Below are 121896 nucleotides of genomic sequence, written 5' to 3'. Positions count from 1 at the left end.
TGTGATGCAAGTAGCCCACGCAATCAAAGATCTGCTGATATCAAAGGTAATGACCCTGGGAAATGTGCAGGTCATGGTGGATGGCTTTGCTGCAATGGGATTCCCTAACTGTGGTGGGGCCATAGACGGAACCCATATCCCTATCTTGGCACCGGAGCACCAAGCTGGCGAGTACATAAACCGCAAGGGGTACTTTTCAATAGTGCTGCAAGCACTGGTGGATCACAAGGGATGTTTCACCAACATCAACGTGGGATGGCTGGGAAAGGTACATGACACTCGCATCTTCAGGAACTCTGGTCTGTTTCAAAAGCTGCAGGAAGGGACTTTATTCCCAGACCAGAAAATAACCGTTGGGGATGTTGAAATGCCTATAGTTATCCTTAGGGACCCAGCCTACCCCTTAATGCCATGGCTCATGAAGCCACACACAGGCAGCCTACACAGTAGTCAGGAGCTGTTCAGCTGCAGGCTGAGCAAGTGCAAAATGGTGGTAGAATGTGCATTTGGATGTTTAAAAGTACGCTGGCGCAGTTTACTGACTCCCTTAGACCTCAGCGAAACCAATATTCCCATTGTTATTACTGCTTGCTGTGCTCTCCACAATATCTGTGAGAGTAAGAGGGAGACGTTTATGGCGGGGTGGGAGGTTGAGGCAAATTGCCTGGCCACTGGTTATGCACAGCCAGACACTAGGGTGGTTAGAAGAGCACAGGAAGGCGCGGTGCGCATCAGAGAAGCTTTGAAAACCAGTTTCATGACTGACCAGGCTATGGTGTGAAAGTTCTGTTTGTTTCTCCTTGATGAAACCTCCCGCACCCTTGGTTCACTCTACTTCCCTGTAAGCTAACCACCCTCCCCTCCTCCCTTCGATCACTGCTTGCAGAAGCAATAAAGTCATTGTTGCGTCACATTCATGCATTCTTTATTTATTCATCACACAAATAGGGGGATAACTGCCAAGGTAGCTCGGGAGGGGTGATGGAGGAGGGAAGCACCAGGAGGGGTGGTGGAGGAAGGAAGGACAAGGCCACACAGCACTTTAAAAGTTTAAAACTTTAAAACTTATTGAATGCCAGCCTTCTGTTGCTTGGGTAATCCTCTGGGGTGGAGTGGCCGGGTGGCCAGAGGCCCCCCCACTGCGTTCTTGGGCGTCTGGGTGAGGAGGCTATGGAACTTGGGGAGGAGGGCGGTTGGTTACACAGGGGCTGTAGCAGCGGTCTGTGCTCCTGCTGCCTTTCCTGCAGCTCAACCATATGCTGGAGCATATTAGTTTGATCCTCCAGCAGCCTCAGCATTCCATCCTGCCTCCTCTCATCACGCTGCCACCACCTTTCAGCTTCAGCCCTCTCTTCAGTCCGCCACTTACTCTCTTCAGCCCGCCACCTCTCCTCCCGGTCATTTTGTGCTTTCCTGCACTCTGACATTGTCTGCCTCCACGTATTCATCTGTGCTCTGTCAGTGTGGGAGGACAGCATGAGCTCAGAGAACATTTAATCGCGAGTGCGTTTTTTTCGCCTTCTAATCTTCGCTAGCCTCTGGGAAGGAGAAGATCCTGTGATCGTTGAAACACATGCAGCTGGTGGAGAAAAAAAAAAGGGACAGTGGTATTTAAAAAGACACATTTTATAGAACAATGGGTACACTCTTTCATGGTAAACCTTGCTGTTAACATTACATACATAGCACATATGCTTTCGTTCCAAGGTCGCATTTTGCCTCCCCCACCACATGGCTAGCCCCTCCCCCCTCCCCTCTCCCCGTGGCTAATAGCAGGGAACATTTCTGTTCAGCCACAGGCAAACAGCCCAGTAGGAACAGGCACCTCTGAATGTCCCCTTAAGAAAAGCACCCTATTTCAACCAGGTGACCATGAATGATATCACTCTCCTGAGGATAACACAGAGAGATAAAGAACGGATGTTGTTTGAACGCCAGCAAACATACACTGCAATGCTTTGTTCTGCAATGATTCCAGACTTCGTGCTACTGGCCTGGAGTGGTAAAGTGTCCTACCATGGTGGACGGAATAAAGCTGCCCTCCCAAGAAACCTTTTGCAAAGGCTTTGGGAGTACATCCAGGAGAGCTTTATGGAGATGTCCGTGGAGGATTTCTGCTCCATCCCCAGACACGTTAACAGACTTTTCCAGTAGCTGTACTGGCTGCGAATGCCAGGGCAAATTAATCATTAAACACGTTTGCTTTTAAACCATGTATACTATTTAAAAAGGTACACTCATCAGAGGTCCCTTCTCCGTCTGGCGGGTTTGGGAGGCAGCCTTGGGTGGCTTCGGGGTGTACTGGCTCTAGGTCCAGGGTCAGAAACAGTTCCTGGCTGTTGGGAAAACCGGTTTCTCCGCTTGCTTGCTGTGAGCTATCTACAACGTCCTCATCATCATCTTCCTCATCCCCAAAACCTGCTTCCGTGTTGCCTCCATCTCCATTGAAGGAGTCAAACAACACGGTTGGGGTAGTGGTGGCTGAACCCCCTAAAATGGCATGCAGCTCATCATAGAAGCAGCATGTTTTGGGCTCTGACCCAGAGTGGCCATTTGCCTCTCTGGTTTTCTGGTTGGTTTGCCTCAACTCCTTAAGTTTCACGCTGCACTGCTGCGGGTCCCTATTATGCCTCTGCCCTTCATGCCCTGAGAGATTTTGACAAATGCTTTGGGATTTCGAAAACTGGAACAGAGTTCTGATAGCAAGGATTCGTCTCCCCATACAGCGATCAGATCCCGTACCTCCCATTCAGTCCATGCTGGAGCTCTTTTGCGATTCTGGGACTCCATCATGGTCACCTCTGCTGATGAGCTCTGCACTCACCTGCAGCTTGCCACGTTGGCCAAACAGGAAATTGAAATTCAAAAGTTCGGGGGCCTTTTCTTGTCCTGGCCAGTGCATCTGAGTTGAGAGTGCTGTCCAGAGCAGTCACAACTGAGCACTCTGGGATAGCTCCCAGAGGCCAATACCGTTGAATTGCATCCACAATACCCCAAATTCGACCCGGCAAGGCCGATTTTGCACTAATCCCCTCGTTGGGGGTGGAGTAAGGAAATCGATTTTAAGAGCCCTTTAAGTCGAAAAAAGGGCTTCGTCATGTGGATGGGTGCAGGGTTAAATCGATTTAACGCTGCTAAATTCAACCTCAAGTCCTAGTGTAGACCAGGGCATACACAGCCGTAGAGTGCTCCTATGGTGGTGGAATGCTTGGGAAGTAGAGAGGTGAGGGCTCCGAGAATGGCTGGCTGATGGAGGGAGGGGGAGCAGAGGATGTATGTGCGGGTGGGGGAGAGGTGAGAGGGCAGCAGCACAGCTGGTGCCCAGGGCGGTGCTGATGGGATGCTTTGCCCAACTTGCCAGCAGGTCACAGAGGCAGATGCAAAGCAGCTAAGGGGAAAGCCAAGCCAGGCCTTCCTCTAGTGACGAAGGCATGCCCCTTGTCTCCACTCCCTGCTCTGGGAGTGCACACACACTAGGAGCACAAAGTCCAGACCTGGGACTTCCCTCCACTCAGAGATCAGCCACTACTGGGCACAGGGAGCCGGAAACCTTGACTCTTGTGCCGTCCCCTCAGTAAAGAGTGTTAATGCTGCACTTTCCTTTGCCCTGCCACATGCCTCAGACTCTGCCTCTTGCCTTATCAATGCCCCCCAACACCTGCTTTCCCGATCATCCGCCTGGCCCCCGATCTCCCTATCACTCAGCTCCCCCCAACGCTCCTGCTTACCTGGCTCTTGAACGGATCAAACCAGTTTCCCTTGTCTTTCTCCCCCGTAAGCTTTCCCCATGGGCAGAGCCTGCGTCCCCAGCTTTTACAGGTTCCTGTTTCCAGCCCCATCTCTGCATGAAGCACGAAAGTCCCATTCAGTTACATCACATGAAGGCAGACAACTAAATAGTGACACATTTTATAAGTGCTCGTATTCAAATGCTAGAAGCCTAAATACTCAGATGGGTGAATTTGCGCCCCCAAACCATGGTCCCACCCTCTGCACTGCCCTTCTCCTCTGTCCTGCCAATTCCCTCAAGGCCCCACCCTGCCCCTTCTCCTCGACGCCCCACCCAGTCCTTTCTCCCTGAGCCTCTGCCCTTGCACCACCCCTTTCCCTGAGGCTACGCCCCGACACTGCCCCTTCTCCCCAAGCTCCTGCCCTCATGCTGCCCCTTCCCCAGAAGCCCTGCTCCCACACAGCCTCTTCCCCCCAAAACCCACCCTCCCCCCCAACAGTCATTTGTCCTTAGGGCCAATAAAAAGTGGAAGGGCATAGCCCAGCCTCTTTTAAAAGTGTGAAGGACATGGCGCTCGGCTCCTCCTGTTCCCGCACCCCTGCTCTGGACCCCTTCCTATGGAGGGCCATCTCCTCTTCTGAGGTAAATCACTGTAGCTCGTTGACTTTATGGAGCTACACTGATTGACACCAGCTGGAGAGCTGCTCTGGCCCGTTGATGAGAAATCTGAACTGGCGAATCTCTGGTCCCTTTGAAGGTTAGCTGCATCTCTGGTAACACGGCCCAGGTGAATGTACCTAAACAAAACAAGAGTGCATCCGATGAAGTGAGCTGTAGCTCACAAAAGCTTATGCTCAAATAAATTTGTTAGTCTCTAAGGTGCCACAAGTCCTCCTTTTGTTTTTGCGAATACAGACTAACATGGCTGCTACTCTGAAACCTAAACAAATCTGTGTTTGGGAGGCGCGAGCTCCCTCTGACCTTCTCACACGTCCTGCTGGTGCAGCCCTCACATAGGGCCAGATCCTGGGAGGTGCGGAGCATCCTCCCCTTCCTGTGAATATGGGAACTGCGGGCACTCAGCCCTTTGCAGGATCAGGCCCACAGATGGGTGCTGTGATGTGAGTCCCAAGGCTGGAAGGAGGCTGCCTCCACAGGTTTCAGGCAGGAGACAATTGCAGATCAAAGTGCACAATGGGGACCCACCCTGGGCGGATCACTGAGAACTTCTTATGAGGCAGTAAAACTCATGTGACGCGCCTGTTCCTTGGGTGGGTTTTTTAGTTAGCATGAAGACAGAGCATCGTCTTGCCAGTCGAGTCACAGCAGGGGTCCCTGGAGACTACCTGCCCCAGCATAGTCTGAGGCCAAGCCCACCATGATCCAAGCTAGACACTGCACCCCTAATCAGCTGCCTGGATCGTGATGGCGTCTCACTTACTGGGGCCAGTCATCTCCACAGGCCCTACAGCAGAGAAGTAGCATTTCCAGCAACATCCATCGCTTGTCAGCAGTCAGAGCTGGAATCGTCCTTGAGCCCCATCCTTCCATTCCCAGGCTGGGACAGGACTGTTCCCTATTGCATGTCTGCCAGTGCTTCACTGGTCTAGGGTTAACTGTCCCGAGTGAGAGGCTCCCAGCCTGTTTGTGGGAGACAATTCAACAGCCCAAGCCATCTCCTGGCCAGGGCATGTCCCCTCCAACCTCACCCATTCCTCCCATCACATCCCTGGGTCTGCACTGAGTACCTGACGGGTCCCCCTTGATGCAGGCAAGCTAGTGGGCACAGAGAGTGCCAAGCCCCTTTGTGGGAATGGCCCCATGCCTGTGGGATCCCTGCAGGTAGCACCCTGCCCGTGGTTGAGCGCTGCAGGGTAAGGCCAATCCCTTGCCCTGGCAGCTAGATCTATCTGTCTCTGCAATGCCCCCAGCCTGCAGCTCATGTTATAGGAACATAAGAACAGCCATACTGGGTCAGACCAAAGGTCCATCTAGCCCAGTATCCTGTCTTCCTACAGTGGCCGGTGCCAGGTGCCCCAGAGGAATGAACAGAACAGGTAATCATCAAGTGATTCATCCCCTGTCACCCATTCCCAGCTTCTGGCAAACAGAGGCTAGGGACACCATCCCTTCCCATCCTGGCTAATAGCCATTGGTGGACCTATCCTCTATTAACTTATCTAGTTCTTATTAGAACCCTGTTATAGTCTTGGCCTTCACAACATTGTCTGGCAAAGAGTTCCATAGGTTGACTGTGCATTGTGTGAAAAAATACTTCTTTTTGTTTGTTTTAAACTAGGGCTGTCAAGCGATTAAAAAAGTTAATTGCAATTAATTGCACAATTAAAAACATTAATCGTGATTAATCGCACTGTTAAACAATAATAGAATACCATTTATTTAAATATTTTTGGATGTTTTCTACATTTTCAAATATAATTGATTTCAATTACAACACAGACTACAAAGTGTACAGTGCTCACTTTATTTTTTATTTTTGATTACAAGTATTTGCGCTGTAAAAAAACAAAAGAAATAGTATTTTTCAATTCACCTAATACAAGTACTGTAGTGCAATGTCTTTATCATGAAAGTTGAACTTACAAATGTAGAATTATGTACAAAAAAACCTTAATTCAAAAATAAAACAATGTAAAATTTTAGAGCCTACATGTCCGCTCAGTCCTACTTCTTGTTCAACCAATCAAGTTTCTTTACATTTGCAGGAGATAATGCTGCCCACTTCTTGTTTACAATGTCGCCTGAAAGTGAGAACAGGCATTCTCATGGCACTGCGCTAGCCGGCATCGCAAGATATTTACGTGCCAGATGCACTAAAGATTCACATGTCCCTTCATGCTTCAGCCACCATTCCAGAAGACATGCATCCATGCTGATGACAGGTTCTGCTTGATAAGAATCCAAAGCAGTGCAGACCGACACGTTCATTTTCATCATCTGAGTCAGATGCCACCAGCACAAGGCTGATTTTCCTTTTTAGTGGTTTGGGTTCTGTAGTTTCTGCATCAGAGTGTTGCTCTGTTAAGACTTCTGAAAGCATGCTCCACATCACATCCCTCTCAGATTTTGGAAGGCACTTCCGTTTCTTAAACCTTGGGTCGAGTGCCGTAGCTATCTTTAGAAATCTCACATTGGTACCTTCTTTGTGTTTTGTCAAATCTGCAGTGAAAGTGTTCTTAAAATGAACATGTGCTGGGTCATCATCTGAGACTGCTATAACAGGAAATATATGGCATAATGCGGTTAAAACAGAGCAGGGAACATACAATTCTGCCCCAAGGAGTTCAGTAAGAAATTTAATTAACGCTTATTTTTTTAATGAGCATCATCAGCATGGAAGCATGTCCTCTGGAATGGTGGCCGAAGCAAGAAGGGACATACAAATGTTTAGCATATCTGGCATGTACATACCTTGCAATGCTGGCTACAAAAGTGCCATGCAAATACCTGTTCTCACTTTCTGGTGACATTGTAAACAAGAAGAGGGCAGCATTATCTCCCTTAAATGTAAACAAACTCATTTGTCTTAACGATTGGCTGAACAAGAAGTAGGGCTGAGTGGACTTGTAGGCTCTGAAGTTTTACATTGTTTTGTTTTTGAATGCAGTCATGTAACAAAAAAATCTACATTTGTAAGTTGCACTTTCATGACAAAGAGATTGCACTACAGTACTTGTATGAGGTGAATTGAAAAATACTATTTCTTTTATCATTTTTACAGTGAAAATATTTGTAAGCAAAAATAATATACACTTTGATTTCAATTACAACACCGAATACAATATATATGAAAATGTAGAAAAACATCCAAAATATTTAATAAATTTCAATTGGTATTCTATTAACAGTGCAATTAAAACCACGATTAATCACAATTAATTTTTTTTATTGTGATTAATTTTTTGAGTTAATCATGTGAGTTAACTGCGATTAACAGCCCTATTTTAAACCTGCTGCCTATTAATTTCATTTGGTGACTCCTAGTTCTTGAATTATGAGGAGTAAATAACGCTTCCTTATTTATCTTTCTCAACACCAGTAATAATTTTATAGACCTCAATCATATCCCCCTTAGTCATCTCTTTTACAAGCTGAAAAGTCCCAGTTTTATTAAGCTCCCCTCATATGGAAGCCGTTCCCTACCCCTAATAATTTTTGTTGCCCTTTTCTGAACCTTTTCCAAGTCCAATATATCTTTTTTGAGATGGGGTGACCACATCTGCAGGCAGTATTTAAGATGTGGGCGTACCATGGATTTATACAGAGGCAATATGATATTTTCTGTCCCTTTCTTAATGAGTCTTAACATTGTCTTTGCTTTTTTGACTGTGGGTGCACATTGAGTGGATGTTTTCAGAGATCTCTCCACAGTGACTCCTGGATCTCTTTCTTGAGTGGTAACAGCTAATCTAGAATATCAGGGTTGGAAGGGACCTGAGGAGATCATCTAGTCCAACCCCTCGCTCAAAGCAGGACCAATCCCCAATTTTTTTGCCCCAGATCCCTAAATGGCCCCCTCAAGGATTGAACTCACAAGGCTGGGTTTAGCAGGCTAATGCTCAAACCACTGAGCTACCCCTCCCCCAATCATTTTAGATGTAGGCTGCCCTAGGTCGCTCTGCCTGGGGGCTCCCGGTCACCCTCCCCCACCATGCCGGGGGTGCTCTGGCTATGCTAGGCGGATCCCAGGGCGGGGAGGCTCCGTTGCCCTGCCCAGCCATGCTGGGGGTCCCTATCAGGGACCCCACCGCCCTGGCGCTGCGGGGTGGGCCGGGCAGGGGGGCTGGCCGCGGCCCACGGCTGCTCCAGCTGACCCCGCTGCAGCAAGCTCAGGCTTCGTCGGGGGGCTGGGCTGCCCGATAGGAGGCGTCGCCCTCTGCTGGCGGCTGTGGGCATTACATCTCCCACACTCCCGGAAGAGTCCATTGGGTGAAGGGGCACAGTACTCGCACCCTCCACTCCGCTGTTGGTACGGCCCGGCCGAGCCATCGGGCAATGGCCTGGAGGACCGGGCGCGATGGCTGCTGGGAGTTGTTGTTCCGGGGGCAGCCTTGCGCGGCGGGGCGGGCAGACTCGCTTTCCCATGCTGCCCCGCGGCTGGCTGTGGTGGGGCGAGTCGCTGGGTCCGGGGCGCTCGATCGCCCGCCGCTCTCGCCGCTGCTGGGTCCCCGGCCGGGCCGGTCCCGCCCCGCCATGGGCTCCCTGCTGAGCCGGCGCATCGCGGGCGTGGAGGACATCGACATCCAGGCCAACTCGGCCTATCGCTACCCGCCCAAGTCCGGTAAGGGCGGCTCGGCCCGGGGGCAGACCCTCCCCCGCCAGCTCCCCCGGGCCTGGACCCCCCCGCCTCGACCCCTCCTCCCCAGTGCCCCCGGGCCTCGACCCCCCCGCACAGCGCCCCTGGGCCCCCGCCCCCGCACAGCGCCCCTGGGCCTCCAGCCCCCGCACAGCGCCCCGGGCCCTGCCCCCGCCTCAACCTCCTCTCAGCCCCCTGTCGCTCCCCCCGGGCCTTGGCCCCCTCCACCCCTCTCAGTGCCCCTGAGCATTGTGCTCTCCCCTGGGCCCTGGCCCCCCCTTGGCGGTGCTCAGGTCTGGGGCTTGGCCCCGTCTCTACCCCCAGGGGGTTGCTTTCACCCTGCACCCGTTCCCTGGGGCCTTGGGGAGGTTGAAGGTTAAAGACCACTGTGTGATGCAGTTGTGTAGGTGTGATCAGCGCAGTCCCAAGGTACACTGACCAGTTACCGCCCATCCCGCACACACCCCCTTGTGATATTGACAGTGAAGTTATTACTTCAGACCTTGCTGGGCCTCACTTGTGCAGTTGACTGGTGCTATCACTGCTTGGTTGGCACGCAGCTGGCCAGGTCCCTCTTTCAGGACCCCTGTCCTAGCACAAGGGTGCAGAGTTTGGGTTGCATACGCAACAGGAGAATTTACATCATGGGAAGACTTCTTCACCTTGGAGCTTATAGAGACCTTTGCTTATCAAACTCTTAAATGATGGGCCTGTAATGCCTGCCAGGAGTCTTTCGGGTTGTGTTATAGTACAGGAGAGGGGAGATCCCTGGAAAAAGAATGGGTGTGGATTTCAAGTAGAGTTTTAAGAGCACTTCATGGGCTTTTGGGGCTTAGCCCTGCTCTTCTAAAACTGAGAGCATTTGACTTTTTTACACCATAAGGGCTGTTCTCTATTTCCCTATCTCTGCATTTAACTTCCTTTTTGTACAGTGTAAACAATACAAGGTGTGTGGTGCTCAACAAAAATGACTGGGTGGGGTAATGGTCTCTTTCAGGGAAATGCTTCCTTCCAGCCAGTATCTGATCTCAGGGTTAAAGACACAGAAAGCAACACCTTGCAGTAAGAGGACAGCATCTCCTCAGACTTAATGCTTTCTGCTGTCACTGCATGGGTTGGAGACAACCCCTTGCACCATCAGAACTTAACAAGAAACGCGTGCCTCCACAGAGCAGGAAGAAAACCTGATTCTTACTGAATCAATAAATCTGTAACTTCCAGGCTGTCCAGCCCCAAAAGTCCTATGGAAAGGATTTTTTTGCCTGACAGTGTAAATGTGTTGCTTCAATAAAAAGGTTCTGTTTGATTTTTTTTTTCCCTTTGACTCCTCCCTGGGGATTGGTCCTGTTTTGAGCAGGGGGTTGGACTAGATGACCTCCTGAGGCCCCTTCTAGCCCTGAGATTCTATGATCTGTATGGCTGCAAAGGCTCCCTGCCTGCCACTTCTGTTTTGCTCCATCCATCATTTTCCTTTCTTCCTTTCTCCTATGAATGGGAGGCTCGTTCAGTGTCATTAATTCTGCTTACAGAGGGATTTTTGTCTATAGTCCATAGGGCAGGGTCATTTGATTCTTCTGATTCATGAATTCCTCAAACTGGGAGTTCCAGAGACCCCAGAATGTGACTACTAAGCTCCAGCCTGAAGTTTGCACAAATCTGAACTGAAGAGGAGATTGCCTGTCATTGGTTAAAGAGAATTGGGAGTGTTCCCTCTAATTTTTCCCACACATGATCTGGGCCGGGGCTGGGGAGGGGTGCCCCTCCCCCGGCCATGGCAATTCCCAGCCTGGCAGGTTCCCTGAGTGCCTGTACAGTGCTTAATAGGTGTAGCTTATAGGGAACTTAGGTTGGGACATCCAGTCCTGAATCCCCACAGCCTTCAAGACTCTAGGTTCACCTAAATGTTGCTCTTGAGTATTGGTTTGCAAGGGAAAATAGGAACCAGGTTGATGTGATACGTTATCTGTTAACATGAAACATTTTTATCAGGCCTTCTAGCTGCTCTCCTAGTAATGACAAACACACACAAACATCTGTGTTGCCAATGCCACGTGACTCTTTATCCTTTGTGTCTCTTACCCTCTCCAGGATAATTAATTGGCATTCAAATAAATCAGGGGCACCTGTTGCCATGGGACTGTAGAAATGTGGGTTAAATTAGACTTAATGGTGAAGCTTTCAGTGGGGGCAAAAGTGTTTGTGTTCCACCGTTTAAGAGGTGGCTGTCAAAGAGCTCTATGTCTCTGGCATCGTTTTCCCAAGGGCTTCTTAAGCAGATGCCCTTGTGCTTGTTCTGGAGAGAGACTGCTGTGATTAACAAACCTGAGGCACTGTTCACTGGTATATGTCAGCAGTGGTCAAATCAGTGTATCAATAGAATCTCTAAATGGCCTGATGGGGAAAGGAAGGTGGATGTTGGTGATCTTGGGGTGATTTGAAATGTATAGGGGAACCAGCCTACTAACTGAAAAAGCAAGAGACTTATGGTGCTGCTTTGTGTAATTGGAATGTAAGGCCAGTCATCACAGTGCGTTCCAGATGTAGGCTCCTGATGGCTGTAATTTGTCAGTCATCCTGGCATTTAGATTACTGTGCTATTTCTTCAGAGGGAATGATGATCTAATTCATCTTATTTTAAGAGGCTCAGAGTATGTATAGACAGAAGACATTGTTTGTGAGACATTTCTCAGTAGTTGTAGCAGTTTGATTATAGGGATGTTCATTGATTGGTCCCCATGCTGTTCTTTATTTCCCACTGTGGGTACAGAATTCCTGACCCTGAATTTCCAGAAATGGACAGCCACCTTCAGCATTGTGTTCTGTGGGGATGGGTCTGCTTCCTAAAGGCATGCACAATCCTGGCCCTGCCTAAAAAGGCTTGAAACTCAGGCCTGGTCTACACTACACAGTTAGTAAGCTGCCTTGCTTTGACCTAGATATGAAAGCGTCTTCACTTACCTTTGGTTCCTGTCGACGTACATGCCTCTCTCCGCCAATTTAGTAACACCAACTCCTCGAGCGGCATAGAGTCATGGTTGATGTCATTAGGTTGGCGCAGTGTCGTTGCTTATGTCAGCTGTTACTGAGTTTCAAGATCTGTCCCACATTGATAGTACAATCGACACAAGTACTCCTGGGTAGGACATGCATCGCCGACATGAGAAGCCAAGTGTGCACACAGAAACGATTTAATAACTGCAGTGCTTGTATGATTTTGGCCCCATCCCATCTTGCCCCAGAGTACATCTACAGAAAGGGATACTTCTCTATGGTTATGCAAGTGTTGGTGGATCACTTGGGATGCTTCGCCAACATCAACGTGGGCTGGTCCAGGAGGGTGCATAATCTTCACATCTTTAGGAATGCAGGACTTTTCAGAAAGCTGCAAGCAGGGACTTGCTTTACCAACCAGTGGATTACCATTGGTGATATTGAAATGCTAATAATGATCCTGGTGGATCCAGCCTACCCCTTACTCCCCTGGTTCATGGAGCTGTATACCGGCCACCTGGACAGCACCAAAGGAGAGATTCATTGGCTCAGCAGGTGCAGAATCCCAGCTGAATGTGCTTTTGGTAGATTGAAGGGATGCTGATGTTGTTTACTCACCAGATTGGATCTCTGTGAGAAGAATATTCCAATGGTTACAGATGCCTGCTGTGTCCTGCATAGTATCTGTCAAGCAAAGGGGAAAACTTGCTGCCAGGGTGGAGATGAAGCAGCTGGCTACTGAGTTTGAGCAGCCAGATGCAAGGACTATTAGAAGAGCTCAGTACAGAGCTGTATGGCTCTTTGTAAAGGTGGCAGGCTTGCAGCTTAGCACTGGATTGACTGCCGGTCTTCCTGGCCGTCTGGTATGCATGTCATAGTTCCTTTGTTTTCCTGCAGCACTGCTGCTGGTCCCTGTCGTACCCTTTATCCTGATCTCCTGTGCAACCTGCTCATAGATGTCTATGTTTCTGTGGTCTGTAGCTGTGCTTACACAGCCTTTTCTCCCCACAAGACTACGATAACTAATATCTGTCCTGAAGCGTGTCAGGAGCTTGTAGCAGGCATAGTCGGCTGGGCAGTTGCGCACAACAGTGGATGACTGCTAGGTGTGCTTGCCAAGCTGTACAGTCAGGAAAAGGCATTTCAAAAAACTGCAGAGTTTTAAAGGCAGGGTCTGTGGTAGGCTTTTATTCTCTTTGACCCCTGGGATGTGGAGTTCATAATTGTGACCAGAGCTGTCAGCATTGGGACAGCCGCTGGAGGACTGTTAAGGTCGACATAGGTAATGCAGCATCTACACTTGCATTGCAGCGATCTCACTACGTCAACCATGGTGCTACACGTCTCAGGGAGGTCGTGCTACTGCATTGCTGAAATGGGGCACTTACATTGGTGGGAGGCAAATTTAAGTGTAGACACACATGCACAGTGAGGTTAACGCAAGACAGTGCATGTCGACCTAACTTTGTAGTGTAGACCAGGCCTTAGAGTGACCTTACTTCTGGAGTAGGTAAATTCCAGCCCTCTGACTTCTTTGGAGGAGAAATTAAAATGATTGAATTGGATCAGTCTGGAGTGAATGTACAAACTCCATCGTTAGTGGTGGTTACTGCTTAGAACAAAGGACTGACTAAAGACAGTGCTGGGCTGAAAAGCCAGGTAGAGCTACCAGTAGACCAAGCATAATCTCAAAATGCATGTATTCTGGGCTGTCCAGCAGAGATGGAAAATCCAGAGTCTGGAGCATTTATGGAAAAGCTGCTGCCCTAATGTTATATAAATATTAAAGGTTGATTCCTTTGAGGGAAAAAAAAAATAATTCACCAGGAACCAGGATAGCCTTCTCCTCGTTAGGAGACAAAAAGTTATGAATACAGCAAAAAAAAAAAGATTCACAGCAGGGGACCGCAGATACCTTCTGCTCTTTTTGCGCCACCTAAGCGGCACAAAGGGAGCAGAATAGGGCAGAAAATCAGTCCCTAAACTGTTGATTTGTGACCCTTGACTTTTGAGAATACAGAGTTTGGCCCGCAGGCTGAAAGACTGGTTACCAGAGGACCAGGGCCTGAGAACTGAAAATGAAACAGACTGGAAACAAATGCAAGTGACTAGTTTTGATTTCATGGTCTAAGCTGGGAGAAATACAAAAGTTAAACTGTGCAAAGCAATTATATCTTAATTATTTCTGGAGCACAATGTGATAGTTAAAACTTGTTTTTAATAAGATTTGTAACTTGATGCTGTTCCTTTACATCTACCTCTGTTACCGATAGAGAGATTAAAAGGAACCTTTGTTTTTTCTTTAGTTTTGCTGTGTGTCCATGTGCGCACATGCCTGACCAGTCTCCTGAGTACATATACTGTGTTTTTGGCTGTCTTTCAGAACATCTCAGCTGACATTTTTATCCACAGATTCCATCCTATTTTAATTGCTAATTCGTCTCCAAATGTCTCCTGTTGCACATCAGGTTCTCTGCCACCTGGTGCGGCCTGTGATTTGAGCCCCTACAGGCTCACTGTGAGCATGCATGACGGGCTGCTGCGACAGCTCAAATCAGGAGTGAACCAATCTCTGGATCATTTGCAAAGGTGCAAGTTTTCAACTTGGGACAAAATCCTTTAGGCCAAAAATGGCTTTAAAGAAGGCTCCCAGAAAGAACACTGTTAGAAATAATGAAATAATACAGTTTTTAGATAAGAAAGATGACCACCTTCACGCTGAAAGGAACATGACCGCTTACAATGTCATGCAGAGTGACAGCACCTTGGTGGGCTATCACTGGATACGAGGGCTGTGATGAATGCTTGGTTTTCAGGTATGCCCTTCTGATGTGCCTATGCTATGATAGCTATGCAGGAGGGTTAGCAGAGCACTGGTGCAGTGTCCAGCTAGGCTCATATTCTTTGCCTCCCCTTGTATTTCTGATGGATCGTGTTTGGAGGATGGTTACCAGTGAAGCGTTGCCTTTTACCAGCTATCTTTGTAGAGGAGATGCTTATATGCCTTTCTACAGCAAGATTTCTCTGAAAACACCATCTGCTCCCGCAAGACAGTTGACTCCGTTTTTTGGCTGGCCGTATTTTCCCTCATAGGGAGGTGGGTAGACAAGACAGGCACTGATACAGCAAGGATCTTGCCTGTTGAGGGATTTGTAGAGGAAGAATAGGCCCTCTTGCTAGTCCCGCAGTCATTCTACGGTTGAGGGACATGCAAAAGTAGATTAAAGCTGGAGCAGAGCACCTTGTTAGCTATTCCCACTCCTCAGCTGCCTGCTCCATGTGCTAGCAAAAGACCTGGAGCTCTGCCTTGGTGCTGTGAGCTCCCAGCTTAGCAGGGTGAAGCGAGTTAGGATTCCGTCTAAGCCAGTGATGGGCAGACTACTGCCCGGGGGCCATATCCGGCCCTTCAGATGTTGTAATCCGGCACTCGAGCGCCCGCTGGTGAGTGGGGTTGGGGGCGTGCACTGCTCCGGCGCTCCAGCCAGGGAGCGGGGTCGGGGGCTTGACCTGCTCCGCGCGTGCCGTTGCTCTGCTAGGCTCCTGGAAGCAGCAGCATGTGCCCCCTCTGGCTCCTACACATAGGGGCAACCAGGGGGCTTGGTGCGCTGCCCTTTCCCCAAGTGCCACCCCCGCAGCTCCCATTGTTCGGGAACCACGGCCAATGGAAACTGCAAGGGTGGCGCCTGCAGCCGGGGCAGCATGCAGAGCCGCCCAGCCATGCCTCTGTGTAGGAGCCAGAAGTGGGGACGTGCCACTGCTTCCGGGAGCTGCTTGAGGTAAGTGCCATGTGGCGCCTGCACCCCTGACCCCCTTCTGCGCCCCAACCCTCTGCTCCAGCCCAGAGCCCCCTCCCGCCTTCCTAACACCTTGGTCCCAGCCCGGAGCACCCTCCTGCACCCCCAACCCCGCATTCCCAGCCCCATCCTAGAGCCCGCACCCCCAGCTGGAGCCCTCACCTCCCCCCTTCACCCCAACCCCCTGTCCCAGCCCAGAGCCCCCTCCCGCACCCTGAACTCCTCATTTCTGGCCCCACCCTAGAGCCTGTACCCACAGCTGGAGTCCTCACCCTCTCCTGCACCCCAACTCCCAATTTTGTGAGCATTCGTGGCCCACCATACAATTTCCATACCCAGATATGGCCCTCGGGCCAAAAAGTTTTTACCCACCCCACTAAGCACTGCTTCACTAGACCAAAACCCGTGATCTCCTTTCGTTCCTTTTTACTAGTACCTTTTAGCCTCAGTCATCTGCTGGATGGAGACTGAGCTGGCTCTACTGATGGCCAGCTAGCTCAAGGGGCAAGCCAGAAATGGGTGCGCATGCCAGCTGGTCCGGCGAGTTTTTGTGTGGGGAAGGGGAAGTGGTGCCCATACAAAATGGGCCACAAATAGGCAATCACAGGGAACAATTGAGTCCCCTCCTGCAGCTCTGGCTGGATCAGCAGCATATCACGCAGATCCTTGGTGAGTCTTCATGCTTGATGTTCTTCCTCCAGCAGCTCTGCATAATGGAATTGACTCAATTACTTAGAGTCCATTACTTGGCAAATGTTAGTAGCTGCTTGTTGGTATTTTTGTTTGAATGGCCAAAAAAAGTGATGGGTTCCCTTTATTTTATTACTGCTACTATAAACTAACAGCACTGAGAGGCCTCAATCAGAACTGAGGTTCCATTCGGGCTACACATACTCAAATAAGACAGAAGTCTTACTTTGAAGAGCTTGTAATATAAATAAACAAGACAAAGGTGGGAGAGAGGAAGCATTAGTCCATTTTGCACCTGGTTTCCCATGCACAGAAGCTGTTGGAGTGTTGTGCCAGCTTCCATTGGTTTCTGGAGTTTATTATTATTTGTAACTTGGCAGCAACGTTGGGGTCCTGTTCTAGATTCTGAAGCCAATAACTAAGAATACCAAGTGCTTGCTTCCAAGAACTTGCATCCCAGCAAGGTGTTTGTTGCAGCAGTTCCATTCCTCTAGCTGTTGTTTTTTGCCTGGGTGCTCCACAAAGGGAAGGAGAGAGATGTCTCTAGCATGGAGCACAGAGACTAGGTGGCAGTGAAGAGCCTGTACTCAGGAGAAAGGATCGGAGACAGGTGATGGGGAAAGGGCCAGAGCTAAGGATGATAGGGTGAGGAAGGGAGAGTTTGTGGTGTGGTCTGATAATGACTCCACATCAAAACTCCCAAGGAAGAGAGAATACAGTCAGATGGAAAGAGGCAGGGACCTGGAGAAGTGAGGAAAGAGGGACAGATGGGAAGGATGGTGGGATGTGGGAAGGAAAGACAACAACTAACCAACACACACAGGTGTCTGGCATGAGACTTGCAATTAAATATAACATAACAGGGCACAGAGTTGCAGACGTGTGGCCTTGTGAGTTACTCCACACGTTATAGACATTGGAATCTGTGATCAAGAACACATCTTTCTCACATTTTCCTTCCTTTAGATTCTAAGCAGTGATAGCACTTCAGTGTAGATTTCCTCATGTAATGGATTTGTAAATGCACAGAAAAGTTAATTATGGTTTCCACAATAACTGTAACACTACCCATATCTGGTAGGGCTTAAATTTAACTATGCACAAATAACACAACATACCAAATATACAGGGGGTGAAGTGAAAGTCATTTAGGGAGCCCATAAAAGTGAATCTCCTGCTCCTTATGGATTTGCTCCACTGTTAAAGGGTGGGATCTCCCAAGGTACTTAATCCCAGTTCTATGCACCCCTGTGATCTGCAAAACTCCTGCTGAGCCCTTTAGGCACCTAAACTCACTCGATGCCTAAATTTTCAGGGTAAAACTTCCCTCAGCGCCTGTTGCTTCCCCCTAGGCATCCAGATGCTTGTCTCCTGCCTTAGCCCCAGAGCGATCCATCAACCAGGGGAAGATAGGCATTTGCTTGCCTATCTTGCGTGCAGGGCCTGATCCGGTATGTATGCTTAGAGGCCGCCTCTGGCTGATCTCTGGGCAGTGGGATATTCTGATGTGGGGGTATCTCAGTGTCTCCTGCTGAAGCTGTTCCACTGTGGATAAATGATGAAAGAATGACTGGGACCCCACCGGGAGGTAGGAGACAGGATCCAGTTTGCTCAGTCACTGTTATTATTTATCCCCAGTGGAACAGCTTCAGCAAGAGAGACTGAGACATGAAGCTATCAGACTATCACGTGGCCCAGTGGTTAGAGCACTCAACTGGGATGTGGGAGACCTGGGTTCAACTCACCCCTCTGTATGATGGAGGGAAAGGATTTGAACTGGAGTCTCCCATTCTCCCCATCAAGCAGAACCCAGGTCTCCCACATCCCAGGTGAATGCTCTAACTACTGGGCTAAGGTGGGTGGTGCATCACTACTGCCAGCGTTGGACTATTTTGGGCACTAAGAGGTAACCTATCAGCTAGCAGAATGTCATTGTTACCACTTTAGGCACATCTCTGGTGGTCATCACCAGAGTGGATGTAGTTGCTGGAGATGGTGCAGTTTTTCTGTCTCAGTGTTTAACATTATCCTGCATCTAATCTGGAAAATAGTAAAATCAGCAAAAGGGCTGTAACTCATAGGAATGTAGTTTAACTTTGACCAAAATGGGCAGAAAGCTTCTAAATCCAATTAATGCAACTTGGTGCTCAAATTGTACCGTTTTGGAATGTTCAGGAAATATTTAGCCCCAGGTGATATGGATTTTCCTGTATTTTTCTGCCTTCAGTTAAAGCAAAGGTTTGTAGTCCTATGACAGTATGAACTTTGTTTGTACCAGGTAATACATCAAAGTACTTGTCATCATTTGTAGAATGGACTGATTGGAGAGAAGTTTTTCAGTCTATTTTTATGCAGTTAGGTAGATCAGGCCTACCCCCTTACTATAAAACATACTTTGGATATCTGCTCTAAAGCTCCTGTGGTACAACTGTAAATTATCTTCTTGCTATCCCTGAATACAACAGTATGTGTAAACGACGTCTAAGTCCCCTTAGAGTTATATAAGGGCTGTAGAATGTCTTGAACATACCTTGTGAATAACAAAGTATAACCATGTACTCTTATGTAATTCCTACATATAACGATGAGCTAGTGAAAGCCTAATGCAACGCTATATTCAAGCTATATTTATTCACAAAAATAGTCACAGTAATTTGCAGATAGTTGAAACATTTCTACTCCCCCTCAGAATCTGTGTCTGATGAGTTCGTTAGTCTGTTGCTACACTTGTCACTGTCCCAGCTGCATGCGTTGGAGCACGCCAAATTTTCCCTGCGACATTTGCATCTCCTTGTTGCACTGGTACACTCTTGGCCACACTGCACAAAGGGGAGGAAGGCTTCTGGAGCAGGTGGCAGCACCATCATGTTAGGAACAAGATGTCCCGTGCTGTCTATCACCCATCTGTTGCAGATGGGACATGTGAAGATACTGAACTGTTGCATGATTCCATATCGCTGACGGATGATTTGCACTTTTCAGGTGAAGGAGGCCTGAAGGAGGCCATTGTTGGTGGCAGGTTCTCATGTGTTTTGTTCTTCTTAGCAAACAACTCATTGCACACGTTATCCAGAGATGCTTGCCGCCTCCTTTGGCCATTTTGTGTGGAGCAAGGCAGGTGCTTCATTCCCACAAGCAATAAAATAGGTGCAGCTGACTGGGGGTGGGGGGAGAGGGGAGGAGGAGGAGGTTCTTGTGTATGGGTAGCTAAGCAGAGACAGGCACCTCCCTGCAGCCTGAACTTCCCTACCTCTCTCAGAGAGAGGAAAAGGCTTAGCACACACCCCTCTCCTTGGCATCTCCCATTGGCTAGCTTCGTTGGCACCCCGCCTGGTGAGCTGGCTTTTGTGAATTGCATTCTAAGGCATCGCTCTCTCCCCATTCATTGTATAGGGAGCCAAGGCCCCTAACTCAGGCTTTGTGGATTGCAGTGTTGCTCCTGTGATTTTTTTTTTTTCCTCTAGGTGCCTAAAAGTTGGGCATTGCAACACCTAAGTCCTTTTGTAGATCTGCGCCAAAGTGTCTAATGGGAGTCCATCCTAGTTAGTAAACTCAGTTGGAAACCAGAGGGGTATGGAGGCATGTTTTCACTGTACTATTCTGGTTCCATCATCAAAAGTGTCACCTATATAGTATTAAGACACTTAAAGGGATTGCCTAGGCTTCTCCCAAATACTGATTTAACTCACTTGGATTCTGATCCTGGAGCATCTCTTGCTTCTCTCCAAACCCTGTATGCAGTACCCTGTTGTTTGCCTCCTTAGCTTCCTCCTCTGCTGAGCTCTAGTTTCCAGCCACTGGGCCAAAGGGTTGAGCATAATCCCTTAGCGCAGCTGGCAATTGTTAAGCAAGACTTGGCCAGCAGCAAAGAGCTAGAGATGCTAGTAATTCAGAAGACGCTAGAATGAAAGTTGAGTTCTAGCTCTTGCTTTTTTTAATCAACATTCCTCTATTGAAGCAAATACCGTATACAAGGAGTGTCGCAGACTTTTGCTATTGCTAGTAGGTGTTTTGTTTTTATAAGCAGAGGTCTCTAACACTTACAATTTGGCAGACATTGACTTCAGTAGGACTGTGCATGTAGAATTTATTCCTTCTCAGTTCTTCATTGAAGGAGTGTGTGAGTATAGGGTGGTGGCGGGGGAAAAATGTTAACTATTTAACAAAGACTTCTTTTCTCCTAGGTGTGTTGGGCAATTGAGTTAAATAGCTGTTAACAAAAAGAAATAAAGTTTTAATTAGCATGAATAAAAATAGCTTCCCATGTCTGTCAGATTTCACTTCTGTGTACTCTGATTTTTGTGGTAACCCTATCAGTTCTCTTATGCTCTGTAGAATATTCTGTGGGTAAACAAGACCTGAATTTTTAATGTAAAAAGTAACCAGAAAACAACTAAAACTACTACCCACCCAACTTTCATGCTACCATTATACATTCTGAAGAAGCAAAAAGAAAAAGATGTGATTTTTTTTCTTTGCAGGTCACCTTTAACTCAGTCACAAAATAAGTATACACTATTTTTACTGGTTTCAGAGTAACAGCCGTGTTAGTCTGTGTTCGTAAAAAGAAAAGGAGTACTTGTGGCACCTTAGAGACTAAAATAAATTGGTTAGTCTCTAAGGTGCCACAAGTACTCCTTTTCTTTTTACTATATTTACTCTGTCTGTTCACGCTGTCAGCTGCAAGCGCACTGGCGTGGCCACATTTACAGCACTTGCAGCGGCATTGAGAGCACCCATAGAGCACCTCTTCCCATTCTGGCGCTGTGGCTTGTGGGTAGGGGGTGGGGGTGCGGGGCATCCTGTTCAATGCCCTGTGATGCATCACTTCACTACCCAACAATCCCTGTGCTTCCGTCCATATTTGGCACCATCTTTCAACGTTTTTTGTACTGCGCGCTCTGTCTTCCCTTTCGGCCTTCGGGAATGGATCCTGAACTTGTGAGGAATATGCTGATGGGTCTCGCCAGCATGTCCCAAATGGCAGTCGAGTTACTCCTTAAGCTACAAACTGACAGTGAGGTGTCCAACGATGATGTCGACTCGCATAACGCATATGACATGAGATTGCTTATGGCATTCACAGACATGCTCACCACAGTGGAACGCTGCTTTTGGGCTCAGGAAACAAGCACTGAGTAGTGGGATCACGTTGTCACGCGAGTCTTGGGTGACAAGCAGTGGCTGCAGATCTTTCGGATGAGAAAAGCCACTTTTATGGGACTGTGTGCTGAGCTCGGCCCCACCCTATGGCACAAGGACACAAGATTGAGAGCTGCGCTGCCAGTGGATAAGCTGGTGGCTATTGCAGTCTGGAAGCTGGCAACTCCAGACAGTTACCAATCGGTCGCTAACCAGTTTCGAGTGGGAAAGTTGACCGTTGGAATCATGTTAGAATCATGTTAGTGCAAGTTTGCTGGGCCATTAATCGCATCCTGCTCAGAAGAACCGTGACTCTGGGTAATGTGCATGACATTGTGGATGGCTTTGCACAAATGGGTTTCCCTAACTGTGGAGGGGCGATAGATGGGACTCATATTCCAATTCTGGCACCAGCCCACTTAGCCTCCGAGTACATAAATCGGAAGGGGGATTTCTCTATGGTTCTCCAGGCGCTTGTGGATCACCGTGGGCGTTTATTGACATTAACCCAGGCTGGTCCGGAAAGGTGCATGACGCACGCGTCTTTCGGAACACAGGCCTGTTCAGGAAGCTGCAAGCTGGGACTTTCTTCCCATACCAGAAGATCATATGAGGGAAGTCAAAATGCCCATTGTGATCCTTGGAGACCCCGCTTACCCTTTAACGCCCTGGCTCATGAAACTCTACACAAAGAGCCTTGACAGCAGCAAGGAGTGGTTTAACAGTCTGAGTCAGTGCAGAATGACTGTGGAGTGTGCTTTTGGCTGTTTAAAGGGCCGCTGGCGTGGTCTGTATGGGAAGCTGGACCTGGCCGATGACAACATCCTCACGGTTATATCCGGGTGCTGTACCCTCCATAACATTTGTGAAGGGAAGGGTGAAAGCTTCACTCAGGCATGGACCTTGGAGGTTCAACACCTGGAGACTGAATAGCCAGAGAGCAGGGCTATTAGAAGGGCCCAGCACAGGGCTGTAAGGATTAGGGATTATAGGGGCCCAGCGCAGAGCTGTAAGGCCTTGAGGGAACAATTTGATGCTGAAAACCACCAATAATGTTTGGTGCCCTGCACGGGAGTGAAGTGCAGTGGTTCCAATGTTAGTAGGAATCCATGTTTGCTACATATGATGTGCTGACTTGCAGTGCCTGTTGCTTTCCTGGGCTACGGTATCTTTTACTTAATGCAATAATAAAGAATGTTTTCAAAGCCAAAAAATTCATTTATTGAAAAGAAATACAACTGTTTGGGAAATAGAAAGGGCATGACACATCTATGCTGTGTGGGATGAGGGAAGGGGATGGGGTGGGGAATGGGACAATCAGAGATTTGCGTATGTCCTGTTATACTCTGCCTTCCTGTCTGGAGTGCTGTGCAATGGGTGCTGCACTTCAGGCTAGCTAAAACGCATTGTGATGGGGGTTGAGTGCAGTGGGTAAGGGTCGTAGTTTGCAGGGCTGGGTGGTGAAGCTACACGTGTTGGAGGCAGTTGGTGGCGATAAGAACCCGGATATTGGGGAAAGTGCATTGGAGGTGACATAGGGGCACAAAGGAAAGAGTTTTGGGATGGGGGATGTGCACGGATGTGCTCCGACTGCATTGCTGCGAGTGCCTGTATTGAGTCTGCTTGGCGCTCCATGATACTTCAGGCAGCATGTCCTCTTTGCTTCTTCACGGATGCTTCCTGATTCTTTGGAGTCTTTTGGCTGTTAATTACAAGGATGGCTGGGATCTCAAGGTTGCATCTGTAAAGCTAAAATGCAACACTTAACAGAGGCAGCATTGTTCACACCAGACAGAGCAATGATTCTGCTGTATTTAAAGACAAGTACAGTGTACACAATAGCAGAAATTGCCCATCCCAAAATGAGTGCACATAACCCACAAGGAGCCCCAAAGTGGTGAGTAAGCACAGGGGCAAGGGGGATTGATTGTTTCACGGCCGTACTGTCCTCTGGGGTTCTGTGCTTTGGGGAGAGCCAACAGCTGCAGGGGGGCCCCTATACTGAACACTGTCCCCACATTTTCCACAGGATGAGTTCGTCCTGGAAGAGATCTCACTACTGAGGGTGACCTGGGAAGCAAGGGAGGATCTTCTACTACAATTCTACTTCCACCCTGGCCCATATGCGGCTTGCCTGTGTGCAGCAATGGTCCCCCCGCCCATCACGGCACAGTGGCTTGGACATGTTAGCCTTACTGGGACAAGGAGCACAGTAGCTCTGCCAAGGACCCTGTGTAAGCCGATTGCCCAGCTTCTGCATGGGACCTTTGAAGAGATCATTGAGGCCGATTACCACAATGTGAGAGAGCACATCAATGCCCTATTTCGCATCTAGGCATGCATGCAGCCCTAACCCTCCTCGCCCCAAGAGCCCACACCGAACAACTACCTTCCCAAAATAAAAGCCACTTATTGGGCACCTCCTCTGCTGTTTGTTCTTCCCCAAGCACTGTCCACTGTGACTGGTTACCTTCCTCCTGGCTTGAAAACAGCTCCTGGTTGCATGCATCTAGGGATGCTGGGCTGTCCCGTCCCCCCCACCCCAGCTCCTCAGCACCCTCGCTCCCGCTTTCCTCCTCCTGCCTCCTGTCTTGAGCTCTGAAGTGTCCATGGTGGTCTTCAGAGTGGAGGTGGGGTTGCCCCAAAGTATTGCTTCCAGCTCTTTGTAGAAATGGCAGGTCATGGGGGCAGCACCAGAGGGCCGGTTTGCCTCACGTCCTTTGTGGTACGCATTCCGCAGCTCCTTCACTTTAACCCTGCACTGCAGTGCATCCCGGTCATGGCCCCTTTTCATCATGTCCCTTGATATCTGCCCGAAGGTATCGTAATTCCTACGGCTGGAGTGCAGCTGGGACTGGACAGCTTCCTCCCCCCAAACACTGATGAGGTCCAGCACCTCGCCATTGCTCCATACTGGGGATCGCCTGCTGTGTGGAGGCATGGTCACCTGGAAAGATGCACTGAGAGCAGTCCATGCCTTGCTGAGCAAATAGGAAGGGGAATTTCAAAATTCCCAGAGAATTTAAAGGGTGGGTCTGAGGGCAGGGCAGTAGAGTTCAAAGTGATGACCAGAGTGGCTAGAACAGGCAGCGTGGGACACTTCTGGAGGCCGATCAGAGCACGTTAATAGACCAGGGCATCCACACTGGCGCCACAGCACTCCAGCTGGGGCGCAGCAAGCATTATGCTTCTCGTGGAGGTGGATTATCAGGAACGCTCCAGCTGCAGAGTCCGGATGCACTACGTGCCTTGCCAGTGTGGACACTCATGGATTAGGGCGCCCGGGGCTGCTTTAATGCTCTCTAACTTGCAAGTCTAGCAAGCCCTTAATTTGTGTCTAGAGGAAAATGCAAGGAAGCAAACAAAGCATGAGCAGGGAAAACTCAGTTGGATTTCCCCCCCTCCCAGTTCTCCCTGTTCTACGAATCTGAGGTGCTAGTTAAACAGGGTAAGGACTTTTTATAAAGAGTTCTGTGTTCTCTTTATTTTGGGCAAGCTTCAAAAGTCAGCTGTGACTGTGGTTGAGCAGCTTGTCATTGGTAGTAGAGGTTTAAATTTAGACCATGTCTGTGCTACAGAGTTAAGTTGACATGAGTTACGTTGATGATCATAAACTGCTGTAATTACATCGCTTGTGCACGTTCACACGACACTTCTTGTGTCAGTGGAGCACGTCCCCAGTTTGTGCTTTCACACCGACAGAGAGAGTGGTGCACCATGGGTAGCTACCCCACTGTGCAACTCACCACCTTCTGCCACTAGGAGTTCTGGGAATGGATCACGGTGCATCATGGGGGAAGGCTCACCGCCCCATGCTGCAGTTTTCTGTGTCTCGTCATTCCATGGGCTTCTGACTTCGTTTTGCGCCATTTTTCAACTGTCCCTGTGAACTGTGCACCCACCATCTCTACCTGAAAGCATGGGATCCTGCACTGCTCTCCAGTCTTGTGCTGAGTGTTAAGAACACAGCGCTGCAGATCCTGCAGTATTTCATGAGCTGTGAATCTGAGCAAGAATCTGTGCTGCCTGCCCTGCTGTGTGCCATGGAAAGAAGCAGTTCAAGACTGATGTTGGCATTCACGGGAGCAGCTGCACACGGTGGACCGTCACTATTGGACTCGGGAAACAAGCACTAAGTGGTGGGATCGGACTGTGATGCAGGTATGGGATGAGGAGCAGTGGCTGCAGAACTTTTGGATGCGCAAAGCCACCTTCCTTGAACTCTGTGTGGAGCTCATCCATGCCCTGCGGCCTAAGGACACCAGTTTGAGAGCTTCCTTCACAGGGGAAAAGCACATGGCGATCTCTGTGTGGAAGCTGGCAACTCTAGACTGCTACCGGTCACTCACATATCAGTCTGGAGTCGGGAAGTCCGCCATGGGGGTTGCGGTGATGCAAGTGTGCAGGGCCATTAATTGCTTCTGAGCAATGTGCAGGAAACAGTGCATGGCTTTGCTGCAATGGGATTCCCTAATTGCGGTGGGGTGATAGACGGAAGGCATGTCCCAATTTTGGCCCCACACCACCTTGCGACAGAGTGCATCAACAGAAAGGGCTACTTTTCTATGGTATTGCAGGCTCTGGAGGATCACCAGGGTCCTTTCACTGACATCAACATGGGGTGGTCAGGGAGGGTGCATGGCCCATGCATCTTCAGGAACACTGGCCTGTATAGAAAGCTGCATGCAGGGACTTTCTTTCCAGACCGGAAGATTCCAATGGGGGATGTTGAAATGCCAATTGTGATGTTTGGAGACCCAACCTACCCCTTGCCTAAGTTCCCCCTAAGCCACGCAGCAGGCTATCAAGGGCTGCGCAGCGCAGTCACAGGGGCCTGGACTGGAGAGGAGAGAGGAGCTGCCAGGGAAAGGCACCTCTCCCCCGTCCCCGGAGCTCTTGTGGCGCGAGAAGGCTGGGCAGAGTCCTCTCTCCCTGACGCAGCCCCAGGGCAGTCTGCACCCCAAACCCCTCATCCCTGGCCCCACCCCAGAGCCCGCACCCTCCCCACACTGAGCCAACCCTGAGCCCCCTTCAATACCATGAACCCCACATCCCTGGCCCCATCTCAGAGCCCTCTCCCCCCCCCCATCCCAACTCTCTGCCCCATATCTGAGCCCCTCACACACTCTGAATCCCTCGCCTTCCCCCCCCCGCCACACATCACCTCCATATTGGTGCACATAACAAAATTCATTCTGCACATGGATGTAAAAAATTAGAGGGAACATTGCCCATTACCCCTGTGGCTCATGAAGCCTTCCACTGGAGACCTGGACAGCAGCAAGGAGCGCTTCATTGACAGTTCTACCAAAGTAATTCTGAAGTGTAGACCAGGGCTAAGTGTGTCACAGCTAAATACAAGTTGGAACAGATAGATTAGCATATGTATTTAGCGCACATTCTAAGGGACCAATAAAGGTGAAGTGGCCCGTTGACACCCCTGTAGTCATAGGACAAAAATGCGGTTTAGTGGCTTACAGGTGGTTGTAATAAGCCATGAATCCTGTGTTTTTATTAAAACCATGATTGTTAGTCTGATGGGTTGGATCACAGAAACCCCTTTGGGACTGCCACCTGATGTGCCTAGACTCCCTCTGAGCCAATTTATCCTGCCAGCTTGGGACTTCAGTACCTGGCCTTGTTTGAGTCAGACATGCTTGCCTGCTGCAAACAGATCCAAGTCTCAACCATGTCCCCCACAAGCTGCAGGCTTAACTGAAAACCGCTTAAGAAGTGCTCTTGTCTCCCAGCACTCAGATACCCAGCTCCCAATGGGGTCCAAACCCCAAATAAGTCCGTTTTACCCTGTATAAAGCTTATACAGGGTACACTCATAAATTGTTCGCCCTCTATAACACTGATAGAGAGAGATGCACAACTGTTTGCCCGCCCAGGTACTAATACATACTCTGGGTTAATTAATAAGTAAAAAGTGATTTTATTAAATATAGAAAGTAGGATTTAAGTGGTTCCAAGTAATAATAGACAGAACAAAGTAAATTACCAAACAAAATAAAATAAAACACGCAAGTCTAAGCCTGATACATTAGGAAACTAAATGCAGGTAAATCTCACCCTCAGAAATGTTCCAATAAGCTTCTTTGACAGACTAGCCTCCTTCTAGTCTGGGTCCAGCAGTCACTCACGTCCCTGTAGTTACTGTCCTTTGTTTCAGTTTCTTTCAGGCATTCTTTGGGGTGGAGAGGCTATCTCTTGAGCCAGCTGAAGACCAAATGGAGGGGTTTCCCCAGGGGCTTATATAGCCCCTGGGGAAACCCCTCCATTTCTTGTGGGTGGAAATTCCTTCTCCTCTCCTGTGCAGAATCCAGCTACCAGATGGAGTTTTGGAGTCACATGGGCAAGTCACATGTCTGTGCATGACTCAGTTCTTTACGGGCCGATGCCACATTCCCAGGAAAGCTCAGATGGGGATTGGTGTCTCTCAAAGTTCATTGTCAGCTTACATGTTTCTTGATTGGGCACTTACTGAGAACAGTCTTTTCTCAAGAAGCTGACCAAATGCTTCACTGAGGCTACTTAAAATCAAACAGGTACATAACCAATATTCGTAACTTCGAATACAAAAATGATACATACATACAAATAGGATGAATATAGATTATAGTAGATTAGTAGATTATAGTAGATTATAACCTTTGCAGAGATATGTTACATGGCAAATCTAGCATAAAGCATATTCCGGTTATGTCATATTTACACTCATAAGCATATTTCTATAAAGCATTATGGGGTGCAGTGTCAGTGTCTAGCAAAGTTATGAATTTAAGCTCCCAGGCTCATCTTTTGAAAGTGTTGAGCTGGTTTCCTTTGCAGATGAGGCCTGATAGGTCAGACATAGAGGGATCGCTTTGTGAAAAGTGTCCACCTGCTTATATTTTGCTAACTATTGCACACTGTATTATGAATCTGTCACCACAGGTCACTGCCATCTTTGACCTGTTAGGTAACCATCTAGCACTAATTTAGTACATTTCCCCAAGTCTTTACCAGTACCCCCAAGGGCTTCTGATGCTGTTCTGGCTTTTTTCCTCTTAGCTCCTATAAATCCCTTGCCCTATGCGCTCTAGGACTTGCACAGTGCTGTGTTTCTTGCTTGGAATGTCTGCCTTTCAATGAGCACTTTACGTGCATGTGTACTCTCCCTTACATCTACCAGTTGCCGTAGGGGAGGAGAGGAGGAAATAGTGTTTGGGGTCACATAATGGCTGTTCTCTGTACCATGCACCTCTTGCTCAAGGCAGACCCTTAGCACTTAAGGCAGAAGGGCCATCCGCAGAGCAAGAATTCACATTTTGACCTGGCAGTCCTCCCCAGCTTTGGGTGGCATATACAGCCTACCATCAGTATGGCAAGGTTTATTTATAGACTTTTCCATAGCACTGAGTGCCTCACACATTCATTATCCTTCCAACACCCAGCTGAGGTAGGGCTGTGATGTTGTCAGATATCTTGCAAGCTACGTGAGATCAGGCCTGGGCAATACTTGTGAATGAGAGGCCTTTAGGGCAGTGGTTCTCGGCCTTTTTTGGTTTGCAGACCCCTAAAAAATGCTGAATGGAGGTGCGGACCTCTTTGGAAATCTTAGACATAGTCTGCAGACCTCCAGGGGCCCAATGACCACAGGTTGAAAACCACTGTTCTGTGGTGGTAACAACCTTTCACGGACCCCTTAGACAGTCTGCAGACCCTCAGGGGTCTGTGAACCACCGGTTGAGAACCACTGCCCTAGGTAAAATCCTGGGTGCTCCAGGATGTAATATAGTGGAGGAGAGATTCTTGACTGAGTACCAAACAGATGCTCTAGCTTGCAATTAGAGGGTGGCTGTGTTGCTAGGTGAGCCATTTTCTGGATGAGAACGAAAACCGAGATCCTAATCATTTGTGGACATTAAAGATACTAATACCACTTCTCAGAAGTGTGAAAATACTAGCTGCAATGTCCTGGCCAGATTACAGTTGGCCAGTTCTGTTCCATCTTCCTAAAATCCCCCCTGCAGTTCCAGTTGGCTATGATAGTCTGCTTCACTTCTCATCCTGAACTGTAACGTAACGTAGCGCTGCATTGCTGTGCTCTTTTAAACAGCTGCTGGGGCTGCATTTCAGTGGTGGGCAAAGTGATCCATGTGGGGATAATGCCTGCTCCTGGAAACCTTACTCACATGAGTAGGTCTATGCAGGGTTGGTCCATGGTTTATAAAGCACCTTGAGTTCCTGTGGGAGAAAAAGTACCATGGATGCTCTGATGAGGCTATTAAAGGATACAACCTCCTTTGAATATATGGGAATTTGTGTACAGTAATGTTAATGTGAACTGCACATAAATCCAGGTTCATTGAGAAGAGCTATAATCCCGTTAACGCGTCCCATTCATAGAATATCAAACCAGAGTCAAGAGCAAGCCATCTGACACTGAGCCAGGATAATCAGCCACTGCAATTCTGAGATTTCTTGCAGAGGACTTTTCCTTGGAGTTAATCAGATGAAATGCCTCAAAACATCCTCCTGCATGACCTACATAAAATATAAAATTGATTCCTAAATCCTGCTTTCACAAACCACAGCATAAGCATAAATATCACAATGCATCTGTGGCTATATTGAGCAGAAAATCTGGCTTGGATTTGTAACGGGAATAGCTTTTCCTTTTGCTCCTAGTTGCCTGGGGGAGTCTGTGGTTTGGGATACCTCAATACTGCCATGCTGCTGCAGTGGACTTGGTACCCTCTAGATTCTGGACCCAGGCGAAGCTTGTGATTGGTGTATCCAGGGAGCAGGCTTGTTTTTAAAACAAACATCTGGAGGCCTGTGAGCTTGTTAGCTGAGCTCAGCAGTGTGGAGCTCATCATTAAAGTGGTACCAGCTGTGCAGGGTTAAAAAAAAAAAAAAGCCTTTCTTGGAGCCAAAGGAACAAATATAATTGAAAAAGGAGAAACCTTTCATGAAACCCCTCTTGTTTTTAGAGAGCAACTCACCAGTGCTGCTAACCAGATGGATTCTTCTCAGTCCTCTCCATAACCTTCCAGGTGCAGTCACTCTAGGTAGTGCTCTTTTGAGGGGCCCAAAATTCCTGTATATTGCACCGAGCCAAGATAGTGAAGCTATATTCGGCCCATTTCCTTTCTCATTGTGGGCATGGAAAAGCCCCATTTCAAAACTGCAGGAAGATAGCTCGGATGGGGCTTAATAGGTCTGTGCCATCTCACTTCTCTGCACTGTGAACATGTGACGGCTGCATTTGAGAGCAGCAGTTGCCCAAAGCGGCTAGCTCTTTTCTGCAAGTGACTAGATTGTGTGTGGCATTTGTGAGTAATTCAGTGACTGCTGGAGGAAGGCCTTGCACCCAGTTTGTCTCACACCGTTTGCCGCCTCAGTGCATCCCCTTGAAATGGAATTAGATGAACGTGTAGCGAGGCTCTTGCAGAGCAAAGGTTGTGTTCAGTCTTGGGGTTTATCTCTTACAGATGTCTGTGTTTTTTTACAGTTATAGCTGTCTGTGTTTAATCAAGACTAGCATCTGTGTGGGTTACCTCTAGCACCCTATCTGTAATGTGTTTTCACCCTAGGGGCATGGGGAAGGGAGAAGAACCAAGCATTGCTTCACAGTCACTCCTCTGGCTGTATGAGGAACTACATTCATGGGATCTGAAAGGAAACGTGTCCTTTCCTCATTGGCTAGGCAGATGGCGGACCTTGAAAATGAGGATGGGAAGTGGGATAATTCCCAGAATTCAGCAGTGTTGTGAAGAATCTGCCTCCTTTCTTCCTTGGGGGAGAAATTTACAATCGGGTTAACAACTCTGTAATACATTGATTCCAAGGCCATGAGGCCCCACTGTGATCCTCACATCTACCTGCCGGTATGAGAGAGGCCAGAGAATTTCCCTGATAGAAGTCCCATTTGAAGTAGGGCATATTTTTATGAAAAATGTCCAGTGACTTGTCTTCTGTAGGGTTCTGGTTGCTGCTTCTTGCCCAGTGCTGTTGGCGGCTGACTGCATGATTCAGTGTTGCCAGGAGCTGTTTAATGCGGTGCTGTGATTTATGGCTGTTGCCTGAAAAAAAAGTCTTTTGTTTGTGTCTTATGCTCCCCCGCTCAGCCGCCTTCCCCCCAACTAAAAACTGCACATTTCTGCCATGCTCCAGGAATGAATCTCACATGAATTTGTTAATTTTTTCTCTTTCCAGGAAACTACTTTGCAAGTCACTTTTTCATGGGAGGTGAGAAGTTTGATACCCCACATCCCGAGGGTTACCTCTTCGGGGAGAACATGGATTTAAACTTCCTGGGGAACAGACCCGTTCAGGCAAGTTCACATGTGCTGTTAATTTCACATCTGTATGTGTCTGTCAGGAGGAAACCCAGCTTCGATACTTACCCAGGAGGAGACTGAGCATTGTCTTGGAGCTGGCGCACAGTACTAGGGGATTGGGATATCCCTATGTTCCATTTCTGGCTCTGCAAGTGAGTTGCTGTGTGATCTTGGGCAGTGGTATATTTGTGAGTGGGCATCTGGTATAATGCCCCCATCCACATGGAGGATGCCATTTTGAGAACATCCTGCCACGATCCAGCCCCACTGCAGCACAGATTTTGGGCAAATCACATCGCCTCTCTCTGCTTCTGTTGTCCAATTTGCAATATGGGCATCATGCCTACCTCTCAGGTGTCTGACAAGACTGTAAAGAGCTCTGAGATCCTGGTATGGACAGCAATACGGAATTGCAGAATGCTCTGTCTAGAGAGAGATTTTTTTCTATCTCGTGATTGCTTTGGTATGAACAAGAAGTAACAGTACTGCATGATTCAGTTTGTCATGGGTGACCGCTCCTGACTCTCAAATTTGCATTTTATACAAGCTTCCAAGCCTTACGAACAGGCTTGATATCAATAGCCTTATTGCCATTGGTTCTTTTACCCTTCAATGCAGACTGCTGAGCTGAGTAGTTCTGACCTGATGTCAGCACTGGGTCTGAGACTCTGATTCCCGTATAGTTACCTTGCAGTCACTTGTAAACCTATTGCACTGCTATGACCTCCTGGATTCTCCTGCAGGGAGGTTTTAGACCTGGGGATAAATTCAGTGCAGGCTTTCAGCCAACTCCCTGCTGGGAAAGACCCTGTCCAAGACCTTTTTCTTTTCCCCTTTGTGTGCACCTCTGAGGCTATTGGCTCTGACTGGGAGAGAAAGTAAATTGGTCTCTCTTGAACAAGGACAGTAGTCTTGGTCCTGGATTTCCCTGTGGGTCTTTTCCTCAGACTTTGCTGTTTTGAGCAGGAGTAGAGCTAAGATGGCCAAGCCTAGGCTGTAGCACTTAGGAAAGCGTTATATTCCTTCTCAAACCAAGGGTGGAGATTTATTTTAGACTAAACAAACACCAGGCTTTCCAGGAGGGGAGTAGAAAGCACAAGCATGAAGAGGTGCCGCCTCCTGCCTGTGGCAGACAATTTAACAGTAGATGTGCATGAGCTGCGAGGTATTTGAGAGAGATGTCTGGTTGTGGTGAAAAGTGCTGCATAAGGACAGCGTGGGCAGCTTCAGGACAGGCTCTGCACTGTGTCCTGCCAGTGTGTGTACACTCTGCTGTGGGGACTGCTGCTGAGCTGGAGAGGACTGATTAGTCTCTCTAGCCTATTCAGCTTGAGTCTCTCTACTGAGCCTGCCAGTGGGATTGCTGTTTAGTGCCAGCTGTGGTTGGTTGCAGCCCAGTGTTGACATGAGCATGATCTCGGGCAGCGTGGATGTTTCTTGTATTAGGTTGCATCTTGCTTAAAGTGTTAATTCCCAAGATGGTATGTTAACAAAGCAACTTCTTGCCTCTCATTCTAGTTTCCCTATGTCACACCAGCCCCACACGAGCCTGTGAAGACACTGAGAAGTTTGGTGAATATCCGCAAAGACTCTCTACGTCTTGTGAGGTACCTTTACTGACCAAACTGTTTGTTGTATTGAAGGCAAAGGGTGGGACACACTTACATTTGATGGCCTTCTCTTCAGTGCACTAAGTGACAAGTCCTTATTCCAGTGTCACTCCCAAGGGTGTTCAGAATATTCAGGGTTCACATGTAATCAATGCTGTCCAGGGCTTTTCAGATAACTCCCGTTATTTATTTCCCCAGAGTTGGGTAATCAGCATTTCCAACCAGCACTGGGGAGACATCTTTCTCTAGAGGCTGAGTAGAGCAAACGCTGCCTTGTAGGAAGCTGTGACGCTTGGGTCTCACTCAGGAACACTAACACAAATGGAAAATATTAGTCATGTCACTACTCCTGCAGACAGATTTCTTTCTGAACTTTTGTGATTGCAAAGTTAGAAGTTTGTTTTTGGTGCAAGGGCCAGGCCAGGAGGACTGATTAGTTTTGAATAAAACTGTTTCAGATTTTTCTTGCTGGCTAAAACACAGTGTAGTCCCACTTGATTCACACACCTTTAGGTGACTGTATCCCACACTTGTAGGGAGATAGCTCATCCAGGCTAATGAGTCTATATCTCACTGCTCTGCACTTAAATCAAATGCAGTGGTAGCTAGAGTTAGGTCTGTGGATTAAACGTAGCTGTGGAGTGTCTTAACAATCAGTCTGCAGCTGTACTTATTTAATACAGGTGTAGAGCCCTGGGGTAGATCTAGGTCCCAGCACACAGTCTGAGCAGCCTGGCAGCTGCATGGAGCATTTCATACAGCCCCTGGAGGGTCTGTGCAGTTTGTCATTTTATGGAAATGTGTGCATTCCTGGCAAGTTGCCAATTTCAGGTCATGGCTGGGCAAGGTTTGGGTGCCTTGGTATAAAGTGTATGGCAGTGTAGTTGTAGCTGCTGGGAGCTTAAATTTATTACTTTGCTAGACACTGACAATCATGGACTGAACAGACACCAGATTTATGACTTATTACAACAATCTGTAATCTACTAACCCTCTCTTTTTGTCCTATGACCACCTTGAATGGCCATAAGAACATAAGATATATGCTAACTATTTATGCTAAACACTCTGTTCCACTTTGCATTTTGCTGTGACACTGGGAGTCCCTTTCCCAGCCCTGAAGAAGAGCTCCGTGTGGCTCGAAAGTTTGTCTGTCTCACCACCAGCAGTTGGTCCAATAAAAGAAATTACCTCACCCACCTTGTCTCTCTTGGTAGAAAAGGGGCTAGATTAACCAGAACTGCATTTGAAACTGATCAACCTTGTTTTTCTTTGAAAACTCTGATTAGTCTTTTTTAATGGTCAAAAACTCAAAGTGATGGTCTCAGAATGAGCTGGACAGGTGGAGAAGGAAGAAGCGCCCACTCAGATAGTGGGCGTTGGTCAATGTCCATGTTACGAAGAGCTCTTGGCTCTTCTAGCCAAAGGGTATGTCTGTCTCTATTGGGATAACACCTTAATTCCTGCTTCCTCTGAAGCCAGGACTTGCTATGTAAACGGTGTCCTAGTCCTCTAGGAAGCATAGGTTAGCAACGCACCAGCTCTCAGATGTGTAGAGTCTTATATCTGTGAAAGGGCCTGCTGCTAGTACAGGAATTTGTAAGTGCTAATCTGAGCTCTGTCACTAGCCTGCTGATGGACAAGTCATCTCCCCACTTTGCAACTTAGTTACCCTATTTGTCAAGTGGGGAGAATGAAATTGACCTGCCATCTGGGGGAGTTGAGGCTGCATTGCTGTTTGTAAGGTGCTCAGTGATACCACAGCGATGAACCCACATAGATGCAGGTACTATCTGCTTTCAAGAGTTGGCCTCTCACATGGCAGTCAGTCTTACTGGTCCTGAGTGAGCTCCAGAGCACAGTCAGTGCTGCACTGTTTAATTTTCTCTTGACATCAGTATGTTTAGGAGTTCTAGTGACCCAGACACTTAAAGAATCCTTTAACACTTAAGGGTTAGCAGCCTTTTTCACAAGGGAAAGGTCTCAGTTTGCACTGTGCTGCCTGTGCTGAGTGGAAGTTCAACCCCTCTCCCTAGGAACGTGTAAAAGCCCCTCCCTGACCTCTCCAGCAAGGGTTTCTTTGTGATTGTGAACATGGAAAAACAGCCAGTTCCTAGTTCTCTGGAGATTCTCCTCTTCTCTCCTTCCTGTCCCTGTAAAATGAGGCTGAATTTGGCTCGCTTTTTGATGAAAGATGAGATCTGACTGTAAAATTCCCATGAGCTCTTGGGTTTTCCCTGTCTCCGAATTGTTAGCCGGAGCCTCACCTGTCTGGAGGGCTAGGTGATCCTTCTAGATTGCAGTTGAGAGCTTTGGGGGAGGGTGTGAGGAAACTTCCACTCTGGCTCCCGGCCATGCTGTGACTGGTGAGCAAAGTTCAGTGTGTTGCCAAACCTGAAGTATTTGTGGTGGTCACCGGGAGAAATTCCACACTCATTAATGTTCCTGCCTGAACCTCTGTATCTTTGAGAACTTGTGCAAATTCCTGATTTCCTGCCAGGACCAGACTCCCCTGTGTTAACTTCAGAAGGGGCAGGGGTGAGCTCTCCTGTTGAATATAACAGAGTCAGGTGACCTCTCTTCCCTCCTGCCCTGCCACTTCAGAAGGTGACTGTGAGTTCCTGGTAGGAACTCTGCCAGCTGGTGAGTCCCCATAGGAGACAGAACAGCTGCAAGCCAATTGTCACCACATAAAGTCCTGAGAGTCAAATGGCTGAGGAAGTTTTCTCCTCTTGGTGCTGTGAATAAGTTTGAAAGTAAGTCAGGAAGCCAGCGTTGGTCAGCAGCTCCTAACCTGGATGTCCTCTCCAGTTATTGGAGGGAGATTGAGTCCTGAGATGCATTATGTGTTTGGAAAGAGGCCATCTCGTGGTGGGATTTTGTTGCCCTCTGCCGCTGCTGCTTTCTTCAGACTTATCATAGAACTGGAAGGGACCTCGAGAGGTCATCTAGTCCAGTCCCTTGCACTCAAGGCAGGACTAAGTATTATCTAGCCCATCCCTGACTGGTGTTTGTCCAACCTGCTCTTAAAAATCCCTCATGATGGACGTTACACAACCTCCCTAGGTAATTTATTCCAGTGCTTAATTACTCTGATAGTTAGGAAATTTTTCCTAATGTCCAACCTAAACTGCCCTTGCTGCAATTTAAGCCCATTGCTTCTTGTCCTATCCTCAGAGGTTAAGAAGAACAATTTTCCTCCCTCCTCCTTGTAACAAACTTTTATGTACTTGAAAACTGTTATGTCCCCTCTCAGTCTTCTCTTTTCCAGACTAAACAAACCCAATTTTTTCAATCTTCCCTCATAGGTCGTGTTTTCTAGTACTTGAATCATTTTTGTTGCTCTTCTCTGGACTTTCTCCAGTTTGTCTACATCTTGCCTGAGACGAAGGGAGGCTACATGGGGATGCTGGAGGAGGCAGGCAGTATACCACTTTGTCGCTTGGGAGTCTGCCCAGAGCGATTTACCTGGCACTTGCTAGCGGAGAATAGTTGCTTGTTTGTAATTGAGGCCTGCACCTTTGTCGCATCACCCTACTACTGTAACTCCGCTCCTGCTTCGTTGGCCAGCTCATGCTGCGAACCGACAGGCCAAGGGAGAGAAAGTAAAACTTCTGCTGTTCCCAAGAGAGAACTTCAAGGAAGAGAGACAAGCAGAGGAACCCATGTTGTGGTGGGTGTGGCTCAGATCAAAGCAGCCCTGGAACTTGTAGGTGCTCAGCCAAAAATCAAACTGCCTGTGCATCTCGCATTGACAGCACAGGGAGCTGCAGGGCTATTTCATCCCTGTGTGACTTCATTTAACTTGGCCCAGATTGTTTTAGGGGTCTCACAGTCCTGTTCTCCCCTTCCTTCATTAAGCATGGCATTTACTGCTCTCACTTGTATCACTTCTGGAATCAGATAGTAAGCTCCTTGGGGCAGGGATCAGAAGGGACCAGTGGATCATCTAGATATCACAGGCCATATTACATTGCACCCCAGTTCCCCTGTGTTGAACCCAAAAGCTTGTTTTTGACTAAAGTGTCTTCCAGAAAGGCAGCCAGTCTGGATTTGAGAACATCAAGAGATGGATAACCCACTACTTCCTTTGGTCTTTTGTTCCAATGGTTAATTACCCTCACTGGAGGAAGGATAGCCCAGTGGTTAGGGCACTGGCTAAGGATGTGGGGGACCCGGCTTCAATTCCCTGCTCTGCCATGGTCTCCCTGTGTGGCCTGGGACAAGCCTCTCAGTGCCTCAGTTTCCCATCTGTAAAATGGGGATGACGTTTCTCTACCTCAAGGGGTTTTGTGAAACGCGTTGAGATCTGCTGATAAAAGAAGCTCTATAAGAAATATACTTTGTTGTTGTTATTACTGATAAATATTTGTGGCTTATTTCCAGTTTGAAATTGTCTGGCTTCAGCTTCGAGTCACTGGTTCTTGTTCTGCCTTTCTCTGCTAGATTAGAGAGCCCTTTAGTACTCAATATTTTCTCCCTGTGAAGATACCTGTTCACTGTAATCAAGGCGCCTCTCAATCTTTGTCATAAACTAAACAGATTGAGCTTTTTAAATCCCTTATTCTAGGGCACTTTCTTCAGCCTTTGAATCATTTTTGTGGCTCTTTTCTGCACCCTCTCCTATTTTCTCAACATCCTTTTTAAAATGTGGACCCCAGAACTGGATGTAGTATTCTAGTATCAGTCCTGCTAATGCCATGAAAACGCTCTCCACTCCTTACTACTCCCCGTTTATCCATCCAAAGAAAACATTAGCCCTTTTTGCCACAGCATTGCACTAGGAGCTCATGTTTCAGTTGCCTGTCCACTATGATCCCTAAATCCTGTTCATAATCACTGCTTTCCAGGATGCAGTCCACCATTCTGTGGGTCTGGCCTACATTCCTTGTTCCCAGGCATGTAATTTTTGCATTTGGCTGGATGAACACGTTTTGTTTGAATGGGCACAGCTTAACGAGCAACCCAAATGGCTGTGTATGACTGCCCTGTCCTCCATCATCATTTCGCATTATATCAATCTTTGTGTCATCTGCAAGTTCATCTTCAATAGATTAATATTTACTTCCAGAAATTTGATTAAAATTGTTGGCTAATATATGCTGGCTAGCGTGTGTGTGTGTGTGTGTGTGTATACACACTAATATATATTATCTGCAACATATAAATGTATTGGTATGCCTTGTGCACCATTAACATAAAGCACAAATATTGTAACAGTGATATAGCTTAAACCGGCCTGTACCATAACCCTGTTCGCTATGCTAAGTATCCCATAACTCCTTGCATTTGCTGAAGTAAGCATTTGGCATAAGGAAACTTGTCAAAATCAAGATACATTTGTTCCATGCCTTCATGGAAAGTACCTTCATGGCCAGTACCTGGAAGGTAATATCCCAAACAAAGATAAGGAAGGAACAGAAAAACAAGTTAGGGTACTGGGACAAACTGATGGGTTGGATTTGACATAGAAAGAGATGTGTAACTTGTAAAATCATGATCTAAATAACACCAGATGGAATGTGTAATTTTGGGAGCACGCTTTCTATGTAAGGTGCATGTAACATTGCTGCACAGGATGGCTTCCCGGACCCTGGTATCAAAGAAAACCTTTTTCCTGTACTATGTGATTATTGGCTTATAACTCTAAACCTGACTGACACTGGTTATTTTGTCTCTTAAGTATATTTTATAATGAACCAAAGTGTGATCAAGCAATTGACTATGCCATTTATCAACAAAATGTTGAATAGTCTTGGAACCTGTACCAATCCGTGCAGAGCCCTACTAGAAACACCCCTATTTGATGAGGATTCCCCATTGATAACTGCTTTTTGAGATTTGTCAGTCAGTTCCTAATCCATTTGAAGTATGCTTTATTATTGTATCGTGCTCGTTCTTTAATCAGAACATTATGTGGTACTCAGTCAAATACCTCACAAAAGTCTGTTATATCTACACAATTCCCTTTATCAACCAAACTGGTAACCCCTTCAAAGAGTGAAATCAGATTTGTTTGAGAAGATCTGTTTTCCATAAAACCATGTTGCCTGGCATTAATGATATTCCTCTCCTTTTAATTCTTTAGTGATTGAATCGTGTATCAGCTTTCCTATGGTTTTGTCCAGGGTTAATGCTAGGCTAATAAGCCTGTAGTTACCCCGGTCATCCCGTTCACCCTTTTTGAATACTGGTGCAACAGTGGATCAAATTTGTGTTCTCAGACGTGCCTCTAACATCATACATAGTGATGGCTGTAAAAGGACTCTGTATACATAGTACTGGACATGAATGCCCGAAGTCTTCCACACACTGTAACTTGAAATTGACCAGGTACATGCACACAGTATCTTTCCCTGGGCCTTTCGCCCCTGCAATCAGAAAGGATTGTGTAAATGTACTGTAAAGTGAACTGGACTCAGGAATTGGAAAGCGCTCACTAACCCCAGAGCCACCTACTGATGCTCCACATTGCAAGGATCACAGGAGGATTAAGTACACAATTTTCTCCTGAAGCTGCAGCCACCAGCTGTGTGATAAACTAGGCCATAGAAAAGGATCTCTCTGCTCCCTGCACAGCAGTCTGAAATAGCCCTCAGTGCTCCTGGCTCCTGTAGCAGGCCAGCATAGTGCACAGCATAACCTTCGACCACCTGCACCCCTACTTACTGGCAGGTTCTTTACACCCAGCCCCAGGGCACCTGGTGTTAAATACATCAACAGCGTTACTCCATGGTGGTTGGGCTCAAAGCGTAAATGCGTCATCCCTGGCTCCAGTCAGACAGAACTCCAACTCTGCTGGACTGCCAACAGGAGCAGCTTCCAGAGAGTGCAACTCCAGCACCTGACCAGGAGAGCAAGCCAGCTGACTGTAACGATCCAGATGGGATGCAAGGGAGAGGAGGTGCAATCTCGCGTAACTGGGTCCTAGACCATTTAGGGTTTAAACACTTTATTCCTAGGAATGATGGGGACAGAGACAAACATTGGCAGCAGATCCAGAGGTGATGGGGGTAGGAAGTGAGCTGTAGCTCACGAAAGCTCATGCTCAAATAAATTGGTTAGTGAGTTTCCACGGTATGCATCCGATGAAGTGAGCTGTAGCTCACGAAAGCTCATGCTCAAATAAATTGGTTAGTCTCTAAGGTGCCACAAGTCCTCCTTTTCTTTCTGGAACAGTGAGAGAACCTTGAGGGATGAGTGGGGGACCCAGGAGAGTGCATGGCTTCTCGACACATCAGCAGCTCAGCTGAACCGCCAGCTAGCTGTGCAACAGAGCTCCCCAGCCCTCTGCGGTGGAGGAAGCTGAGAGACAGGTTAGAAGACAAAGAGGTGGTCTGTAGTAAGAAGAACTGCAGAGCAGGCCGAGGGGCCCTCAGCCTCCTTTCTGAACAGGTTTCAGTGATCTAAGAGCCAGGAAACCCTCTGATCTCTCTCGGTGTTCCTGACATCACAAAGATTCTCTGGGAGCTAAAAGGTTAACGATTGTAACCAGCGCTGTGAGTGGACAGCCAGTGTGGGGTGTATTGTGCTCCTGACTACTTGGGTCTCTCGGGATGCTCCATCTCTCATCAGATCATGCTTTAAAGATAGTATCACACAAAGCAGATGGAGTCCTTTATGGCAAGAGACTATGTAGGTCCTGGAGGTGGGAGCACACCCCTGAACTCTCCTGCCTGTCCGAGAGTCCTCACTTGGCCCCAATAGGCATGAGCAAAGTGGTTACTAGAGGCATTGTGATGCAGAGAAGCACACCACAGATCTTCATTAAGGGATACTGACAGGTATCAGCACAGCCCTGAGAGCCAGGAACTCATGGGTCTTAATCCCTGCTCTGACACTGATTCCACTGTGACCTTGGATGAGTTTCTTAACATCGTCTGCTGCAGTTTTCCCATCCATAAAATGGGGGTACTGCTTACCACACATGCCTCATAAGGGGCAGTGGGGATTAATGTTTGTAAAGAGAAATTAACTATATTCCTGCTAAAGACCGAGCTCAGAACCTGTAGGGAGAGACCTTCAAAAGTGCTTGGTGTTGGCTTAATTCCACTTCCCTTGAAGTCCCAGGGAGCGGAGTTTACTGTACGTTTCCACAGTCTTTTCCGAGGTCACTGTCGTCAGGCTCCAGACAAAGTGCTGAGTGCTTCTAACAATGCCATCCCATAGGGTTTAACGTGCGGCAGAGTTAGCCTGGCTGTGTCTGCCACTGCCGTACCTAGCGTGCACAGCAAGCCCTGTGGAGAAACGGGCTGGTATCAGTGGGTGCGGGCTGTCAGAGCCCTAGGAATGACACCATACGCAACTTTCTTACCTCTCGCTGTGCTGCATTTGTTCCCATGGCTACGTGTAGCTTCCCTGCTTTCGCCTAGTGTATGTTAATATGCACATCCTGGCTAGCTTGGTGGCTGTTAATAGTATATAGAGCTTATGTTGCTGATTTTTTAACCCTGCCTAGGCCAATGGTATTCCTGGCCAATGCCTGCCAGGCTGCCTATGTGAAATGAGGTCTAGGTTTTGGTACATTTCCCACTGGGGAGGTGTCCCCATCACCATCTCCCCTCCCACTCAAAATTGGTACTGATTCCCCCTCCCCCAATGTCAGTGGTGGCATGGAGACAGAGGTCTCCTGAGACTTTAGAGGGTGTTCTTTGAGCTCTGGGGCGGGCACGCTGGCAGGGGATGGTGCAGGGAAGCTTGCACTGCTGCTCTCTATGTTGTGCATGTCTAGAGCAGTGGTTTTCAACCGGTGGTCTGCGGCCCCCTGGCCACAGACTGTCTAAGATTTCTAAAGTGGTCTGCACCTCCCTTTGAAGTTTTGTAGAGATCTGCAAGTGGGAAAAGGTTGGATTTTTTTGTTGAAAATTTTGGTCTAGAGGTTTCTGCTTCCTTCAGTCTCCCAGTCTGTCAGTCTGCTTGAAATGCCGAAGTTACACTCGCACTCACTCGGAGAGCTTGCTGATCTGGCTATGCCTTTCCATGCTTACAGTGTTGAGCTTTACCGTGAATTTATTCTCTTGAGTGGCACCAGTAACCACACTTAAATCAGGACTGTATCTATTTGCATAATAGTGCAAACGCAACCTGGTCACGTCCTACTTCGGCTGCCTTATATAGGTCATAGCAGCCACGGTTTCAGAATGGCAGCTATTTCTTGCTTTTATCCTTTTTATTCCAGCAAGTTGGAAAAGCTCTGGTTAAGAAGCCAGTTCCTGTTTTGACCTAGGTGAACCCTGGAGAAAGGTCTGTCGTCTTGATTTGTGTGGAATCTTCCAGATAGCTGTGCACTGAGGAAATAAAAATAAGGCTGTAACCATTCCCTGCATTGCTTGTTTAATTTGACTATTTTTAATCTTTATTTGGCAGCTTTTATATTAAATCATTGATGCTTTAAAACCTCATACCTATTAAATGCCCACTGAAGGTGGAATTTATGTTGGTGTTTGGATTTATGTTAGTTATGGATTCTCTTGGAGACATCCTGCTAAAGTAACATCTAGCTACATCTGCTGTGTATTCCGGATAGCCTTATGGAGTGCTCTATGAGGCTATTTGGGAGAGAAGATCTACAGGTGCTGGAGAGCCAGAAGGATTCTAGGCAAAAGCCCCTTTGTTATCTAGGCCTCCCTGAATGGTTTGTCCACCTAATTTAACCAGCTGAGCCTCAGATGTGCTACTGGTAGGATGTTAGAAGCTGGGCTAGGGCAGCAAGCTCAGTATCATTATAGACATTTAAAAGGCAATCTGTTTAAAACTGATCCACAGAAAAAACTTTTCTACAAGCACATAAATAACTAAGGCACTGTAATGGGGCAGGACTCACCACCTCAGTGCCTCCTGCTGGCCATGCTGGAAATTAGCTCTTGGTTACCAGTGAGCATTCCTCTAATGGTGTCTCACTGCCATCACTTCTGCTCTGCCTCTAAGACCCGCATCGCTCCCCAGATCGTGGCGTCCTCTTCTGGGCACAGCCCTCCAGCTGTGCCCCACTCTGCTTTCTCTCCCCTTCCGGGGGAACCAGCTGTCTCTAGTCCATCCACTTGTTGCTGTGGCCTACTGCAGCCTTCGGTCTAGCCCCTCCCCTCAAGGAGTAAACTACAGTCTGAATACTGGTCACTCCCTCTGTGACAAGTGGGAGAAAAGAGGGTGGACGGACCTGCCCGCTATTCTGGGCCCTGACCCAGGGACCCTATAGCCAGCGGCCATATGCTGCTGCTCCTCCAACTCCCACTGCCTATTTCCCTGGGCCATTTCCCTGTAGCCCTAGCACCTTTCTGGCCCTTTTTATCAGGGGCCTCAGTCTGGCAATCCTCAGGCTAGAGCTCACTATTGCTCCCCTAACCCTACCCAGCACTGCTCTATCTAAGGTGGTACTCTAAGGCAGCCAGTCCTTCTCCCTTGCACTCCAGGGAGAGATTCCCTCTGTTCTACTCAGCAGCCCTTCTTATATGGGCCAGCCTGGCCCTAATTGGCTGCTCCACTAAGCCTTCTCCCTATTGGCTGGCTCAGTCAGCCCTCTTCTAATTGTCTGGGTTCTGCGCAGCCTCTCCAAGGCTGCTTTAACCCTTCTTCTGCCTGACAGGCACTCATTGCCTCAGGATGTTGTTGCAACTAAGAGAGCTTACAGGGTTCAGAAAAGGATTAGAATGTACAGGGATAATGACAGAATCAGCAGTGACATTAGGCTGGATAAAAATTTATAAGAAAGATAAACCTTCCTACTCTAGGACACAAACCAACCCCTAACTGATGGGGCTAGATTATTTCAGCCGTCTAAGCATGTGAGAGAGAGAGAATGCTCGGTGCCACCTCAGAGACCAGTGTCCCATCTCTAGCCATACTCATCGCTGATGAAGGAAGGAGATATTCAAAAACAAAACAAAAAAAAACCCCAAACCCTCCCCAGATATGTTGTGGAGGGAATCCCTTCCTGACTGCTGCAGGTGGCCAGCTGAAACCCTGAAGCATGGCTCTAGGAACATAAAGCATAAACCAGAAGTGAGCGACAGGGCTGTGGAGCCTTGCTCCCTACCAGGCCTCTGTACCCTAGGACTGTGACTGAGAAAGGGATGATGGCGGTGGAGGAGCATTTTAAATTGCATCCTCCTCTGATTTTCCAGTGCATCTTGTCCCTTCTATCTCTCCTTCAGGGCATGTCTACACTACAATATTAAGTTGACCTACGTTAGGTTGACTTACAGCCACCACAGTAATTAATGTGATGGCTGATGTCCACACTGCCCTCCTGTCAGTGGTGCATGTCCTCACCAGGAGCACTTCCACTGACTGAAGAGGGGCAGTGTGGGGGGCTGAGATCCAGGGCTCTCAGCGCTGCACTGCTTCCCACTGGAAGCCCAGCTGCCTGGCCAGGGCTTCTTACCTCTCTACTGAGAGTGGAGGGGAAGCTGCTTGGTGTGTCTCTCCTCTGGTGGGGTGCTCCATGCCCAGAATCTGGTCAGCTGCCATGTTCCTAGCAGGGAGTCGAGACACCAGGGGACAGCAGGGCTCCCTCTGGGGAGCCTGGGTGGCAGTCTAAGCCAGGAGCCTGAGTGGCAGCCCAGCTTGGGGTGGAGACCTAGCAGCAGCCTAGCTGGAAGCTGGCTTTCTTGTCAATTTCATGGCTCCAGCCGATGTAAGGAACAGTTTCGCGCTGACATAAGCCCTATGCCTCTCATGGAGATGAGGTTATTATGTCGGTGTACTACGGCACTTACATCGGCAGGAACCAGGCTGTAGTGTGCATTGTCCATTGTGAGGATAACTTCATTTATAGTGCTTTCTCTTCTGTAGGATTGTGACCGTTGCCTCCCTGGGACTGAAATAGAGTGACTGTGAGATCAGCTAGCACAAGGGTGGCCAAGCTGTGGCTCCGGAGCCACGTGTGACTCTTGAGAAGTTTAATATGCATCTCCTTGTATAGGCGCTGACTCCGGGGCTGGAGATATTGGTGCCAACTTTCCAATGTGCCGGGGGTGCTCACTGGTCAACCCCCGGCTCTGCAACAGGCCCTACCCCCATTCCACCCCTTCCTGTCCCCTCCCCTGAGCCTGCTGTGCCCTTGTTCCTACCCCTCGCCTCCCGAGCCTCCTGCATGCTACAAAACAGCTGATCGGGAGGTGTGGGGAGGGAGGGGGAGGTGCTGGTTGGCGGGGCTGCCAGTGGGTGGGAGGTGCCGGGAGCGGCAGGTGGGGGAGCAGATGGGGGGCTGCTGACGTATTATTGTGGCTCTTTGGCAATGTACATTGGTAAATTCTGGCTCCTTCTCAGGCTCAGGTTGGCCACCCCTGAGCTAACACGTCAGTAGCAGGCATTTTGCAGTTAAATAACCTCTGAAAGAGATTCAGCTGCTGCTTAGGGCAGATCTCCTCTTGGCTTAAATGCTCATCTTAGGGAGACTTATGCTGCTTGGGGTTGCTCCCAAGAACAGGGTGACTTGGATGGGTTTAGGGGGGTATCTTGTTCTGAGGCAGATAACAAGGAAATTTAGGCTGACTATCCGAAAAACCTTCCTGACAGTTAGCTCTGCTGGAACAGTGGGCCTCTCTGTGGTGACACGGTGACCCATGGCTTTAGTCATTAAGACTGTATTGGACAAAGCTTAACATACTCTAAGAACACTCTTGCACTGGCCTCTGAGGATGAAGTAGATGAGATAGCAAGTATCTTCCATCTGTAAAGTTTGTCCTGACTCTGGCTTTTTCTTGTAGGTATAAGGATGACCTAGACAGTCCTACTGAGGAGAACGGGAAGCAGAAAGTCCTGTACAGCCTAGAATTCACCTTTGATGCTGATGCCCGTGTTGCCATCACAATCTACTGCCAGGCTACAGAGGAATTCATCAGTGGCATGGCAGTGTAAGTACTGGGAAAACAGATTTAAAGGGGCACTGGCAACTTACAGGTCACAAGTCTGTCTGAAATTTTTCTTCTGGTACAAGTAACACCAAAGGAGGCAGGAGAGAGCACGAGGTTTCTCCTTTACAGTTTGCTTGCTTTGTGCATTTGGCAGCTCTGTATCTTAGTAGTTTCCCCTGTTAGTTAGTTGTGTGGGTTTTTCCATGCACATTTGGGAAAAGAAAACTAAAGCCATACAGTTTGTCAGGGAGACACAAGGTGTAGCTCCTGAAGGTGTAAGCTCATTTTTTGTAACTGACCAACTAGATTTCAAGAGGATGTCCCTTTTCATTGCAACACCTGGGTCAATAGAACTGATGCAGTGAGAATGAGCGCCCTTCAAGGATCAGGAGAGGGAAAAATGTGTAAGGAATCGAGCCGCCTCCCCCGGCTTTAGGGGTTAAATGACCATCTTATGAAATTAATTATATTGAAGGGTCTCTCCTGTGTTTTATAGGCAATAATGCCTGTTAGATGTTTCCTTCCTGGTGCCTACTCTAACATTTGTGTGGTCAAAGTTCAACCAAGGGAATGTTAGTGTGGCTTGTATCGTCAATATAATTCAGTCATGAAGACTCAAAGTCCTAGTATGCAATGCTTAATCTAGATCAGCATATCTAGGCTGTGTCCAATCAAGGCGGAGTTTTATATTTTTGGGATGTTTTAGTCTCAAGGGGGCACACTTCCGTGTTTAAAGACCTAGGGTGCCTGTAATTTTCTTTTTTTCCATGCAATTTAAGTACACGGGGGCCTGGTGACTTACTACTGCAGGCCTCATATGGCATGATTTTTAGACCCCTCTATTTATAAATAGCTCAGGATCTTTTGTCGCTAACAGAAATTTCTAGGCTGGAGAAGCTTAATGTAGATCTCTAATTGATGGCTGACATCTCTCTACAGTTAGAATTAAGGGTTTCTGCAATTGTGTTATACATCATACTGGCTTTTAAAGGAAACTTGTGTAATTTAAGGTAAGTGATCTATTAATGATTAAAGCAGAAAAAAAAATCAAATAGAATTGATGTCAAAAGACTTGCTTAGGCACAATGTAAACATCCTGCTAATGATCAATGAATGTTGTTTTTAGAAATGGGGCCAAAGGCTGAACATTCCCATCCAGATGTGAATTCCTCCAAACTTGGAGGGTGTCCAAAGTCAGGATTTTGATCAGGCTCCTCTCTAGTTTTGTTAAAGCCTGCAGCTGTCTTTACTCTTTGTGAAAAGTAATAAATTAGCTCCTCTTACAGAGCTTTGGCACCTCTTGGGAAGCTTTGAAAACCCAGCTCTTCAGCCCCAGTTTCTCCTGAGCAGTGCAGTATATAGGCAGGCTCCTAGAAATCCTAACTGTTTCCATGTTATGTTTTTGTAAGCCTTTAAAAAGGTTTCCTGTGAATTTAGTGCTAGCGAAGGTCTCGGCTTGACACTCTTGGCACTTGAAGTCCTCTGTCCCTAAAACTGGTGAAACGTGGCTAAGCAGCAGTGCCAGCTTCTCTGCTACTGCCCTGCAGAATATCCCTCACCCTTGCTCTGAAAAGGGATCATCTTTAGGGACTGTGCCTTTATGTTGGAGTGGCATAGCTGTCCAGTGCGCAAGTCCTTAGACTGAAAGAGCACAGCTGGGTTCTGTTCCTGCCTTTCACTGACCCTTGAGCAAATCAACCATGCCTCAGTTTCCCCTCCCATACCATGAGGATAATGATGGCTTATGACTGGGTGGTGGTAGTTATGGTTGCAACAGAAGCCGATGGACTCTTCTGAAGCCAAGATCCTGATTTAATGCAGATGTGGTAGATAATAGGGATCTGGGGAAGAGAGCAGCAAATATAGACTTTATAAACTGCTTTAATTCAACCCAGACTATTTTCCCATGTGATGGTGGCGGCAGCTTTGTAAGCACATCTTGGGGCTAGTGCAGCTGCCTGAAGTGGGTATCTCTGCTTCTCTGGATTTAGCACGCTGCTACTAAAAACGTTCTTTTAAAGCCCTGATTTTAGCTTTGCCAAGCAGTTCTGTAAGGGCAAACACTATAATTGCTTTGATTTATTCTCCAAGTTCTGGTGGAAAAAACAACTCTGGGCTGCATTTAGAACACCTCAAAGTGGAGAGCTGCATTTTTAGCACACTAATTGGAGTGCACGATCGTTGAGGGTACTTTATCTCCATTGGTTTGACACTAATATCTAAACTGAAGGGTCAGTGTGTGCAACTGTTGTGTGTGTTAGAATCAATGCCCCCTCTCACCCCTTTCAGACTGATATGCCCAGCACTTCAGGGGGGAGCAGGATCTCTCTGAAAACCAAAGTCACTTTTTCCTCTTAAGTGGAAGCCAATCTCTGAAGCAGGAGAGGCTTCCTCCAAAGGTGCCAAGGCAAACGTGTCCTCTTAGCCACCAGTCTGCAGCATGCTCCTTGGAAGTTCTAAATGGCTGAAGCTCACTTCCCTGGCTACTTTGCTGAAAGACCCACCTCACAATCCCTAATCGTACTAACATGATGTTTGTTTCAGTCCCCGGCTTGGAGCATGGCTTGGGCCTCTTAGAGTCATTTTGCTGCATTTTGGAGGAGGGACTCTCAGCTCTCTGTGCAGAGACCATTCTCCATGGACCACAACCCCCCCGGCCTGCTTATCCTGCAGCTCTATCCAGAGCTAATAGGTCTCCTTCCCTTTGCTGAGAGAACTGGGGTCCATTTCAAAGACAAAAGGAAATCTCCTCCCAGAATGGCTCAGCACTCCAATTAGAAAAGGAATGGCATCAGTACCATGGGAATCCATCTTGAAGACAGAAGGAGTCTCTTCTCTGCTTGAGACTTCTCTGTCTGTTTCATGAGACAGCTGAGTTTTCTGGAGTCTGTTAGGCTGGGGAAGATAGCATGTGTGTGTGGTATGAGCAGCCTGTGTGTTTCATTGCATGATTAGTGGCTTTGAGCTCCCTTCCCTAATCTGTCCAAAGCCTCACACCACACTGGCATGTCATGCTCTTCGTTAAAACAGGGTCCCTAGGGATTTTACAGCTGCAGGTGTCTTGCTGAATGTCATAAAACCATTTCCTAACTGTGAGGTATGAACGTTTAGTAGTCCCCTAAGGGAAAGAGTTGGAGTCAGCCCCATGACTGGAGTCACTTAAAACTAGCCATTTGGGCTGGACATGCACTTTAAGGAACAATCCTGTGCTGCCAAAGGTGACCTAATAGTTTTGGTTTCTAACTCTGTGTGAGGATACTGTTCAGTACTTGTGCAGAGCTTTTCCTTTCCATGTGCTTTAGAGACAAGAGATGCTCTTCCCTAAATTACTTATACTGCACTGTTTGCTTGCAGGCACAATGAAGCACAGCTGATTTCATTGGAATGATTTATTACATTTCATTTCTATTAGTATCAGGTATTGCAAAACCACCCCACCCAATCCTGTCTCTTTTAAAGTGACAGCCCATGTGACACTGGGTCACTTACCATCTGTTTGAATGTGGGATTTTGAACTTAATTCCTTTTGATGGTGGTGAACCAGCTAATTAAATGTATGCCTTGGCCTACTGGCTGCATTCATTTGAGTGTGTACAGAAAGGAGGCAGCAGGACTAGATGAGCCTCTTGTCACTTAATAGTCTCATGCTTATTCATGGCCTGTGAAAGTCCTTTCTCCTTGATTGTACAGAGAAGTCAAATTAAGCATGAGTGTCTATAGCAGAAGTGTGTGAAGCAATCCAGGGCTGGGTATTTACTGCTGTGCACAAACCTACTCCTCTCTTTAAGGCCAAAGCCTGCTTTGAGCCATACAGATAGCAGCCCCCAAAGAAATTCTATAGTGCTTGAAACTCCTATGCCATAAAACTAAATTCCAGAGATTTCACTGCCCACAGGTAAACCCTCTTTCTTTAATAAGAGTTTAGCCCCCTCTTGCCTTTCTCTGCAGCTGCACTAGCTGAACAACTTGGGCATGCTGGTTAGAGTAAATATGAGTGCAGCACGTCTTACACAATAAGTCCAGCTAGCAAATCTAGACCTGCTACAGTCTTGGGATGGTGAAACCTGCCTGCCAAAGGGCAGATTTCACACACTCGGCCACAGTTTCTCCAGGGCTGGTGCGGAGAAGCTATGCCTCTTCCTGGGAGAAAGGAGAGAGTTGACATTGCACTGTGTGGCAACCTACCACCAGGTCAGGAATGGACATACAAACGGACACAGAATCAAACCCCAAACATTGTGTGTGACCTGTCCTGCATGAGTCCTAACTGCCTCTGACAGAGACCTAAGGGGTCTGGCTTTTCATACTCAGCCTTTAGCAACATTTGTCTAGTGTATTCTGCCAATAAAATCCCAATTGAATTGAAGTGATGCCTATGCCTGACTTGGGACACCATGTGCTTGCTGTAGCTGATTTGACTGTATAGTAAGTAAAACCACACTCACCTGCGTACCCTATAATTCACACACAAAGCAGCTGTCACTTCCCACCTCCCCACAGCACTTTAATAACAGAGTTGCAGCGAGATCTCCTATTACTACAGCTGTTATTTTTATGCTGTACTGTTCTGAACATTTTTCTAGTACATTGTGAAGTATTGTCATAAATCATTAAAATGAAACTACCCCAGCAAGAATGAACAAAGCACGTTTTAGTGCAGTCCCCTGGATGTTTTTTTTTTATTCACCCAGCTGTTAATTTGCAAAATCAGTCTTTGGCACCCCATGCAAGTGGTTCCACTGACTGTCTAATCAGCCTGGCAAAATTCTACCAGCCAGGTTCTTAGCTGGTGTCAGTGTCGTGGCAATGGATTTCCAGTGTAACTATGCCAGTGTACACCAACTGGGGAGCTTGCCTGGGGCATGTAATTTTTGGCTCAGGCCGGCTGGGTAAGACATCTGCAGTTCTTTCTCCTCCAGACATTTATACTGTGCTCATCACCAAGATAGCTGAGGCCAAACTGGGAGACCTAAAATCAGACGTTTAAACTCCTAAAATAGAAGTGGTCTCTTTTTTTCTCCAAGCTTCCTGCTCCCACGGGCTTGAGTGGGATTTGTAAGTGCTCAGCTTCTCTGACAATCAGGCGGCTAAATCCTAAGGACTTGACTGTGGATTTAGGAGCCTAACTTTAGGCCCCCAGTTTGAAAGTATTGGCTTGAGCGTGTAAGGGTAAGGGCAGATGAGCAGGTGCTTTCCCTGGGTTGGTGCTTTTTAATGGTAGGTGTGCAGTGGTGCTCAAAACAGGCTGTGGATAGCTAATTATTGATCACGTGTGTCAGAACTGCATTAAACCTCTCGGCTGTTAGGTGGGTGAGCGGTGTAGCTGTCCTGGAGCAGCCTGCTGTGGACTCTGAAGAGAAGATCCCCTGCTTTACACTGCCAACCAACACACTGGAAATGGAGCTATCAGCTAGTTAAAAGTGCATCTAAGGAGCCAACCAACTGTACCACGCAACCATGGCAACAAAAGCATTATTATGGAGCTCTGGGAAGCTTTAAGCTCTAAATGCAAGACAGAAAACGTGAGGGAGATGACTGCTGTTGTGTAAATATGTGGGAGCTGCATCGTGCTCCTGGCTGGAGCAGAGGCAGGGCACACTAGGTGGTAGTGGCTGTTGTCGTGTTCTTTGGAGCCCTTGTGGGAGCTGTCTTACCATCTCTTTTCCACGCGCTTTGCGTTAGTTACCGTGGAAGTTGCAAGTGTGCTTTCCAGCCACAGCAGGTGCTTTAGTTCCTGACAGTCTGCGAGCTCCGCTTCTGTATCACAAAAGGGCTAGTCAGATCCTTTAAAGATGCTGAATCCAGATCTCCTAGCGGTGCTTCTACTCCCTGGTTTCCTCTTTCCTTGCACACTTTCCTCAGAGCCATGGTCTTGCCCTTCGCACAGCTCTGCCCTTCTCTCATCCTCTTTCACCTCAAGAGCCGCGCCTCCCATTCTCCTCACCTCCCTTGCTTGGTTTCTCTCCAGCCCCTGCTCTTTGAGCAAGCGCAAAGCCCCTCTTTCAAACCATTTGTTTTTACAGAGCTGCTGCTATTCCTCTCCCTTACAACGGAGAATAGTGAGGATAACAGCCTATTACTATGGCTAACCAATGGAGTTACTCCTTTAGCTCAAGTACGTAAAGGTCTGGACTGTAGGTCCTTAGTTTGAACTCTGCTAAACACCCTTCAAGGATCATTATTTCTGCATTAGCTTGCACCCGGGACATTTTGCTTCCCCTATGATTTGTAAGATACCACTTACACCCTGGACACAGTAAATAGTGGCACCAGGTGGAAGTTTCCTTGGATGCTTACAGCCCTGCTGGAACTTCTAACTTGGGTTAGGATAGAGAACCCAGCCGATTACAAGTGCAGAAGGCCTGGAGGGTGGCAGCTGGCCCTACTGCTCCAGGTGATGCCTTGGTTTCAGAGTAAGACCCTAACAAGGGAATAACTGTCACTCCGCCATAGGTGTGGAGGGAAAGTTGGCCAACACCCCTGGATCTGGTGTTGGTGCGGCTGGTGGGGGGTGCCCTTGAGCTAGTGGAGTTGTACTGCCTTCAGATCAAGGATGCTGCTCTTGCAGGGAGGGAAAGGGGCATGGGGCTTGGAGACATGGGTGTGAGAGGAGGGTATCAAATTTAGTTCCTGCTACTTGGCCCAAATGCTGATCCAATGCTAAGCTGCCACTGCTCTCTGTGTGCAGCCATTAGAGGGAGCCAAATGCCATCGCAGGCGGGACGCAGGCAGCCTGTCAGCAAGTGAGGGGAGGTGTGGAAAGATTTATCACTGTTAGATCACTGCTCAAGCTTTCAGCTGTGCATTGAGGGCAGGGGCCAGGCTTCCTCTTCAAAAGTATTGAGGAGACCTGAGCCTGTTAAAATACGTGCTGCCAGTACCCATACTCCAGACCTCTGGGGTCAGCCTTTGCTAGGCTGGGGTCCCTTGTCTGCAGTGCTTTGTGCTGCCCCATTGACTAATATTCCCATCCAGGCCACTATGGAACTGATCAACTTGACTGCAGATCAAGGCTGTGTTCTTGCGCTCTTTCCCTCTCCTGTGCTCACTTTCCCTTCCTTTTTGTGTCCAGAGTGAATGGCTGCCAGCCCCTGCCAGCTCCACTTCTCAGAGCAGCTATTTGTGATTCCTGGGAGGCTGCAGGCGTGAATGACTTTCTTAGAGTCCAGCACAGAGCAATCACTTGTTACATTGAGTTTTCTTTTTTGCCCCCTCTCCAGATACAGCACAAAGAATCCTTCTCTGCAGTCAGAGACGGTTCATTACAAGAGAGGGGTGAGCCAGCAATTCTCCCTGCCTTCCTTCAAGATTGATTTCTCAGACTGGAAGGACGATGAGGTAAATCTCTCCTTAGATTTCCCTCTTCTCCAAAACCCTGTTGTTCCAGAAACACTGGGCTCTGTTTATTTAACTTCCTGAGTTGTAGCTGGAAAATTACCAGTCACAGTTGCCGTGGCATGATCTGTCAGCATGGGGTGAAGGGCCCTGGGAAAAATGGGTCTGAAACATTCAGGACAACTGTTGGGTAGGTATATTAAGCCAAAAAAAAAAAGGGGGCATGGGTTGGGGCGGGTTGGACTGTCTGTCGAGATCTCAGATACCTGGAGTAGATTGGAACTTATCTACAGCTCTCTGGGTGAATGACACTGGTGCCATCTCCAGAGGAAGCTGCTGCTTTTTCATCCAGTCTTGATGTGATGTTCTCCCAACTGATCAGGGCACTGTGGGAGCTCAGGAACGCAAGTCCCCTTCAGAGAGGCATTTATCACCTAGTAATGTGTCTGGTTACACAGAGCCTGCAGAAAAGTTGGGTCCACTTAGCAAACGTATTAAACCACATGATTGATAAGTAAACTTCTTTTTAAAGAGAGAGTCCCCAGTTACAATATTCACTTTTTTTTTTACCCCATCAAAGGAAGTCAGAATCATACAAGCAGGGTGGAATTTGATCGCTTTGAAAATAAATACTTATCTTCTCTAGAAAAGAGTACAATTTTGAATTGTGTTCTGAGCTGTGAATTAGTATTAGTATTCCATTTCTCATGATGTCCTACTGGTGAATCAGCGTGTGTTTGTTTTTTCCTAGTGTGTGTCTGTTACAGAATATTGAGGGGGCGCATATGTGTTCATAGATTCCAAGGCCGGAAGGGATGAGGGACCACTGCAATCATGTAGCCTGATCTCCTGTGTAACACAGGCCAGAGAACTGCCCCACAATCATTCCTATTTGAACTAGAGCAGGGATTTTAGAAAAGCATCCCCCAAATCTTGATTTAAAAATTGCCAGTAATGGAGAATTCACCATAGCCCTTTTGGAAAGATACTACAAAGGTAATTGAGCCTATAAGGCACATTTGCATTCATTCACGGGTTTCAAAGAACTCAAGATCACCATGACTGGAGCTGTGTTGGTTGGGAAAGTGAGCATTTATGTATAGCCTTCCATAAGCTTCCCTTTGTCCGGTATCTGATAGATAAGAAGATTCTTACAAGAAAATGAAAGGGATTCTATCAAGTCATGTGGGCCCAAAACATAAAGGGATCTGTCAACTCCAAAATGATACTGTGTGACATGTTAGTTACTGTTATTACAAGTAACTTGCCTACCTTCCTAGAACTGAGAGATTAGCGAGAAAAAGATTGGTGTTTTTTCTGGGTTTCTTTGTATGTTTAACAGCATTTTTGGTACGTTTAATTTCACTGTTCTATCTGGTTTATCAGCCTTAGGGTGAGGCTTTTATGTCTGCTGATTTTAATTTCAAAATGATGGCGCACCTTACTGCAGAGGAGGATTGTGAGATCAGAGGTGAATGAGCTAGTCACTGCATTTCTTTTCTTTTGTTTCCATTTTTCCCAGCACCTGCCAGTTAAGTAAATATTGGGTGGGATCTTTCTCAGTTTAAAATATCGTGTTTACCATAACTGATGTTAACCACCCTTGGACGGCATAGTTGTCAAATTACTAAAATACTGATGGTGAATGTGCCTCTAAACCTAGCTAGGGAGCTGTAAGGGTTCCCTGTTCATATAAATGAGTTATTACCCGGTATTTTAATCATGCTGAAGTCTATCTCAGTCGCATCTGTGGCTTTGAGACCAACATGTGAACTGTACTCTGTACAAAATAGCATTTTCTCTGATTTGTTTTAAATTTGCCTCATTTCAGTTCCTAAATTCCCTTTATTTTTGTCTCCTGGGACAAGATTAGTAGGCACATCTGACTGGCTTCCTCAATACCATTTCCTTTAGCTTATCCTCGGAACTTGTCACGTATCACTAACTATGGAAGGCTGGGTTTTCTTTAGCTAAGTACTTTCCTCGCCTATGTGCTAGAGGAAGTGGCGTCCTTTGAGTCAGTAACATACCAGTGCCCCAGCATGGAACTGTGGGAAGCTTTGCTGCTAGAGGTGCTGTCCTTGTTGATGAGCTATAATACCAAGGTCTTGGCCGTTTGTGGTTAATGATGCTCTCTGCTCAGAAGAGTATTATGAGTGGTGTTAATCCAGGTGTTTTGGCCAGTTTCCAGCCAAGATAGGGACTTTCTCTAACCCTCACCCTGCTGTCCAAGCTCAACTGGATATGATGATATTCACTTCCTGTCCCAAACTGTTGTAATGTTGCAGTGCATGGTTAAACGTGGAAACAAAAAAAACCCTATATATGTTGTGCAATCCCAGCAGAGTGAATAGCCATTGGTAAAATACACCCCTAACCATAGTTTCAAAACAAACCGTAAGGCAATTACCAGGCTCTTCCCCATGATCCTGAGAAATCTGGGCTGCAGATGTTCTAGTTTCTCTGCCAGTAGATGACCTCACAAGTACACCTACGACAGCTGAAAGAACTGTCCCATTCTCAGCCCTGCTTTTCGTTCCCTTTGTCACTCACTCTGATGAAGGAAGCAAGATGCTGGCAGCCCAGACTCTCCTCAGCCTCTTAGAAAAGCAAATTTGTTCAAATCCTCTGTTAATGGCATTTCTGACCAGCCAGAGCCACCAGCCAGAGTCACTTGTAATTGTGCAAACAGGTTTTTAACTCTTAGCAAAAGTTTTGCAACTAGTCTTTAAACAGCTGTGTGTCAGCAGAGGTGGAGGTGATCTGTGTATTGCACATCTGTTGGTCAAGTCTTCAAAGCTCTTTGGAGTCAGAGGTACTATAGAAACATAAGCTGTAAACCCCCTTCCCATCTCCTCTTCGGACCAAATTCTGCTGATCCACTCTGCTGATCTGTTGCATAATCAGCCCTGCCGTCTGGCAGGTCTGCAACTGACTTCACTGGGAGTCCTGCTTGGGGAGCAAATGTAGAACAGGCAGCATGGCTCAGAGGAGGGTTTCTGTGTGTGTATCTACGTTCCCTTCCCCCCTCCATGCCCAATAATATGCATGTGGCTAGGTCTTCCTAACTACTCTCTGAAATGCAGCACTCCTGTCGGACATCACACTGTGTGCTGCTGTTCAGCTGTATTCACTTAAACCCTGTGGACTGCTTGCCAGCTTCACTGTTAGTTTGTCAGAATAAGATGGAGTTCATGCTTTTGCCTACTGCAGTGGTTGTATATGACACAGCCCTTGACCATATGACAGGATGGAAAGCAGTCTTGCCTGGGGTGGCTGGCTGGATAAACCTTACTAAGTGCATGTTTTAGTTTGTCTTTACAGATGTGTTGGTTCATTGGCAAACTGTACTAAGAGGCTTTCGTTGTTGAAAGACTGTCTTCTACACATCCAAGAGGGAACATGAAGTGCAGCCTTCGGGAGACCGTACATTCAGACAGTGCACAAATTCACAAAGTAGTTCTGGCCTATGCTTTCCCCGCCAAATGTGCCAAAATGTAGCTGTGCTCTTGCAATAGTAGATTGGGAGCAGGAAGTGGAGCAGGAACCTAAGAGCTGCTTTCAGCTGCACCTTAGTCAATTATCTTTAATGAGTTGGGAATGTTTGGAGTGAGACATGGTAGTTTTGAAAATGTGGTATAGAAATGGCTAGCTAGAGATGCAGCAAACCCCTGCAGAGGATCTCGCAGTGTTTGAGGCTGAGCTGAGACAGGAAGTGGTTTCAGTCACAAGACCTTTAATAGCAACTGGTCTAAATTGATACATAGTCATGTCATTATATAGTTGAGAACTGAAAATTTTTCTAGGAAGCCTGTAGACTAACCATAGTTAAACATTTCCTAGAACATTTGGCCTCTGTAATGATTAGACTGAAGCTAGGAACGAAAAGGTGGTAGATTCCCAATTTTCTGTTCTCCTGCACCCTCCACAAAGTAAATTAAGACTGGTCTACATTGCAAAGTTGGGTCGATGCAAGATAGCGTACGTGGACCTAGTTGTGCATTTGTCTATTCTTAACTTTGTCTCCCACCAATGGAAGTGCCCCATTACGCTGACACCATAAGCAGCGAAGAGCCATAGCCATTGTACTTAGGTCAATGCAGTGCGAGTGCTAGACGCCGTGTTACTTATGTCGACCTTAACTGTCCTCCAGCAGCTGTCCCACAATGCCCCACACTGACTGCTTTGGTCATCATTGTGAACTCTGCTTCCCCGAGGTCACGGAGACCAGAACCCCCACCTCCACCCCTTAAAGCCCTGCAAATTTTTGAAATTCCTTTTCCTGATTGCCTGGCTTGTCGACCACACCTAGCAGCTCTCTCTTGTTGAGTGAAACTGCGCAGTTGACCATGCTGGCTGCACACTCCTGCCTGGAGTAGGCAGAAGATATTGGATCTCCTGGGCCTGTGGGGAGAAAAGGCTGTGCAGGCATAGATCTGAACCAGTAGTAGAAACCTTGACATCTGTGAGCAAATTGCTCAGGGGATGCAAGAGAAGGGGCATGACCAGGGACCACCAGCAGTGCTGCGTGAAAGTCAAGGAACTGCAGAAGGTGTACCAGAAGGCCAGGAAGGCCAACAATCGGTCTAGTGCCGAGCCACAGACCTGCTGCTCTTACAAAGATCTGTTTGCCATCCTCGGTGGAGACCCCAGCACCACCCCCAGCACTCTGAGGAGCCTGAGTCACAGGTCCCTGCCATGAACAGCAAGGAGGATGTGGAAGAGGAGGAGGAGGAATATGGGAGACAGGTGACCGGGGGAATCCAGCTGCACAGTGAGGACCTGTTTTTGATTCCACCGCAATCCAGCCAGTCCTGCCTTTTGATCCTGGGCAAGTTCACTGTAGGGTAAAGAGCCTTGGTAAGTGTGTGTGGATAAATATTTCAATTACAGGGGTGGCATCTCCAAAGTAGCAGGACATTCTTATTAATTGATTCTTGCTAGAAGAGGGAGTGGTACAACCAAGAGAGGTAGAGTTGCTATCAGGTTTTCATTCCCCTCTAGAGTTAGGCAAGGGGGCCACATGTTTATGTACACAGGGATGTCCCTTGAATTCTCCATGGAGATCTCAATGAAACTTTCATTGCAGTCCTCTTCCATTGTCAGCCGAAGGTTGCTAGGGAGGGCTGTCTTATTTCTTCTACCGTGGTAGGACGCTGTCCCATGCCACTTGGTGATCATTTTAGCAGGCAGCATTGCAGTACACAGGCTAGCAGCATATGAGCCGGGCAGCTCTGGGACACCAGCAGCAGCTGTGCTCTCTCTGCCTCTGTTACCCTCAGGGCTGAGATATCAGTTAAAATCACCACTGTCTGTGCCATTCAGTATTCAGTGCCATTGCCTTGTACAACTAGAATCCTGTGATCAAACAATTCCCTCCTCATTTCCCCTACCCCCAGTGGATCATACTCACCATGGCTGGTGCAGTGACTGGTGCCGTGCACAAGCAATCCCAAGTAGAAGCGAGAATGCAGAGCTTAAAGCTTTAGAGGAGCAACGGGAGTGAATTAAGCATCTTAAGTTTTGCTTTCTGTGGTGAATATGCTGACAGTGGTACCTCTGTGTGTTTATATCTGCAGCTGCTGCCATTGCGACCTTCAGGGTCTCCCCCTCCATACTGGCAGAGCCAGATGAGGAGGAGAAAAAGAAGAACTCAGGATGACATCTTTAATGAGATCCTGTACTCCACTGCACCATGAGCACAGGGCCTGGAGGATGAACTTTGCGGACACCTGGAGAAGGAAAGAGTGGAGGAGAGAGGCTCAGGAGTTTCAGCAGGACAAGGAGACGGAGACGCACCAAGACATAATGGGGCTTCTCAGACAGCAAACACAGATGCTGCAGACTCTGTTGCAGGTTTAACAATCCCAGGCTCACCTCTCTTTGCAGCCCATTGAGAACCCAATATTGGGACCTCCCTACACACCCCCTCCTCAACATTTCACGTGTAATCAGGGGTCACTGCAGTACCCCTGCCGCTCCACCCGGGGGCACATGAAAAACAATCACTGACCCATGACAGCCACAGTCGGTGTATTTGTAGCTGAAATGGGCATGAATGTTCTTTCCCCTTCACAAGTTCTGTTCTCTTAATAAATTCCATTTTATTCCATTTTTAATGGATTTGTTTTGAAATTGCACGGGTTCTTTTTGCACTGAAGTTGTTACAGAATAAAATTCTATTATTTGTAACCATTCATTTTTATTAGTTCACAACAGATGCTGCTGAGTGCTCAGCAGTTCTGAAAGCAACCAATTACCTGTTACTGCAAAGTGTCTCACAACTCATAAGGTCATTCAGAAACAACATTAATAGGTGCATTGACAATGTTCTTATTACTACACGTACAGCAATCACCACACGATTCCTACCAGGCCACTAAAGAGCAAGGTGAGGTAGAGTCCACTACAACAACACATGCTACTGTGGCTCACTGTTAAAATGGTCTTACAAAGCTTCCCTGAGCTGTGTAGCTCCACACTGAACTCTTCTAATAGCCCTTGTATCTGGCTGTTCAGATTCAGCAGACAGCTGCTCTGCCTCCACCCGCCAGAAACGTTTTTCCCCCTTGCTTCACAGATGTTATGCAGGACACAACGGGTAGCAATAGCCATTGGCTTATTTTTCTCACTGAGGTCACTGAGTAAACAACGCCTGCGTCCCTTCAAATGACCAAAAGTGCACTCAACTGTCATTCTGCATTGCTGAAAGAAAGTCCCTGCTTGCAGCTTTCTGAACAGTCCTGTGTTCTTAACGATGAGAGCATCGTGCACCTTCCCTGAGCAGCCCACATTGATATCAGTAAGGTGTTCCCAGTGATCCACCAACACTTGCCCAACTGTGGAACATTAGCTGTTTCTGTTGATGTACTCTCTGTGGCGTGGTGGTCTGGTGCCAGAATAGGGATGTGTGTGCCGTTTATTGCTCCACTATAGTTCAGGAACCCCATTGCTGCAAATCCATCCACTGTGTCCTGCACATTGCCGAGAATCACAGCCCTGCGTATCAGGAGGCGATTAATGGCCTTGCACATTTGCATCACAGCAGTCCCCGCAGTGGATTTCCCGACTCCAAATTGATTTCCTGCTGACCGGTATAAATTTGGCATTGCAAGTTTCCACAATGCAATCACCATTCGCTTCTCTGCTGCCAGTGCAGCTCTCATTTTGGTGTCCCTACTCTGGAGAGCTGGGGCAAGCTCAGCAAACAGATCCAGGAATATGGCCTTACGCATCTGAAAGTTCTGGAGCCACTGCTCGTCATCCCAAACCTGCATTACGATGTGATCCCACCAGTCGGTGCTTGTTTCTCAGTCCCAGAAGTGGCACTCCACCATCTGCAGCTGCTCCGCAAATGCTGCCCACAAACTTGAATTGGTGCTCGCTATGGCCCACAGCACTCTATCCTCCAGGGAAATGTCACGTTCCTCACTCATTCAGTAGTTCTTGCATCTCTGCAAATTCCTCAGGATCAGGCGCCCTGTGCTTGCAACATTCATGACACTAGTGCAGAGTTATACACGTGCCATGCTTCTGTCAGACGTGGCGGACAGCGAAGAGGGCCATGTGGGTTTGGGGGATTTTGAAAAAAGGTGCAAAGATTTTGGGATACAGATAAAATTATGGGATGGAGACAGCTGCAAACTGGGAAGTTGACCCCGTGCTCCCAGTCAGTCTTGTGCGACTCGTTTTGGCCGCATCATGCATTGCCAAGACTTCCCAAAATACAGTGTGCTGGCAGGTGGTGAGTTGCATAGTGGGATACCTATCCACACTCTGCATCGATACAAGCAGTCCTGGTGAGTATGCACACTGCCAACACAAAGGGGCCGGTATGCGCGCACATGAGCAGTGTACCAACTGCAGCAGCTCTGTGCCGACCTAACTTCTGTCGACATAAGTTTGTAGTGGAAATCTGGACTAAGGCCAGGTCTATGCTAAAAAGTTGACTTGACCCAGCTACCTCGCTCAGGGGTGTGAAAAATCCACACCCCCTGAGCGACTTGGTTAAGCCAACCTAACCCCAGTGTAGATCCCGTTGACCTAGCGAGGGAAGAACCCCTGTGCTGCTGCAGCTTTTCTAGTGAAGATCTACTCTAGCCCTGGGAGCTTGCTGCAGCCTGATAGGCCTAAGATATTACGTATGCTGCCCGTCTGGTGGCAGTGCAACAGGGTATTTAATGGGCCACATTGTACTTGGTAGGTGGTACTAGTCTACTTTGTATCTGAGGGCTCTACACTTGAAGGGCTACAGCAGCACAACTTCAGCTGCATTGCCATAGCGCTTCAGTGTAGACCCTACCTACACCAGTGGGAGAGGCCATCTACCATCCATGAGGCCATCAACCCAGCACGCTCTGTACTGGATCAACTAAACTACATGGCTCAGGTTGTGGATCTTTCACAACTCTGAGTGATGTAGCAGGATCGGCCTAACTTTTTAGTGCAGCGCAGGCCTAAGAGATCCACTGTTACACCTTTTAAAAATAGCAAAAATAACAAGGACTCCTCGTTATTTTTGCTGATACAGACTAACACAGCTACCACTCTGAAACCTTTTAAAATTTAGGTTATAATTAATGGAAGGAAGCACACTGAACAGAGAGGTAATGGGACGGTGGGTCTCTGTTTTCTATAGAAATGCCCCTTGTGCCATGGTTTGAAAATGAAGCCATTCTCAGCTCCCCTGAAGGAACATCATGAACAACTGTGGGTAAAGTTACTAGGTTTAAAATTCAGCTCATAGCAGTTAGAGATGGAAAGACATGCTAGAACTTCAAGTGCAGTACAGGATAGTTATCCCTACTCAGAAGCTCTCTTGGGTATTATGCTTTTAACTACATGAGAGTTTACTCTCTCTTGTTTCTCCTCTCCCCCTTCCTCCCTGCCCCCGATTTGCCAGATATACTCAGGGTCTCCTGCTGAGAAACTACACAGCTGAAAAGGAGTGCTCTGGATGTTTGGAATTCCAGCTGTCAACAGTTATAAAGCATTCTGTTTTTGAGATACTAGGTGATAAAATCAGTCCTAGATGAAGTCTGGGGAAAAAACAAGATAAGGGGTCCAATTGGAGAGGCTCACTGCTGCTCCGTGAGGACTGCTTTTTCATTGGTGGATGTCTCGTGCTCTAGAAGACAAGTGTTGTTGCTTTGAAATTAAGTCTCTAGCCCCATGAAGATAACCTTCAAATTGCAAACTGCCTATAACCACTGTGCAGTGCCGTCTGCCTCTGGCTGCAGACAGCCTGAAACAATACCTCTGAGAGGAGTGAGCTGCTCCCATTTGACTCATTTGGGTAAGAATGGCGAAACCTAAAGATTAAAATGTTCTGACCTTTTGCTGCTGATCAAACCCAATGAGCGAGAGTGTCTGTTTAACAGCTACCTGATGTTGGATCCAGAAAAGCTGGTCATCAGTACAGATACCAGGAGGAGCGTATCTGGATGCCTGTCTGTGACCCAAGGAGAAGATGTGGTATATAACCTGTCTCATACTGTGGACCATCATTCTCACTCCTCCATTTCCAGAGTGAACCTTGAGCATCTGGAACTTTTTTGTAACTTCCTGCAGGAATTCATCATTTTCTTCCTTTTCTAGTGCGCGCACACGACGCTGGCATGTGGGGATGTGTCCAAACCTCTTCTGGCGCCTTTCAGAACGAACACAGACACTTTCCTTTCTCACAATGTTTTGCTTTTGTGAAGCAGCTGTGTGAGCCCTTTCTGGAATCGGGTCTTTCTGTGGCTTTGAGGGAATCTAGTGACCCATAGCTTGCAGGCATTGATTTCTTTATCACTACTGCCGGATTGGCAGGGCTGGAAAGTGAAGCCGTCAGGTAGCCATGGAATGAGCCTGGGCAGTGTCATCCCCTCGCAGCTCTGTTACCTCCTGCCATTGTGATTCAGCCTGGCTTGTGGGTAGGGTGCCAGCAGTCCTGTATTACAAGGGACATCGCATATTTAAATGGAAAATTACCTGTCTCTTACTAAATTGGGACACCTTTTATCTCATATTTCTACAGCAGGGGGCCAGTCAGTACTCACAGGTGCATCTTTCCACTCCCCTCCCAACTCTGGCCCTTCAGTGCTGCGCAGGGAAAGCAGACTGGGCTCAGGGCTGGGAGGGGAGTGGACAGATACACCCGTGATTACTGGCCTCCTACTGACTCTAGCCGTTGAGCGCAGTCCCCTCTGCTTTCCCTGCACAGGCTGCCTGTCTGTCTGGCAGGGCAAGTGGATGGGGCTGCGTGCCCTGGTGCTGCGCTGAAGAGCCAGGGTCAGGAAGGAGCTCTGTCTGGCAGCAGGGTGCACAGCATGGCAGCAGGCAAAGACCAGCCATGCAGCCTCCAACTTGGCTCTTGGTGCCTGTGCAGACGCTGAATGGCAGTCACAGTGGCTGCTGGCCCAGCATCTGACGCCCTGGGCTCTCTGCAGCATCCAGAGCTGGGGAGAGAGAAACCTAGGAAGCATGGGGTGGGGAGAAAGGAACATGTCCCCAGAGGTTCAAGTCTCATACGCTACAGATGCATGCTCTGGTCTCATTATTCCTGTGAAATTGAAGGCATAGGAGTTCTAGGGTTTGCGTTTGGGGTGGGGGGAGCAGTTCAAGTCCATTTTTACCCTATTGGAAGGAAAGGCCAGATGTTCATTGAGCCTCTTGAGCCTGGCAACATCTTTCCCCGGTATGTTTTCCAGCCTCTCTCCTTTGAATCAGCAGGCCCCCCTCCTGCCAGCTTTGTTAATTCACTACACTGGGGTATCTGCATTCTTAGCATCCGAAGTGTGTGTGTAAGGCTACATCTGCAGTACGAGCTAGAGGTGTCACTCCCCTGCTCGTGCCGGCTCTCATGAAGTTAGTGCTAATATAAATAGCAGCGTAGCCTTGATATCATGGGTAGCGGCTATGGGGGCACGGCTGAGCCAAACCTCCCTGAAACTAGTGGGTATGTGCTCAGCATGGCTCACCCATCCCTCTGCTGCATCTACCCGGGCTACCATGGCTACACATCTATTTATGCTCAGGTAGCATGAGCAGGGGAATCGCACCCCGAGCTCATGGTGAAGATGTCACTTCAGGCACTGTGCTTTCAGCTGCCAGCAAGAGCAGAAGGCTGGCTCCTTTCAGTGCTTTTTTAATGCAGTAAACAGCTATAACGATGAGGCCATTAATGGCAACTAACAACTTGACGTGGCTTTTGAAAGCAGCATATTGCCCACAACAGCCCTTTAGGGTTCTGGTTGCAGGCAAAGTTGATTAGTTGCTAGGGAACTTCTAATTATCTGTCTGGGGATATACACGTGAATAGGGTCTCCTTGCCTGAGGCGTTTGGTTGGCCTGGTGGCTTTGATAAATGAGACCCAATAAAAGAGGGAAAGTATCTGCACTGTGAGGTCGTTTTGCTGCTTTATGATGTGTAAAGATGGCCTAAAAGGAATTTTCTGCTTATTTTTTTTCCGTAGGAATATTGGGTTTTTGTTATGTTGTTGGTGTTGGAGGACTCATTGGATACCTCAGAGATCTGACTTAGGGGTTTTATCCTTTCTCCTACCAAATGCAGTACGTTATCAGTTGGATCGCCATTTCTCATTCCCCCAGGCACCCATCTATGGTGGTATGTGTGTGCTGTTTTGTAGAACAAGGGTGATTATCCTGAAGTGCAGGGGGAGAACTCTTGGTCTGCAAATTGGAACTTGGCTGTGGTATTCTGCTATGTCTGTGTGAACCTTGCTCATGTAGATCAGATCCCCTGTGCACATCTGACAGCAGGTGTGCCATAAGTGTGTGTGACATTGATGAGTCTGACACAGTGTTTGGATACTATTGTGAGATAGGTGCTGTAGTTAAATGTTCCTATTTTCTGAACTGTGGAGGACTCAGAGAGCAGGAAGCGGCCTTGGAAGGGTCATTTCTGATAGTCCGACCTAGGATGATCACTTGTTCATCTTAAAATAAATCTGTGAATAATAGGCCCCATCTTTATCCAGTGGACTCTTCTTTCTTGCTCATTAGGAGTCCAGAAGAAAGGCTGAGAAGAAAGGCTCTTCTCAAGTCAGCCTTCAATTTAAATTGCAAACAGCCTTGGAGGGCAAGTGGGACCATGGATAACACCAGCCCTGGGGAGAAGGGCATGGAGGAGGGCAAGAAACCCAGCCTGTTTTGGGGCACCACAGCCTCAATAACCTCAGGTACTGAGTTTCTTGCCCTCCTCCATGCCCTTCCCCCAAGGGCTGGTGCCTTCTCCAGCTGGAAGCCAGTCCCTTTCACTCTGCTCTTCTGCCTTGGAGATCTCATGGCCAATGCTGAGCACAAGAGAAGCCATGGCTTAGTGTGTAACTGCAGCTACTTAGAGCTCTGTAGCTAACAGACTTAGTTAGGCTTGCAAGTTGAAGCCGGGGAACTGATGCAGTAGTTTCAGAAAATTCCAGAAATGAATCCCTGAGCCACCTCCTCTCCTGGCATCTGACGATACTTTAAAGTTCCATTTTCTGTAATTTACAAGATTCCCTGCAGTTGTTAAAGTGCTTTATGAAGTTCAGGCAATGGAAGCATTTGGGCCTATGCTGTGCACTCTCAAGTGAGATTTTAAATTGTCACTGTCTGCTGTTGTTTTGAAATTCATGTTCCTGACCTACTGTGTGTACAACATGGCAGGAGAGGAAAATCCGTGTGCTGTGTTTCAGGGGGAGAGGTTTATGCCAGATTGCAATTTGACTGATCTGGGGCGTGTGGTGATCTAACATCAAGGACTGTATGCGGCACTCTGGGTTTCTTTCGTGGCATAGGCAGGGTTGCTAATTTACCAGCTGAAGAACATGCTTTTAAAATGTTGTAGCCTATTATTATTGTGCTGAGGTATAAAGTGGGAAGCAAAATCTGTACTACTACACTTAGGACATTACTGCTGTGATAGAATCACAGAACTGCAGAACTGGAAGGGACCTCGGTGGGTTATCTAGTCCAGTCCCCTGCACTGAGGCAGGACTAAGGATTATCTAGACCATTGCTGACAAGTGTTTGTCTAACCTGCTCTTAAAAAACCTCCTTTGACTGAAATTCCACAACCTCTTTAGATAATTTCTTATAGTGCTTAACTATCCTGAGAGTTAGGAAGTTTTTCCTAATGGCCAACCTAGAAGTCCCTTGCTGCAATTTAAGTCCATTACTTGTCCTGTCCTCAGTGGATAAGAAGAATAATTTAATACCCTCCTGTTTATAACTACCACTTATATACTGAAGACTGTTATGTTCCCCCTCTCAGTCTTCTTTTCTCCTGACTAAACAAACCCAGTTTTTTCAGTCACTCTTTGCATGTCATGTTTTCTAGACCTTTAATCATTTTTGTTGCTCCTCTCTGGATTTTCTCCAATTTTGTCCACATCTTTCCTGAAGTGTGCAGCCCAGAACGGGACCGAGTGCTCCAGCTGAGGCCTTATCAATGCTGAGTAAAGAGAGAGAATTACTTCTCTTGCCTTGCTTGCAACACTACTGCTAACGTATCCCAGAATAACGTTTGCTTTTTTTGTAGCAGTATTTCACTATTGACTCATATTTAGTTTGTGATGCGTAGTTTGTATAAAGTAGGAGGCAAAATCTGCAACACTACCCTTAGATACTGCTACTACAGTGTACCATTTCGACGCATCACTAATGGCATTAGTTATTTTCTAGATACTTTGTGCAGCTGGAAATTGCACAGGAGCTCCTTTGGATATGTGAATTGGTGGGGTGCAAATAAATCCAAATTGCTCTGGTTCCTTAGTCTGCTAGCCATGTTTCCTGTTTAATCACTGTACCCGTTAAAAATATGTTCATTTCTTCCTTCTGGAAGATAAGCGTCGTCTTATGTTTGGTACAGATTCTTTGTGTTCATTGCAAGTGGGGATTGACAGCCCATCAGAATGACGTCCTCTCTCCGCAGAACAAGTACAGCACAGGAGGTGGCCGGGGAGCCGTCCCCCTGTACTACCCCACCAGAGTGCCTCAGCTCTACCCTGGCAGCCCCACCCCCTAAAGCTGGGAGGGGAGCTCAGCCACCCAGGCCTAACAAAGAGTCATCACTTTTTGTGGGCCACACTCTGTATCACAATACAGCTCCCCACAGCCAGCCACCAGTCTTGAGCCTTACTTTTTAATCTGTCTTGGTGTTGGCTTAACATGGGCTTTGTCTCTCATTGTTGAAACCCCGTTTTCTTTCTTCTCAGTTGAACTTTGATTTGGATCGTGGCGTGTTCCCTGTGGTGATCCAAGCCGTAGTGGATGAAGGGGATGGTAAGCTAGATGCTTTTTCATTGGTTGGTTGGTTCTCCAAGCTCCTTGGAGGCTTTGTCTGCACTGTGAACTCGGTGACTGAGTCCCCCTCTCACATACACACACTAGCTCTCAGCAAGCTAACGAGAGCACGCATAGCCGTGTAGCCTCAGTAGCACAAGTAGCAGCCGCATGGGTACGTACCCACCAGTTTCGGGGGGGGGGGGGGTTGGACTCAGCACGACTCAGCCATGCCTCCCCTGCCAGTACCCGTGTTTCTGCAGCTACCCCGCTCTTTATACTTGGGCTAGCTCCAGCCTGAGTATATGTACATAAGCAGGGGAATCACACCCTTGGCTTGCATGTAGAGATAGCTGTAGAGGGGTGCAACCCCCAAACACGTGCTTCATGCAGGATGGGGCTTAATGACTCCATGTGTTTCCAGTGTTTCAGGAATGTGACTTAAACATCCAGGGGAAAGGGGCCCAGGTAACAGTCAAATGTGCCTTTTACACTCAGATTTCATTTGGAGAGGAAGGGTGGTCTTATGGCTAAGGCACTGGCTAGGTCAGACCTTGGTTCAGTTCCTGGCTGTGCCACAGACTGTGGTGTGACCTGGGGCAAGTCCCTTCATCCTGCTGCACCTCAGTTCCCATCTGTAAAATGGGGATAGTAATACTTGCTCTTTGTCTGATCAGACTGCGAGTCCTCTGGCTATGTGTATGTGCAGGCAGGCAGGCCCTGATCTGTGTGAAATCTTTAGGTGCTGTTATAATAACATTAATGTTTCCAAGCTCTTCAAATCACTGTTAAATCAAACTGTTTTTACAGTGAAACCTAACTTTGAATGTTGAAAGGCTCTGGTTAGTTCAAAGGGCAGCTGAATTCTTTCGGCCCTACCTGACAATCAGCCAGAGCAGCTTTTTATTTGTCAGTTTTTAATACATTCACCCATTTAAAAACATTCATTGCTTTTTTTTGATGCATGGCTGGCTAATAAATATAATATCTAGACTGCCATTCGTGTTGCATGAGGTTTGTTCCTCTGCAGGCTGTTTGTGTGGCTACCACTCCTCCTGAATGTCAGCAGTTAATGGGAGACATTTCGCTTACCTTTGTCGTAAGCACAGTCCTTTCTCTATTGAAGCCAGTGGGGCCAGGATTTCACCCTAGTTTTTTTTTGTTTTTTTTGTAATGTCTTCCAAAGCAGAGACCAACAGATTATTTACAGTAACTCCATTTCCAGCACAAACATTGCAGCATTGTGCTAGGACGTGGGAACCAGAAATGTGAAACTGTCCAGAAACTGATGGCAAGCAAAACCAGTTGAGAAAAATCCCCAAATATGAACCAACATGAAGTTGAGCAATAAGGCATAATATAGTATGAAGGAAAGGAGTTGTAAAATGTTTGCAGTTGTAATAATCTAAGGTGCTGTTAGTAACACTGGTAAAGAAGTTTGGTTTTTCTTAGATGTAAAAGTATCTCTTTCATTATGTCTGGGGAGTGCTTTGACAATCTACTTGTATGCTACAGTGGTGCGTATATATAGAAATGCCTATCATGGCCTGATAAATAGAACAAGAAGAGATGGGGAATAAGGAAACAAGCATACAGCTGTGTGCATACTGCAGTGTCTCTTAGTCAATAATGCACTCTCATTTGATTTAATAAACTCTGTAAATCTGTCCTAATAACCTAGACAGGCAATGGCTTTTAAATCCCCTCCTGGAAAAAATATCAACGCGCACAGTATATGACCCCGCAAAGGGATCTGAGAAAATTTGATGTGCCTTTTTCTTTCTTTTTAATGAATGAAAGAGCTAGTAGTAGGTGTTCTGATCACCTGGTAAGTGATAGGCATGTGCATTAAATAAAATTGAACGGTAAATGAAAAGAGCAATCAGCAAAATGCTTTGTTTGTCCGAAAGCTGCCAGGAGATGCTTGCTTTCTGTGCAGAACTGTGAGTATAAAGCTACTGGGCTGGAACTGGAACTGCTCTAAGTTTAAAATCCTTAATGGAGGGGAGATTTCTGTGCAGCATGTGACTGTCCAGTTCTGGCTATGCAAGCTGCCTGCATGAACAGGCCTAGTTTCTGTTTAGGTTCTCCTATCTCTAACTTGGCTTTAAAATGGTTTATGGGAGAGCTGAAGTTAATTCCATTGCTCAGATTAGAATTTATACTGGCTTGTTTGCAGAAAAATCCCCTGGAACTTGTTTCCTCCTCACTGATAGCAGGGAGGGGATCAGCCCCCCTGGCCTCCATACACACACTTTTATCTTTGCCAACTATACTTTACCTGCTAAAGACTCTCTGTGAGAGCTCGGTGTGACCCCAAGGGTCACCAGTCACTCTTGGCAAGAGAGTCCATAGTTTCTCCTCCCACATGTTGCTTTTTTAAGCCAGAATCAAATGAATGGGTCGCCTTGTCATTTATGCCCTTTGGGGCTGCAAAGGAACCTACTGAGCTCCCTTCCCTTTGGAAGCAGAGTCATTTCCTTCTGCCGTTACTAGCCTGGGAGCTGACAGCAGAATCAGCAGGTCACTCAAAACCTTCCCTGCATCCCTAGCTAGTTGCCATGTGGTCATGTGAGTGGGACCAAAGGCAGTTATACCCCTTGTCCCCCTTGTCTTGCCTCGTGACTCCTCCAGACTCTCATCTGAGGCTCTGCATGTACGAGTCTGACTCCTAAAACACACTGTCTTTGCCTGGCTCCTGAGTGTTGACGGAGCCACGCGTACAGTGCTGGAAGCTTCATCAGTTGCTTTTGAGCTCTCCTAGAAGAATGAGATCACCCCCAATTGGGAAGGGGCCAAACGTGGGGGGAGAAGGACAGAAGGGGCCAGAGAATGAAACCAAGATGTTTGGGTCTGTACTTGATAAACTGCTGGTACAATTAATAAATGAATTGGGAATCCCTAGGACTAGAGTAAAATAAGGCAATAAACACTGAGGATTTGCCAGCTGTAGATAAACCAGCCTGACGTCTCTCTTTGCGAGGATAACAAGCTTAGGGAGTAAAAGAAACCCAGCAGGCTTTTCGCTCTCACTGCTTTGGTGTCTGTAAAGGAGAAGCCAGATTGCATGGAACAGCTGCGAGAGATGCAGCTGGTAAAATGGATCTGAGTGGGCAGTGGTTCACAGGCTGTCTGCAGGATGGAGGTGCCATTTGGCCCTACAGGGCTGTTCTCTGGGCCCAAGTGTTTACCATTCTCCAGAGGCTAATGTGGAGAAGTCACTAATTGAATTGCTGGACAGTATAAACTGGGAGAGCTGTTGACATTGCAGGCAAGGATGAAAATGCAGCATGGGCCAATTAAAGGGGGAAATGGGATATAATTCATCTTGTGTGCAGCAGCTGGATTCCCAGTCATAATAACCTGGGCTGTTACATTCTTTACGTTGAACCCCTTCTCCCCAACATGCTCCAAATCATAAGGGGATTGGCCTCACAGAGCAATAGCCATGAAATACTCTCTGTTCCCCTTTCCCGCCCCCCTCCCCACCGAAAAATGGCGGGGAGAAGCATAACCCTCGTTCTGTTCCCTCTGTGTGTGGTGGGCTTGGAGGTGCCGACCTTGTTCAAGGTTTTAACCAATGTTGTTCTCTCTTTCCAGTGGTGGTTGAAGTTACTGGCCATGCTCATGTTCTCCTGGCTGCATTTGAAAAGGTAACTGAGCCCTGCCGTTCTGCTTCCTTTCCTGTGTGTCCACATAGCCATGTGGATGGAAGTGTCCATGGTACAGAATGTCTGTCTTTTGTTCTGTTTGCATGTGACTGGGGCTCCCAGGTGCTACCATAATACGCTACCATCATATGTAACATACATCAGCTCCCATGCAGGTGTATTCAGTACACAGAGTTGTGGTGGTCAACCAGCCAATTGTAGGCAACATCTCCTGGCCACCTGAGGATTGGAATGATTCCAGCATCTAGGATGTTTAAATGCAGTGGTGTTTAGACAAAAGAAGGCTGTCATGGTAGTATGATCAGAGCCTTCAGATCCATCTGCAGGACCAGATCTGCTATATGACTGTTTAGTCTGAGACCAAATCCTGTTACAAACTGGTGCTATGTTATATGTGAAGACCAGGGCTCTCACAGTGTTTGGGAACATGGTAAGAGTAGCTTATTCCCACCCAGAGGGCAAATCTAAACCATGATATATTACAGGGAACTCTGCTGTATGGATAGGTCCCGGTACTGATTGTCTCCCCCCCGCGGCATGCAGAGTCTGATAGCAGTGCAGCTACTGCTTCTCCATGCTGCAGCTGTTAAGGCACCTTAGTGGGAGTACCTAGAGGTTGTTCAGGGAGTTTAGTGGTGCAAACTGCACTTGAGGGCAAGGCGAGAGGGGCTGGGAGAGCGATCGGAGGGAGCAGCGTGTTTGCTTTTCTTTTTCCGAGCCGTGGACTAGTACCCGAAGTGTGGGAGTCTGCAATGCCTGAGGTCTAAGCCTGGTTCTGCTCAGGGCTTGCTGGGACCCTGGCCAAGTTGCACAACCTCCCTGCCCCAGTTTTCCCAGCTGTAACATGGTGGGGATAGCTTCCTCCAAGGGAGTGGGAGGGCTAATCAGTTGGTGCTGGAGAAAACCCCTGGCTGGAAAGGTGCTCTGGGAATTAAGTTATTTTACGTGGTGTTCGCTGACCTTGGAGGTGGATAAAAAGTCTCTCCTCGATCTGCTTTGGGGAGTGGGGAGGCCCTCCGGTGGATGGAGAGAGCTCAGCTGGGGGTGCCATCTGCCAGCTAGGGAACTGTTAGAACAAGGAAAAGGGCAGCTCTCACTTCCTCTGGGAATTTCTTCCTGCCTCTTCCCTAAATTCTCCTGGAAGCAAGAAGAGCAAACTTGCTCTCTCCCAGTATATCTGGCCCTGCCCATACTGTGAATCAGGAGAGAGCCGGGCAGGTATTGAAGCCTGAAATGGTCAGAGCCAGGCTGTTGCCTGTGGTGGGAGATTCTCTAGGTGCCCCTTTGGGACTATGATGAGATTATGGGAAGGATCAGGCCCTTGTTCCATATGAGACAAAAGTGAGTGGTGTTGCACGGTGCCTGGTGAATTAACGTCTGTAGCCAAAGCGTTCACCGTTCCCTGCTCTCCAAAGACCCTTAGTTATTCCCCTTGCTGCTGCCTTCGTGCCCTCTTGGCTGTAGCTAGCGCCAAATCCACTGCCAGTGTAATTTTGTATGCAGGACAGTCAGAGGGATGGGGTTTGTCTCGCCACTATCCGCTTGAGAAGACCGAGCTCACCACTCTCGCATAGTGCCCAGCCTCCTGTGGCTACGGAGCTGGAGTCCTGAAATGAACCTTGCTCTGCATTCCTGGCATCATATTCTAGCACCATGTGGCCAGCCTTTATAATAAACGCTTCTTATAGAAATCTGTTCCCCATGGCCTCCGGCTGATGGAGCAAGTTTTGTCTCCTGAGCTGTGAGAATTGGCACCTCACTGTGACTGATACCGGAAGGTGCAACATTCCATGGTGCATGATAATTCTGTTAGAAATCATTAGTGCTGCTGTGATAGTTTCCATTTCGGTAGCACTTTCTGTCCCAGAGAGTCCAACACTCTGGATGCACGGTGACACCAATACTCGGCTCTCTCTGGGAGAGAGGCAGCAGCTGGTACTCACTCGGCATGTTGCCGCCTGGTGGGGAGGAGCAGAAATTTAGCAATGATCTTTCCCTTCCCCCCACCCCCCTCCCAACGAAGTGGCCCACGGGCTGCTCGCTCTCCAAGCAAGGCAGAAAGGATCTTGGGGTTTTGAGCCCTCCTGGAACTTCCTCTCCTTCAGAAGATCCAAGGGCTTAACCTGTAATTCCAAGGAGTCTGGGTGCTTTTGACTTGATGCATAGAGCACGGAGATCTCCAGCTATTGTAATGTGGAGGTCCATGGGGTTTCGGCTGAAGGGGAAGCATGCCAAGTGCACCTTATGCCAGGTGGAAATGAGTGCCTCCCTAATATTTAGAGAGCAGAGCAAGGTGCTCAGCAAAACTCAAAAGCACCTAAAGCTGCCTGGGCCATTGCATGAGTGGTGCTGAGCTCAGTCCAGTGCCCAGACCTCTTGAGTGCCCCATGTTTGAGCACAAGCACTTCCATCATTCCTCTTCACTCTCCACCTGCTCTGTGCTTGTTAGCCCACCAGTTGGGCATCACCATCCTTGGTGCAGCCTGCTCCTAGGTATTGGTGATTTTCCTGGGCAGTCCTGAGTGCCTTCTGCTAGACTTGGCTGCCAGACTGCTTCAGGGAGCATTGCACCACAGCCCCTGCCTTCAGCACAGCCCAGCCAGTGTGGAATGGAGGCTGGAGTAAGGAGGGCAGTAAGGAGTCTGTGATCACTGTATGGGGTTCCCCTCATGCTGTGGAGGGGCTGATGGCCCAGCTGATCCTGGACTGGGGGTGGAACACACCCATGGCTCCTTCTCCTAAACCATAGCCCCCCCATATTCCTGCCCCCATAGCTGGCCCTTGGTTTCCTGTGTCTTGTTGAATGTCACCTTAAAGGCTAAATGCAGACCAGCCCTCCCCTATTGGGCCTGGGACAGTCAGGAGGGACACCCTCTTCTCTGGGGAACCTCCCATGCCCTGACCATGTTATGAGGGGCTAGGTTACCTGCTTTATTTCCTTGATTCCTAGCCCTGTTTGTTTGGCCCCCTGTGTCCGGGGTTGCTGGCGAGCATGGAGGGTTATTCTTTGCCTGGTGTTTTGGGAGCGCAGTGGAGGCGGGTTGGCCTGATCCGTGGCCCTGTGTGAGGTGTTGCAGTGTGGGAGAGTGGGAAAGGGGGTGGGGGGGTGCAGTAAAGAGGAGTAGCTGGTTACCTGTTTGAAGACTGAGGAGCAATGTTGCCTGTGCCATGCCAGCAGGTGGCTTGGTAGTGAGTGGCAGACTGGGAGCTGAACAATTTTAACATTAGGGTGTTTTATAGACAGGGATTCTTTGTCAGTCCATTCGCTGAGTAATGTGTGTGTCCCCAGGGGCAGCCTTGGCCTCCCTCAGACTGTTCATGCAGCAGGCCAAAACTCTTGGTGGCCTTGCATGGAATTCATGTTGCTGGCTGATGCCATTCGGGTCCTGCCCAGAGTTGGGCACAGAATATAGTGGCAATTTCCAGAGCATGCTGCCCACTGCTGAGCAAATGGAGGGAGCAGCTAGGACCCTTCTCCAGAGGGCTAAGCAGCCAGGAGTCTTGGTGGAAGATGCAGGAAAGTGTAAAGGGAGCCATGGAATCGGGATATGGTCCCTTGACTTTGCTTGATGGGATTGTGACGCAGTGATGGGTGATACATGTTTGCAACCTGAGAGCGCATCCTGCCATGATCCTGTCATGGCCCCAAAATTTTGCTCGCAAGGCTGAGCTATCCAACTGCAGTCTGAACAGAGAGCTTGTGAAGTGCAGTGACCATTGAGGACTTTAGCCCCATGGGCAGCAGATATCAGAGGCCAGGGGAGGTTGAGCCTTCCCAAAAGCCCTGCGTGGCTCTGCCCCCAGGTCCCCTCCTGCTTCCCTGCGCTCTACAGCTCTTCCCCCATGGTCAGGGCCCCAGGCTGGGGCTAGTGGGGGCCAGCCTGCAGCCAGGAACTCCGGGTGGCTGGAGCCAGTGCTCACACCACCCACGTGGTGCTCTGGGACTGGGGGCGTTCAGGCGGCCTGCGGGGAGGGGGGCCTGCAGGGCCTTGGACAGAAGGGGCAGGCCGGGGGCTAGCCTCCCCGAGCCCACGGTTCACCCACCGTCCATGTTTGGCAGACTAGGGAAGGCAAATCCAAGCATAGGTGGAACATAGCAGCAAAATGTCCCTTGCAGCCCCCCCGCACTGCTCATGAAAGGAATACAGGCTTCAAGCAACCAGGAAGCTGCACGTTTTCTGCTCTGCCAGTTTTCTGCTCTGCAGCCGCAGCCTTGCTCCTTCCAGACAATCTCCACCCCACCCGTGGCCCTCCTCACCTTGTTTGCTTAAAGCACATTTACTCTCCTTAGAAAAGTCTGGGGCTGTTTGAAGTGTAGGCCATTAATCCAAAGCAGCTTTGTTTGTTAAGGATCCAATTACTGCCAGAGTCACCAGAGCAAGCGGAGAAGGGTGCTCACAGAACTCGGACATACCAGCAGGGTTCAGTAATTTGCTATTTATGTATTGGTAAAACAAACATGTAACCTCGGCAGTACGTGTGTAGTCTGCTGGCCTCGGCAGTTCAGTGTGTGACTGGAAAATGCGGCTCTTGAGTCTTTTTGTGTGTTTCATGTTAATGATGCAGTTCTTTCCTTTTTATGACTCCCTCAGTGAACAGATGTGTGCTTACATGTGTACACACCTATCAATCTGCTAGATGGTTCCCAGGGCTATTAAGTGTCTTGCAGTGAATCTCCTTTCCCATCCCCAAAATATCTCAATCATCCACTTCTTTTCTGGGTTGTAACTGACTAATTGCACCTTGAGTGTCCCCAGGAACACAGAGGAAATGGAAAAAAGCATAGTGCCTTGGAGTCCCATCTCTAGTATCCTTTGCATGTAAACTTGTTCCAACTCTAGACGTGCCAGTTAGATGAGTTAAATACAGTTCTGCTCTGAAAATGGAATCATATTAATTGTGTCTGACTCGAGATCAAATCTACACAGCTGTCAAGTAAAGAGATGGCTTTCCTACCAGCCCTGCACACTCCCCCGTGCTCTCTCTCTGGCTCACTCTTCATCAGCAACTATTCTACAATGGGATGCTACCGGGGTGAAAGTAATTTAAGGACTTACTGGTACTCTCGAGTTCTGAGCAGGGGGCGTGGCCTCGACAGGAAGAGGCTTGGCCTCAATCGGAAGAGACAGGGCCTTTAAATACTGGGGCCCTTTAAATCAAGATTTAAAGGCTCCGGCTGTGCCTGGGAGCCCCGGGGCCTTTAAATCACCCCCGGAGCTACCAGCTGCAGAGGTGGCTGGGAGCCCCGGGGCTTAGGGGCAATTTAAAGGGCCCCAGGCTCTGGCTGTCGCTACTGCAGCAGAGCTCCAGGGCCTTTAAATCACGGCTGGAGCCCTGCCACCACTACCCCAGGGGCTCCGGCAACGGGGCTTGGGCAACGCTTTAAAGGGCAAGGGGTTCCAGCCGCTGCGGGGAGCCCTGGGCCCTTTAAAGCGCCCCCCCCCCCCCGAGACCTGTGGCCGGAGCCCCTGGGGTAGTGGTGTCAAGGCTCCGGCAGCGCTTTAAAGGGCCCAGGGCTCCAGCCACTGCGGAGAGCCCTGGGCCCTTTAAAGCTCTAGCCTGGGGAAGCTGGTCCAGTCCGGCATGGCGTACTGGCTCTTGCTGGTACACCGGACCAGACCGGCTTACTTTCACCTCTGGATGCTACTGAAATAACAATTTGGGTGGTGCAAGAGCCAGACTAGATTCCAGCTCCCACTCTCAGAGCTGGGCTGGCTTTGGAGCACTCATAGTAGTAAAATGGAGTAATCACTTGTAGTGTGTTAAGACTTCTGGCTCTGAATGCCCCCAGGGAGAAAGCTTATTGAGTAAGGCGGGGCTGTTTTGACGCATCCCTTTTCAGGGTAGAAATGCCCTGTAAATTACATTTCAATGGACTTCTTTTCAAGGCTTCTGCTTCCATTTCCAAATGTCATCTGCAACAAATGAAGTTTAACACCCTGATTTTCAGTCTTCATCACTCAGTTCCTTCCTCCCCCTCTTTTTGAAAGCATATGAAACTCTTAGAGCATGCCTACATAGGACAGTTATTCCAGTAGTGGTAGAGTGTGAATTTAAACCACTGTAGCTATCCCAGTGTAACTCCTTATGTGGACACTCTTATTCTGGCAGGAGTGCCTTTTCTGTTTTAATTTGTTGCTTTGGAAGGGGTTTAAACTAAACTGAAACAAAAGCCACTAACATTCCAGAATAGGTATGATCACATGGGGGAGTTATTCCAGTATAACTACAGCAGGTCATTATCGCAGTATGATTATACCAGTATAGTTAGAAGTCCCCTGTCAAGCCTTTAGGTAGCAATAAAGTGATAAACAAAGCTGTTTGGCTAGAAAGAGAGCATTACCTGTGCTGTTCTTGCTTCAGACCTGGTTCCCCCCCCCCCGCCCCCCCGCCACATGTTTCTTGTGAGAACCTCCTGCAAAGTTGGACCCATGCTCTGTTTCCTGTGTTGAGAGTCCAGTCCCTTTGTAGCACTGATTCCTGCGCTGTTCTGGAATTCTCCAGACCCCAGTGAGCTGGGATACTTGCTATAGAACTTGTTAGGCCAAGGTCAACGGGGTGAGTTTGGGCTCTTCTGAAATGCATCTTATTTGGGGAGAAAATTCAGTGAAAGGGGAGAGTGAGGGATGAGCCAGCATGGTGGTCCTGAGGTTCTGGGAAACTGCTGCTAATGATCCTGGGAAGTCTCAAGGAAAAGGGTGCTAAAAGCACACAGAGATGCTGCTCTTTAGAGATTGTTGATAGTGATCCCCAGTGCTTAGAGCCCTTTCCATCTACGAACCTCAGCACACTTTGCAAAAACTCATCCCATAGCCTCTGGGTGGCAGGTGGGAATTGCTTCCATTTTATGAAGGGGGAAACTGAGGCAGAGAGTGTCTTGCCTACAGTCACACACGATCTGTGGCAAAGCCAGGACGAGGACCCAACTGTGATGGGTTCAGTCACAGAGACCCCCTTGGGACTGTCACCTGACATGCTGAAACTACCTCTGAGCCTGTTTTCCCTGCCAGCTTGGGACTCCAGAACCCTGTCTGGTTGAGCCAGACACGCTACTCCACTACAACACAAACCCAGGGTATGAACCATGCCTCCAAAGCTGCAGACTTTAACCAAAACTGCTCAGCAGGTTTCCTATCTCCAGCACCGAGACACCCAGCTCCCAATGGGATCCAAACCCCAAATAAATACGTTTTACTCTGTATAAAGCTTATACGGGGTAAACTCATAAATTGTCTGCCCTCTATAACACTGATAGAGAGAGATGCACAAGCTGTTTGCTCCCCCAGATATGAATCACTTACTCTGGGTTTAATAATAAACAAAGTGATTTTAAATATAAAAAGTAGGATTTAAGTGTTTTCAAGAAATAACAGACAGAACAAAGTAAGTTACCAAGAAAAATAAAACAAAACACGCAAGTCTAAGCCTAATACATTTAAGAAACTGATTACAGGAAAATCTCACCTTCAGAGATGTTCCAATAAGCTTCTTTCACAGAGTAGACTCCTTCTTAGTCTGGGCCCAATCCTTTTCCCTGGTACAGTTCTTGTTACTTCCAACTCAGGTGGTAACTAGGGGATTTCTCATGATTAGCAACCCCTTTGTTCTGTTCCACCCCCTTTTATAGCTTTGGCACAAAGCGGGAATCCTTTGTCTCTCTTTGGGTTTCCACCCTTCCTTCTAAATGAAAAAGCACCACGTTTAAGATGGATTCCAGTGTTGTGACATGTTCATATGTCCTGTGAGACTTCATTACTCACTATCTGGCACCAATGTATACAGGAAGGCTTACAAGTAAACAGCCATTTACAACCAATTGCCCTAGTTAATGGGAGCCATCAAGATTCCAAGCCACCATTAATGGCCCACACTTTGTATAGTTACAATAGTACTTCAAAGTAATACTTCATATTTCTAGTTTTAGATACAAGAATGATACATTCATACAAATAGGATGAACACACTCAGTAGATTATAAGCTTTGTAATGATACCTTACAAGAGACCTTTTGCTTGAAGCATATTCCATACAAATATCTAGATGAGTTGATGTACCTCCTGGGCGACCTCTGCATATCCCTGGTTGAGAACCACTGGCCTAGAGGAACCACTGTAGCTCACGAAAGCTTATGCTCAAATAAATTTGTTAGTATCTAAGGTGCCACAAGTCCTCCTTTTCTTTTTGCGGATACAGACTAACACGGCTGCTACTCTGAAACATTCTATACATGATACTCACATTCCAAGCATATTTTCATAAAGCATATGGAATGCAACGTCACACCAGCTCTCCTGGTTCTCAGGCCTGTGTCCTCACCATGCATCCTTCACTCCAATGTCATGCCTTGCTGTTAGCGTGTAGGCCCTATAGCATGCTCCTGATGATGACTCTACAGCATGGTGCTCTTCGTGTGTGTGTGTGTGTGTGTGTTTGACTGAATTCGGACCTTTTGGAGTCACTTTCCTAGCTCTCTGGCTGTTAAATGTGAAAAGTAAATGTTGCAGAATTCAGTATCTGCATATTGCCCTTCGAGAGCATTGTTAGGTGACAGGCTGAGACATGGCTTCATTAGGGAACTTGTATTCTCTTGTATCCTTTGTTAGAATTACTCTTGTCTGCCCATCTCTGCTTTGTTCAAACACTTCTAAAGCAAGAAGTAGGATTCAATTTGTCATTGTTGTTGCTGGAGAAAATCTGTGTCTTAGAGACTGACAAGATAGCCATGCAAGGGCCTTAAAACACCATGCTTTGGGCTGTGCATCTTCATGTTTTAAATCTCAAAAAGAGAGGGGCGCTTTTTGCTTACGTGGCTTTCTGTCTGTGAGCCCTGCCCTGCTCTCTTTCCTCTAGGCCAGTGGTTCTCAATTAGGGGTATGCAGAGGTCTTCCAGGAGGTACATCAACTCATCTAGATATTTGCCTAGTTTTACAAGCTACATAAAAAGCACTAGTAAAGTCAGCACAAACTAAAATTTCATACAATGACTTGTTTATACTGCTCTATATAATATCCACTGAAATGTAACTACAATATTTATATTCCAATTGATTTATTTTATAATGATATGGTGAAAATGAGAAAGTCCGCAATTTTTCAGCAATAGTGGGGTGGGACACTTATATTTTTGTCTGATTTTGTACGCCTGTAGTTTTTAAGTGAGGTGAAACTTGGGGTATGCAAGACAAATCAGACTCCTGAAAGAGGTACCATAGTCTGGAAAGGTTGAGAGCCATTGGTCTGGGCCACACCTTCAACCTGATAGTTACGTGAAGTTGCGGAGGACATATTATGGTAGGTGTTGCCCCTTTGATTACCTGATCTCTCTGCCCTGCTCACCTTGTGATGGCAAAATTACAGCTCTGGCTGCTGCCACCAGCCAAGTTCCCCTCATGCCCCTTGTACATTAGCCCATTCACATCCATTCTTCTTCTTTCTAGCCCACGTCAATGCTCTCACGTGTCATTTTTGCATCTGGAGATGTACTTGTAGAGCAGTTAATTGTTTAACAGGTTTTTTAAAAGCTCCTAGCTTCAAAACTCATTCAGCGGGTTTGCATTTCCATCTAGCACACGCGGGTACTGAGGTGGTAACAGAGGTGGGGTGATGGGAGGTGAGCACCACCTCAATGCAGCATTGAGAAAGATTTCGCTAGAAATCTGTGGTAGCCTCACAAATAAATGTTTGATGCCTGTCTCTCCTGTGCTCTGGTGTTGATAAGTAGCAGGACAGAAACCATAGTGAAATGTCTGAATTACAAAGTAAAACACACTGAGTTTGCAGGAATTTTTAGCCGAGACTAGCTGCTTTCTCTTCATGCCAGGACATAAATGGGGTCCTCCTTTCTAGCAGCTGAAAGCCTTAAGAGTTTGTACAAACACAAAACAACAGTGTCATCCCAGTAGGGTAGTCAGACCTCTTTGAGCAGGGGGTTGGACTAGATGACCTCCTGAGGTCCCTTCCAACCCTGATATTCTATGAAACCTTGCTGTCTTGCTGTGGGGGAGCTACATGGTTGCACACACACCACATGGAAAACCTGCTAGAGCCACTCGTGCTGCTTCCTGGGTCCCAACAAACCCTGTCTGTGATAAACCTCTAGGGAGATCAGGGACACCAAAGGCACAGGCAGACCTTCTGTTGAGAGACCCCCATTGCTGGGGTGAGTCTAGTCCCAGGGACAGGTGCTCCCTTTGTCTTTAGTTAGTTTCCATACGTTACAATAGCAGCTGCAGCGGTGTAGTGGCAGCTTCAGAAATCAGGAATCACCTGGTAGAGAACGGACTGGGCAAATGTCCCATTTTGGATAAGGTCCCACCAGCGGGATGTTTCTCCAGATCGCCTGGCTTGGTGCGGGAGTCGCATGAGAACAATCTCCTGCACTGGGGTAGCACCCAGCGGGGGGCATGGCAGTAGATACATTTTGAAGGGATTCTGACTTTTTGGTCCTCGCCGCTTCCTGCGGCTGGGTCTGGTATCAATATGCAGGTGATGCCCAGGACCTGCTACTGGAGGCCCAGATGAACTTGTTTTCAGGATCTTAGTTGAAAGAAAAAGTTAGTCTCGCTGCATCCCCTTGGGCGGCCTGTGTGGTTTGCTCATGAGGCCACAGGCCAATGTACAAACAACTTCAGTTTAAAAAAAAAAAAATCTAAGAGTTGTTCCATTGGCTTCTGTTTTTCAGTGGAGGGAGCCGTCTCCTCCTGGTAATTACAGCCTCTTATCTGCGGTGCACTTCCCCAAAGCTGGATTGAATGGTGCTTGACATATTACCAGTCAGTTTGACATACTTCCGTTGTCCTGCAATACAGAACTGCTTTGGGGAGTGCCAGTGTAAATGGTTCTGTTTACTTAGATTCCTTCCTTCCCTGTAGGTCTGTAAGGAGACCACACAAGCTGTGTGAAACTCTGCAGGGAAAGTGTTTTTATTCCTCTTGTCACTAGGTCTCTGGAGATGTTCTTACTCCCTTCACACTCTGTAAGATGATGCACTTAAAATAACCCAGGTACTAGATAAGACTGGTCTCCCCCATCCCATCAGGAGGCCCCTCCTGATTCACAGCAGCCCTTTGGCTTGTGCTCCCAGTGAATGTAACTTAAGCCTTGGATGGCAAACTCCCAAACAACCCTTTCTGCAGCATGGCTGCTTCCCCAAAGCAAAAGCTGTGGCTTTTTTTTCCCCCCTGCTGATGGTAACTTTGGAGCGCACATTGCCTCAGTTACAAAATCAAAGGGCTCTGCGGAGCATTGAGCTGAGCTGTGGCTGAAGAGTCTTGTGCTGAGCAGCTGTAGTAGATTCTGTTCTTCTGGTCTAGCTTTTACAGTCGATTAAGTAAGCGTGGCCCATTAGCGCGGTAGCTCTAACTAAATTTGCAGTCACAAGAGCACATGGTGACCATCTGTAAGTCCGTTTTGACACTCTGCCACATGCTCTGTGCAGCTGGCAAATGTTTAGAAAACCACAGCTCTGCCTGGTTGTGGAATGAGGCCCCTCGTGCTGTAATGCTTCAAGTGACACTTTCAGATAGATAAAGTAAGGACTAGAATCACAGAATATCAGGGTTGGAAGGGAACCTCAGGAGGTCATCTAATCCTACCCCCTGCTCAAAGCAGGACCAATCCCCAATTTTGCCCCAGATCCCTAAATGGCCCCCTCAAGGATTGAACTCACAAATTTGGGTTTAGCAGGCCCATGCTCAAACCACTGAGCTATCCCTCCTGCCGTGAGCTATCCCGCTACTCCTGGTGCAGCATCGAAGGGTTGTCTACACGGGGAAGAAACCCTCAGGACCTGGGGTGCACTACCTGCTCTACACTCACTCCCTGTGTGGGGACACTAATGGCGCATTGAGTGTCTTTGCACTGTTGCTTTGGCTATTTCCGTAGAGTCCGTTTAACCTCTCTGTCTTTTCCCCCCACCAGCACGTGGATGGCAGCTTCTCTGTGAAGCCTTTAAAACAGAAGCAGATTGTAAGTATATGGTCCCTGTTTATATCATTTATAGAAAAAAAATGTGCTGGGCCAAGATGTTTGCTGCCATCCCAGAGATGCCCCCATGTGCCCAAAGGGCAGCTGCATTGGCAGATTGCCAGAAGCCCACGGGTTGCACCTAATTTGTCTAGATTGAGGAGCAGATGGGAGCCTTCCTCTTCTTTATTGTGGAGATAGGGCCTGTGCAACCAAAAGGTGCCAGCATTGCGCCGTGGGACTTGTAATGTCACGGGTAGCACCTTTTGTATTGGCTTGAGTGGTGCATTGTGTTTAGATCAACATCTGTCATTCTGTGCTCCTGGATCTCCATAGCCGATTGAGGCATATCAAAATGGTAAGTGCCTTAGAAATATCTACCGTCCTGATGTCTTCACTAAGCTCTATCAACATCAGTTTGAGGTCTGTCTGAATTGCATCGTTGCTGGATATGTTGGGCAGCACAAACGCCACTTGCTCAGAATCTACTCTTTGCCCCTTCAGCTCTGTGTTCTATGATAGAGGCTCTAGAAGTCTAACTGGGTGGACCATTTTTTGGCCACCCCAGTGTTAGCCACCTCCTCACAACTGTTAGCTCTTTTCCTTGCACATCTGCGTGCCTTAGCTAATTGCAGGGATCTCTGTACTTGTTTTCTCCCTGCACAATGTGTCAAGTCTCCTTATTCGCTGAGAAAAGGAACGTCTTTTGCTGGTGATATCCTAGGAGCAGCTGGGGTGACGGGAGCAGTCCAAGGAGATCTAAATGGAGGGTGCTTGGTCCACAGGCAGCTAAAAGGAAACCTGGGAGCAACTGCAAGAAAGCAGAGATAGAAGAGCTGTTAACTCACCTGGTCCATCTTCCTGCCAGCGCAGAGGGACTTGAGAGAGCTGGCTTGGATGTTGCCTAGCGAGAATGAGCGACACTGAAGCCATCATAATTCCAAGCAGAGTTGAAGGGAATATCCTGAGAGCTGGGAGACTCACAAGACATCGAGGTTCCCAAGGAATTCAGACTTTGGAGGAGAAGTTTGACGCTATTTCTCTGCCAGGAATAAGGTGAGGTGGCTTGGGGGCACCTGCAGTGCAAGGCCTTGAAGAAGATGCAGCACACAGATGTTCAGCTGAGGTAACAGAAGACTAAAGAGTGAGCGGTGGTGAATGCACTGGCTATTCAATCCAGAAGCAGACTGGGCATGTGCAGTTTCCACTCATGCCCAGGAGTGTGCCCTTGTTGGAAGACTATTCTAAACTGGTTATATGATGGTGGCCCCTCCCCTTGTGGGAATTTGGCTGAGTTCACCGTGACATTGAGCTGGTGATCTCAACAGATCTGCTCAGCAGGGAGGAATTAGTCCAGCAGATCTCATGCTGAGGATCGGAAGCACCAGTAGTGTGGAGTTTAAAAAGAGCAGCAGGTTATTTACAGTTAGACTCCTTTGCAGCATAGCAACAGGATTGATAGCATGGCAAAAACCCAGCCTGATCATCTTCCCCTTCTCCCTCATGTCTCCATTGGCAGCCTTGCTTCCCTTCCCATGGCCAAAGCTTGCAGTATTGGTGTCAAGTCTGAGATTTCATTTTCTCTTCCCATCCAGGCCCTTCCTAAATCCTGCTGTTGTGTTCTCTGCATTTTGGAAACTCATTCCTTCCTTTCTATCCCACTACCAAATTCATCTATTCTGTGGCACCCTGACCGATGACCACCTGGCCTTTATGATGTGTATTGCGGTTGTGCCTAGGAGCTAAGGTCATGGCCCAGGACCCCATTGTGTTAAGCACTGAACAAAGACTTCTGCACCCACCCGTTTCTCTCCTCTCCCCTGTTCCAGTCCACCCACAGAACAACTACCCATCTCTTCCTTTCCCCTCACCTTAATCATGTCTCCCTCTTTTTTGCACCTTACTCAGCTCTCCCTAAGACTTTGGGTGCTGGGGCTTGCACTTCCCTGGCAGACGTGTGCCTTATTTCTAATGTGGATATTCAGTTTTTGAATAAAGCTGCATTTTCCCTGAGCTGCTTTAGAGAGAGCATTGCCTGTTAGAGTGCTTTGTCCTGATGGGCTGATAGAACTCAGTGGGTGGGGGAGGTTTAAAAACTATGCCTCTCTGTAGCTTTTAGGTAGTGCTTTTTGGTGGAAAAAAATAGCAAGATAAAAAGCCCCTAAAACGTGAGATGATGTGTTGCCTTGGTTTGATGTGAATGTCATTAATAAGTTGCCGTTGTGGTTGGTCTTTAAGAGTGGACTCTGTCTTTGATCTTTGATAATCATAATACTTAACGTCTTAGAGACTAACCAATTTATTTGAGCATAAGCTTTCGTGAGCTACAGCTCACTTCATCGGATGCATCCGATGAAGTGAGCTGTAGCTCACGAAAGCTTATGCTCAGATAAATTGGTTAGTCTCTAAGGTACCACAAGTACTCCTTTTCTTTTTGCGAATACAGACTAATACGGCTGTTACTCTGAAACCTGTCAATACTTAACATGGGACATCTTCCCAGCACTGTGCAAACAGTAACTTAGTTTGCTTGCCTGTTTCTACAGCCAGTGATCTGGCTAGTGATCTAATTTCTGCACTGGTCATTTGTTCTCAGTAAATACTGTTATTACTGGGGCGCATCTGATGCAGCTGGCTGGGCTGTTGTCTTTATTCACTAACTGCATCGTCTCTGGGCTGGGTTGGCTCCCACTTGCGTCTACAAGACTTGCACAAAGGATGAAATCTATCATAGTCCTTCTTTAATCTAGCTATGTCAAATTTTGCTTTAGGCTGAAACTGGGGGGGGGAGGCAAGGCTTGCTATGGAAACTGGGTTACTCAGGGAATTGGAATGGGATATGGAACCTGACACTTCTGTTGATCCACAGCAAGGGGAGCAGCCGCATAACCTGGAAGGGCCACCTGTCTGGGGGAGAGGGGAACTCCATCTGACTCATTTCAATCCCATATCCAAAGGTTGCCAACAAAGGGGCGCAAATAGGGTACAGAAAAATATAGGCTCCACACTAGGAAACTTGGCAAAAACAAAAGGCAGTTAGACTATGGCTACTTTGAAACAGCTGTTCTCAATAAACTTTTGACTCTGGAACTGATCTTGGAAACTTGTTGTCATATAAGGCTCCTCTACTGTCCATATCAGAGCTGGTCTGTTTTGCCTCTGTAGCTGCAGCCAGCAGGGAGTTAGTGGCTTAGACATTTACTGCTGGGGAAGATGGGCTGAAAGTGGTATCTTCTTGACTTCGGCCTGGTCTATACTAAAGTTAGGTTGACCCAGCTACATCCCTCGGGGTGTGAAAATCCATACCCCTGAGTGATATAGTTAAGCCGACCTACCCCATGGTGTAGACAGCGATTGGTCAACAGAATAATTCTTCCATCGACCTAACTATCCCCTGTCAGGGAGGTGGATTACCTATGCTGATGGGAGAACCCCTTCTGTTGATCTAGGTAATGTCTACAGCAGTACAGTTGCAGAGTTTCAAGTGTAGATGAGTCCTTAAAAGAGCTTTCCACAGTCAAAGCAGTGTGAAAAGTGTCTCAAGTCCTGCTGTGGGACATCTACACAGCAAGAGTTGCTCGCTCCAGTTCAAGCTGCTGTAAACGTACTCATCTAAGAACTCAAGCAGTGGGGAAAAGCATTCATCTGCAGTAGGCCACAGAGAGGAATGAATTGCGGATGTTCACCATAGCTCATACTCTTCTCTAGGCCATTGGGGATTCAGAGAGTTTAAAGTCAGAAAGGATCATTAGATCATCTAGTGTGACATCCTGTGTATCATAGGCCACCAACACCACCCACTTATCCCTGCACTGAGCCCAATAACTTGTGTTTGGCTAAAGCATATCTTCCAGCAAGGCAGTCGGCATTGATCTGAAGACATCAGGAGATGGAGAATCCACCATTTCCCTTGGTCATTTGTTTCAAAGGTCAATCACCTGCATTCTTAAAAACATGTGCCTTATTTCTCATTGAATATGTCAGGCTTCAGCTTTGAGCCGCTGGGTCTTGTTCTGCCGTTCTCTGCTAGATTCAAGAGCCCTTCCATATCCGGTATTTTCTCCCCATGAAGATACTTAGACTCTGTAACAAAGTCACCTCTCAGTCTCCTTTTGGATAAACAAAACAGATTGAGCTCTGTATGCCTCTCACTGTAAGGCATTTTTTTCTGTTCTCAAATCATTGTACACCCTGGCCAGTTTTTCAACATTCTTTTTAAAATACAGAGACCAGAACTGGGCACAGTATTCCAGCATCGGTCTCACCAGTGCCATACACAGAGTTAAAATCACCTCCTGCTTGTACTCACTGCTCCCCTGTCTACACATCCAAGGATCACATTAGCTCTTTTTGCTACAACTTCGCACTGGGTGTTCGTGTTCAATTGCTTGTCCACTCTGACCCCTAAATCCTGACCCCTAAATTTCAGTGTTCCTGCTTTCCAGAGTACAGTCCCCCATTCAGAAGGTCTGGCCTGCATTCCTCTTTGCTAGATGTCTCCCTTTGCCTTTAGCTATATTAAAACTCAGTCTCCGCTCCGGTCGTGGAGCTCCCATCGATAGGTTTAAGATACGGAGCAAGAGAATTCAGCCCAGAAAACTAACTGACGTGTGTAAAGTAAGGCCCAGAAAGGGATTATCCCCAACGGTCGTTGTTCTGAATTTGAGAACTCCCAGGCAGTGTAGAGCAGAATGCCATCTTGGAGGCTGCCCTGTGGCTGTGAAGGAGCAGAGCACAGTGAAATCAGCAGTGTCTCCTCTTCAGGGTTGGTTGTGTGTGTGTGTGTGTGTTTGTTTGTTTGTTTTTAAATCAGGAAGAAATGTTGCATTCACAAGCTCACAAAACCAGCCTGTTCTTCTTGCCAAGTTTGCTGATGGTAAAGTATTGGCCCACATGGCAATGATCTATTCAAATAAATGCTGGTTACTGCATGGACTTGCATTACATGTGCACGGCTCTCCCTTAGTACTTTAGCCTGCTGAAATGGAGAGCTGTTTCCTTTTAACTGGCCGCCAGCACAGTTCTCAGCTTACCACAATATGGGAGCCCACTCCTGCTATGAAATAGTGTGTATTTGTCTGTCTCTCTTTGCTGACACAGTTCTCTGCCTTCCTAATTGTCTCTTCCTCCTCAGCTCATAAAATCTAGGAGCTAAACAGTCCCACCCATAATGTTCCCAGGTTTTTAAAATAGACCTGTAAGCTGTTCCTACAAGAACACAGAGTTCTGCAGAAATTAACATGGATTAGTCTGCTCCCCGTGTGTGTAGAATGAGCTGAAAAGTAGTGGAGTGAAGTGTGTGTATATCATTGTCAACTTTTCTCATACCATCATTAGACTTCTTTCCTTCCCTCCCTACCACTGTAACCACCTGTTACTCCCTGAGATCTTCTGGGTACCCAGTGCTGTAAGCCCTTTGGCTAATGATCTGAGCTGAGTTTCTCTTGGCTAGATGGGGTGTAGTGCACTAATTAATACCTAAAGGTCTCTCTAGCAGGAGTTGCATTCTACCTTGTCGGAGAGGTGGATTTCGCCGTCGACTGAGCCTCATATATTTCTAACTGGCATGTGATCCTACATTCTATTTTAGAGATCTTTCAATAAAGGGAACACATCACCCTGGTTAGATTCCAGTGCCCACGCTGCCATCCGTCGGCACCCTCGGAGCTGACCCCCTCTGTACATCTTGATTACCCAAGGAGTCAGGAGGATGGAACAAGGCCCTCTTTGAAATGTCCAGCTATAAACGCTCTGCTCCCACACAATAATTGTAAAACTTCCCAGCCTGTAGCTTAGAGGCACTGCAGAGAATTTCACTCCAGAGTCCAACCACTGACCTCATTGCCTTGAAATGCAGCCCCAGCATGGATGTAGGCTCCATGCTGAGTTCAGTGGGGAGACACTGGAATTAAGCTGCTGGTTCATGAGTCAGAGCATTTTAAACTGGCAAGCAGGATGGATATGATTAGGCTTGGCCTGTGTCATCTGTGTGTGCTGCTTTCTTCAGCACTGAAGCTCTTAGTCACAGACACAGCCCTTCAAACAACCAAGTTCTTGTTATTGGCTGGAGGTGGAAAACTCAACTGGCCGACTGGTGGGAGAGTTCGAGCATCTGATTCCAGGTGGCTTCGCAGAGTAGTGGCAAAGGGTCAGTTTTGGATATGCAGTAAAACGTTTCCATGTCCCATCTTCAGGATGTCACTCTGGGCAGTACTGAGGGTCTCCCCACCATTTCGCCCACTCCCTGGGCTTTTCACAGGGTGGATCCAGGAGAGATTTGCTTTTTGGTGGAGCTCACTGTATAGCATCTGCAACAAAGCGCAGTGATCAATGGTTGTGTCCGTTACCAGGGTGCTTCCATGCGTAGAAGGCTCAGGTGAGATTAGCACTGCACCTGCCAGTGTGGCTGCCCCAGCTGTCCTCTGTAAAAGCACCTACTGGCAAGTCCCCGGTCTGCTCTGAACACTGAGCCCTTCTTCCTCTCTTCAGTTTTCAGTGTCTTCCCCCTCATCCCTTTCCTGGAACAGAGACGAAAAGATCCTCTGCACCCTCTTACCCCATCTGTCTCGTGATGCAGCGGCAGACCCGCACCCTGCCACATCTCCCCAGTGTGGGAAACCATAACCTAAGAAGCCTTCCCGCAGTGGGAACTGAACCTGTGACCTAGTTACTACATGCACACGCGCTCTAGGCCAAGGCATCACCGCACTAGCTGCTGACCCTGCTCCTCCATGGCTTTTCATGTGGAGGGGCACTGCGTTGGGCACACGGCAAGGCCAAAGGTTCATAGCAGCTGCAGTACAGTCCATACCCAGTTACGATTTGCCAGCTGTGCCTCTTTGCACTTGCACGTGCCATCCCAGTAATTATCCATGTACTGTCCTAAAGGGGAGACACCCCAAGGGCTCGAGCACTTTTGTAGGTAAATTCACTGCGCTCACCTAGCGCTCTCCCAGGAGCCTGACTCTCTGAAGTAGCTTTCTCATACAGAACCGTTTCTCCGGCTCTGTTGACTCGTGGGTATCTGCAAGCAGAACACCACATGCTGGTAACAAGTGCTGGGGAAACTTGGCTGCCACAGTGCAGAAGCAAGGTCTGCTGCTGCTGCGTTTGTCCAGCCTTTCTTATATGGAACTGAGCAGGGGGGTCTGAAGTTCAGCATGGACATCCATGATTAAAGCTAAGCCACCAAGAAGGGCCTGATCCTGAGAGGGGCCAGGTCCTGCAGCGCCCGTTGAAGCCAGCGGAAGTTGCAGGCACCTGTTGCAGGCCTGCTATGAGCCAAGTGCAGTATTATCAGTTGTTTGATGTAACCCCTGTTCTGTCCCTGCCCCTCAGCCAGTTCTGAAGCTGGGGCAACGGAAGCTCCCTAAAAGCGGAGGGGGTCGCTGACGCCGGAACCATGGCCCTGCCCCAAAGGCCCTGCCCTCACCCCGCCTCCACTCGCTCCTCTCCCCCTTCACATCACTTGCACTCACCGCCAGTAATGGCCTCCTGGCCCCTCCTTTTCCGGTGCCCCTGTCTGAAGCCCGCTCCTCAGCGTGAAGGTGAAGGGAGGGGCTCTGCTGGGCCATGGCTCATCCAGGCTCCTTTGCTATGTTTGTGTAGATCAGCTCCCCTTCAGCACTGCACGGGCAGTGCTACACCCCCTAGGCCAGGGGAGGGCAAACTATGGCCCGTGGGCCGGATCTGTCCCATCAGGGCTTTCAGTCCGGCCTGCGGGATTGCCAGACCCATGGCGCAGTGGGTCGAAGGCAGGATCTCTGCCTGCTGTGGCTCCATGCTACTCCCGGAAGCGGCCAGCACCACGTTCCTGTGGCCCCTGGGGCAGAGGGCTCCGTGCACTGCCCCCCACAGCTCCCATTGTCCGGGAATGGGGATCTGCAGCCAATGGGAGTTTTGGGGGTGGTACCCATAGACAAGGGCAGCATGTGGAGGAGCCGCCTGCTTCACCCTACCCCCAGGAGCCACTGCCAGACATGCTGGCCGCTTCCGGGTGTGGCGCAGGGCCAGGGCAGGCAGGGAGCCTGCCTTAGCCCCCTGCGCACCACTGCCACCCTGGACCTGCTCGAGGTAAGCAGTGCCAGGCCGGAGCCTGCACCCCGAACCCATTTGCCCTGAGCCCCCTGCCGCACCCCTCCTGCACCCCAACCTCCTGCCCTGAGCCCCTTCCTGCACACCGCACCCCCTCCTGCACCCCAACCCCCTGCCCTGAGCCCCTTCCTGCACACCGCACCCCCTCCTGCACCCCAACACCCTGCCCCAGCCCTACATTCATGGTCCTGCATACAATTTCCCCACCCAGGTGTGGCCCTCGAGCCAAAAAGTTTGCTCACCCCTGCCCTAGGCTGTGGCGCGGGTCTGGCAGCCCATTCTCTCCCTTGTTGCAGGTGAAGTGACTAAAATGGAATAAATGCAAATAGAGCAGCCATGACTCCTAGGCTAAGTGAAGTCCCTTTCTTTCCTAGGTGGATCGGGTGAGTTACCTGCTTCAGGAGATCTATGGCATCGAGAATAAAAACAACCAGGAGACAAAGGTACTGGTCATGTTGCCTTACTGCTAATTATGGCAGTCCAGGCCCTTCTGTTGTGATGCCACAGTCAGTGGTGAATTTGTCCCCTTCGGTTTTGTTTGGCAGCCTGAGGATGGGCTCTGTGCCTGATGTTCACAGGAGCTAGAGGGAGTGAGGCACCAGCTGCTGTTGGGTTTCCGTGGGCACCTCTCTCCATAGCCCATACCAATAACGGTCCATCACGAGAAGAGCCGTGCCAGGCTCAGCTACTGCGCGCTCTGTCTCTGGTGCCCTGCACAGGCTGCTTCCCAGCCCAGAAAAGTCTTCCTTTTCCTCCCCTGTAAATGGGTCCTTGATCCCACCCCCCACCGCACTCCCTGAGATCACTCCTTGCAACTGACTGGTCGGTTAGCACAGGGCAGGCTGAGGAGAGCTCTCTGCATCCCTGAGGTTTGCGACTGTAGCGGTGCTGTTAGTGTGTGCAGGTTGGCTCCTCATTGCCAGGGGTTAACATTCCCCTTGTGCTGGGTCTGCCGCTGCAGTGCATCCCTTGGACGTGGCCATGTGTTGGAATGGACTGCTGTTCTCTCCATGTCCCTGCAGCCGTGGAGGAGTTGACTCTGAGTAGTCTCACTAGTGCCAAAGGGATTATATGGAAACCGCTTCAACTACAAACGTAATCAGCTCCTTCTTGAGAAGACAAGCCTGGGATTTGATCCTGGGTTCTTATTTATTGCATGGCCTTGGGCACGTCATTTAACTTCTCTGAGTCTCAGTTTACCCCTCTGTAATGCTGACCTTCCCAGCTCAGTGGGCAGGGGGGAGAGGCTGAGAGTATTCATCTGTGATGTGCTCTGCAGATGAGAAGCATGGTGAGTGCTGGGTGTTGGCCTCTACAAATTTGACTGCTTTTGGGAGTGCTGTACTCGATTCCCCAGTGCTGTGCTTGCGGGAGGAAGTGATGTTAGGAAGGGAACAGAACAGGGGAAGCCCCACCCCTTCTCCCCCAGCCTTTTCCCAGGCCTGTGCTAACAATCTATGCCCTCTGTGTGGCTGCTCCACCAGGTAGCCCGTGGGGAGGCGGGGAACTCTTTTCAAATCCTATTACCTGGTCCCCTTAGAGACTCCTCTTTGCACTCCTGCTGTCTTCTGACCAGCCGTCGGACCCAGCTCTTTCAGACAGAGAGCCCTGTCAGTGCAAGACTTCGGGCTGTTTGTCGTTCAGTTCCAGTACAGTGAGCAGCCAGTGTGAAAAGGAGAGAGGAAGGACCTCCTTGCGCAACACGCAGGAGCCCTGAAATTGATCAAGAGTGCACACTATGTCCGCAGGCAGCTTCCAGCTGCTCACTAGTGTGGTCAGCAGGTTGGCTCGCTCATCTGGCAGGAGCAGATGCTGTGTCGTCTTGTTTACGTCTAGGTCGCCCCACAGTGCGGCGTGCGTCCCAGCGTGCGTCAGCAAAGGGAACTCACACGAAAGGACGAGCATGTCTGTGCACATCACTGAGGTCACTAATGGTTGGGCCCTTCCCCAACAATTGCGACTGCTCCAGGTTCAGCAAGTGTTGCTGATGGGGGGGAGCAGGGTCCACTGCACTGGAAGGATTCCTCTCTCCTCCCCCCCCCACCCCTGGCTTCAGTAGAGGGAGCTGCTGTGACTGGGAGCAAGTTCCTCTTTGTAGCGACTGCTGCATTTGACTGTCAGCTGCAGTCGCAGGGCTTTGTTTAATGAAAGCCGTATAATCGAGCCCAGAGTGTGGCAGTGTTACACCAAGGGGGATGGAGGGGTCTTCCCTCTCCCACCCTAGGTATCTCACTTCGAAGAAGGCCACAAACTCCCTGCCGCAGCCTGTGTCCCTGGGGCTACTTAGAAGCCCTCAGAGCCCTTGAGGCTCTGTATTGAGGCCCTGGAGGGTGACTGTTCACAAGTGTTGGGTTCTGAATGGACAGTGTTCCCTGAGCTGCACCCAGAACTTTGAAATTAACGTGCGTGAATCAGCAGGAGGAGATGGTAGGTGTCACCACCTCTCTCCGCTGCTGCCCCAGGCAGGGCCGGCTCTACCTTTTTGACCGCTCCAAGCAGCGATGGAAAATGCTGCCGAAGGGGGAAGCGGAGGAGCTGCCTCTGGCATGCCGCCTAAAGCTGCCGCAGTGCCACCCTTTCCCGTTTGCCGCCCCAGGCACCTGCTTACTAGGCAGGTGCCTAGAGCCGGCCCTGGCCCCAGGGCAGATCTGGTTTGAGCTGTGGGCAGCTGCTGCCCTTCTCTCCTGCTGCTCAGCAGCTCCCCTGCTGGTTGCCTGTTCTGTTGCAGGGGAAGAAGGCTGGACAGGAGCATTGTGATCGTCGAGGGCGATCCTTCTGTAGAACACAGCCCAGAGACCTGCCCCAAGATCCTTCCTAGAGCAAATGTTTTTCTAAATATCCAGTCTTGGTTTTAAAAGTTGCTAGTGATCCACTACAACCCTTGGTAAATTGTTGCAGTGGTTAAAAAATGTGTAATGTGTTAGACCTTTCTCTGCTAGACTGAAGAGCCCATTATCAAATATTCGTTCCCTGTGTAGATACTCGTAGACTGTGATCGTCACCCCTTAACTTTCTCTTTAAGTTAAATAGATTGAGCTCCTTGAGCATGGATTGCAGCCTCTTTACCTTTTGAGCCATATTTCACCTTTGAGCTGCAAGGACCTCATTGGATTGCAGTGTCCCTTTCCTTCCCCGCAAAGCACCTGTATTCACGTGGCACTGCCTCTCCTCTCATAACAGCCTTCCGATGATGAGAACAGTGACAACAGCAACGAGTGCGTGGTGTGCCTGTCCGACCTGAGAGACACCCTCATCTTGCCCTGCAGGCACCTGTGCTTGTGCAATTCCTGTGCAGACACCCTGCGCTACCAGGCCAACAACTGCCCCATCTGTAGGCTGCGTGAGTACACTCAGGAGAGGGTGCAGGTCTCACTGCCATCCGTTGGGTAGCTGCAGTCTCCCCATTCGGGTGCAAAAGCCCTAACCTCTCTGGGCAGGGGTGGCTTTACTGACCAGCAGCATAAGTGACTGGTTGGTGCCCTGGGATTATGGGTGGGGCAGAAACCTGTAGTCTGATTCTCTCCCCTCCTGCTCAGCCAGTGGGACCAGAACGGGAGGCAAAGTCTAGATGGACTATAGCCTGCTTAGCTTCCTCCGACCAGTGTCCCAGCAGTGTGTATCTTCGTCTTCCTTTCAGTCCACTCACCCTGTGTGTCAAGCTAGCAGCCCCATCTGGGAGAGGAAAAGGGTGTGTCTTTTATGTAAGCACCACCGTTTTTCCTGAAGCAAACTGGCTCCGGTCACTCCAGAGGGTTGATGCTAACTCATTGGCATTCTATTAAATGAATGGAGCTCTTGCGAGTCAGCAGTCTGTTTGGCTTCTACCACCAGCCTGCTTTACGTCCAGCATTTGGAGGTGTTAAATCCTTTCCATATCCCCTAATTCAGGGCCTATTCATTCAAAAAATGAATGCCTGATGCAGAGCAGAGTAACTGCAGCCCTGTCTCCAGCTCAGTGCCCTGTTAATATTTCAGCAGTTACTAGGAATAGGACAGCAAATTGGATTAGGTCACAAGCATGACCCCATGCTGGGAGCTAATCAGACAGGTTTGGAGGTTGCAAGTTGGGCCTTGGCTCTGATGAGCTTTTCCAGGCATGATAGTTTTTTCTGAGCCTCGGGAGGGCCTATTGTGGACGCAAGCTCATTTAATTGTAACATGTTTAATTGCAAGCTCGTTTAAGTGTCTCTGGGGCTAGGTGGCTAACCTTGCACTAAACAGCTCAGTGTTATAATTTGAAAGGGCCTGAAGCAGCTGGCTTTCCCTGCTTGTTTGTTGGCCACCCGAAAGCCATGTGATCAGCCTGAATCAAACCATGGTATCAGATGTATTGAACCTATCCCATACTCGCCTACGTCTTCAATTACCGCCCCATATCCCCAGTATCCTTCACCTCCAAATTCCTCAAACATGTATTTACAGCTGTTGCCTTGAGTTCCTCTCCCCCTGCTCCATCCTGGATCCCCTCCAGTCTGTCCCCCGCTCACTGTTTTGGACTGTAAGATCTTTGGGACAAGGCCTGTCTTGGTGTGCATTTGCGGAGTGCCCAGCATACTGGGAAGCTGATCCTGCTTGGGGCTTCTGGGAGCTACTGCAATATAAATATTTAAGTGTCCCCGACTGCTTCAGAAGATGGTGTTCTCTCTGGTGCTCGTAAATGCACCAAATACTACTCCTGGGGAAATTCTATGCCAAAAAGTTAAAAATTCTGCAACAAAAAAATTAAAATTCTGCAAAATGCTGAATATTTTATTTGTCAAAATAACACAGTATAATCACACCAGTTTCAATTATTTTTGGTCATTTATTTCAAAATACCTGTCAGCAAGTATGTCTGTAACAATACGGACAACAGAAAAGATTCAGGAAATGTTTTTTGACAAATAGATTCCTTAGTAGGCATATTAATACAGAACTCTGAGTAATAATTCATTTAAACTGCAATACAGAACCGTATTTCCCACACCGCCAGAAACAGTGCAAAGGCTGGGGGAGAGTCAGGGGTAATGGAGGAGCTGAGGGGGAGGGAAATAATTGCTGGGAAAAGACCAGAGAAGTGCTGGGGGGGGAGGGGAGAAGCTTTATAGGTCCTTAATTGAAAGGATGGAGATATTTAAATCTTCAACAGAGACTTTTAAATGGTCCTACTAGACATTATTTTTCCTTGTCATTCCTTGGGTTTCACTTCCTTGATACTTGTGATATCACCTTAGTTCTCTAGTCCTCCATAAGAACAACCATACTGGGTCAGACCAAAGATCCATGTAGCCCAGTATCCTGTCTTCCAACAGTGGCCAATGCCAGGTGCCTCAGAGGGAATGAACAGAGCAGGGAATCAAGGGATCCATAGAGTACACCAAGAAAAAGAACCCTCCCACCTCAAAAGTAACCTCTCTTTAAATAGAAAACTCTTATGCTTTTGCTCTTTACATAACAAAAATAATGTGATGAAGCCACAAAGGCACAGTTGGGTCCCAAATAACCATGTTAACTAAATACTTGCACCCGCACACAGCCAGGCTTCATATACACTGCTGGTTTCTGGTATCTTTTAAGACTTAGAATGTAGTGTGCACCATAGAGCGCTCTCAAAACTCCTCTGTTCTAGACACCACAGAAACCCTTTCAGGCATTCTTTATGCATAAAAAAGCAAACAAAGAAAACCCCCATTTGTTTCCAGATCACCATTAAAAAGGATAGCTGGGTCTTCAGAAGATCCTGTGGAAAGAACAGTATCTGATCATGTAACTAAAGATTATATCATAATGCATATGTATTGGAGGGGGAGGGGGGCAAATTAAGGTTGTACGGACAGGAAATGCCAGATGTCAGGCTAACTTATGAGTGCTTCACTGTACAATCTTAACATTCTTTTTAACACAGTCTTTTATATCATTTTCTTTTTTTAAAAAAAGCTTACTGAAAAAACTGATGCCCTCATGTGGAACCATGTTGACCCTCACATGGGTCACCAGCTAGTTTGGGACCTCTGCCACTTGAGCTGAGTAATTGGTAGTAATAGAAGGCTGTTATCTTCCTTGTGAATTGACCACTAGAGGGAGATGAAACCTGCTGGCAGAGCGTGTCTATTTGCTGACAGTGGAGGAATGTAGAGACTCAGGAGTAGACAGAAGTGGGGGGAAAGGATAAGAACTGGGTTGGGGGGGGAAGACACACACTGCGGGGAGACAGGCTGAAGTGTGTGGGTTTTTGTTTTTTTTAATAACTACTAGATAAAATAAGTGATTGGGCACATGTATGTTCCAGTGCAGGGATACGGGTGCTCAGTGTGTTCAAGTCAAAGGCTTTTGCCAGCAGACCACTAGGTGGCACATGTCCTCCTCCTCTCCTTGTGCAGTGAGCCAAGGCCATGAAAGGGGCATGTCTGCCACCACCTCCTCTGTTCCTTAGCATGGACAGGCACAAAAGCTGCTTACTCTAACTAGGAAAAGGTATTGTGAGGGACAGATATCTAGTTTGTACCTCCTCCCCCACTAAAGGAAAAAAGCAGAGGGATTTTTGCCTAAAAGTGCACTGTGGTGGTGGTGGGTTTGCCTTGGAACTGAACCTGCACATGAGATGATGGATTCTGAATCCACAAGGAATGCCCCTCCAGCTGCCCGCATCTCGGAATGCAAGTCAAGAGAAAAACAGTGTTCTTCCTCTCACTGTCGGCCGCCTCAAAGCACCCAAAGCATTCCGATGCTGAAAAGCGCTTGAAATCTTAGTCTTCATCGAGCAAGCCTTCCAGTAAGTCCTTCAGTGCCGGTTCGAGGCATCGTAAACATAAGCATTCACCAGCTCCATCAGACTCCAGTTCCTCCAGGACCATTGAGTCCCATGCCTTTATCTTTACTGGGCCCCTCTTCACCTGTACAGACAATCCAGACCACCTTGGCAATGCTGGATCCACCAATGATCGAGTCAGTGCCTCTGACTCCTTTAGCCTTCCTATCTGCAAGAGATCTTGGGTGTCTCCTTTTACTGGCCTTTCCACGACTGGAACACCCAGCTCTGGTATTGAGCACCACAGGGTCTTCGGCATTCTCAGCACTATGCGCACCACTGGGCCTGTCCGTACTGTTGACACACCCGGCACCATCCACACAGAGACATCTGGTGTGGTAGACGTTGCCAGTATTTTCAGCGTATCCGGGACCATCGATGAAGTCAGCTTTCCCAGAGCGATAATTAAAACCGAAGCCTTTGTCATCACTGACAAAGTCGACTTCAAAACTGCCAACACCCATTACCTCATCAGCATTCAAACCTCCTTATCCCATGCTATATATGGACTACAGGGCCCATCTCTCTCAAGACCCCCCTGAGCCCTGACAGGAATGCTCCCTCTGTTCCTTGGGGAGTTACACATTCCCTCTTCAGACTCGGAACTCTGTTACCATCCTGACCTTTCAGATCACCTCATAGACATCATAACAGGGGCACAGATTCTAAGGACTATGACTCGTCTTTTTTCAAGGAAGCCCCAAGATGGTGACCTCCACTGTGGGAGGCTCCAACTGTGGAGTTCCCCTCTCTTGGCCATACTGGTCGTGGCCCATTCCAAGGGAGCTGAGACCTCCTTCAGAATCTCAGACCAGCCGGGGTCCCCTTCTCCAGTCCAAGAAGCCTTTCATAAGGCTCCTCTGACTGTCCCCTATTGAGGAGGATGAGATACTCAAGTAACCCCTGGATGTCCCTCCACGCACTTCGTCATCTCCAGACAAGGCTGTCACCCGCAGAGTCACCTCCAGAGGACTTCAAGGTTGTCCAGGACCTAATGAGAAGAGTGGCCTCTTCTTTAGGAGTGCAGGTGAAGCTGGTTCAAGAAAATCTGCAGTCTCCTTGATGCTGCACAAACACTTGCTACGGGAAACGTGGTCCTTCCCATTGAAGAAGCCCTGCTTGAGACCAGAGAAAAACCTTGGGCAGACCCCAGTTTCTATTCCACCTGCAGCCAAAAGACTGGAAAGATGCTGCCAGGCTCCTCAAATGGATTCTGATTGTTATCAGTTATCACACTCTCTGATGTGTCTCCAACTCACTGGTGGTTATGGCCGCCAGTGAGCATTCACACCTGTCTCATCTCAAAGCCAAGCTTAAAGACAGGTTGCTCAAGAGACTGGCTATATATGGCAGGAAAACTCACTCTACAGTTGAGGGTGGCTAACCGTCAAGTTCTCCTGTCCAAATATAATTGTATTAATTTTACAGCTTTAGCCAGACTACCAGAGAAGACTAGGGAACAGTTTATGGCTCTGAAGGGCACCTCACAGCAAAAACATCCCTCCATGCAGCTACTGATGCAACTGTTACAGCCTTGTGATCCGTGGCCACTGTCCTTGCCATGAGATGTTCCCCGTGGCTCCAGGTGTATGGAATTCCAAAGGAGCTGCAATCTGGGATTTGCCGTTTGAGCGGTCTGAATTGTTCTCTCAAAAGACTGACGTTGTCATGTGCACCCTGAAAAACTCCTGGACAACTGAGCTCAATAGGGGTGTACACCCCAATCAAAGAGGAAACAGTTTAGACCTCTGCCCTCACAGATCACATTTCCAGCAGAGATTTCCGGACTCTTAAGAGACAATCTAGGCCTTCTCGATGGCACCAGACGGCTTTGTCTCCATCAGGCCCTTCTCACTAGACATCAACAGCTTCTTAACAGTCACTTGGACAGCATACCAGGCTCTCCATGTATCCCAGCTTTTGGAAGATGCCTATTGCACTTTTAACAGTGCTTGGAACTCAAATAACGACAGACCAGTGGGTGCTCAGCAATGTGAAGAGGAATGTGTTATCCAGTCACCTACCTCCCCGCAGCCCACCTTCCCAGTCCCCTTTCAGGGACCATCTCACAAGACTGTATTACTCTAAGAAGTCCGGTCTCTTCTGCAATGGGGAGTGATAGAAAAGGCTCATTGTCACCACAGAGGGATTCTATTCCTAATTCCCCAAAACTTCCAGGAAGTTGAACTAAGAAAATCAAGTTCCAGATGTCCCCCTCGCTTCCATTACCCTACCCTGGAGAGTGGAGATTGGTATGCTGCCCTCTATGTGCAGGACACATACTCCTGGTAATACATCCAGGCCACAGGAAGCACCTTCACGTTATAGCCTGAGATACATGCAGTCAACACCCGGTGCTCCCCTTTGGCCTAGCGCGTGTATCGGCCTGCCTGCGCTGCCTAGGTGTCCAGCATGTCCCTTACCTAGACAACTGGATAGTGTGCAGTGCCTCAAGCATCCAAGTCCACAGCAGCATCCTGATCAGAGGCTCTTGTCTAGTCCTGAAACTGAATTTGGACCAAGTTACAGACAACGCAGCTCAAACTCCCCGTAACCTCTGGCTTCACGCTGCCCTGCTAGCCGCTGAGTGCAACAGGGAAACTGACTAATCCCTGGGTTGTCTTTAAGCACAAGCAAGCGGTATCAGTTGCAAGCCTGGTGTATTCTTAGACTCCCTTTAACCTAAGTCTGAGCAAAGTGACAAAATTAGAGCTTTCCAGAGAGTGAGTTGGGGCCAGAAATGAGATGGAGGCAGGGTGAATTGATGTAAATCGCCCCATGGACAGCCAAATCATCAATTTGAATCAACTTTTCCAGTTGTACTTCAGTTATTTCTACAGAAAGGTGCCTTGTCATTGGTTGATATAACCATTTAAACATGTTGATTTACAACTAAATAGAGCCTTTACGCTAGATTTAGGACATCTTTTTGCTACCTAGGACAGTACACTATAACTACATACATTTATTTAAGCAATTACATAGCTTAATATTTTCAAATTCTTATTAATTGTATATTTTTAGTATGTTAGAAAATGGTGAATAATATATTGCTTATTTACTAGGTAATTAACTTTTTTCTTGTAATTTGTGTTAAGCTGCAATAGGATAGTAACTGGAATTTAATTAAACACACACAACAGCACATAAAATTGATTTTTTATTAAATAAAATAAGGCCTTAATACAGTGCATTAGCTAATGTGCCATATTTATAAAGCTTGACCTCAAAAGTTAGCTGTGTTCCCTGGATTCTTTACATCAATAAAGCAGCCTTTATCTCACAGTTTTTGATAGAGGCTCATGGATTCAGTATATTTATTTTTTATTTAAATGTTTTAAAAAATTATAGTAAGTTTAGACCTTAACATATTTTGGGTTAAATTCAGATTTCATTTTAATCAGGTTTCTTTTTAAAAAGAAAACTGTGTATTTTAAATAGCAACCCTTGATTTCTAGTGGTGAAAAAAAATCTATTTTTTTCCCTCAAAAGAACCCATTGATTTGTCTGGGCAGAGGCTGCTCTAGGGTAGTGACATGGAGGCCAACGTGAGCCTGTGAATGAAACAAGGAGGCCTGAGTTTAATCACCTTGTCCCTTTGTATGGGATGGGCCTGGACCCGTTTCAGACCATCTCAGAGTCTTGTTCATTGGGGGATTTCAGTGCATCTGATGTGCCTCCTAGCCCTAACGTGTTAACAAGTCATCGTTTAACTCCCCCCATTACCAGAAAATTAATGCCACATTAACACAGTGGCCAACTCCTCACCCCCACCCTGGCCTGGAGCAACAAATCTGAGGCTGAGAAACAATAGAGGGAGCTGTGTCTCCCGCCCCCAGCGCGGCAGAGCAGTCACAGAGAGCTGCTGACGGTCTCCTTGGCATTCTGTGTGCAAATCTGTCAGAGCCTGGCCTGCTTTTCTTTCTCCTTCCCACTTCTCAGGGAGTAGCCCCAGGCCTGGCCCCATCCCCACACCTCCCAGCACTAGTGCAGCATCCTATGCACCAGGGAGTCTTCCTGAGCCATAGCTGGGGTCCCTGCCTGTCTGAGGGCCTTTGCAGTGCTGCCCCACGGTGCCCGAGCCTGGCGACTGCATGTTGGCCCTGGGCCTGCATTGGGGATTGCCACAGTGTACCAACTCCTGGCCTCCCACCATGCGTCAGCCCCTCTCCTCCCTGCGGGTCGCTGGCTGGGGGCAGGCTGACACGGCTGGCTGCAGATGTAGGGCCTTGCTCAGGTGCAGCAGCGCCCCCCAGGTTAGTTATGAGAGTGGGCACTTCCAGAAGGGCCTGGGGCTGTATTTCCATATAAATAGAGCTGCCGTTTCATTCGCTACAGATGCTGCTCGGGGCCAGGGGCTCTGTCTTCTGCCAGACTGCTCCTCCCTCCAGTTTCTTGCACTAGCGGATGAGCTAAGGGGGCTAGACACCAGCACTTGGCTTCCGTGTGTTCAGCTACGAGACTTAGCCTGAAATCGGTGCCAGTCAGCTGGAGGCAGCTCCCCCCAGGAGCTCCTGGTCTCTAGGGTGCAGGGTCTCACCATGGTGAATTCTGCCTGCTAACGGGGTGTCTGAGCCATGTCCCTAGTGGAGTTGCTGTGGCACAAGCTGGCGCTGTCTGACCTGCTGCTTTGGCCATCTAGTCACCTGTACAATGTTCCCTCCTAGCCTTCCGCGCCCTGCTGCAGATCCGAGCTGTGAGGAAGAAGCCTGGGGCTCTGTCGCCCGTCTCGTTCAGCCCCGTCCTGGCGCAGACCATGGACCATGATGAGCACTCTGTAAGTAACTCTCAACCCTGTATGGCTTCTGGCCCTGTGTTCCCCCAAAGCGAGTGCTGTCTCCCTACCCAACAGGAAATGTGCAAGGGAAACAGTGAGTGGACTTGGTCACATTAATCATCAGAGCATAAGCTTTCGGTGAAGTGAGCTGTAGCCCACGAAAGCTTATGCTCTGATAAATTGGTTAGTCTCTAAGGTGCCACAAGTCCTCCTGTCCTTTTTATGGATACAGACGAACACGGCTGCTACTCTGAAACCCGTCATTAATCACCAGGAGTCTCACTAGCATGTGAGACCTTCCACGTACGAGGGCTTGCTAACACGCTGGGCTTCGCTTCCTCCTAATGCCCACAGTGCCCTAACCCCAGACACTGCTCCCATTCGTTCTAATAGCGCTCGCCCAACCACTGTGCTGGAGGGAAGCAGCATTATCCTTGTTTTACAGATGGATACATTTTGGGAGACTTGCCTGTAGTCCAGAGGGAGTCAGTATCAGAACACAGGGATTCCTGGCCCCGGTCCTGTACTGGAACCCTGAGATCAAAACCCCTTCTTACTTGTTTTCCTGCTCCAGACTCCTAGGACTGGGAAAAAGAGCCTCTGTCGAGTTCCTGTTCCACCCATGGGATTGCTTGAGGGAGCTTGTCTGGATTTGTCTAGCCCCGATCTCTTTGAAGGGCGTGCTTGGGTTCTCTTTGTAAAACTCTTGTTCAGAGAGGTTGGGGTTGACAATAGCAGAGTCAAACCAAGTCTCAGATGCAAGCAGAACTGATTGCAAAAGAGTCCCTGCACACCTTGTGTAAAGCAAACACCTTTGGTTGTGAAGTTGCTTAAAAAACCTCTCTAAAACTCTTCTAGTTGAGTGTTTGCACCCTGGGACTTGTTCATGATTGTGGTACAGCGCAACGAATCAGGGGCCGCGCCTTGGCAAGCAGGAGGGGGAAGCACAGCTGAAGTATTAATGCAAGTGACCGACCTAAGAGAGGGAGGAGCGATCCATTGTTATCCCCTAGACCTATCCAGTGAGGCTTGCAGCTACCCTCATCTTCAACACCAGGGAGGCTCCTGCTTCCTCTTGCTCCAATCAGCCTGGGGGCTTGGCTCATGGTAGAGCGTGGGGCACTGGGACCTGTGTTCTCTGCAGGTCGCATCTCTTCATTAAAGATGAGGGCTGTTGTCTGATGCTGTTATACAAGCTTGACACAGCCCGCAGCCTCCTCGCAAGCTGCAGATGAGGCCCTCCGAGGATCACGCAGGGCACCCTGCAGTGGTCATAGAATCATAGAATATCAGGGTTGGAAGGGACCTCAGGAGGTCATCTAGTCCAACCCCCTGCTCAAAGCAGGACCAATCCCCAATTTTTGCCCCAGATTCCTAAATGGCCCCCTCAAGGATTGAACTCACAACCCTCCTGGGTTTAGCAGGCCAATGCTTAAACCATTGAGCTGTCCCTCCCTTCCTACTGAGTTATCCCTCCCTTCCCTGTGGTGCTGTAGGCAGAGCAATAGGCTGCAGGGACAGCTGGGTGGTAAGTGCCCGATGAGAGGGAGCTGTTGCTTAAAGATGTGTGTAAGTTTCAGTGACTGATTCGCAGGGCCCTGTGTGGCCCCTGGCTGTGGACTTCACTGCAGGATCCAACCCCCACCCCCCGGCCTCAGAACCGAGCTACAGCACCTGAGCTTTCATTTAAAAAAGAAAACACAAAATAAAAGGGTTGGTTCTTGCCCCTCATGACTGCGAAGAAAACGTCCCCGATATAAACCAATCTCTTACTGTCTCCTCATGTCTGCTGCCTCCTGAAACAGGAGCTCTGAGCTGGTGTCTGTACACAATGCCCCCTCCAGCTTGGTGGGGCAATAATCCTGGAACCTAGGGGCAGTTTTAGTGTCAATGCAATTAAGTATTTCATTGCTCGCTTAGCTCACTATCCCCCACTGCCTCTCCAATTGCCTAAACCCACAGTGTGCTGTACCTCGCTGCTATGTCCTCCGGCATGCATGCACCAACCTCTACAAGGCACTTGTGCTTTGTCAGAGCAGATGTTGTTGGCACTGAAAGGCATCACAAAGTGAATGGGTTATAACATCTCAGTCAGTGGCAGAGATGCTGAGCTGGGCATATTCTTTATACTCCTCCTCAGCGCAATAAAAACTTCCCTTTGGGAATTTACCAGCCTGCCCCCAAAACATGAGCACTGCGGTACAGAATTGAGGTGCAGTTTGCCGCTGATGATGGTGATTAATAATTGGGTTCAAATGACATTGGTTTAACTACTTTTAACAGGACACCGTCGACATGTACGGCATGTCCCCTCAGCCCCCAGTTTCCCAGTCATGTGAAAGACCCAGACAGACAACAAAGGAAACTCGCTATGTGGAGGAAGCAGCAGGAAGGGCTGTTGGATGCACAAAAGAAATAAACTGACAAATAGCAAGCACATAACATATTGCTCTCTCTAATCTTTGCCTTATCGAATTTTGACTGTTGTTTGAAACAGATGTGTGCACAAAATTTTAAGTTGGTGGTGCCCCTTTAAATTAACCATTAAAGGAGCAAAGGATTTACTGTGCAAAGAATAAAGCAGGGATCCAGGTTTTGGACTGGGTCCAGCTTGGTGGGGTTGCCTAATGTTACCCCTGTTTTCCTCACCTGCAGAGCTCCGACAACATCCCTCCAGGATATGAGCCCATTTCGCTGCTAGAAGCATTGAATGGCCTCCGCTCCATCTCCCCATCCATCCCTTCCGCTCCTCTGTACGAGGAAATCAGCTACACCGGGGTGGTGGATGGACTGCCCCCAGCAGGCCGCCCACTAGCCGGGATTGACAGAGCCATGGAGAGCGGCCCTCAAAAGAGCAAGCGGAGCAAATCTCCAGACAGGTCAGCCCTAACTTCAGAAACGTCCCTCCCCCAGGGCCTCTTCCCTGCACGTGCCTTCTAAATACCCCTAGAGAGCTCAGAGCTACCGACCATTCCCATCTGTCTCCGTAGGCTGCATCACAGGAGGTCCCCAGCTTTCTCATATCAGCTGTCCATAAACACACTGAGCTGGGGAGTAGCCTTCCTGGCTCCTGGTCACAGAGCGATCTGCTGTCCTAGTGCAGTGTGAGGCTGGGAAGTGGCGCCCCGGATTTTCAGCTGGTTTTGCAGCCGTGCTTTCGCACTCTCCATGTCCCGCACCCCCAGTTCTATGCCCACACTTCCTTTGAGCTTTTTCTGGTATCATGCCCCTCAAGCCCCAGGCTGCAGGTGAGCCTCCCCTTGACACGTGGAGACCCAGTCCGGAAGCAGAGCCCTGACAAGCATTGCAAGAAGGGGCTGAAACTCCTGGGAATGCCAAGTTCAGATCCCAGCAGGCCTGAGGTGGCCCTTTGCCCTGCTGAGCAGGTTCTATGCAGGTGACTGTTGGCTTGTGTCTCAAATGACACGCACCCAGGGGTCTGAGCACTCAAAGCGGCTGCTTATGCCCTTGTGGCCCTTTCTATGGGAGGGAGGTTCCTGATCACACGTTCCCCTGCCTACACTCTTGTGCACCTCCTGGTTTCTGCCGTTTCCGCTGTGCTGTGCCTGCCAGGGGTTGGGAGGTGCCATGGGAATGTAAGTTGCTGTGTTTTGTGGCTCTCTGCAACGTCACCCTTCTCCTACCCCCAGTGCGTTACGATCTCCTTCGTCGCCGATCCACGAAGAGGATGAGGAGAAGCTCTCTGAGGACTCGGACTCCCAGCCAGCGCTGAGCGGGGCCGAGCTGGTACTGAGGAAGAACAGCTCTCCTGGAGTAAGTCCCCATCCCAAGCACTCAACCCTGGTTGCTCCCTGCCCCATGAGCCCTGCACTAGTGAAGGGCCACTCTCTGGGCTGTGGCCTGGCGGCTGGCTACGGGTGCCAGTCTGGGGGGAGGTGCATTTCGGGCAGGATCTTCCTGAGTAACAGGGCTCAGGGTAAACCCTTTAGTGCATGATGGGAAGGAGCCCGGAGTCTGCTGCCGGGGAGCCCCAAACACTTCCCCACCTCCCTTAACTCCACAGCTCTCTACCCCCCAACCCCAATGCCTTGGGCTTCCCATGCTCCCAACCCCTCCCCTTGGGCACAATGGGAACTATTACAATTACAGCCCGGGAGGGCATTTCTAACCCCTTGGGGCTGGCACCTGAAGGGCTTTGTTAACATGGGATGCTCCTGCCGGTGCAGAAGGATTCCTGAGTGGCAGATCTAGGTTAATTCTGGCTCCAATCACTGCAGCTGGCTTTGCAGCTTCCTAGCTCTGAACCTCCCAACCTGGGCCTGCCCAGTGGACCCACAATCAGCATCTGACACCTGGGAACCTCCAGGAGGGGGTTTCAGCAGGGGGTGCTGTGACTGGACAGGTGGCCACCCTCGTTCCCCAGGCCAGTACGCTGCTAGTGTGGTGATATTGCTGGGCACCCTGTATCGGGGCATCAGGCTGCCCCCTGTCCTGGACACAGCCCTCCTGAGCACGTCGGTACAGTATACTGAGTCCGAGGGGAGGGGTTCCAGCCTGCAGAGGTCATTCTGTTCTCTCCTTTTCCAGAGCATAGTGGCTGAAGAAATGGAGGGGATCTCATCCCTGCAGCAAGGTACGTCCTGCCTTCAGATAAGTTAGTCTAGAGGGTAGAGTTTGGGGCTGGAATTGACCCCCTGCTCGCCTCTTGGTCTTGCTCTCTCAGCTTATGGCAGGGCTCCTTCTAATCCCTCTGGAAGGTGCTCCTTGGGGATGGACATGGTCTCAGCCTAGGATCACATGCCCGGGTCACTGATCTCTGTTGAATGTGGGAATCCCTCTGCCAGGGACCGGCTTTGGGGTTTCCAGTTCCCCTTGGAAACTTGAATCTGACAATGGCTAATCAGCTGCAATTCCCCAGTCTGAGGGCCTGTCCGGACAACAAGCTGGGGGGTAAATCTGCAGCACGCTAGCCTGCTGCGTATCAACTGGCCACATGGATCCTTCGACCATGCAGTCAGGGTATGTGCACGTTTAATCTGGGAGATGTGATTTCCAGCCTGTGCAGACATACCAGCACTAGCTCTGCTTGAGCTAGCATGCTAAAAATAATGGAGCTGGGGTAGCATGGGCCGCGTCTTGGGAGAGCTGCTGGAATACGTATTTGCCTGGATCCCGGGTACATACACAGGTGGCTGGTCTGAGCAGCCACCCATGCAGCCCCAGCTACACCACTGTTTTTAACAAACTAACCTGAGCTGGGAATCTCACCTCCCAACTCAGAGGCAAGACGTAAACATTCCCCTGTGTGCATTGAGTGCTTGGGAGCGCTGCGTGTGGTAGCAGGGTCCACGTGGCCAGTTAGCGCAGGGGCAGGCTGCTGTGCTGCAGATTGACACCCCAGTTTGCCATGCACTCACCCTCTAGACAAGCCTGAGCTTTGTCCATGGGATTTCCTTGGAGACTGAGCGCCCCCTAGTGCTTGTGCACGGACACAGCGCCTGACCCATCACTGCTGGGCCCCAGGTGTGATTCTTCATTGAAACATGAACTTTGTGCAACAGGGGTCTTTGTGCGAAGAACTATCAAGATCCGCAGAGCTCTGTGCGCTGTGACTCCTTCCAGCGCGTCTCATGTCTCAGATCTTCCAAAGGGAGCATTTAAAAACTGCATTTGGACAGTGGCAGAAGCTGAAGGGGAAACCACGCCAGCTGGGAACTAGGGAAGCGACAGTGACTGAAATTTCTCATGCGTTCCTTCCCAGCTGGCTCTCCCTGGAGCTGAGCTCTGCCCAGGGTGGGCTGACGGGGCAGATCAGTAGTGCAGTGCCAGGCTGGCTGTGTGCATTCTCCTCCCCTTTGTTGCTGTCACCATGTTCCCCAGCCTGCGCCCAAGGGCCAGGTGGGAGGCAGAGGCTCTCAGTTGGCCATTGTGCCAGGCAGCACCCACCATTCCCAAACACTTGATGGGAAACTTCACTGCAACTTAAAAGCCTAGATCTCATTCCCTAGACAAACCCTCAGTAACACCAGGCTGCCTGTTGATCTGCTGTGGGAGGTGGCTTCCACATGGGGAAGGAGGAGAGTGCCGGGGTGGGTTCTCCGTCTTGCCCAGTGCCAGGTGGCCATCTCCCTGCTCCAGTGCTGCTCCATGGGTAAGATCCAGGCTGTTCCCTGCATGCCTGGGGCTGGCTCAGTGCTCTGCTAGGATTCGCACTCTGGTGCTGTGATCAGTGCCCAGGGCAGGGCTGTCAGGAGGAATGGCAGGAGGCATTGCGCGACTTCGCTGGGCTCCCTAGGCCTGATGTGTCTTCAAGTGTCTCGGCTGCAGACAAGAGAGGTGCCTTTTTCAGTTGCTGGCCCTGTCACCTGGCAGCGTTTGCAGGGCGCAGCAAGGGGCAGTGGGGAAGGAACCTGTTCTCCCAATGCGTATGGCAGTGGGGGGCCCTTGTTAGCACTGGTCTCTCCTCGGGAGGGAAGGCAGCACAGGCCCCTCCATCTCTCTCCCGGGACTAAGCTGTCCAGCTCTCTGCTGACTCCAGGTAGCCGCCTGCCCTCCATGGAAGACATCCCGCCAGAGAGCAACTGCAACGAGCACAGGAGCCGTATGCGGTCGGAGAGCGACCCCCCAGTTGATGTGTACCTGCCAGGTAACAGCCCAGCCCTTGTGCGGGCACGGTGCTGATTGGCGGTGGGTGGTGCTGCCGCGGCTTGGCAAGGGGTCTGTGCTGTGCCTATTGGCTGCAGGCTGAGCCACCCTGCTTGCAGCTTGCTTGCCTGGGTTGGCGCATCAGGCAGCTCGTCTCCAGTGGAGAGCGAAACTCTCCCCTAAAGCACCCACTTGCCATGATCATATGGAGCTAACTGCTGCCTCCAGGGGCATGGGTGAGTGGGGCTCCCAGAGAGGTAACTTGCCCTATATCTCCCTTTGCCATCCCCCTCCTCCCTCACCCTTTTGTCTTGCTGCTTCCAGTCCCACCCCCTTTCCTCCTTTCTGCTCTTTGGGCTGCAGCCACCAGACGGCAACACAATTGCAAGTGTGATAGTGGCCTCCCCGTGCAAGTTGGTGAGATTCTCTTTCCCCACTCCACCGAAGATTCAGGAGTACATGAATAGAGGCATAATATGTGGGGGGGCTGAAAACCCCTGGTCTCCCTCCTCTAGTGACAGCCGCATCTGATCACTGGCCCTGGCGCTCCAGCTGTGAGCTCCCACCAAGGGGAAAAGCCCACCTGGCAGCAGATCCCGGGCACACCCAGAGAAGAGCGCAGGCTCCTGGCTTTATTGCTCCTTGTCTCCATACTGCTGATCCAGGGAGGGAGAGGCAGGGCCTGCCATGCTGGGGCCGCTGAGCAGTGAGCATTGCTGGCTGTGCAGGGGAGGACCCAGGCTGCAGCCCCGCTGCCGTTAGAGCAGGGGAATCCTCCTCCAGGATGCCTGTGCAGGAAGGGCTGTGGCAGCAGGGGTGCCTGCTGTCACCACAATCCACACGCGGCACACTGGGCTCATCCTGGAACCAGCCTGTGGGCGAGGGAGGGGCCCACTCACTGTGCCGCGGGCAGGGGATTGCGCTTCGGGGGGCTTCGTGGCTGAGCTGCTCCCAGTGCAGCTCCGTCAGCTGTAGTCCTTGCAGCCTGTTCTCCCCCGTAGAGTCGCGGTCTGTTCTGAGCGTCTCTCTAATGTCTCCTTCCTTCTGTCTGCCTCCCTGCTCCTGCCCTGGGCAGCACTGGGTCCCGATTCCTGCTCTATTGGGATAGAGGAGTAAGCTGGTACGTCGTCTCATTCTCTTATGCGCAGGGAATTGCATGGGGCGGCAGGACCCCTTTCAGGGTGGGGCTGTGGTGGGGGCAGACTAGCTGAATGTGTCAGTACCAGGCTGGCCCCTTCTCCCCTCCCTGCCCTTCCAGCTCGGCCCAGGATGGTGCATTGCTGCAGTGGTTTCCCCTCACCACAGGGTGGCAGTAACAGGCCCCAGTGCAGGGCATGGGATTTCAGCCAACTGGCCTGAAATCCTGGAGTTCAGCTGCTCCCAGGGCTTCTCTCTCTCCAGACTGCTCAGCTTGTGCCTCCTTTGTGAATTGTCTGCAAACTGACCTGTCAGCTCTGATCCTACCCCCTGGCAGCATTCCTGAGTCCCCTCTGCCCAGCGCTAGCCAGGCCCAGCACCCCGCCAGGCTCCACTGGGCAGGCCACCAGTGTCCCTCTCCCCAAGAAAGCGAGGTGAGTTCAGCTCACTGCTCCTCACGACTAGGGGCGCATGGTGCCTCCAGCCACCGCTGCTGTTACAGGAACAGAGGAGCCCGGTCCCTGCCATGCTGAGCACCCTCCCGCAGCCCCTCGCTGAATGCTCCTGCAGGAGGCCCATAAGCATGTGGGTAACTCAGCCCTGTTAGCACAAGTGGCCAGGGTGCGGAACTGGCCCAGAAACCCCCTCTCACACGCACACAAGGAGATCTGATCTGATCTGCTTCTGCTCACCATGTGCAGGGTTCCCCAAAGACTGGGGGGCCAAGAGCCTGAAACCTGCGGGGGTTCCCATCTGGGCCCCGGTGCCCGCTGGGTCCACGTCCTGCTGAACTGTGGCAGAGGGCATGGGGCTCGTGCACTCATCAGCAAAGCCAAGAAACTGGAGAGGAAATCCTTGTTGGGTCCCCACCCAGCCCCTCTGTCCTGGGAGCCAGCACAGGGCAGTTCCCTTCCCGAGCAAAGGAGAGCGGGACATACCTGGCATATGCTAGACTGTGGGGAGTGTCCCGTTTGCAGCCTGAGTCCCTCTAGCCTCCCCCCACCCCCACCCCCGAAAGGTCCCGTGCCCACAGGGCTCCTCTGGTGCGCACATGCTGGCTGATTTTCCCCCAAGCTGTGGCTCAGCCCATCCTGTGCCCGCCTGCTCCACCCCTAGGCTGATCAGAGGGAGGGAGGCAGGGACCGCAAGGCGAGCGAGCTGTCTTCCTGGGCTGTGACATCTGTCTCTCTCTCTCTCTCCCCCCTCCTTCAGGGTCGTCCGACTCCAAGACCCTTCCAAGCCATGGCGCCAACAGTCCCACTCAGCCCCTCCTCTTTGACCAGCCCCAGCTCTGCCCAGAGGACACGTGCAGCCTTTCCTTCCGCCCAGGCCTGCGGCGGTCTCAACTGCGTCCCAAGCCACATGCACAAGCTCTCCTCTCCCGGAGGGAGCTGGGAGCCTCCCACGCCCAGCAGGGCCCCCAAATGACACTCTGAACATGGCTCGGGTGTGTTAAATGAGTCTGTAAATGGGGCAAGAGGAAGGCAGGCGCTGCCCCCTGCAGTGGGTTCGAGCCAGGCTCCCACTTTCCTCTTGGGACTGGCTGCTCCCCTCACCAACGGGCACAACTTTTGCACAGGTTGGTTTTTTAAAGATGTTTAAAGTACTTCCTGTTCTAACCCCTCCGCCCCCTTTCCCTCCCCCCACAGAGGAGCTGGTGGGAGGGAGTTGTTGGGGGGCGGGATGCAAATGAAGGACACTCCCATGTATATTTTGTAAACACGAGGACTGTCGCAGCTGTAGGGTTGTGCTGCCCCTCCCCTGTAAATACGTCTTGGGCCAGTCACCCCTTGCAGGCCGGCCAGGGTCTGCTCTGCTTTCTCCTGGGGGCACCCAGCCCGGGGGGGGGGGTCTCTAGCCAGACTTACGTGGCACTCCCTCTTCTCCTGGTGCTACTGTCCCCAGGCGATGGTCCCCTGGGTGTGGCATTGCCACCTGTCCAGCTGGTGGCTCCATGATTGCTTTGCAGCTGGCGCTCACTCCCCTGAAGCCTTGTGTGGGAGGAGCAGTGTGGATAGGCTTATGCCTTCCCCTGCAGAGGGACGAGGGCCCCAGCTGCACTCCCAGGAGGGACAGCCCCTCTGTGGGGAGCCTGCTCCTGCTCAGTCCTTCCCAGGGAAGATCCAGCCGAATCTCCAGCATGGGGCACACGGGATGCCCCTCCCCTTCCTGATCCTGCACGGGGGGCTCTTGGGTTCAGCCACCAGCTGCTCCCCTGCTCCCTCCAGCCCGTCGTCCTTGGGGAGCTGGTCGCTGCTGCGCCGGGGTGGACCTAGCACCTGTCCCGCCCTGCTGTGTGGCTTCTTCCTGCCAGGCCCTGGTTCCTGGGATCTCAGCATGCCATGCATGTCTGCAGGCCGGCTCTTACCTAGCTCACAGCACTGGCAAACTCCTGCCAGCGGCTCCAGGGCAGCCTGCTCTGTCAGCGCCCTCGGGCTCCATGGGCTGCTTTCTGAGCTCCTTAGACACAAGCACAAGACTCCTGCCGGAAGGGGGGGCTTTGCCCCACCAGGCTGCCACCAGCAGCACCCACTTGGCTACCTGCAGGGCCAGGGCCAGTGGGGCCCTGCTGAGTGACACTGTTCAGGGGAGCCCTTAGGAAGAATAGCCTGTTCTTCATCCTTTACTATTCTGCCCACTTTCCCTGCTGCAGTGAAGCCCTGCCACTTGCTCCTCCTAGCTCTGGGGAAACCCTTCCCCAGCCCAAGTCCTAGCCCCTGGAATCTCCCCATAGCCCCAGCACTACCGTGGTGTGTCTGAGCCCTGGCAGGGGCAGGGAGCCCGGCCTGCAGAGAGTTGGGAGCAGCGCCCTGGCAGTGCTAGGCCCTGTTACAGCTGCAGGGCCCAAAGGTGTGGGAGGATCAGCCTGGCAGTTTGTTTCCCGCTGGCTGGGGCAGGGCCGATGAGTCGAGCACTCAGCTGTGGGTGGGGTTGGGCCCAGCATCTCTCCAAAGCCAGCAGCTCCATGCTCAGCACCACCAGCAGTGAAGCCCAGGCGGAGGGGTCCTGCCCCCTGGTACAGGATTCCTGCCATGCTGGGGCATAGGAAAGACCTCCATGGCAGAGAACCACCCCCTAACCCATGGCCCCTTTGAGTTGCAGCCAGCTGCCTCCACCCTGGTAAGGCCTTCATGAGGCAGAAGATCACCCCTAGGCCCTCACTGCGCTCTCCTGGGCTCGGGTGTCTGTTGCTGAGGAGATGGGGCGTGCATTGAGGTAGCAGAGGGGTCAGTCTTCCCAATGCTCCTGCTACGGCTCCTCCCCTGGAGAGCAGGCACGGCCATGGCACAGGAAGATGCCGTGAAAAGCACCTCCCCGCCCTTGCCACTGACTTCGGTGACTCCCTTTGGTAGCAGGGAAGCTTCTATCACGGCTATTTCCAGGGGCGTGAATCTCTCTGCCCCTCGTCCTGACCTGCAGCTGCATGCTCCCTGGGCAGGGTTCCAGACGGGGCTAGCGGGGCATGGGGATGCTGCCAGCCTACGGGGCTGAGGGAGACCTGCACTCTGCACACAGCTGCACACCTGGAGCAGGAGGTGTTTGGGCACCTGCTTTTCCCCAGTGCCCATGGCCTTGTTGGTGCCCCCTGTGCCCGCCTTGATCGATGTTGCTCAGTGCGGTGACCTTGCTGTGTGCCTTGTTCCTGCTTTCTGTGCTGTGGGGAGCCCCTCACCCCATCCATGGAGCTGGCCTGGACCCTGCGGGAGTCTTCTGTCCCTATTGGGAGCTCTGCCCACAAGGACGCATTCCCAGGGGCAGGTTTGTGTGCATGGCTGCTGGGCTCTGCCGTCTGCTTCCGTTTGCCACCATGCCTTTCATTCTCTGCTCCTCCCCAGTGAGATGGGCCAGCCGCCTGTCTCCCCCAGCAGGGATTTCTGGGGGCTCCTCCCTTTGTTCCTTTGTTTAGAGTAATAAATCCATGCAGCAATAGCCTCTGTTTGGCCGTTATTGTAGTCTGTGTGTGCATCCCCTGCCCCATGCAGGGGGAGCGGAGCAGAGCACTCTGGGGCAGACGGCTGAGCCCAGACTCGGGCCTGGGTTTGCCCTGTCACCGGAAACCAACTTCCCTGCAGAGGCCAGGCCCCACGGCACTCAGACCCCATGATGTGCACAGCGGGCCCGGAGAGGTCTGGTGGAGGCTGTGGCTGCAGAGGTGTTAAGGGGTCTCCGTCCTGCCAGCCCCACCCTCTGAACACAGCACCTGTCTCCCCAAGCAGCTATCTGCAAAGCCCCAGGCCTGGGGTCTGGCTGGGTGCAGGCAGGCTCTAGGTTCCCAGGGGGCTGCTGGGGCCCTGCTGCTCATGACTGCTTCTTCAGACCATGGCCCTCCCCACCCTCAGGCCAGCTCATCCGTTGGCTGTGGGGAGATGTCCCTGCTGCACAAGCAGGATGGGTTCATTCCATCTAGCACCTGGACTCACTGCTGCCGGGCTGGTGGCACCCACCCGCTCACCCCGCCAACATGACTGTGCACTGGGAATAGGCGCCCTGATGTTCCCCTCAGCTCTGACACGGTACCTGCTCACTCCCTGGCATCAAGCTTCTCCTGGCACTCTCTGCTGCTGCCGCCTTGTGTCCCCTAAGCTTGCGCCTAGCCGTTAACAGTGGTGATAACTGAGACTCCAGGAGTCAAAGGGTTAACTACATGTCACAGTGCAGAAAACACGGATTACAGCTAGTGGGGGGGGGGGCCTTCCCTCCCACCCCATGTTGGAGCTAGGAGCTCAGCCTGGCCTCCCTGCCTCCAACTGTCAGACCCCAATTGCTGTTCACCAGGAGCCAAGGAAGCTGGAGCCAGTGGACAGCTTGGCTATCCCTGTTCATTGCCAGAGCCTGGGGTGCATTTGGGGGTGGGATGAGGGGTTCCGGAGATAGAAGGTTCAGCCTGAGCTGCTTTTATCATTTTGGGATTCTTATAACTGTTCGGGTTGCAAAGGAAGGAGACAAAACTCAGGCCCTGACCACCTCTCCCCTAAAAGGTACAGCCCTGGCCTGCCCTGAGACACTGAGAAATGGGGCCAGGGTCCAGGCTCAAGATGTTTCCAAAGCTACTGCTCTCTTCCTGGTGTCCAGGAGTCCCTGGCGAAAGTGGGAAGCTAAGAATGGGCATGTTTGGGGAGTGGCACAGTGTGCAGCTCTGAGATCATAGTTGGGAGCTGAGAATGGGCATGCTCAGTGCCTGGTATAGGCCCACAGGAAGGAGGGCTGAGAATACCCACTGAGGTGACTGGAGCAGTTGACACCTTCTTTCAGGCTGTATTCATCTGCATGGGTGTTCTCACTCAGTTGAGAACACTGCATTGAGATGAATGGGCCACTTCACAGCTCCCAGAACTCCCTGTGCTGTAGATGGATGTGTAGAGCCCCCTGTGCCTCATAGGGCCCAGAGCTGGCGCAGGGCCTCTGCATCTCCACTCTGCAACCCCTGCCTGCCACAGGTGGGTCCATGGGCTCCTCACAGCCCCACCACTTCCCCTTAAGGCATGGCCAGGAGGAAGTGGAGCTGGCCACTGAGTGGTGCATAGCTCAATGGTCAGAGCAGCAGAGATGCGGTCAGAGCAGCAGGTGAGAATATTCTGTGTTTGAGAAGATGTAGGGGACCAGCCAAACCCCATCTTTAGAAACCCCAGTTCATTGACTAGAGCGCTGATGAAAAACTGATTTTGATCCCTTGGTGAAAGAGGGATGGTCTTCAAAGGGGCCTTTGATCTCCCAATTTTCCCCTTTCTGATTCTGTTCGGTCAGTGATTTTGAGCCCCAGAGAACAATCTGTTCCGTCCCCTACAACTACCCCCAACATCCTCTACAATCCCTCCCCATGCCTGCTCCATCAGGTCAGGGGCTGAGCTCAAGGGTTTCCCCTTCCCTCCACTGTTCTCCAATAGGGAAAGGGAACCCAGAACTCCCCATTTCCCCATGCTCCCTCCAAGCATGGGGACAGGGCACCAGGCTTACCCCTTTTCCCCTAATGATGCTGTTTCTAGGGAGAAAGGAGCTCAAAGCAGGGTAGGAGAGTGTGGGGAGAAAAACAGGGGTCAGAGTTGTTCAGGAGGGTATTTGGGGTCTTCAGCTCTGCCTCCCAACTTTCACGTCCCTGCCCTCCCTCCCCCTTTCATTCCTTCCTTCAAAACATACTGCCCACCACTGGCTCCATGACAATCCCTGTCTTCTCAACCTGTGGGACCCTCACTGATGCCCTGCCCCCATGACTTTAGATGGCCAAAAAGTATTATTCTAACACAGAGAAAGAGGACAACTTTGGGTAAAAGCCCGTCCTTTTTCAGTGTGTGTGTGATAGAGAGTGTGTGTGTGTGTGTAAGTGTAAAAGATTGATAAGGAAACTAATAACAGCAGGGGAAAGGGAAAAATCCATGTCTGGCTGGGCTAAAGACTGAAAGGCAACGTTTTCAGTTTTGATAATAGAAGATCCCAGCATTGTTGAGCTGTGTGTCACACTGAAGCCTAGAATATTGAGTCTGTGTGAAGTGATGGAGACAGCTACAATTCGGGGCTCTTTTGGTGCAGAATATCACTAGGGTCAGTCGTCACTGGGTTTAATGATCTGGAACTGTCTCAGTTTTTAAGTTCTCAGCCATTTTGACTTCAGAAATTCCGAGGGGCTGCATCCAGCCCTTCAGATGTTTTAATCCAGCCCTCAAGCTCCCACTGGGAGCAGGGTCTGGAGCTTGCCCTGCTCCAGCCAGGGAGGAGGGTCAGGGGTTGGCCCTGCTCTGTGCATGCTGTGGCTCCGCATAGCTTCTGGAAGCAGCGGCAAGTCCCCCTCTGACTCCTATGCATAGGGGCAGGCAGGGAGCGCTGCATGCTGCCCCCCCCCCACCCCAGGTGTGGTTCTCACAGCTCCCATTGGCCAGGAACCACAGCCAATGGGAGCTGCAGGGGTGGCACCTGCGGACGGGGCAACGTGCAGAGCTGCCTGGCCACGCCTCTGCCTAGGAGCTGAAGGGGGGTCATGCTGCTGCTTCCGGGAGCTGCTTGAGGTAAAACGCTGCCCGGTGCCTCCACCCCTGTCCCTCTCCTGGGCCCCAATTCCCTGCCCCAGCCCTGATCTCTCTCCTGCCCTCCAAACCCCTCAGTCCCGGGCCACGGCACCTTCCTGCAACCCCAAACTCCTCAGCCCCACTCCAGAGCCCGCACCCCCAGCTGGAGCCCTCACCCACTCCCACACCCCAACCTCCAATTTCATGAGCATTCATGGCCCACCATGTATGCCCACCATACAATTTCCATACCCAAATGTAGCCCTCAGGCTAAAAAGTTTGCCCACCCCTGCCTTAGAGTTATCGCTTTGAAGCCTAAAGTGTCTAGTATGAGGGACTGGTATCAGAGGACGGATTCCCCTCTCCCTCATGGCCAAGACAGGTGCTGGGGTTATTAAGACCTACCTGGGAAGAGTCAAGGGCAGGGTCAGGCTAGGGTGACCAGATAGCTAGTGCGAAAAATTGGGACACTTTTGGGGGCGGGGGGGTGTAGTTGCGTGTATAAGACAAAGCACCCCTCTCTTTACCCTGTCCCACAGTAAGGTCCCTGCAAGATGTGTGCATGCCTTCTGCCTGCTCTCCTCTACCTTTCCCTTCCCTCCCAGGAGTTCTGCAGTCTCGCTGCGGACGGCCCAGAGAGCTCGACCATCACGGGCATGGAGCAAGGGGGGATGACCTTTCTCAGACCCTGCCCAGCCCAGGGGAATTGCTCCCAAGAGGATCCCCAGCCATTTATACCTGCTGTTCCATGGCTCCGCCGTAGGGCAAAGCCATTAGGCGTAAGGCATTCCCCCACGACGGAGAGGGGAGCACCAGTGATCTGGACAGGAGAAGTTCAGTGGGTTGCTTGTAACAAAGGCAGCCATGGACTTCAACCACGCAGGCCTCCCGTCAGAACTGCCCTACCTGTACAAGCAGGACCACATGCATTTCTGCATGCCTTAGCAGGTCATGGGGCCTGAAGACCTGATGTCCCACAGCCCCGAGCCCCTCTGTGACAGGCCCTTGCGGACAACGCCACTTTGTGAGGCACACCCCGAGAGGGTGTGACCTCGGCCAGGCTGCTCCAGGCTGAGTTTCCGCCTGGCCTGAGCTGGGGAGATGGGTGCAGGTGCTATGGGAGGGAGGAAAGGGAACAGGAGGCAGAGCCCACCCATGGCACCAGACTCCAAGCGGTCCCCCCCTAAGCACCGAGCCATTGGTTGGCCACACCAGGTGGGCTTGTCCCCATGGCCTCACCAGCTCTAGATCTCATGGAACAGCTACCCTGGGCCACCCTGCCAAATGGAGGTGCTGGAAAGGGCAGGTGCGCAGCACCCAGCAAAATGGCGGCTGTGGCCAGTGCCCAGCTTGTGGCTCCAAGTGCCTCCCCTGGCTCTGCCCTCTTGGAGCAATTACCCTCATCCCAAAGATCACTTTAACCCCTCCCCCCCAGCTGGAGAGGCATGTGGGGTTAGAATGGAGACCCCTGGTGTGTGTGTGGGGGGGCTGGAGGAGACACAGGGGGTTAGAATGGAGGCCCGGGGGGGGGGGGTAGAGGAGACACATGGGGTTAGAATGGAGACCCCTGGTATGGGGGGGGTAGAAGTGACACTCATGGGATTGGAATACAGGCTTCTAGTGTTGGGGGGCACTATGGGGCTCTGGGGGGCCTCCAGCACCCTCAGCCCCGGGCCCTGGTGGGTGAGTGAGAGGAAGGGCTGGGGTGCCTCCCCATGGCGCTGGCTGCTTGTTGCTGGGCGGGAAGCCCATGGAGGTGATGGGCCATGCCCCTCTTTCCTAGCAGCCCGGCTTGGGGCAGGACTACATATCCCAGGATGCCGCGCGGTGGCAAGAGAAGCTTTTTCTGCTTGGTTTACCACGTTCAGGTTCCCAAATAGAGGATGCTGCAGGGGGGCTGGGGTGTAAGGAGAATGGGGCGGGGGGCAGCAGCCAGCTGCCCGGCTCTGAAGGCACCGCAGAAGTAAGGTAAGTAAGTAAATCGTGGACATTTGTTCATATTTCAAAAATGTGCCTTGACAGATCTCGGCGGACCAAAAGCTAGGTCACATGTGGGAAAACCTGGCTATATGGTAACCCTAGTTTCTGCCCAGCGTGTCATGACGCGGTGGCTGGATTTGGTGCCGAAGTCACTGCCTGCATCCCTCTCCTGCTCTGTCCTCATGGCCGGGCCCCACTGTGAGGCGCCGCAGGCCGCCTCCCACTACACCGGCCCAGCCCTTAGTGCTGTGGGACCAGCTCACGGGCACAGCCTGGGATGGTGCTTGATGAGATGAAAGGAGTAGATGTGATCAGAGAAGGCTACAGCCAGAGCAGCCCCCACTGTCCTCTGACAGGAAACTATGCTTCTGTGCGGCCTACATGAGGACGCACACCCGCTCCCCTCATCATCGAGCCATTGACTGCCCCAGATCCACCTCCCTGTTCTCACGGGTGCCAGGGAGTCACTTCGGCTGGACTGAAGGCTGCCAAGAGCCCTTCCAGTTTGAAATCCGCCCTGCTAGTGGCAACGATACCAGCCTACCCAAATTACGCCCTTCCCCTCAAATGCTGTTCACATGCTGCTACATGGGGTGGGTGCGGGGCTTCCCTAGGGCAGGCAAGTGGGGGGTAGCATATGCCAGCTGGGGACTGAACGACTCTGGTATGGACAATGGCCACTACAGCAGCTTCCCAGTAGAACTGCTAGCCCTTGTCTGAGGTTTAAGAGGTATCTGGCAGCTGCTCACTTTACTGTATACACAGACAACAACCCCCTGGCACAGCGCCACTGCTGGGCAAGGAGCACCTGGCCAGCTACGCCCCCACTGTGCAGTTCAGGCCTGGCTGAAGCAACACCAATGCAGATGCTTTGTGTAGGCGCCAAGCACATGGGGTCTGGCATGGAGTGGTGGGGGATAGAGGACCTTGGTGGGAAGGGGTGAACAGAGGCCCTGGCAGTGGGGGAATGGAGGGCATGGGGTGGAGCAGGAATGGTGCACACTGAGCCACTGGGCTGGGGGACCCTGGAGTGAGTGGAGCTGGGACTGGAGGGCGCACAAAACCCCAGACTGGGAGGAGGTTGGGGGCTTCCAGGGATTCCCTGCAAGAGAGGTTATTGGAGCGTAGCCCGCAGGGAGCTGATGTGGGGATGCAAGGAGCTCCTGGGGCTCAGCCCACAGAAGCTACAAAGAGTGCGCCCCTCTGGTTTGTTAAACATCAGCTGGCTCCCAGCAGAGTCCTCCTATCTGCCCACACACACCATGCCTGGGGCTCCACATGCCTCCTGAGCATTGGGTGGTTCATGTGTGCGCTTCCCGAGCCTGCCAGCTGGCCCAATTGGTGCAAGGTCTCAGCCTTCCTTGTGCGGCTGTGCCCTGGCTGAGCTCTGCCTTGCAGCTGTCTCCTTGACTTGGATGGAGCCTGTTTTTTGGATCACCCACCTGGTCATCTGCCCCTGCCCTTGGTCCTTCCCCAATGGGTCTAATCCGCCCAACTCCTGCCTAGGCTCATGGGGCGCCGGGCTGCCCTTCCACCAAGGTGCCTGGCCTCAGACCCTGAAAGGAACAATGGCCTGGGTTCTCGAGCCCCATCTTCCACTCTCCCAGAGCCTAGTTTGGTTATTCCTTCAGCCCTATTCACCTTGCCCAGGCACTTGGAATGGGGCGACTGCCCTCCCAGCCTGCCTCCGAGAGCCAGTACCCCGTGACAGGGGGTCCCAACTCACACGGAAAGAAAGACAGCTAAGGAAAAGCAAAAAGAAAATGATCTTGAATACAAGTGACATCAAAGGGATCTTAACAGATAGAACAGAAGTGTCC

General features: G+C 49.5%; 1 protein-coding gene across 6 annotated transcripts; it reads left to right on the top strand.

Annotated features, from left to right (window-relative positions):
• Nucleotides 1-8813: 8813 nt before the first annotated feature.
• MGRN1 (mahogunin ring finger 1) lies at nt 8814-115028 on the top strand. 6 transcript variants are annotated; one of them, XM_073362745.1, is made up of 18 exons: nt 8848-9032; nt 31871-31989; nt 33514-33602; nt 46313-46459; nt 53680-53797; nt 67996-68062; nt 69973-70005; nt 71663-71715; nt 83653-83700; nt 92166-92234; nt 94972-95131; nt 103246-103355; nt 106011-106234; nt 107006-107129; nt 107904-107949; nt 109855-109962; nt 111037-111081; nt 112311-112401. In XM_073362745.1, the coding sequence occupies exons 1-17, from the start codon at nt 8945-8947 to the stop codon at nt 111075-111077; spliced, it is 1644 nt and encodes a 547-aa protein (XP_073218846.1). In that variant the 5' UTR covers nt 8848-8944; the 3' UTR covers nt 111078-111081; nt 112311-112401. The 6 variants fall into 6 exon arrangements, with proteins under 6 accessions (XP_073218843.1, XP_073218846.1, XP_073218844.1 ...); XM_073362743.1 differs by lacking the exon at nt 111037-111081 and having other exon boundaries at nt 112311-115028; XM_073362747.1 differs by lacking the exon at nt 69973-70005.
• Nucleotides 115029-121896: the final 6868 nt, after the last annotated feature.

Source organism: Lepidochelys kempii, chromosome 10, assembly GCF_965140265.1.
Source record: "Lepidochelys kempii isolate rLepKem1 chromosome 10, rLepKem1.hap2, whole genome shotgun sequence".
NCBI classification, from domain to species: domain Eukaryota; kingdom Metazoa; phylum Chordata; order Testudines; family Cheloniidae; genus Lepidochelys; species Lepidochelys kempii.
Note: the sequence above shows the minus strand (reverse complement) of the source record. Positions and strands in the feature narration are given on the sequence as shown.

Excerpts from the sequence above, each read along its gene's own strand:
- MGRN1 (XM_073362743.1), top strand. The coding sequence starts at position 8,945 with ATGGGCTCCCTGCTGAGCCGGCGCATCGCGGGCGTGGAGGACATCGAC. Across the intron at positions 68,063-69,972 it reads CGTAGTGGATGAAGGGGATG|CTGCCAGGAGATGCTTGCTT; the intron begins GTAAGCTAGATG and ends TTTGTCCGAAAG. Across the intron at positions 92,235-94,971 it reads AAAACAACCAGGAGACAAAG|CCTTCCGATGATGAGAACAG; the intron begins GTACTGGTCATG and ends CTCTCATAACAG.